Genomic DNA, 144,179 nt, shown 5'->3' on the forward strand with positions numbered 1-144,179 from the left:
TTTTTATGTTAAGTATATACATAGACTAATATGAGCCACTACAAAATCAATTAAAATATCCATTTAGAATCTATAAGAAAGTATTTTATGAGATACAAAGCTCTATTACTCAAAACGACAAAATGGATCGTCGCGGTGTCGGTTAAGGCTAATTCCCCACATTAATGATGAACTAACGTTACTTCATGATGTATCACACATGTGTTTAATGATTTTAAAGATTATGTGATATTTTAGTGGCCATGTTTAATGAAATGTATATTCAAACACTCTTATATTATGTTCTACTTTGCTCAATTGCATGTAATTACATCAAATTTCCTTTTTAGCATATTTAAATGTGTTTATGCATGAATATCATAGTTGGTAACATTGTCTAGTACTAACTCATAATTTTTTCTTCATATTCCCTGAATCTTCCCGACCATCATGGTCATCAGTATCGTAGATAATTGTTGAATTTTTAAAATTTCAAAGATTTTGTGAGTTCTAATGCTTCGAGCACAAAGTTTCATTGTATTAATTTTATATCATGAATTTTCCTTTGCGACCTGACGTATGGGCTAGGCCCAATTTTATTCTATTTGATTGGATGGTTGTGATGAGACAAGATTTCTAGGCTTGCATTTTTCATTAATAAAATGTTTGGACTTTGAAATCTTGTTTAACTCTTATGTTCTATTTCTCATGTAATGAGAGATAAATGTTATATATGGAATTCTTTGGGTTCTATGTGTCATGTTACATCTACCGGGTACCGCTAGGTCTTTACAATTATACTTGTAGAAATTTTCTATATTATTGGGGCCAAATGTGAAATGCACAAAAAACTCAAATTTGATATGCCCCAACCTATTACTAGACCCATAGTCTTTTTTGAATATTGATATCAAAGAAGAAAATATATTTTTCAATATGATAATTATTTCCAATAGAGTTATGTGTGGAACAAATTTCTTGACATAACAAAGGGAGAACAACAAAATGAGAAAAATTTAACCAATGAACATACGTCCTGATACGATTAAAAATTGTTGGATTATAAAAAATCCAAATAATTAAATTAAACTAGAAGACATTGAATTTTTTAACTAAATAAATAAAAAAAATGATTAATATTTTACTTCACCTTCTTATTTCAAATTATTGATTTTATAGGTCTTCTTGATAATTTTCTTTAATGTTAAAGTTCATATTCAATTTAAGATGTATGGGTTTTTCACCCTAAAAAGCTGTGAGTGAAATTTAATAAATATATGAATAAATTTATTTTACATTTTAAAGTGAAAGAGGTTTTATTTTAAAACCGTGCAAACAAATACATTTTATTAACAACAACAATAAAAACACAAATGAATAATTAATTAAATCGCAAGCTAGTAAACATGTAAATTTTCAAATATTTAATAAGGGAGTAAAATAACAATTTTTGAGAAATAATTCATTGAACATGACATACATACGACACTCAATATAAGGACAAAATAAAATTGTTGTGATGAATCCTATGACACACTTAAACATGCAAAACCTAAAAGACAAATTTTCTGTGGGGCAAAATGAGCACATAAGAAAATACTAATAAGAAGGGACATATACTAATCCATAGACTTTATTTATTATTGGAGGGATTTAAATAGTGATTATTAATATTGTTTAGTGAAACGTCATCCAAAAAAGTCATGAAATCATCAACATTCAAGTTTAGTGATTCTATCAATGATGGACTTTGTGGAATGTCAAAAGAGTAGTTCTGAGAGTTATTCATTTGAATTAATGGACCTATTGAGGGGATCTGATCTGAAGGATGCATTTGGTGGTTTCACGGGAGTAAAAAGAGGAAATATAATTTGGGAAGGCATCATAGATGTCATTGTTATTGAAGGAGTGGATTGAGGGATATTAGGTATAGACTACTTTTCGCCATCGTTCTTTTTCATTGTTTCACTATTAATTGAAGGTTCTTATTAAATTACGTCACTTAACTCTTTGAGATAGGAAAGATTCATCTCAACAGAAATACTTTTTCCATTCAACACTTCATGCATCTCATTCGTAAATTTCTTGACACTATTTTACTTTCTTACCCTTAATAGTTTTTTCTTCAACTTCTTGATTCTTTTCTTGGTGAATTCTTCCTTTCTAACCATATTTTTTTATCTCTCCAATATTGACAATGCTTTAATATTTTGAAAGGCGTTGACTGCTGCATCAAGATTCCGAAACGCCTTAGGTTCATCACTATAAGGACTTGATATGATGAGAGTCATTTCAAGTTCTTCTGCCTTTTTCAATGACCCTAAGTTTCTTTTTTTGTTTGAGACTTTACTTTCAGCTTCATTTTCAATCAAAGAAAATATTCATTTTTTTCTAGGCATGGCTAAAGATGAGGTATATGAGGATTTATGTGTTTGTTCAAGAATGCCTTTGTTATTGTTCTTGTAGTTGTATATGAAAATTTTGAAATCTTTAATGTGTGAGTAGTTTGAATTATAGAATTTCTTAATATAAACAATAATTATCTTTGAATGAAGTTAAATGATAGTATATTATCTTGAATTTTATGTTGTTTTTGGATCAGGTCTAATACTAGCCAAATTTTTTGAGTTAATCCTTTAATATAAGGAAAAGAATAAATATCATTTAAGTTTGAATAAGTAGTATCCATAATGCATGGTCATAAACTTATTATAAATATGATTCTTATAGAATTACATTAATATTTTTTCCAATTATGGAAGAAATTATATTTAGTAGAAATTTATACTACCTACAAATATTTTAAAAACTAAATCGTACCTAATTGTGTTTTTATTAATACAAGATATGCATAAACCCGTAATATCTTGTAACTATTCATAACTAAGAATAATCGAAGAAATTAAAAACAATCACTTTTGGAAAGAAAGGGGAAGTAAGTTAAGAACTAAGTTTAAGAAGTGAGTTTTGGTCATTTTCAAACGGCCATAACTTGTTGCTCAGGAAGAGTTAGAGGTGGTTTTTGATAAGGTTGGAAATCCATTGAAGATATATTTCCAACTCCTCCGAGTTTCTGCATTTTTGATATCGTATGAGGGAGATATGTCTATCAGAAATTGTGTTGTCAAAGTTAGGAAAGTCAAATTCTAGAGTAAAGTAAGGGAAACTAGTCTTTTCACCCTATTATTTTCTAATTCGTTTTAAGGGTTTAATTAGGATAAAGATAAGTCTTACGTCAGTTTTGAAAATCAATTCACACTTAGGGCTTGTGGGAAAATAGAATAGAAGAAGGAGAATGGATGAAGATCAAGCTTTCGTCAAGAACGCCAAAAATATTTCAACTGGAATTCGTTGGGGTGATCTAAATTAAGGTTTGTGAGGCCTTTTCGTTTTGGGTTAGTCCATCCATACACCAATTTATTTCAATTAAGAAATTTATGAGTTTCTTACATGCTAAAGTTCAAGTTCGTGAAGAAAAGTGTCAAATTGTCATTGATTGAATTGTTGTCTTCCTGTTGTTTGTTTATTCTTGTTCGTTCGGGTTTTTTCAAAGGTTCATGAAGTTTGTATTGAGTTTTCCAATAGTCCCATATGTTTGAAAGAACTACAGAGGTTTGGAGATGAAAAAGAGTTGAAAAATCCACTAGATGCATCTAGGCAAGGCAAGGCGCGTCACGCTTACAGTGCACCCAAACTCGACAATTGGCACAGAGGCCTAGTGTGGCATGTCACATTGCTCTATAAATTTGCCTCATTCACTAGAGGGGGGCACGGATCTCCCTAAACGCACGTGGATTGGTGATTTTTGCAAAATATTTATACTTTATCAATTTAAATCTTTCTAAGGTATATTAACACCTTCAATGATTTTAACTACTTTAAATGATGTCTAAGAACCTATAAACCATCAAATAACACAACTCATAACCTTGAATTCATAATCCAATTCAAGGAAAGTAAAGATCAAAGTCTATAAACTTAAAAGTCAAGTCTAAAGTTAAGAAATAAATCAAAGAAAAGTTTTTAAAGTCTGTCAAGATTCTTTATTAACTGTTTTAAATTCATTTTAAGGCACAAGTTTCAAGTTAAAATGAAATGTAAAAGTTAAAGTATTTTCTTCAAAGATATAAGTGAACTAAGTATTCCCTAAGAATTGATTAAGATTCAAGTTTTAAAGTTAAGCAACGAATAGCGAGTTCAGTTCATTTATCAAAAGTTATAAGCGGACTAAGTAATCTCAAAAAGTCTACAATTGTTTTCACATTTATGTTAAAGAGGAAACCTAGATTTCAAAAAGAGTTTTGAACAAGAAAAAGGGGACATTGGTCCCAAGAGATATTTTTAAAACTAAAGTTTAGAGAAAATTATCTCAACCCAAAGAAAGGATGTTATTTTATAAGCATGTGCTAAAGTGTAATTTCGGTGTAGAATTGAGCACCTATGCTGGGATAAGAGTTAATATTAAGTCAAGTCTCCATGTAATCGTGTAGCCATCATGAGTATTAACGGGTCATAATTTTTTGATGATTAGGTAAGTTAAGATAGTGCATCCACTAAGTTGAGGATTTATATGCGACAGCAAAGTATAGAACACTTCTGCAAAATGGGTGAGATGTTGTATCACCACTTAGTCTCATAGTGGTGGCCGTCGTTAGAGAAGCTCATACAAAAACTATATTACTTTAATATATAAATAAAAATTGAGTTTGTTATTGCATTTTTTAATGAATTGAGTTATTTGTAAGAATAAACAAGATTTTATATATATATATATATATATATATATATATATATATATACACACACACACACACACACACATACACACACATTACATGAGTCATTTTTTCTTTATATTAAGTCCAATATTTCATAAGTTTAGCAGAGCCAAGCTAAGTGTTTCTTCTTATTATTCTTATGCTTAAGCTATTGTTTATCATTCTAACTAACAAAATCATACATTGAATGTACTGATGCCTATTGGCCTGCCTTGACTTATTATGCAGATGCAAGTAACAAGGATCAGCATCCAGCGCCTCAATGATTAAGTTTAAGGATTCAGAGTTATTTGTGAGACTCCTTGCATTACAAATCATTCTTTTATTGATTTATAGTTTTTTTGTTTACAAAATGTTGTGAGGTTTTTCCCAATATTCATTCTAGTATTATATGCTCTTAATAGATAGATAGTAAGTCAGATAACTCAGTTTTAAGTCTCTCATTATCTAGAATTTCAGATATTCTATTTTGAGACTTAAGTATCATTTTGGCTGAGACATTTATTTAAGTTATTTTATGAGAATGATTCTTGCTTTACATTGAGTTAAGTCTTCTGCTGAGTTATGTATGTCAAGATAAGGGTATGCTCAAAGACAATAATGTATATTAGGTGTCGGCCACATCCAGGGTGTAGCCTTGGGTCGTGATAAACCTTGTAAGACCAAAAAGTTCAAGAGTCCTAGGGAGTCTATGAATGTGTGTCTGTTGAGTCCTAGTAATCGGTGTGAAGCACGTCAAATCTATTATAAGGAGGCTACAATATTTAGGAATTTCTCACTTGTATCATATCCCTTTTCATTAAATAGAGTTTATCTACAAAAATTCTCTCTAATTCGTGCTTTCGGGAGATTCAGATCATCATGCCTCCACGAAGAGTACCAAGAGGTCGTCTAACAAAATGGAATGTTGAGGAACAAGAGGTACCTAATGCACCAAATGTGCACCTCCAGGAGAAGACACTAATGTTGATTTCCATTAAGATATCATGATGTTAATCTAACCGGTGACTAACGATGTCGGGAAACAAAGAGCGGGTCGACAAGAAGAGGCTGACAACTAAAGGATTCGTGAGTTCTTGAGAATGAATCCTCCCAGCTTGGCTTGTTCAAGCACTACAGGTGATCCAAAAAACATTGTGGAAGAGTTGAAGATGTTTTTTGATATGATGCATGTCATTGATGTTGAAAGAGTCGAGTTAGATGCATACCAAATGAAAAGTGTGGCTAGGACTTGGTTTGATTAGTTTAAGAAGGGAAGAGAAGAGGATGCACCACGCCCAAGTTGGCCATGCTTTGAAGAATCTCTCTTAGAGTTGTTCTATCCTGAATAAATTATAGAAGATAAGGTACGAGAATTCCTTACAGTGAAATAGGACTAATTCATTGTACATAAATATGGAGTGAAGTTCACCCAGTTGTCCCACTATGCTTCTGAAATAGTTGAGGACATGAAGAGTAGAATGAGTGTGTTTGTCGCTGTCTTGGGTCATGCATCAATCAAAGAGGGTAGATCTGCATTGGTGATATGCTATATAAACATATAAAGGTTGATGGTCTATGTGTAGCAAGGTAAGCGGAGAAGCTATGAGATAGAGAAGAGTATAGGAACAATAAAGAGAATTCTTTGAATAAGTTTGGGAAGCTGAAGGGTGGTTCTAATAGGCCACAATTTAAGAAGAAAAAGTGGCATGTATCATCATCTTCTAGTGCTCATGAACCAAGAAACGAAGGTGAGCATCATGCCATAACTCGCAAAATTTCATTGCTGGACCAGCACAGTCTCAAGGTAGTGTGGCAAAAGAAGGTAGTTGGGTTAGTGTATGCGCTAAGTGTTGTAGAAACTACCAATGTAAATGTCGTGAGGGATAGATAGGTTGCTTCAAGTGTGGTAAAGAGGGTCACTTTATGAGAGAGTGCCCAAAGAATAGTGAAGGTAGTTGAAACCTGGACAACAAATCCCAATCTTCATCAATTGCTGCACCAGACAAGGCTGCACCTAGAGAAGCCACTTCTGGTACTAGCGGAGGGGCAGACTGCCTATATGCAATCACTAGCCGCCAAGATCAAGATAACTCTCCAGATTATGTCATGAGTATGATCAAAGTCATTACATTTGGTGTTTATTCTTTGTTATACCAATGAACAAGTTTATGTTCTGTAACTCCTGATGTTTCAAATAAGTTTAAGATTCTTTCTATGAAACTTTGTGAACCGTTCTATTTTTCTACCCCTGTTGGAGACTCTATTCTAGCGAAAAGATTCTATTGTGATTGTCCTATTTCTATTTTTCATAGCAACACCATGGATTACCTAATATAGTTTTACATGATAGATTTTTATGTCATTCTAGTTCGGACTGGCTTCGTTACTATTATACTATAATAAATTGTAGAACTTGAGGTGTCAATTGTTAGATTCTTATCAATCCAGTCATAGAGTAGAGTTGTAGTTTAGTAAAGCCTATGGATCATTTCATTTCATACCTTAAGGTGAGATAGTTAGTACCAAAGGGGTGTATCTATCACTTTGTCCGAGTTAATTACTCAAGTGATGAGGTACCTTCCGTTAAGTCAGTTTCTATAGTAAAGGAGTTTCGAGAAGTATTTTCCTTATGATCTACCTGGAGTCCCTCTCGATTGAGAAATAACTTCGGCAAAAAAATCATTCCAGATACTCGTCCTATGGCTATTTAACCATATGGAATTGCACAAGCAAAGTTAAAAGAGTTGAAAGAATAGATGAAAGATTCGTTTGATAAAGGTTTTTTAAGATCAAGTGTCTCAACATGCGGTGTCCAGTCCTGTTTTTAAGAAAGATAGATGGTTCCCTTAGGATGTGTATAGACTATCGTTAATTGAATAAGGTTTCAATCAGGAATAAGTATCCTCTCCCAAGGATAGATGATTTTTTCTATTAGCTTTAGGGTGCCACCTGTTTCTCAAAAATTGATCTCACATCTGCTAATATCAGTTAAGGGTTGGGAATGTGACATTACAAATAATATCTTTAAAAGCAGATAAATGAATTATTCGTTTTCGATTATGTCTTTTAGTTTGACCAATGCACCAGCAACTTTCATAGATCATATAAACACAATCTTCAAGCCTTATTTAGATATATTTATTATAATCTTCAATGATGACATACTAATCTATTTAAATAATGAAGAAGATCAAGCTAGTCATCTCAGGATAGTTCTTCAAATATTGAATGATAAAGTGTTGTTTGCCGTGTTTCCACGTGTGAGTTTTGGATTAAGTCTTTCGTGCACATAGTTTCCGCTGATGGGATTAGAGTTTACACCTAAATGATACAAGAAGTTCAGAGTTATCTAGATCCATGTCTCCAATTAATATAAGGAGTTTCTTGTGTTTGGTAGGCTAATATAGAAGGCTTGTTGAGGGTTTTTCGTCTATTTTTTCTCCTTTGACATGTTGACTCAGAAGACAGTTAAGTTTTAATGGTTTGAAGCTTGTAAGAAAATATTTCAAGAGTTGAAAAAGAGTTGGCTACTACGCCAGTGTTGACCTTACCAGAAGGTACTGAAGATATTGTAGTGCACTGTGATTTATATAGAGTCGGTTTGGGTTACGTGTTAATGCAGAATGACAATGATATAAGGCTCATGAGAAGACTAATCCAACCCATGACTTAGAGTTTGTTGTTGTAGTTTTCTCCTTGAATATGTGGCGTCAGTATTTGTATGGTGTTCATGTTGACATATTCACTTATCATAAGATCCTATGATATGTGTTTACCTACAAGGAGCTAAATCTCAACCATAGGAGGTAGTAAGAGTTACTCAAGGATTATGACATGAGTATTCTTTACCACCTAGTTAAGGCTAATGTGCTTGTTCATTTTTTAAGCAAGTTAGATATGGGAAGTACCACCCATGTAAAGCTAATGTGGTTCCTGATGTTTCAAGCAAGGTATAAATAGGAAGTACCTCCATTGTTGAGGAAGAAAAGAGGGAGTCAGCCAAAGAGGTACACATCTTGCATGCCGTGAGTCAGAATTATGTATTCCACATCGGAGGGATAGTGGTGACCAATGGGGTCGAGTCATCATTAGTGTCAGAAGTGAAAGAGAATAAAGACAAAGACCCAAAGTTCATAAGCAAAGAGTATTGATTTTTTAACAAGGGCAAGATGGTGTGTAAAAGTATCAGGGTAGATTGTTTGTACCTAGGGTGGATAGACTCCAAGAGAGGATCATGGAGGAGGCTCAGAACTGCAGATAATCAATTCATTCGGGTTCCACCAAGATATACCGATATTTTATAGAGGTTTATTTGTGTGATGGAATGAAGAAAGACATTGCTGAGTTTGTTGCCAAGTGCCTGAATTGCAAACAAGTGAATGTAAAACACCAAGACATGTAGTGTTGGCTTAGGATATGGAAATTCTAGAATGGAAGTGGGATTTGAATACTATGGACTTCATCGTCGGATTGCCAATGTTTCACAGTCAGAATGATTCAATTTTGATGGTTCTCGATAGAATGCTTAAATTCCACCCAACTCTTGCCCGTAAAGATCACTCATTTGGTAGAGGATTATGTGAAATTATACATTCAGGAGGTTGTTAGAATTCATGGAGTCCTAGTGTCGATAATTTTAGATAGAGGTGCACAATTTACATATAACTTTTGGAAGTTTTTGAAAAAGGTACGGGTTCAAAGGTAAACTTAAGAACTGCTTTCCATCCTCAGACATATGGGCAAGAAGAGCATACAATCAATACATTAGAAGATATTTTTAGGGATTGTGTGATTTTTCAAGGGGGAATTGGGATGATCAGTTATCTCTTATTGAGTTCGCTGATAATAACAACTACCATTCGAGCATCCAAATAGCTTTATGTGAAGATCTTTATGGTAGAACATGAAGATCTCTTATTAGGTTGTTCGAAGTTTGTAAACCATGGTGAACGGACCAAATCTAGTTCACCAAGACATGAAGAAGGTAATGGTGATTCAAGAGAGATTAAAAGCGGCACAGAGTCTCCAAAAGCTCTACAAAGATGCTAGGAGAAGACCGTAGGGTTTGAAGTGGACAATTGGGTATATCTAAATGTTTCACCCATGAAGGGTATTATGAGGTTTGGTAAGAAGGGGAAAGTTAGTTCCCGGTATAGTGGTCTTATGAATATCAAAGAGAGTTGACGATGTAGCTTACGAAATAGAGCTACCACAAGTTTTAGCACTGGTTCTCCATGTTGAAAAATTTCATGGGTGATACTTCATTGATTGTACGAACTGAAAATGATGGTAATAAGGATAGATTATCCTATGAGGAAATTCCAGGTCATATTTTAGATGACCAAGTTTGCAAGATGAGAACAAAGGAGGTTGCATCAGAAAAGGTCCTTTTAAGGACGGAAGTAGCATACTTAGGGTTCATCCGAACCCTCTTCGACGGAAAATATTATTATTTATATATGATTAAATTATTTTTTTAGTATGTATAATAGATGTTGGACCCCCTTGTACTAATTCGCGGTTTTGCTTCTCAAATTTTCAACCCCCTTATCAAAAAATATAACTCCGCCACTCATCTCAATGAATTAAAAAACTATATATTTCTTTGACCATAATTGCATACTTTCACATATTCTCATAGAGGAAAATGCTTTTATAATGGATGATCCTTAAAATCATAATTTGTTTATATTACCCTTATATATAAGTGAGTAAGAGAGGATGAACATGGGATCATATCATAGTACAAAAAGAATTCTAAAGTGTACCGTGAATGCTTTAATTTTTCGCTCCAACTAGCCTTATTTTATTTGGCATAATCCTTTTATATCCACGTGTAAGAAACTAAAACCATGTCTTTCCTTTGATAGTTTGATTTTGGAATTGGTGAAATGGTCAGGTGGACCTTTGTACATGTATCGGTTTGTATTATAAAACCTTCTACGTATCGATTTGTCATCTGGATCATTAGACTCAATAAAACACAATTTATCGGACCCTTCTTACCATTGACCACACTTATGTGGCTTTAAGATGGATGAGTTGGCAAAAGTGTGGGATTTCACACTCCTTAAGGCGAGTGAGTACTATATTTTAATTTTAAAAATGTTATTAAAATACAAAATAATACAAAAATTAGAAAATAATTAAGAAGACCACATCTTCTTCACCATATTCCACCTTCAACAACAACAATATCCGTGCCCAATTCTTTGTTTATCTTTCTATACTCTTGTCATCAGATCTTGACATTGAAACCTTCTTGACTCCGTTGATTCGCCTTTAAAGGGATAGGTCGATAGTAGTGGTGCTCGTCGGAGAAAGTGCGGCGGCTATGGCTAGGTTGAAGGATCTAGTAACAACATTGAAGAGATCTTGTCAAGATATAGTGGTATGGCGTCGATGGCGGTAGTTTCGTGATTGTGTGGAGGTGACGGCAAGATCGGGAGGTTTGGCGGCGGCACCTTCAAATGAATTTTTTTTCTTTAGTTTCTAATATGATGTCCTTCGCTTTGTTTTTTATTTTCATTTCTACAAATATGTGAGGTAATAAATTTGAAAATTTTTATGGGTAAAAATAATTGTTAAATCAATATTTTGATATATTGAGATATTTTAATGGTGACAAAGTTTGAATTAATGGAGAAAAGAGGTTTATAAAGTTTCAAGTGATGAACAAAGTTTTAATAATTATTATTACTGAAATTTATGAATGATGAAAACATAAAAATTAATGGTGATTTTTGTTATATAAGAAAGTGGTGCTAATGGTGAAGATGATGATTGTGATGGTTACATCTAATGTAAAAAAAATGGAGACATGGTTAAAGAAGAATGAAAGAGGAAATAAAAAAAAAGAAATTCTTAAAAACAAATAATTAATGATGTGTCATTTGAAATGTAATGTGGATGATGACGTGTCACTTTTGTTGAGCTTTTGAAGATCAGACAACGTCAAGGGTGTTTAAAATGTTGACATTTGATGAGTCTATGGGCTCAATTGATAAATAGTTAAGTAGAATGGTTAAGAATACAAATATATACAAGTATAAGGGTCACCAGACCATTCCTCCATGGAATCATGTATTACCTTATCTTCCAAGCCCTGAAATTTTAAGTCTTTTTAACATTTTTCCTTGCATCTGTTTTTCCTCTTCAATGGTTTATGTTTATTGTTTGTGATGATCATAAATATACCTACTTTTATCAATCAATATCAAATGAATATTTGTTTTCAGTTCTTCAGTGGTATTTATTACATTTTTCCGATTTTGCTATTATTTTTTTCATGATGTTTCTAATTTGGTTTGATTCATACTCAAGGATGCTTCAAAATTGGTTTCGTTCCACTTATTATTCTTCTCACTTCTATATGTTTTTTCCTTGGCAAGTTTACATTTTTGATAGTCACAATATGTTGGGTATTTTATTTTCTGCTTCTTTTACTGTGCATTTTCTAATTTTTAAATAGTTTATTGTAGAATTTTTTAATTTTATGTTTCTAACTGGGTTTTATTTACTTTTGCATGTTTAACTTTAGATTTTATTTGTTTTGCCCTCTCTTCTTTATGACACACACCACTAATTTTTTTAGCTTTTCTTAATTAATGTGAATCTTGGTATGTTAAATGATCTTTTTAAAGGATGGGAGGAAATGGATAAAAAAAGTCCTATACATGTTCTTCTCGAAGCAATGATTTACAATAAAATTATATGTTATAATCAAATAAATATGCAGAACACATTATACACATTCAAATAGAAAAATTCAAATATTTGTAGGTATTATATGATAGAGATGACAAAGTGAAGATATATGAAAATAATATTATAGGATGGTTATGATTCGAGAAATCAAATGATGCAATGTCGGAATATGTTAATACTGGTGAGGGATAGACAAGATTTGCTAGAGGAACTCGACAAGTTGTTACTCATGGAAGAAATGAAAGCAAAAGTTGTTGTGTTCCAATCTCAGCGTAGGTCTGAAACTCGAATCATTCATACCATCAAAAATAACAAAAAGTGAGTCTTCTTAACTACCTACAATTTAGATTTTGTTCTGTCCCCTGAATTTTGAATTAATATTAATTGAAATATAATGTGACTTAGATTTTCCTGTATCCTCATTGTCTTCAATGTGCTTATGTTACCAGTAGAAAAATATATCTTCCTCATTTAATAATTTTAGTACTGAAAAAGACAAATAAGTTTGGATTCTTAGATAATGATATAGTCTCACTTGGCTAAGTTATGCGGACTCTTCACTTACGTTAACACATCTGTGTCGGATTACTCAAAAATATATTACTTTTGGAGAAATCTGTACATACCCGTTGACATTTTTGAAGAGTTCGTGAAATAGTCACTCGGTAGTGAGAACCATCAATAGTATAAATGGAATGAACTGGCAAAGATGGTATGTGGTTATTCAAAATTTTTTATTTCCTCAACGTTCCTGATAAATAGCTAAATTTATATGTGTTTTCTGTTAGATAACTTGAAACAACTTTATGTTTAACCTCTTGATATTAGTTAATTTATTCCAATTTGATATTTCATCTTTTTGTATTATTGTCGAGAAATATGAGACGCTACAAGGACTCTATTTATTGTTGTTATGATTAGAGAGGTTTGTCAGTTTATAAGTGATTTTCTATTTTCCTTTATGTGTGAATTATATTATCATTTTCATGAGATCTCAACTGTTTTTTCTCTCTCACCTTCACACGCAGATTTTCTGGGTTTAGTAATTGTGGATGTGATGAGATCTCGAGAAAGCCATGCACCACTTTGATATTAGTGATGTCCAATTTCCCATACCAATACACCCTTCTGAGTTGTTAAAAAAGTTCATTTGCATGTGAGAGCTAAAAAAAGTGAGTATATATACATTTATTTGTACTGCAGAACACTTGTTATTCAATTTTATCAGGCTTCTGCTAATTTAAGAGTTGTTAGTTTCTTCAATACGAAGTTTCTACATTTTCATTTTAGTGAAACAATAGAGTAAAGGATGGTCTATCAAGTTGTTAATAAAAAATAAAAAAAACTATATGAAAAAATGCACACTTCTCATGATCTTTAGTTCCCTCGAATTACATTTTGCATATTTAGAAATGATTAGAAATATCATATAATGTATCGTTCACATTTCTATAATCGCGGCACTAAGAACCTATAATAGTTAAACGTAAAGCAGGGAGGTAATTATGTCAACGAAAAGAACGCACAAGCGTGGACAAGCTGAAGGTAAAACTTAACATGTTCTAGAGATCACTAGAAACCTTTTGTGTGCTTCTGCTGGATGATGTACAAAATTAAATTGTCTGAGTATACATTTGAGGTGTCTGATGTGTCAAAGTAATCTTATTTTGGATAGTCTTTCTCATTTTTATATCATACCAAAAAGATCATTAAAACAACTAGTGATCGTGCCTGAGTCAATAACCCGAATGGTAGACTGGGACTATTGTCTCAGGTGAGCACTGTCATGACAAATCTCAAATGCAAAGTGGTTAATGTTAATGTGTGGACTCATAAAGCCTAACAAAAGATAAGTGAGTAAAGGGAGGTAAATTAATGATCTGAAAGAGTTGTCTATCATGAAGCAACTATTGTAAATTGTACTTAGATGTAGCAATAAATTAAGAAATTTCAAGGGTCTCTCAATACCGAGAGAAGAAAATCACCAACTAATGTTTGCATACCAAGATTATGAACGTGCTTCTGCTGAAGGATTGAATGATTTAGAGAGGACTAATGTGAGTGTCCTTAATTGGTAAGGTAAAGACTACTCTATTGTGACAATCTAGTGTAACGATAGACCAAAGCTTCTCTGTCTTGAAAGTTTTCATGGAGCTTAAACTTAACTATAACTCAAGTGATTGATGGAATTTCCCCTATTTTGGTGACTTTTTTTGAACTCTGTTAAGTTTCAGCAAGGATGACTGAAAATTGATTCTCTCTTTTGTCCGTTTCTAAAGGTTTCTTCTTATAAACAAAGAAAATTTATTTTACAATTCAATACGTTACTGAAATGGTTTATGGTTGAATTTATTACATTTAATTCTGTTGTAAGCAAATAGTTTATTTCTTCCATTATTGTTTGTTGTTATTATTTGTTGAATTCATATACATTAATTAAGATTCTTATAAAGTGTGTTTCATTTCTCAAAGTTTTCGTCCTCCTATTTCATTATGCTTAATGTTTTAGTATTAAACATAGTGATTGATGTATCTATTTCAATTTCTTTTTGCAATTTTGATGACAATTTTTAATTATGTTTAAAGGACCAGTGAGGATGAATGAAAATTTATAGGGTTGTACTATAATTGATAGCACCTAACGACAAATATTTGATAACTAATGCGTAACAAATGATGAAGTTTGTTAAAATAAGCAAAATGATTTCTATCTTTCTTGCCACAATTAGTATATTATTCTAACTGTTTTTTCTTCGGTACAAACACTTTGTATGTCATTGCACTATTCCTAGAATATTTATATAGAGACAATTAATCCATATGTTTTATTGCAAGTTAACTAATTTTTCATATTTCTTGTTCTCTTCTTTTTAGGCATAGAAGAGATCAAGTTGTTTTTTAAACTAACAAATTTCAAAATACACCATAGAAAATATTAGTTTTCGGTAATAAGTACACACTTCTACAGAAAGTACTATAGCCTTTACCGACATTAATAAAATGTCATTTGATTCAATGTTGCTAAAGACTTCATGGACATTTATACAGAGTACCAATTTCCTCTTAGAATACATATTTATCGATAATTAAGATATTAATTATTGTTAAAGATCATTTTTTGTAGTGATAACTCATTCCCCTTTGATAAAGATTTTTGTTTTGATAAATGAGTAACAATTCTTTACTTTAACTTCTTTCAACTAATTTTGTGAACCCTAAATTTAAAAACAACCCTGAAAGACTATCCTTTTTGAAATATATATTCAGTAACATGTCTTTTTCGTCTTGATTGCTAGGAAAGTAAGAGCGTCTGTATTATATTTTCTGATATTTGTGAGTTCAAGAGCTCACAATATTATGTTGTGAGATTTTAATATGTTATATGTCAAAAATTTTGTTTATTACATCCCGTTTTACACATTCAGATGTCATCCAATGCTTGGTTGATAATTGCCTTAACCTCTTGCAAATCCATATTACAATCATAACAAGAAATTTGAGTGATTCTACTATCTTAGTCCTCGACCTGCAGACATGGCGATCTAGAATTTGGGCAAGAATCACCTCATAAGGTAAGTTATCATTGATCCCAATATCTTCAATTTTTATTATTAATGAAGGATCGCCCATGAACTTCTTCAACATGGAGGTGTGAACTGCTGCATGAACTATGGATAACTCTATTGGTAGGTCCAACTCATAAGATACATTACCTAGTTTTGTAAGGGTCGATATATAGAGGACCAAGCTTCTCTTTCTTACAAAATACCATAGCAACTTTAATGGGTGAAACTTTAAAATATACCCAATCATCTGCTTCAAAGTCTAAATCAATTCTTCTTACATAGGTGTAAGATTGGACTCTGTGTCATTTTAAACATCTCTTTAATGACTTTCAGCATCTCCATAGCTTTATTATCTAAATGAGGTCCTATCCCTGCTTGATTACATTCAAACCATCTAATATGAGATTTGTATCTTCTCCCATAAAGACCTTCATAATAAGCCATTTGTATAGTGCTAACGATTGTTGTAAGCATATTCAATAAGAGGTAGGTGATCATCACAATTACCTTTGATATAAATCACATAAGCCATCGACATATCCTCTAAGGTATGAATAGTGTGCTCTTCTTGACCATTTATCTAAGAATGAAAGGCAATACATAGGCTAACCTTTAAACCGGAGCCTTTTTTGAATAGCATACAAAATTGTGTAGTAAATTGCTCATTTCTGTCTGAATAATGGTGAGAAAAACTGCATGAAGTCTAACCACTTCTTGAAGATACAACTTGGCATAGTCCTTTGGTGAATGGGTATTATTTACCCGAAAAAATTTGGTTAATTTTGTCATTCTATCAGGAATTTCCCAAACAGAATCATGTTTCCTGCGAGATCTTTGTAAAGGTAGGATAAAATTCGGATTTGTCATCTCTCACTTCCATTCTGGAAGTCCTATATTCTATGCCATACTACCAAGACATTGGTCCTCTACTTTAACTTGTTGGAAATTCGAACACTTAGACACAAATTATAAAATGCCCTTCATACCTCTCAACCAATACTTCTATTAAATCGTGATACATCTTTGTGGAACCCGGATGAATGAAATATCTAGAGGTATGAACTTCCTTTATGATGCATTCTTTTAGTTCAATACTTTTGCTACACATAACCTAACTTGATACTTAATACACCAACTCTCCCTTGTTAAAAAACCATTAATTTTTTGTTATTAACATTTTTCATTAATTCCTAAAAAATAGGTTTTTGATCCTACTTCTCTTTTACTTTTGACACTATTGAAGATCTTTCCCCATTAATCACCACTCCTCTTCTATCTGTGGAATCCAATAAATGAACTCCCAAGCTTTCAAGTCTGTGCCCAACCTTTGCTAGTTCTTTCTTATCTATCTCAAAGTAGGCAGTACTATCCGTAGACAACCTGCTCAAGGTATCAGGAACAATATTAGCCTTACCTGGGTTGTATGGAATACTCATGTCATAATCCTTGACTAATTATAACAACCTCATTTTTCTGAAATTGAGATCTTTCAGAGCAAATACATACCGAAGACTTATGATCTATGAATACATCTACATGAACACTATACAAATAGTGATTTCATATCTTTAAAGCAATTACTACGACATGCAACTCTAAGATATGAGTTGAAGATGAACAAAAACCTTTCACGTGAGGATGTCCTGGTTGAGGTTTTTGAGAGAAATGTTTAGGAGTTGAGAAACAAGAAGTTGTGTGTGGCAAAGTTCTATGAAGGAAATCATATCGTGCAGGGTGCAACTTTGTGGTCAAGGCGAATATAATGTCCCAATATCCATACTTTTTCCTTCTACTTTGACTCTAGCTTTAAGTAATGAGTTCCTTATGACTTGTCTTATGTTTTAGAGTCATGTGTTCTATATGTTCCCATGATTTGCTTATGTTATGCATGATCATGAAAAATTTGCGTTTTGAAGAAAATGAGTTTAAATGATTGATTATCCACATCATGTTGTGCAATGAGTGTGAATTCCCTATAGACTCCAGGAGATGATATGATGAACATGCTTTAGCTATGATTTTGAGTGTGGTTCTCTATAGACTCAAGGAGATGATATAATTGTGCTTAGCATACTTTTAGCTTGGAGAAGGAAGTGCCTCCTTGTTAACGAGAAAATTTTATATTTCTTACATTTTGATTTGTCAAAGATTAGGAATTTTAAAATTTCTTACATTTTTTTATATTAGGCGTTGCACCTACTTTCATTATAGTACATTGAGTATGTTTAGCTTGGAGTTAATGTTTCCTCCTTGGTTGTGGAAATTTTTATATATTGCATGCATGAAGGGCTGCTAGTCTTGAGGTCTTTCCATTAGAAATTTCTAGAATCTTACCCGAGGACACGTTTTCCCAAGAGGGAGATAATAAAACTCCTCAGAATCTAGAAGGCTAAACTAGTTCTAATTGAGAGGGCAACATCCAAAAAGGGAGACAATTTTGGAAGACTTCACCAAGCACTACGTCACAACACATGACCACCATAAAGATTCCTGGTAAGGACCATAATTCATGGAGAGGTTCGTGGAGGGCTAGGCAGTATCTAGGATACTCAACACGAACAAGGACCCTTCTTAAAGACGGTTCGTGATGGCTACAAAAACCATGGCAAGGGTCATGATCCTAAGTTAGTCGTAAGGGGAGAAAGGGTTTGAACTGAAGCCACTCGTCCAAGAACCAAAGGGAGAACACTGGTTCATGGTAGGGACTATGATTCTTGCAACCTCACATGGTAATGTGGTAGTTTACTATAAGTTAAGGGTTAATTGATCTTTTCTTGTTTTAAGTCATTTTTATCGGTTTCATAGCTAATTGTTTAATTTTTTGTATTACCGAGCTTTCTTGAGTTCTAATCCTCAAAGTACAAAGTTTCATTTTATTAAGTTTGTTTCATGTATTTTTTTGGGACATGACGTATGGGCTAGGATCAATTTTATTCTATTAGATTAGATGGCTACGAAGTGACAAGATCTCTAGAATTTTGTTTTTCATTATTAAAATGTTTGGACTTTAAAATCTTTTTTCGCTCTTATTGTTCTATTTCTCATGTAACGAGAGTTAAATGTCTTGTATGTAATTCTTTGGGGTTCTATGCGTCATGTTACATCTAGGGTGTACACCTAGGTCTTGAAAATTATGCGTGCAGAAATTTCTGAATTATTAGGGTAAAATGTGAAACGAACATCCCCAAAAACTAGTATTTTATATGCACCAACGTGTTACAAGACCCTTAGTCCTTTTTGAATATTTATATGTTTCAAATGTTTAGTAAACAAGAATTTTTTTTTTGAATACTTTAATTATTTCCAATCGAGTTACCTGTGAAAAAAACATATTGACATAACAAAGGTAGAACAACAAAATGAGAAAAATTTAACCAATGAACATATGTGGTGATACTATTTAAAATTGTTGGAAATAAAAATTAATTATAAACAATCAAATTAACACAAAAGATATGGAATTCTTTAACATACCAAATAAAATGATAATAATGTATCTTTTACTTCACCTTATTATTTCAAAATATTTATTTTGTAGGACTTCTTGATAATTTTCTTTAATGATAAAATTCATACTCAATTTCAGATGTATGGTTTATTCATCTTCAAAAGATGAGAGTGAAAATTTATTCAATTCATAAATCAATTTATTTAAATTTTAAAGTGCAAAAGGTTTTCTTGGAAAATCTTGCAAACAAAAAACAATTTTTTAACAACAGCAATAAAAAAATGAATAATTAAATAAATCACAATCTAGTAAATATGTAAATTTTCAAATATTTAATAAGTGATTGGAATAAAAAATTTTGAAAAATAATTCATCGAACACGACATACATACCACTCTTATTAAATTTACAAAATCAAACTGATGTAGAGAATCCTATGACAAAAATGAAACATACAAAACCTAAAAGAAACAAATTTTGTAGGGGACAACATGAACACATAAAACAATACTAAAAAGAAGAGATATACTAGTCCAAAGACTTTACTTGTTATTGGAGGGGTTTGAATCTTGATCACTAGCGTTGTTTAGTGAATGGTCATCCAACTAAGTGACAAAATCATCATCATTCAAGTTGAGTAAATTTCTTAATGATGGACTTTGTGAAATGTCACAATAGTTCTGGTAGTTATTCATAATAATTGATGCACCCATTGAGAGGATCTCAGCTAAAGGATCCATTTGTGGTGTCATAGTAGTAAATGGAGGATCTATAATTGGGGAAGACATCATAATTGTAATTATTATTGAAGTAGTTGATTGAGGAACATTTGATGTAGACCCCTCGTCACCATCATTCTTTTTCATTATTTAACGTATTAATAGAAAGTTCTTCTTCATAACGTAACTAAGATCGTTGAAATAGGAAAGATTCATGTCAATTGAAATAATTTTTCCATTCAACACTTCATGCATCTCATTTGTAATTTCCTTGATCCTATTCTTCTTTCTTATCTTTAGTAGTTTTTTTTGCAACTTCTTGATTCTTTTCTTGGTGAATTCTTCCTTTGTGACCATATTTTTTGATCTCTCTAATGCTTCCAATTCTTTAAACTTTTGAAAAGTATTGATTGCTACAAATAAATTGGGAAACACCTTAGGTTCATCACTATATGGACTATATACGATGAGAGCCACTACAATGTCTCAAGGAGTGCTGAGTTCTTCTGCCTTTTTCAACAACCCTATTAGTCTTTTCTTGTATGAGGCTTTTCTTTCCGTTTCATTTTCAATAAAAGTTAATATTACTTTTTTCTAGTCATGGCTAAAGAAGAGGTATCTGAGGATATATGTGTTTGTTAAATAATGTCTTTGTTGTTGTTCTTGTATTTGTAGTTGTCTTTGCCAAAGATTGACCCTTGCGTATATAAATAAACAATTTCAATTCTATAATGTTTGGGTTGTTTGAATTATACAATTTCTTGATATAAACACTAATTGTTTTGGAATAAATTTAATGAGGGTATATTATCTTGAACTTGATGTTGTTTTTATATCTGGTCTAACACTAGCAAAATATTTTGAGTAGATCTTTTTATTTAAGGAAAAGAGTTCGTGTTGTTGAAGTTTTAATAAGTACTATCCATAATACATAGTCATAAGTTTATAGAAAATAGGTTTCTTATAGAATTCCATTAATATTCTATCCAATTTTTGCACAAATTATATTTAGTATAAATTTTAAACTACTTTCAAATATATCAAAAACTAAATCCTACCTAATTTTGTTTTTATTAATATATGATATAAAACAACCTATTACTTGAAGATAAGTGAAATATTTTCCTAAATTAGTTTTAAGGTAAATAAATATTCAATTATTTTACTAATACTAATAAAAATAATGTTTATTCTTATAATTGAAAATAAAAAGATAATTTTATTATTTTAGAGAAATGATTTGTCATGACCCGAGTTATCAAATCATGATGCCCAAATTATAACAATCCACTAGTAGTAAATCTAACAATACCATGGAATGATAAATAATGATTATAAGTGTAACAACCCCTTAAGTGTACTTGTTCTATTTATGAGGCACTTATAAATTTCCTTGTGGTATAGTTACAAACTTGGTTTCCTAGCAACTATTGACAATCGAATAGGTTTAAAGTGAACAGCCCATATATTTTTATGCGACACAAATAAGTTGGTGTCAATGGAAGTATTTAAACTTCAAATGCAGCAACTAGATCACCTTCTCTCCTCTATTGTTTCAAGGATATTAAACAGTTCTACAAAGGGATTGAACTAGAGGTAGCTATATGTGTTGGAAGCCAAGGTTTTGTCATTCTCTTCCATAGAATATGAGAAGATTACATAAGAAGTAATTGAAGGAGAATAACATATATAGTTATCCAAGGCAACGCCATTGCCAAAACCATTAATTATTTGTTTCCTTAAGAATTCGTGACTTACATTTTTATTACAACTCAAGGGATGGTAATTTAAAACCTCAAATTCATGAAATTTGATTATTTTTTGTGTTGAAGACTGTTATTGTAATGATTTTTTTCTTTGAGGTCATAGAGGTACTTAGAGAATGATTGCGGAAAGTTTTAAGGTAAGATTTATAAGCTATGGTGATGCACCATTAAATTAATGTTTTGGTAAAGTAACTGCACATTTCATGGAAAGGTTGTTCCTAAATAACTATAACAGAAAGAATTTGTATCACAATTGGAATCTGGGCCCCATACGAGACCGGCTTTGTTGACATCTCAGAGGTCGCAAACAAGCCTACTTATGTCATACCTTCTTTACATAGGTTAAATTTAGCGGAAATTTGAAACTTATTGTTATTTGAACGTTCTTGCTAAATATTCTTAACATTTTATAATCGTTCATAATCAACCATCTAATATTAAAGAACTAAAAAACATAAAGAAATAGTTCATTAAGTCTTAATTGTATAATAGCCAAAATGGTTCAATACAAAGTCTGAATCAAAACAGGAAAGAAACGCTAGTGGAACATGCTCCATTAGATCAACTCAAAAACTACGCTAAAATATAAGATAGTAGCATCCTCTAAAGCATGAAAACCTACCAAACTCCGGATGAATGCTGACGTCCGAATAGTTGCAACAAAGATAATGCAACTCTATCGACCACCTTTGTCAGCACCTAAAATAGTATAGATTTATAGGGTTAGTACAAACTTGTACTAAGAATTGGTATATGCAAGCACACACCAAGGACAAGCAAGAGACAGAACAGCTCTTTCTTAACGACATGATTTTTGGAAGTCAAGTCAGTAGACTTGCCAATTTGAGATTACGAAAGTTAGTGAGCTTTCCAAATTGGTTTCGGAAGGTAATGCCATGAGATGAACATGCAACATTATAAATATCGTATTGCACACAACATATAACATCTTCATATAGCATATATCATAGCACATAACATATAGCACCTTGCTTCTTTCATATCATTCATTCATATGCCATGAGACTTAGGAATCATTGACTTTACATTAAGACTTTCCAAAATGAGGGCCCAACATATGGGAACTCAAACAGGGAGTATTCATTAGGAAACACAGAGTCTGTTTCACTTATTCATACGTACTTTATTTCATTTCATTCGTAGGCAAGTGTTATCACAATCTATACCTAGGATGAGGTTTAAGACTTTCATCGGGTTTGCTGTGCAATGATAAGGAATAACCTAATGTAATTACCCGAGTATAGCTCACCTTTTGATTATCCTATCCTACCACCTTTGTTATCATTCATTTCATTATGTGCTTCATTTAAGGATGGCCTCATTCATTCATTGGGAACTTTAACTTTAACCTACATAGATCATGTGTGCATTATGAAATCTAGTGTCTCCCCCACACCGAAAAGAGGTGAAATCACCGGCCCAAGTGACCCAATAAACATGCTAGCGTACATGGGAAATTTAACCCCGCCAGATCCCTATATTAGAAGTATAGGTTCAAAGACTAGGAGATGTATGTAGACCCATACCCGGCAAGCCAGACAGTCTCATGTAATGTGAGTTACGTGATTCTTCGCCCATCCTAAAAAAAGGCATCACCGTCATAGCTAGCCTATAGACGCTCAGTATAAAGTTCAATTACGTTCAACTCATACGTCCTTGAAGTTTACTTCTAATATGAGAATAATATATCTCATTAGATGATATCGCATCTCATCATTAGTGTTAAGTGTGTTAAGCTCAAAACCTTCATTAGAGTATTCATAGAGACTGTTCTCTTCAATATCATACACTCTCTTTGGTGAGTACATATTGGTAACGTTAGGCTCACTTGAGATTGCTCTCATCATATTCATTAGACTCATGTAATGTTGTCACCACATTCTTAATTATTATCACCTTTGCTTTTCATAGATACTCACCTCTTATAGCGTGAATGCTTGTTTAATCATTTCATAGTTTATCGCATCATATGCCAATGCACTTGTCCACTTAGTGTATCTTACACTCACACTTAACACTCCTAGGGTTCATAATTTCATTACATACATCATATGTCCACTTATTTTTGAACTTATGTTAGACTTACGTGTCTTTACATACAAGCAATGGTGCTTCATTTGAAGTTTGCTAAGTGATTATTACTTTCCTAAGATTATGTCGTACTAGACTTATACATCTTGTATAGATATGCCAAGATCTTAATTTTTATCTAAGTAAATTGGCATTATTCTTGGATATTTTACTCACGTATGACTTATGCATCAGTGTGGAGATTTGGGCAAGGGAACCCAAATCTTTGATCACTTGGATGTCATTTACATTTTTCATTAGTTTTATTTCTAATATTCAAAACATTAGACTCTAAATTAAATCTCAACATTTATATTGAAGGATTAATTTTCTATTTTAATTTCACTCTTAGATAACCGAATGGTTGGGGGTTCGAGTCACCACAACCCTTTGATTTTAAGAGTTAAATTCGGTATAATAGAGAGGTTGTGGATTCGAACCCCCACATCCCTCACCCCTTATGTTTTTAAAATTTTGCTGAGGGGGCTATGAGGTGGTGGGTTCGAACGCCCACATCGCCTCTATCTTTACTTTATTTAAATTGGCGAGTGGCAGTGAGTTTGTAGGATCGAATTCCCACAGCGTCACTTTGTTTCCTTGTTATTTCGACTCTCCCTTTAGCGCTAAGGTCGTGGGTTCGATCCCCACGCCTTGCATTTTATTTTTTTCATTATTTCATCTTTCTTCGCGCGTAATGGGAGGTCATGGGTTCGAATCCCACGCCTCTCATTTACTTTTTTACTTAATTTTTCTCCTTCTACTCCCCATAGGTTGCGAGTTTGATTCCCCTTAGCTGCATTTCCATTATTTTTTCGCGAAAACAAGAGCTATGATAGAATTTCCCCAGCCCCCAACCCCCATTTTCCTTTTTCTTGCTTCATGAAACCACTAGCTAAGGGGTTCGATTCCTCTTAGCTCTTTCACGTTTTTCTCTCATTTTCAGCCTTTTTAACATGTTAGGTCTTGGGTTCAATTCCCATTTACCTCATTCATTTATTTCCCTTTTTAAAAACCCATAATTTAACCTTAAGGGAGTATGCAATCTGGAATTTTTTTTCATAATATTCTTCACTCATTTTAGTCACCTCTTTCATTAGTTTACTTAGCTCAAAGAGTGTTATTCAACCCAACATTATTCATTATAATGAACACCACATTGCACACACATTACACACATAAAAATAAACAAAAAACACATGAATATTTGACCCAAAATAATGGCTAAAGCCACTGCCCACGATGCACACACAACACCAATTTTTGGTTACACTTCGAATATCGTTTTAGTAATTGCCCTCACATAAAACATGTTCACACTTAATATGAATACGTCAATCATGCCTAAGTCTAGCAGCATAAAACACCCATCCTACAAATTTGTGTGGGAGCTAATTACAAGGACATATAAATGGGAACAACCTTAGTTTTCATGAGTTTGAGAAACGTTCGAATGAAAGTACTCTTCTAGAAAGAATTTCAAGAGAGAAACCCATTACTTTTGATGTTTTTCAAGTATGAAGCTGCTGTCCGGAAATTCCTCCAAACAACGCCATATTCCTTCAACACACACCCAACTCGACAAACACTTTCTTAGCCTTGACGTTTTGATTACTCTGTCTTTTACTTAAATATTCTTGTGAGTTCTTCAAGTGTGAAGAACTCTTGATGTATTTTCAGGTTTTTTTGTGTTTGGCAGAATAACGTGAGATAGACAGATTGAGAATGTGAGAGTGAGTTGAGAAACGTGTGGGAGAAAGAGTTATTAGGATTAGGAGACTAAATTCAAGACTTAGTCAAAGTAGGATTAATTAACTTAATAAAAATCTAATTTATTTTAATTAATACATTAAGGGACCATTTTACCCTTAATGAATAGATTTTAATTGATGATTAAATCATCAATTCCTTGCTCCTAGTGGGGCTCGAACACGAGTTGCAACCCTTTTGCGAAATGGATCACTCTGATTCGCCCCAACTATGAAAAGCTCTTTTAATTAAATTACTTAATTAATTTATTAATTCTTCAGGGTAATTACAATATTACCCTTGTCATGGAAATGACCATTTTACCCCTGGACCATCAAAACATAAAATTTCTCCTTTTAAGTCTAGTAAAGACTCCTTAAATTAAATCTTTGTTTTCGCGAGCCTTACTTATTTGGTTCAAACCTTTCGAAGCCCAACTAACTCCCCAAGTTAGTTGACTTGATAGTAGTAAAGGTTCTAAGGACTTGTTCTACGCGTATCAATCCGTGTGAACATTGGTTTAATCACAAGGATTCCTGACACTCTAAGTCTTGATCCTATTCATTTTTATGGTTGTTAAATTATCCCCCCTTAGGAACATTCATCCCCGAATGACACTACCACTTCACATTGTAATGCAAGTCAGGTCATAATAAAATCACCATACACAGTCAATCAATAAGAAAACAAAATAGGGAGAGATAAGGAAACGTAGGATTAAGAATAAGAAGTCTAACTTCAACAGCTGAAAATATGAGAGTAGCGGGATTTCATGTCGGCCTCAGCCTCCCACGTAGCACCCTCAACGAGATGAAATACCTTCACTGTTTCAATAACCTTGTTCCTCCACCGCTTAACCTGTCTGTCTAAGATCTCCACAGGTACCTCATCATAAGACAATTCTTTACCAACCCCTAAACCTTCAACAGGTAAGATTGATGTTGATCACATAGGAACTTTTTCAACGTAGAGACATGAAAGACTAGATTAACAGAAGAGAGTTCCGCAAGAAATGACAAATCATAGGCCACCTCACCCACGCACTATAAAATCTCATATGTCCCAATATATCTCGAACTCAACATTCCTTTTCTACAAAATCTCATCACCCTTTTCATAGGCGATATTTTCAAGTAACATCAAACTCTAAGGGACCTTTTCTGTGAAAAGCATTTGACTTCTGCCGACTGTAAGCAGTAGTCAACCTGTCCCTAATCACTATAACTTTCTTTAAAGCCTCATCAATGATCTCCAGACCCAAAATGGATGACTCTCCAACCTCGAACTACCCAACTGGAGATCAAAACCTCTTACCATACTTTGCCTTAAATGGTGCCATCCAAATGCAGGAGTGATAGCAATTATTAAACGAAAACTCAATCAAAGGCAGATTGTCATCCAAGTTACCTCTAAAGTCGATCACACACGCTCTCAACATGTCCTCCAATGTCTGAAAGGTGTGCTCTGTCTGCCCATCTGTTTGATGATGAAATGCAGTGATAAGATTCACCTGCACGCCCAAGCTATTCTGTAAGATCCACAGAAATGAGAAGTACACTGAGATCCTCTATCAGAAACAATAGACAAGGGAATCTCATGCCATCTCACAATCTCATCGATATAAAGTCTCGCATAATCCTTGGGTCTAAAGGTAGACTTCACAGATAAAGGGAGAAGACTTAGTCAATCTATCCATAATAACCCATATGGAGTTCTGTTGTCTCCTACTATTCGGAAGACCAACCACGAAGTCCATATTAATGGCCTATCATTTCCACGTCGTAACCTCAATAATCTGAGTCAGACCACAAGGCTTAAGATGATCTTCCTTGACTTGCTGACAATTAGGACACTTAGCCACATATCTTGCAATATCCTTCTTCATGCCATCCCACCAATAGATCTACCTAAGATCATGATACATCATGGTTGAACCTGGATGTATGGAATATCTAAAACCATGGGCCTCTACCATAATCCTTGTTCATAAATTATCCACATTTGGTACACACAACCTCTGCTGGTATCTAAGTCTACCATCCTATCCCAAGGCGAAAAACTCATTAATTTTTAATAACACTGAGTCCTTCAGCTCCATCAACACAGAATCAAAATGCTAACAATTCTTGACTTCAACTATAAGGGATGATTCAGAACTAGGGTGAACTGTAACACCCATTATCTATGTACCTCTTTTGCCAATTACTCCTTCTCAACCTCAGTGTGGGATGTACTCCCAAGCTAATCCTTCTCAAAGCATCAGCCACATTATTAGCCTTACGAGGATGGTATTGCACATTCATGTCATAATCCTGCAACAGCTCCAACCACTTGCGCTGACATAGATTCAACTACCTTTGTGTGAACTCGTACTAGAGACTCTTATATCCATAAATAAATCCACATGCAATCCACATAGATAATGCCTCAAAAGATTCAATTTAAACACTATACCAACACCAAGTCATGAGTGGGATAAATCTTTTGATGAACCTTGATCTGTCAAGAAGCATAGGCTATCACCTTACCAGCCTACATAAGAACACAACCCAAACCAACTCTAGATGAATCACAATAAACCGTGTAATTCTCACCACACTTAGGTAGAATAAGCACCGATGGTGCAGTTATTATATCCTTGAAATCCTGGTAACTCTTCTCACAAGTCTCCGTCCATTCAAACTTGGCTTTCTTCTTCCTCAAAGTTGTAAGTGGGGCAGCAATGGAAGAAAAGCCCTCCACAAACCTGCAGAAGTAACCAGCCAATCCTAGAAAGCTACGGATATCAGTGGGAGTAAGGAGCTTTGGCCAATTCTTAACAACTTCAATCTTCTTGGGGTCCACCTCTACACCTTGATCGGACACAACATGGCCCAGGAAGGTCACTGATCTCGGCCAGAATTTACAGTTGCTTAATTTGGCATACAATTGGTGTTGTCTATTTACCTGGAAGGTTACTGTCAAATGTTGTTCATGCTCTTCCTTGGTCTTAGAGTATATGAGAATGTCATCAATGAATACTATGACGAAAGTGTCATGGTATTCTCGGAAGACCCTGTTCATGAGATCAATAAATGCTTTAGTTGTATTCGTGAGACCCAATGAGATGACTAGCCACTCATAGTGACCATAGCGGTTATGAAAGGCTATCTTTAGGGTATATTTAACCCTAATCCTATGTTCATGGTACCCTTAACGAAGATCAATCATAGAAAAGAAACTAGACCCTTGAAGTTGATCGAACAAATCATCTATTCTGGGGGGTGGATAGTTATTCTTTATAGTGACTTTGTTGAGTTTCCGATAATCGATACACATTCTAAGGGTCACATCTTTCTTCAATACAAACAACACTGGAGCGCCCCAAGAGTATATCCTCGGCTAAATGAAACCCTTATCAGTGAGATCTTTTAACTGCAACTTCAATTCTTTGATTTCTGCCAGAGCCATTCGATAAGGAGGAATTTTGATTTGTTTAGGGTCGGGTTCTAAGTCGATACCAAAGTCAATCTCTCGAAGGGGTTCACTACAGACACTCATTCTATAGAAGAATTGTCATGATCTAAATCATTAACACTCACAAGATGACATAATAGCCCATTGGACATCATTTTATTAGCTCTAAGATTTAAAATTGAGGTGTTCAGACGACTCGAATTGTAACCCTCCCAGACTAACTCTTTTTCATCAGGGAAGAAAAATCTCACAACTCTTCTACGAAAGTCCAAGCAAGCATAAAAATTATGAAGCGAGTCCATGCCAATAATAATAACAAAATCATGCATGGGTAACTAAATCAAGTTTGTACACATAGTCTTACCACATACAACTATTTTGCAATCCTTGTATACCGTATCAGTTCTTACACTTTCTTCTAAAGGCATACTAACCACTATAGGATTATACAGAACTTCAGGCAGTATTTCAAAGTAAGGGAAAACAAAGAATTTATAAAGGAAAGCGTAGACCCTTGACAAAGTAAAGCATAAACAGAAGTTGAGCATAGTTGCAGCATACCTAGTACCACATAAGAGGACTTCTCCTGCTCATCCCTGCCCTACTACGAATAGAATCTGTTCCTCTTGGGAGGCTCAGCTGCCGCTGCACCCAGTGTGTTAGGCCTAGGATGAGCATCACTTCCAGCTTGACCTTTGTTTTGTGCACAGTCTCTTACCATGTGTCCACTCTCACAACAAGTGAGAAGGAATTTATGCCTTGTATGCACTCTCCACTATGAGCTCGGCCACTCTTAGCACAATTTTTCTTAATAAGATACATCTCACCTCCATTGCCCTGCTTGGGCTTAGGTCTGCCTCCTTTAGGTGTAGCACCCCTCTAAGGATATTAATCCCAGAACTCTTTTTCCCCTTTTTGAACCTTGGGTGCTCATGGATGCCAAAATTAATTCTATGGCCTCCATGACTAGAACCTGCCTGATCTTGAGGCCTAGGCCTCCTAACATCATGAATACCTCTCTCTCTGCGGCTGTCCTCTACCTGTTGGACATGTACCATTAACCTTGAAAGTTCCATGTTATCATGGAGCATCGCAGATCGACACTACTCCTCCAGATATCCATTGAGTCCTGTGAGGAACCTGCTCATCTAATCCCTGCTATTAGAAACCAGGAAAGTAGCATACCTGGATGAATTCAACAAAGCTCAGTATTCTCCTCGTTCTTGCTATTAAATACTAGGGGAAAGTAACATACCTTTATAGATTAACAAACTTCGGGGAATACACTCTGACTATCACAAAGCTTTGATTAAGGTTGATGAACTCCTCAACGTTGGCCTCCCTCATCTCTCTGGGGAAGAATCTCTCCAAAAATTCTGTCTTGAAATTCTCCCATGTGACTGACACTCCACCTAAGGGACCACTATCTTGTCACATCTTGCACCTAGTTTGTTCAACATCCTTGAGCTGATAGGAAGACAACTCTACCTTTTTAATATCAGTTGCCCCCATAGCCACCAGGATCTCATGAACCTCATCTACAAACTCTTGAGGATCCTCTAATGTCTTAGACCCTGTGAATATTGGAGGGCTATCATTTTGAAATCTCACAGTCTATCAGCCATGCTGCAAATCGGTGGGTTCTCCCTCTGAACATCCTGCCTGTTTACATGACGCATCCATAGCCTGAGCCTGAATCGTTATGGTCGGTGCCATCTAGGATAAAGATGCCCTCACCTAAACATCGGTCAACCCAGCTGGGTTAACCGACATGCCACTCCTTCAGCTAGGGCCTGGGGTGGAACTTTATTGCCCCCAGCAGCTGCCCCCTTCTCATCTGAACAATAGACTTCCTCGGATTTATTCTCTGAAAAACAATAGGGGTTGATGTTATACACGCTCATAACACCAAGAACTCAGACATTAGGAAAAGCACGATAAAATTAGAAGGGATATTTTCCTATGCATCATGTAGTCCCTAATTCAGGAGAGTGGTGTAGTTCACTACCATGACTTAGAAACTACTTAATGTGGTTTATGTGCACTCATTATTCTCGAAATTTAACCTATTACTTTGATACAAATTTTGTCACGACTAGAATCTAGACCGCAGATGAGACCGGCATCGTTGACCTTTCATTGGTCGCAAATAAGCCTATTTACATCATACTTGCTTTACATAGGTTAATTTTAACTGAAAATTTAAAGCTTTTTGTTCTTTAAAAATACTTGCTAAACATTCTTAAAATTTTATAATTGTTCATCATCAACCATCTAAAATTAAAAAAAAAAACTAAAAGAAATAGTTCATTAAGTCTTAATTGTATAATTGCCAAATGGCCAAATACAAAATGTGAATCAAAACAGGAAAGAAACGCTAGTGGAATATGCTCCACTATCTCAACTCTACAACAACGCCATAATATAAAACATTAGCATCATCGAAGGCATGAGGAACTACCAAACTCCGGATGAATGCTGACGTCCGGATAGCTACAACAAAGATCTTGCAAATCTATCGACCACTTGTGTCTGCACGAAATAGTATACATTTATATGGTTACAACACACTTGTACTAAGTATGAGTATATGCAAACACACATAGAAGACATGCATGAGAAAGAATAGCTCTTTCCTAACGACATGATTTTTGGAAGTCAAGTTAGTAGACTTGCAAAATTGAGATTAGGAAAGTTAGTGAACTTTCCTGATTGAGTTAGGAAGGTCGTGCCATGACATTAATACGCATTATTATAAATATCGTATTGCACATAGCATATAACATCTTCATATAACACATATTATAGCACATAACATATAGCACCTTACTTCTTTCATATTATTCATTCATATGCCAAGAGACTTGGGAATCAAGGACTTGGCATTAAGACTTTCCAAGATGAGGTCCAAACATATGGGACCTCAACAAGGGAGTCTTCATTAACAAATATAGAGTCTACTACTTTCATTCATACGTACTTCATCTCATTTCATTCATAGGCCAGTGTGAAAACCTCCAATACCTAGGATGTAGTTTAAGACTTTCACGGGGTTGCTGTGCAATGAACAGGAATAACCTAATGTCATTAGCTAAGTCTATCTCACATATATATTATCATATGCTAACACCTTTGGTATCATTCATTTCATTATATGCTTCATTTGAGGCTGACCTCATTCATTCATTGGGAACTTTAACTTTAACCGACATAGATCATGTGAGCATCATGAAATTCAGTGTCTCCCCCACACAAAAAATAGGTGTAATCACCGGCCAAAGTGACCCCCTAAACATGCTAGCGTATATGGATAATGTATAGGTGAGATATATCGGCAGTATAGTTTCAAAGAGTAGGAGATGTATGGAGACCCATACCCGGCAAGCTGTACAGTTTCATCTCATGAGAGTTATCTGAACATTCGCTCTTCCCAAAATAAGGCATCACCGCTCATAGCTAGTCTATCGGTGCTCAGTATGAAGTTCTATTATGTTAAACTCATACATCTTGGAAGTTGAATTCTAATATGAGGACAATATAGCTCATTAGATGATATCTCATCTCATCATTAGTATTAAGTGTATTAAGCTCAATACCTTCATTAGAGTATTCATAGAGAATGGTCTCTTCATTATTTTACACTCTCCTTGGTGAGTATGTATTGGTAACATTTATTTAGGCTCACTTGAGATTGCTCTCATCATATTCATTAGCCTCATGTCATGTTGTCAGCACATTCTTCATTATTAGCACCTTTATTTTTCATAGTTACTCACCTCTTATTACGTGAATGCTTATTTTATCATGTCATAGCTTATCTCATCTTATGCCAATGCACTTGTCCACTTAGTGTATCTTACACTTATCCCTAAACCTCCTATGGTTCATCATTTAGTTACATACATCTTAGGTCCACTTATTTTTTAACGTATGTTGGACTTATGCTTATATATATACCAGCCATGGGGTGTCATTCATAGTGTGCTAAGTGATATTTTACTCACATATGACTTATGCATCAATAGGGAAATATGGGCAAGGGAACCCAAATCTTAGATTACTTGGACATCATTTATATCATTAACATTAGACTCTAAATTAAATCTCAACATTTAAAGTGAAGGATTAATTTTCTATTTTAACTTTGCTCTTAGATAACAAAATGGTTAGGATTTCGAGCCCCCATTTATAGTTAAATTCTCTACAATAGGGAGGTTGTGGGTTCGAACCCCCACAACCCTCCCTTATTTTGTTTTAAATTTTGTGAGGAGGCTGTGAGGTGGTGGGTTTGAACCCCCACAGACCCTCTATCTTTATTTTATTTAAATGGACGAGTGGCAGTGAGGTTGTGGGATCGAATCCCCACAGCCTCACTTTATTTACTTGTTATTTCGCCTCTCCCTTTAGCGCTAAGGTCGTGGGTTTGATCCGCACGCCTCACATTTTATTTTTTTCATTATTTCATCTTTCATCGCGCGTACTGTGAGGTCGTGGGTTTGAATCTCACACCTCCCCTTTACTTGTTTACCAAATTTTTCTCGTTCTTCCCATAGGTTGCGAGTTCGATTCCCCTAGTTGCATTTCAATTATTTTTTAGCAAAAACAAGAGCTAGGATCGAATTCCCCCCAGCCCCAATTTTCCTTTTTCTTTGCCTCACGAAACAAGTAGCTAAGGGGTTCGATTCCCCTTAGCTCCTTCACTTTTCTCTCTCATTTTTCAGCCTTTTCAAGATGGAAGGTCTTGGGTTCAATTCCCATTGACCTCATTTATTTATTTCCCTTTTTAAAAACCCATAAATTAACCTTATGGAAGAGTATGCAATCTGGAATTTTTTTTCGTATTATTCTTCACTCATTTTTAGTCACCTCTTTCATGAATTTACTTAGCTAAAAGAGTGTTATTCAACCCAACATTATTCATTATAAATGAACACCACATTGCACACACATTACACACATAAAATAAACCAAAAGCACATGAATATTTGACCCAAAATAGTGCATAAAGCCACTGCCCACGATGCACACACAACAACAATTTTTGGTTACACTTCGAATATCGTTTTCGTAATTTTCCTCACATAAAACATGTTCACACTTAATATAAATACGTTTATGATGCCTAAGTCTAGAAGTACAACATACCCATCCTACAAATTCATTTGGGAGCTAAGGACAAGAACATACAGAGGGGAACAACCATAGTTTTCAAGAGCTTGAGAAACGATTGAAGGATACTCTTTGATAAAGAATTCAAAGAGAGAAACTCAAACCTTTTGATGTTGTTCAAGTGTGAAGCTGCTGCCTGGAAACTCCTCCAAACAAAGCCCAATTAACTTCAACATACACCCCACTCAACAAACCTCTCTTAGCCTTGACGTTTTGATTACTTTGTCTATTAATTAAAAATTCTTTTGAGTTCTTCAAGTGTGAAGAACACTTGATATATTTTCAAGTTTTTGTTGTGTGTGGCAGAATAATGTGAGAGAGAGATTGAGAACGTGAGAGATAGTTGAGAAACGTGAGGGAGAGAGTGTTATTACGATTAGGAGACTATATTCAAGACTTAGTCCAAATAGGATTTAATTAACATAACAAAAATCTGATTTATTTCTATTAATACATGAAAGGACCATTTTAGCCTAAATGAATACATTTTAATTAATGATTAAATCATTAATTCATTTCTCCTAGTGGGGCTCAAACACGAGTTGCAACGAATTTGCGAAATGGATCACTTTAAGTCGCCCAAAATTTGAAATGCTCTTTTAATTTAATTAATTGATTAATTAATTTATTCCTCAGGGTAATTAAAATATTACCCTTGGCTTGGAAATGACCATTTTACCCCTAGACCCTCAAAACATAAAATTTCTTCTTGTATGTCCGGTAAAGCCTCCTTCGCTTAAATATTTTGTTTTGCGAGCCTTACTTGGTTGGTTCCAACCTTTCCAAGCCCAATTAACTCCCCAAGTTGGTTGACTTGATTATTGTAAAGGTTCTAAAGTCTGGTTCTACCTCGTATCAATCCGTGTGAACCTTGGTTTAATCACAAGCATTCTTGACACCCTATATCTCGATCCTATTCATTTTTAGGTTGTTACATTATCCCCCTTTAGGATCATTCGTCCCCGAATGACATTACCACTTCACATCGTAATACTAGTCAGGTCATAATAAAATCACCATACACAACATATAACATCTTCATATAGCACATATCCTAGCACATAAAATATAGCACCTTGCTTCTTTCATATCATTCATTCATATGCCATGAGACTTGGGAATCATGGACTTTACATTAAGACTTTCCAAAATGAGGGCTCAACATATGAGACCTGAACTAGGGTGTCTTCATTAACAAACACAGAGTCTGCTTCATTCATTCATACGTACTTCATTTCATTTAATTCATAGGCAAGTGTGAACACTAGCTATACCTAGGATTTAGTTTAAGACTTCCATCGGGTTTGTTATACAATGATTAGGAATAATCTAATGTCATTACCCGAGTATACCTCTTGATTATCCTATCCTAACACCTTTGGTATTATTCATTTCATTATATGCTTCATTTAAATCTGGCCTCATTCATCCATTGGGAACTTTAACTTTAACCGAAATAGATCATGTGAGCATCATGAAATCCAGTGTCTCCCCCACACTGAAAATGGGTGGAATCACGGGCAAATGTTACCCAATAAACATGCTAGCATACATGGGTAATTTTATCACGCCATATCCTATATTGGAAGTATAGGTTCAAAGACTAGGAGATGTATGGAAACCCATAGCCGACAAGCCAAACAGTCTCATCTCATTAGAGTTACGTGAACCTTCGCCCTTCTCAAAAAAAGGCATCACCACCATAGCTAGGCTATTGGTGCTAAGTATAAACTTCAATTGCGTTTAACTCATACATCTTGGAAGTTGACTTCTAATATGAGGATTATATAGCTCATTAGATTATATCTCATGTAATCATTAGTGTTAAGTGCATTTAGCTCACTACCTTCATCAGAGTGTTTATAGGGACTGGTCGCTTCATTATGATACACTCCCCGTGGTGAGTACGTATTGGTAACATCAGGCTCACTTGAGATTGCTCTCATCATATTCATTAGCCTCATGTCATGTTGTCACCACATTCTTAATTATTAGCATCTTTGCTTTTCACAGTTACTCATCTATTATAGCGTGAATGCTTATTAAATAATTTCATAATTTATCTTATCATATTCCAATGCACTTGGCCACTTCGTGTATCTTACACTCACACTTAAACCTCCTAGGGTTTATCATTTCATTACATACTTCTTAGGTCCACTTATTTTTGAACGCATCTTAGACTTATGTGTCTATACATACAAGCAATAGGGCTTGATTCATAGTTTGGTAAGTGATTATTACTTTCCTATGATTATGTAGTACAAGACTTATACATCTTGTATATATATGCCAAAATCTTAATTTATCATCTAAGAAAATGGAATTTTCTTGGATATATTACACACGTATGACTTCTGCATCAATGCAGAGATTTGGACAAGGGAACCCAAATCTTGGATCACTTGGATATCATTTATATTTTTCATTAATTTTATTTCTAATATTCATAACATTAGACTATAAATTAAATCTCAACATTTACATTGAAGGATTAATTTTCTATTTTAATTTCACTCTTCGATAACCGAATGGTTAGGGGTTCGAGCCCCCACAACCCCTTTGATTTAAAGAGTTAAATTCTGTACAATAGAGGTTGTGGATTCGAACCCCCCCCCACTTATTTTTTTTAAATTTTCTTGAGGAGTCTGTGAGGTGGTGGGTTCGAACTCCCACATCCCCTCTATCTTTATTTTTTTAAAAAAATTAGCGAGTGCCAGTGAGGTTGTGGGATCGAATCCCTACAGCCTCACTTTGTTTCCATGTTATTTTGGACTCTCCATTCAGCGTTGAGGTCGTGGGTTCTATCCCCACACCTTGCATTTTCTTTTTTCATTATTTCCTCTCCCTTCGCGCGTACTGGGAGGTCGTGGGTTTGAATCTCACGCCTCCCATTTACTTGTTTACTTAATTTTCTCCTTCTCCTCCCCATAGGTCGCGAGGTAAATTCCCCCCAGCCCTATTTCCCTCATTTTTTCGCGAAAACATTAGGTAGGATCGAATCCCCCTAGCCCCCATTTTCCTTTTTCTTTTCCTCAAAAAAACAGTAGCTAAGGAGTTCGATTCCCCTTAGCTCTTTCAGGTTTTTCTCTAATTTTTCAGCCTGCTCAACATTTTAGGTCTAGGGTTCAATTCCCTTTGACCTCACATATTTATTTCCCTTTTTAAAAACCCATAATTTAACATTATGGGAGAGTATGCAATCTGGAAACTATTTTCTTATCATTCTTCACTCATTTTTAGTTACCTCTTTCATGAGTTTACTTAGCTAAAGAGTGTTATTAACCCCAACATTCTTCATTATAATGAACACCAGATTGCACACACATAAAATACACCAAAACCACATGATTATTCGACCCCAAAATAGTGGCTAAAGCCACTGCCCACGATGCACACACAACACCAATTTTTGGTGACACTTCTAATATCGTTTTCGTAATTTCCCTCACATAAAACATATTCACACTCAATATAAATACGTCAATCATTCCTATGTACAGCAGCACAACATACCCATCCTACGAATTCGCTTGGGAGCTAAGGACAAGGACATACAAAGGGGAACAACCTTAGTTTTCAAGAGCTTGAGAAACGTTCGAAAGTATGTACTCTTGGAGAAAGAATTCCAGGAGAGAAACTCATTCCTTTTAATGTTGTTCAAGTGTGAAGTTGCTGCCCAGAAACTCCTCCAAACCACGCCATATTCACTTCAACTCACACCCCACTCGACGAACCCTCTCTTAGCCTTGACGTTTTGATTACTTTGTCTTTTACTTTAAAATTCTTATGAATTCTTCCAGTGTGAAGAACTCTTCATGTATTTTCTGCTTTTTGTTGTGTTTGGCAGAATACAATGAGAGAGACAGATTGAGAACATGAGATAGAGTTGAGAAACGTGAGAGAGAGAGAGTTATTAGTATTAGGAGACAAAATTCAAGACTTAGTCAAAGTAGGATTTAATTAACATAAGAAAAATCTGATTTATTTTAATTAATACGTTAAAGGACCATTTTACCCTGAATATATTTTAATTGAGGACTAAATCATCAATTCCTTTCTCCTAGTGGGTCTCGAACACGAGTTGCAACCCATTTGCAAAATGGATCACTCTGAGTCTCCCCAAATTTGGAAAGCTCTTTGCATTAAATTAATTGATTAATTCCTATGGGTAATTATAATATACCCTTGGCCTGGAAATGACCATTTTACCCCTGGACCGTCGAAAAATAAAATTTCTCTTTTAAGTCTCGTAAAGACTCCTTCGATTAAATCTTCATTTTTGCGAGTCTTACTTGGTTGGTTCCAACCTTTACAAGCCCAACTAACTCCACAAGTTGGTTGACCTGATCATAGTAAGGGTTCTAAGGTCTAGTTCTACGCATATCAATCTGTGTGAACCTTGGTTTAATCGCAAGCACTATTGACACCCTAAGTCTTGATCTTATTCATTTTTAGGGTTGTTACAATTTGTGCAAGGAAACAAACAATTAGAAAGATTAAGGTATGGCTACTGTTTTGATGAGATAAAATATCCCGATTTGGTTGGTATGTTGATATTATTAGCCTTAATGATTGGTTGTTGTAGATAAAGACAATGACGTTAAATGACAGAATGACACTATGTAAGCTATACGAATTGGAATTGAGGCATGTAAGACTATTAAATTTCCTATTTATTTGGAATTAACCCAACACTTACATTACAAAATGTAAGCTTTCTAAGTCTCCTTCGTAGTGATTGATCTATACTTTCAGTTCCTACTCCGTAGAGCATAGAAGTGGGTACTGTAATATTAGTTTTTTACTACATATAAATGCTTACTTTACCAAGAATGTGTTTCATATTTTTTCATCGTAAAAGTACGACATACACGGATTTTCCTTATATAAATGAATATGATCCTATATTACACGTCATACAATCTGCCAATATAATGGAAACTTGCTTTATTTGTTTATAGATATGTCATCTTGTCACATGTTCATATGTTTCTTTCCTTGGTTATTACTTCTATTGTGTTATACTATAATGTTACCTCACATGATTACTACTTGCTCTACTATAGATTTTTCTGTATTTGGAATATGTATCCGTCCTTAAGTCGAATATGTTCATGTTCTTCATTGGTTCAACTTTAATGTTTACCTTGTATTTCACATTAGTTAGTGAGTATTGCATTACCATATAAAGTACAAAACTCTTGGATAAATGTTAAATGTCTTCACTTAATTTGTGCTTCAATATGAGATGTCAAAATGCTTACTGAGTCGTATAAGCTACTAAGTATTACAAGTTCATGTCAAATTTTGTTACCATTTAATTGTTAATGTCGTAAGTCCATATTCATATGTCTTTTACTATTAGTACATAGTTCCAAATATAAACAACGATTATGACCAAAAAACATCAATCACAAACTTGTTAGGAAGATCAAAAGAACAATTACGAACGAGTTATGAACATCAAAAGAACAATTTCTAAAGAGTTATGAACATCAAAAAAACAATCTCAAATATAAAAAATCTAAGTGAAACAATCTGTATAATTATAACTTTCTTCTCAAGGGAGAAAGCCTAGCATGGGCGGATTACAATTTGAAGAAATATGAAGACATCAACATTTCCTAGAATGGGTCATCCTCTTTTGTTGCTGATCAGCTAGTCATTTGTATTATATGTCTTGTACGGTTATATATACAAAAAAGTAAAGAAAAGAATGTAGCATGCATGATTCCACAAGTACAAGCATAGATGGTCTCTAGACCTTATATATTAGTATTTGGTTTAACATAGCTCTCATTTTACATATGGTTGAAGTTGTATTTGATGCTCCAGGTACATATATTCAACTAGTAGATCTCCCAAATAGAAGCACCTTATACATGATTTTTATTGGCGAGCTCTAGGTGTATTCGAGGATTTGTCGAGTCTTTATTATGTGTATTTCATGTTTCATGGTACATTAAACGTTCACTATTTACTAATATGAGCTTCAAAAGACAGTAGACATTGAGTGTGAAATGACTAAAGATTGTAATGATGGCAAAGTGGACTCTAAAGGATGAACTATTGATGATTATATTCTATCTTAACTATAGTATTTATAATAACCAAGATGGAAGCAAGGTCCCAATAGCAGAACACCCATAAGGATACTTAGTATATTGAATAGAGAATATGGGGAAATCAATTGTATGTGTTTTAAGGTGAGTAACGAATATGATCAAAAGCATCCCACCCATGACTTAACTCTTAAAAGAGTCTATTTACACTTATTATGGTAGTGTAGTTCTATAGAATATCTCCTAGTTTCTAAAGATGGTTTGTTATAGAGTTATACATTATGCATTTTCTATAATTTAACTGTATGACATTTTACCTCTGTGTATTATATTCTTACCGGTTACATAATAGCATAGAATATTTCCATCTAAGTGTTTTACACTCTAGAGTATCCTTGTTTAATGTTATATGTTTTCATTGGACCTTTTCTCTACATGTTATATATTGCACTAGCTACTTTCCACATGTCAGTTTTTCAAATTGTGTTGGTACTGCAAGATAATTGATCATACAACCACCTCTATATGTTTTTAATGTGTCATAGACTACTTTCTTGAGCATTACATGCCTTATAGCTTTTCTTCCCATGTGTAATGTGCTCACTTGCGCATATTTCATATGTGTACTCATTGCATATTAGTCCACCTATCCATGCAATATAACACACTTGCTAAATGTGATTTGTGTATTGTAGTTTATTTTCTTTTATGTAGACACATGTCTTATAGTCTACTTGCTTACATATTGTATTTCGCAGCATTAGTACTCATGCATCACATGCATTATGTGTACACCACATATTTCTATAACTTAATGTAATTGTATTATGCGCTCCCTTTTTTCTAGTCTGCTAGTATGTCATACTCAATGTGACTTATTTATACTTACTCTATTCCATAATATGCTTATTGACTTTAGTCTTTAAAATTTTTGAAAAATGTTTCCTCGGTTCATGATGTAGTGATGTCTTTGACCAGAAGGTTGGGCATATATGTAAATTTTATCACAATAATAGATAACTACCTTATCATAATGTCTTATTAGAAGGTGCAACATAATATTTTAGACTTTATATTAACCACTATGCGTTCTTATAAGAATTGCGTCTGAAAAGCATCAGGAGATAAAAGAAAGGGGAAAGTAGTGCCATAATTTGTTAGGCTTATAATTTTTTTTCCATTCCATATAAAATTAATTTGGGAGATACTATGGTTATTGTGGATTGTTAAGGCTCGGAAGTTAAGTTAAAAATATGTAACCTCTATTGAAGTATTGTGGGAGGAATACAATTTAGGTGGAATCCATAGGTAGACCCTTAAAGTTTGCACAAAATTTCCCTTATACAACACCTTAAGTGGGGTTTGTTCACTTTAGGCACGGCATGTCATGGTCCTTTGTGTCATTTTGACACTTTTTGAATTATCAAAAAAAAATATATACAGCGTTTGTAATACACTCGTTGATGATGTGTCAAAATGACGAATTAGATGAAGACACGTGGCATATATGTAAGAAAATCATTATCAAATAATGAATTTTTAGTACAAAAAAGAAGTGACCAATGAGTGATTAAAATGTGGAATATTCGCCTACAAAAATTAAAAAAATGAAATAACCCAAACACACTGAAATCATCTTCTCCACCCCACCAACCCCAACCCTTGTGTTTTCTCCACTCTCCGCCCACTCAACCAGCATCTTCTTTGCCTTTACACACCCTAAACCCTACATCAACTTCTCAATTAGAATAACAAACCAGCATATATCCCTACTCAAATCTATTTTGAGATTATTCATGAATTTGTGACTTTCCATTTTTCTTCTTCTTCTTCAATGTAGTAGGGGTTTTCACATTTCTTCTTTTAATTTTTATTATATCATTATATTATGAATCAAATGTGTTCAAATTCATTTTTTTATCTGAAACATTATCAAATTTATTTCTCCACAAAAGGAGTTTATGTTTTGGGTGATGATCACTGAAAAATGAAAAAGAACGTGAAAAAATAAAAAAAATGATTTAACAAATGTTTTCACGCTTCTGTGATGAGTTTATCACACTCTCTATGACATGTCAGAAAAAAGTGTCAAAACAACTTAGCGGGATATGACATAAGGTGTCTGAAATGAATAAAGCTTAGTTGAAGTGTAAATAAAAATTGGTATCTACTTAAAAGGGCCAGGGATGGGTTCCGCCTTTTATGTAACATAAGATACTTGGAATAGAGGATGTTAGAGATCCTAAATAATCCTCCTCATCCTAAACATCAACATAACAGTCTAGATCATGTGGTCCTCTTATACTATCATATGTTCTACTAGAATTTTTTTCATTTGATATTTCATCTTCATGTCTTTTTTAGGTATATTATAGTACTTATTTATATGAGTTATAATTGTGCATATTCTGTGAATTACACTATCAATAAAGGGGTTTAATTTGTCATATTATTATTTTATGAAGCATATGTATTGAAACATCATGCTAGACTCGTCTATACATGCTTTAGGTTGTTGATGGGTTTTAGACAAGTCCTATTTATAATGGGAACCCTAGCAAATCTCGAAACAAAATTCCAAGGTGAACCAAAATATCAGCTTCAACCATCAGTCAAGGACGAGTGATCATAAGGGGGAAGATGTACAAGGTGTATTCTACGTATACCTGTTCTATTTATACGACGATTATATAATTCCTTGTAGTATGTTTATGAACTCGGTTTCCTATGAGACCAATGACAATAGAATATGATTAATGTGAACTGCCCATAGATTTTGATGTGAGACGATTAAGTTGATGTCGATTGAAGTATTTAAACATGAAATCATAAGGTGATATTTTTATCTAGATTTGAAATTTACATAATGTATATAAGTTTTGAGTTAAGTTAAAATTAGTATGGTCTATAAATGCAATAAAATATTGAGCTGCTTCCTTGAATTTACTAGCTAGTAGGTTACAAGGAGGTGCATCACCTACTTTGCCTTATTGATCGACCACCCAAAGGAACAAGTAGGTGCATCCCCTACTAAGACTAATTTGAACATGTTATTGGGTAAAGTACACCACCTATATCTTGCCAAACATAAATAAAAATAAGGGAAAAATGAACATCCAAGGCCCAACCTTTTAAAGCCAAGCAGAAATAATTTCAATATAAAGTAGGTGCATCGCCTATGAGGATGGTCAATGCAAAATTTTATTAGTTAAATTCAATAATGTATATATTTGTTTAAATTTGATGAAGTTCAATAATGTAATAAGTTGGTTTTCACTAATATACTGTACACACAATATTTATTTTGTATTTTTCTTGTCATTTAACCAGATGTTTTGAAAAAATAACTCTGAAAATTTTGAAATTATATATATAATTTGAAGTTAGATGATCTTGATAACTTGATAATACATTTTTGACATATTTTATTTAAATACAAATACCTACCTAAATATAATTCATTAATGAAAGTGTTTATGTTGTAAAATTAACTATGACATAAATAATAAAAACTATACTAATAGAAACTTAAATTGGCATTATAAGAAGTAATATGAACCTTTCATAGTCTTAAACTGAAATATGAGAAATCGTAAATAAAAAAACCAAAAGGGCAATGTTTATCAAGTAATAACTATATTGAACAACACTTAATGAGAGACTAGATCACACAAGTAGCATTGATAAATAATGTCATTCTTTTGTCTCGAGCAAAAAAAAGGTTACATTTATTGTTAGAAAAGATATTTAGAAACATATATCTACATCACAAAAGAATTTTTTAACAAAAAAATGAATTTAGGCTACATTATGTTAACTTCACATATTGGAACATTACACACAATTTTATATATTAAGCAAATAAATTTGTTATTATATCATTAAAATTATTTTACTCAAGTACTCGATGTTTTGGAATATAGACTCTTTTTGATAAAACGCCTTACTTCATCACAATAGTGGTATCTCATATTCCACAAAATTACAGACTCACTCGATGATGATAAGGCACACAAAAATATTATAATGCAAGAAGTAAAAGAAGAGTAGAAGATCAAAAACATTGTGTTTGAAAAATGAGAGGAAACCCCTATATATATACGCAACAAAGGGTTTGAACAACCTTTTATTGTGTTTTATATAAAAATTCATGACCTTTTCAAAAAGTTGCAACTTATTGGGAAAGTTGTAACTAGTCGAAGAAGTCACAACTCTTTGGAAAAGTCAAAATTCATCAATAAATCAAAACCCTTCAGAAAAAGTGACAACTTGTCGAAAAAGTCACAATATATATAAGGCATATTATAGAAATTTAATATCCAAGAGCTAGAAGTTACTAGTACAAAGATTTTTAACAAAGAGTACAATTCCCAAAAGTTTACCCAATATACAATGTCTTGTGTCACAATCAAGTCACATTAGACCATACTGTTTTATAAAAGCTTGCTTTGAAATGACGCAGTCTTTAACCTTAAACTGATCATACTTATAAATAAGATTAATCATAAAGAAGCTAGTGGCACCTTCAAGCTAGTTCGACATGTTGTCAATTATGGATTGATATACTTATTATTTATTGTGACGTTGTTCAACTGAAGGTTCTCGATACATATTTTATGGGAATCATATTTATTACACATGAAAGGATTATGGAACCCAGGGAAAAGACTAGATATGATGAATCTGTTATTTTGAAAGTGTTTAATTTTTTTAAGCCAAACTGTGGAAACTTTTATTCAACCAAATAGCAAATGTACACCACTAGTTTGTTTTGGACTGCAGAACTATTTCTTAAGAGATTACCTATATACCTATACTAAATAATTATAAATTATTATAGACACAGATAAGCATTGAATTGATCGAGAATTGGTTGCCACTTCGGTAGGAAATGTCCTATAATATGGAATTGGAGGAAAATTTCATTCAATCTCTTGGAAGAAGGTTCATTTTTGTGATAATCACCTTAAATAACTTTAATTGCAAATATCATAGACACTTGTTGAATATAACCATACACAATAATCTGGCGACTTGTCCACTTCTATGCGCTCTATTACATATCCATTGTAGTTCATCTTCCCTGCTTCCTATGTCTCTATAAATTTTCATCCATGTCGAGAGTGAAACCCATACCCTTGTAGAACGTCCACACTCGGAAAAAAAATGACTGCGTAATTTTGTTGAGAATGTGTTACACAGTACATAACTAGTGAAACAATTCTACCCCAATTTCTTGATGTTTGAACTATTGAATGTCTTTAATAGACGTTGAGCCATGATATAAGTTGATGTGTTGGCAACATACCATTTGAAAGTGTGAAAAACTAATAACGATGTTTTGGGAATCGTGGTTGAAACAACATGTATGTTTACTCGATACGTAGGGCCCCTTGTTGTGAATATTTTTGTAGATCATCAACCATATTCATATTTATTAATTATTGTAAGCCTCAAGGATATTTATAAGAAGCGAACATTCTTGTTTAGAAATTGTTGCCTTTTCCAGAGATCTTTCATTGATTTAGAAGTTGTTAATTTGATGAACCAATAAATTTTCTTTTTTTGCATCCACAACCCACAAGAGTTTACATATAGCTTCCTTATTTCATATGTTGTAGTTAACAAACCCAAGACTCCAAAAGATTTTTTCCCACATATGGTTTACTAATCTATGAAAGCTCTTTAATTAATCCCTTTCCATAAGAAAGTATGACTAATACTTGTGTGAAATTAGACCACTTTCTTCGGTAGGAGGAACAGTTTAAGCTAATACGTCTACATCTCGAATATCACACTTTTCATCATTTGAATTTGAAAACCATAATATAAAACTTTGTTGTCCAAAATATATTCGTTGTGGTCTTCTCTCAATTAGTGGCATGCATTGAAACATAGTGATATTCCTTGAGGACAAGGGAACCATAAAACTTCAAAAGTCCAAGACGTGCTAAAGAGCCTAAAATAAGTTTCATATGGTATATACACTGTTTTAAGGTCTATTTTTATGAATATAAGTCATTTAAGAAGCCTTGAAACCAAACGTTCAAGAAGGTTTATGATGTCCGAAAACTAGTTTAAGGAGGTACTAGAGTGCCTTAGCTTATTTGACTACATTATATGAGTCTGAAATAGATGACAATTTTTGGAAAGGTTTCTAACATATGTTTAAGTTTATTAATGGTCGAAAAGTATGGGGTACGACTCCTCAGGACCAACCATGGGACCTTGAGGAGGACCCTTACAAGTTGAGTCAAACACTACCTGAGCTGTGCGCACCCACGAGAGGGCATTACTAGGCATGTGTGGATCGATGGGGCGTCGATGCCATCAGTCGACCAACACTTATCCAAGTAGTTGTGGGGACTTGTGTGCACAATCCCTGACGAAGAATAAGGATCTGAAACACGTAAGGGGTGCATGTCCGTCGATTGACCCACGATCCATCGATTGTTGTGTCGACTATGACACTGTAAATTGTTGCACGTTTTCACTTTGGTTATTTAATTAGTAGGATTGGTTATTATTTTCATTAGGGTTTAGGTAAGTTTAATTATATTTAATAACAAGCTATATAAAGACCTGACCTAATTGAGACAAACAAAAAACTCTCACAACTCACAAAACAAATTCTCTTCCTTCTTTTTTCTTTCTCTCTCTATAGGAAGACACCATTGAATACCATGATAGGGGAGGGTTTTCAGTGATGTAGCTTGTTCACCTTTGAGACCTCTTTCCTCAAATGGTTCCTTCAAAGTATTTTCAAAAGTTGAGCTTTCATGTGGCTCTTTCCCAATCTGGAAATTAATGTTATGAGTGGATTGTTTTATGTTTTATTTTGGATAATTTTAATATTTTAAGATTTATTCTAACCTTATTAGTATAGCTCTTGATGGTTTGGTATACTTTGTAGAAGATGACCCTTAACCCTTAACCCTAGGTTTTTTATCTTTATATGAAATACGTTGTATTGGTTCAATTGACTTTGTTATTGGTTGAATTACTACTAGATGATGTTGTTACTCTAATAATTGTTGAATTAGGGTTATTTGTAGCATTTTATGATAGTTCTTGAGAAGATGATCTAGGTTGTGAAGTATGTTGCTTATTGACCTAAGTGTCTTGTATTAAGCTTTGATCTACTATTGAATAATGATGTAGTGATTATTCTAGCCTTTTTATTATGTTGGTTATTCAAATACGATGATGTATACCCTAATTGGGTTGAATTGATTGTTATGGTAAGACATTGATGATGAAATATGAATGAGACTTGGTAAGTCTTATGATCCCAATCTATTACCTCAAATTATGGTTAATTGTGATTAAGTTATGATGTTGTATTAGATTATTCCTTGTATTAGGATTGATAGGATTGTATGATGTTGAATTGAAATGTCTTTAGTATGGTTTTGAGGTGTTAGCATAATATGTATATGTAATAAGGATTGTGAATAATTTACCAATGTGCCTTATTTTGATAAGAGAATGTTAATGTGCTAACCTCACCTATGTGAATTGTAATGATAGGATTATACTCATGCAATTCATTTTAAGATATGATAATTATTATGATTTTTATATAAGGATTAAACCCTATTACATGCAATAATCTATGATGATTAATAAAGGACATTAAAGACATTTTGAAAAGGGACTTAGTTTAGCATCAGATTCCAAACTTATCTCTTGTGGTCTATGTTGGTTAAGGCAAGTGTTACCTAACATAAAATGAAGTAATGAAGTATGAACTAACTAAGGTGACTTGAGAGGTTCACTTAGGCTACATATTTGTGTGGGACTCTACCTATGCCTTGCACTAGTTTGCTTTGAAGGGAACTTAAGGAGGTTATTACTATTTATGAATATGCTTATAATGATACATGATATGTATATGATGAACTTTCACATCGTTGATACTATATGTGATTGTTGTCACTTAGGAATATGTGTTGGTCTACTTTGTTAAAGTATGAGGATAAGTACTCTTAAATGTTATTCCATGAGAAGTAAGAAGTTAGTCATGATTCTTGTTGGGTTACTTACTCGAGTAAGGTTATGGGGCTTTTCTTCGTCATTTAACTTGTTGACTTCATATGGGTTCATGGGTAATTTTTTTGCTTTAGTTAGGTTTAAATGTACTTGTATACATGCTAGTTTACAATATGACTTGATGATAAAGTTACTTGAATAGGTATCCAACTATATGCTATGCATGTTGACTTGGCTAGACTTGATGTTGTTGGTTCTGTATGTACATGCCTATGACTCAATGAACATGTAATATTGGTTGGTATGGTTTTGTCGAATGTGCAAAAAGGTTTTAAAAGAAAAGTGCATACATTATGAAATGTCCCTTTTCTTAACATGTTATCATAGTATGTGTGCATATGGTCTCATACTTAGTACCAGTGGTGTACTAACCCCATTTCTCCCTTTTCCGCAACATTTTAGGTTTCACTTGTTGAAGTGCTTTGAAGAGGAAATTGGAGAAGGCTTGGATCTCCTATTCATCGAAGTATGTTAAGTCCTCACATTCCAAGGGCGATGCCACTATCGAGTAATGATATTATTCTAGTATTAAAGACTATTATATTCTTTCCTTTTCATTTAGTATGAAACATTGTATAGTCCATGTGAGACATTCTTACTTTGATGTATGGGTTATGCCTAAGTTCATACACTCTTATTAGATGTTTATGACATGAGACGACTAGTGTTACTATATTATCTTTTATATATAAATATCTAAGTGCAATAAAAGTATAAGGCTAAGTAATCTTCCTATACGAAGGTATATATACTATGTGTATGTAAAGATCTATGTAAACCTCCAAGCAGATGAAATGAAAAAGTTTTGAAAAAATAAAAAATTTAAAATTTAAAATATTTTTTTAAAATTGATGTTATTCCCAAAAAAAATGTAATTTCAAATTGGCGGAGAGTTATGGAAAATGTTTTCCTTAATTTCTGAAGGGATGTCATTTTCCTAATTTTGAGGAAAATGAGTTTATTTGGAAAACATTTTTCAGAAAATGTTTTCCTTTATACAAAACACACTCTTAGTCTATGTCTCCCTCAACCACATCTTTGTATGTTCGTATTCATAATTGTGAAACATGCCACACTTATGGATATGAACCTACATGATGCTTAGGAAACTCTCACTTTCTTGGAAGTCCATTATCATGCCTTCTGAGTGATTAGCTCTATGTGCTTTTGAATATAATCCTATCATTGTAATTATAGTGAAATGAATACTCGAAGGAATGCGACACGAAGAGTTGAGCAAGAGATTACCAATGTGGGAGTTCCTCCAAGTGGTGATCAAGTTCCTCCTCTTGAGGAAGATGTGAATGATGACCAAGATCCGGCAAATCCTCCTCCTTTGACGAATGAGAATATATGGGCTGCTCTTCTCCAAATGGCTCAAGCCATGATTCCCAATCTAATCCGGAGATTTTACCAAAGGAAAATGAACAAGTTGCTACTATGGCCTCTCGTCTAAGGGACTTGTAACATCCATAAAAATGAATAGGATAAATACTTCAGGTGATCTATTTATTAAAATCTGAAATTTTAAGGGCATAATGGTACATTCACTAAGTTAATTAAATCACGTTTTTGTTTAATTTAATAAGGAGTACTAGTTTGACTAATTCCCAAACTAAAACTCCTATTATTTTACTACTCTCTCTCACGATCTCTCTAACTTTTCATCCTTCTCTCCCTCATGTTGGTTCTGCCAAAAAAAAAACGAATAACAGAAGTACTATCAATAGTTCTTAACACTTGAACAACTCACATGAAATTTTAAGAAAAACAAAGCAACAAAAAACGTTAAGGCAAAGAGAAGTTATTCGTTGAGCGGAGTGGACGTTGACGTAGCTTGGACTGATTTTGGAAAGGGTTTTGTGCAGAAAATTCATTGTTTGAACAACAAGTAAGGTATTGGTTTGTTTTCTCATGGTTCCTTTACAAAGAGACCCCTTAATATTAAACATATTCATTCCGAAAGCTAGGATTTTTCCCCCTTTGCATGTCCCTTTCACTAGCTCCCATTGAACTTTAGCTTGGGTATTTTTGGTTTTACAAAGTAGGGATGACATATGTTTCCATGATGTTTATGATTAAGTATGCATGTTCGATATTGTGTGACTAATGATTATGTCGTTCGTAATCATGTTAAAAAGTTGATGTGTGCGGGCTATGTGTGACAGTGAAGTAGTTACTATTTTGGGACGCATAAAAGCATGTAAATTCTTGTATTGTAGGTATTAATGTTGTGCACAATGTGATGTTCATATAGTCTGTGAAGTTACAAATTTTTAGTGAAAACGCTTGACTAATGTAACTACTAAACTACACCTAACAATGCACTAAATGCTTGGTGATATGCCCTAAGAAACTAACATGAAAAGGCGGATAAAAGGAAGCTAAAAAAAATAATATTTCAGCTTTGTGTACTTCAAATTTTGTTGAAAAAGAGGGTTAAAATCTTGAAATTTAATACATTTAAAAGAGGTGAGGCCACCAGGATTTGAATCTGTGACCTCACCCTAAAGCTACTGGAATATTCGAGAAAAAAAAAGGAAAAGGGGGCAGGGGGAATCCAAATGGGGTCTGTTGGGTTAGTAAGAAGAGAATAAAAATTAAAATAAAAAATGGGAGGCATGGGAATCGAACTTACAACCTCCAGGTAGCGAGTGAAAGAAGAAAAAATAAAGAAAGGAAAATGTGAGCCGTGGTAATCCAACCCACAACTTCAAGGCTAGAAACGACAAGGACATTTAAATAAGAAAAAAATAATGTGAGGTTGTGGGGGCTCGAACACACAACCTCCCAATGCTATAGCGAAATTTAAAACAAAAATAAAGAGGTTATGGGTGTTCGAACCCACAACCTCCCAATGCCCTGGCAAAAAAAATTAATTAAATTAATGGATAAAATGGAAGAGGTTGTGGGGGTTCAAACCCACAACCCTTCGGCCAACTTAAGTCGTAATCAAGTAAAAAATTTAAGTTATAATGTTAATGTTGGTGTTCGATTTAGAGTTCCAATATTATGGAAATTAAAAATATAATCAATGAAAAAATGTAAATGTTATCCAAGTGATTCGAATTTGGGTTTCCTTTCCCTAACTTCCTTATTAATACATAAGTCGTACTTGAACAAAATATCCGAGAATAATGCAACCTATTTAGATCGAAAACAAGATCTTGCAATATATACAAGATATATAAGTCTTGTACTACATAATCTTAGGAATGTATGAATAAATTAACGAACTATTAATGAAGCCCCGTGGCTTGTATGTGTAGACTCATAAGTCTAGCATACGTTCAAAACTAAGTGAACCTAAGATGTATGTAATGAAATGATAAACACTAGAAGGGTTAAGTATAAGTGTATGATACACTCAATGGAGAAGTGCATTGGCATAAGATTATCTGAACAATGAAATACGGAACTGAACAATGAAATCATGAAACCCTAGAAGGGTTAAGTAAGGGTGTGAAACACACTAAATGGCCAAGTGCATTGGCATATGATGAAATGAACATTCACGTAATAAAAGGTGGGTAACTATGAAAGAAAAAGGTTCTAATGATAAGGAATATTTTGACAAAATTATATGAGGCTAATGCAAATGATGAGGCCAATATCAAATGAGTTCATGTAAATGTTACCAAAACGTACTCACCTATGAGAGTGTAAGATAATGAGGAGATCAGTCTCTATAAACACTCTAATGAAAGTATTGTACTTAACACTGTTAATGCTAATGATGAGATGAGAAATTATCTACTGAGCTATGATATCCTCATACTAGAAGCTACCTTCCATGACGTATGAGATGAATGAAATTGAACTTTATACTAAGCGCCGACATGCTAGCTATGAGCGGTGATGGCTTATTTTTTGAAGGGCGGTGGTTCACGTAACTCTCATGAGATGAGACTGTTCGTCTTGCCGGATATGTGTCTCCTTACATGTCATAGTCTTCGAACCTATACAACCAATGTAGTGAACTTCCGGGGTTAAATTCCCATGTACGCTAGCATGTTATGGGTCACTTTGGATGATGATTCCACCTATTTTCTGTGAGGGGGAGACACTGGATTTCATGATGCTCACATGATCTATGTTGGTTAAAGTTAAAGTTCCCAATGAACGAATGAGACCAGCCTCAAATGATGCATATAATGAAATGAACGATACAAAAGGTGTTAGGATAGGATAATCAAAAGGTGAGTTAGATTCAAGTAATAAAGTTAGGTAATTCTTGGTCATTGCACAATGAACCTAATGAACTTCTTAAACTACATCCTATGTATAGCTAGTGTTTACACCAGCCTATGAATTAAATTAAATGGAGTATATATAAATGAACGAAGCAGACTCTGGGTGTTGCTAATGAAGACTCCCTAGTTGTGGTCCCATTTGTTGAGACCTCATTTCTTGTATGTCTTGATGTTAAGTCCATGATTCAAAGGTCTCATGCCATATAAAATAAATGATATTAAAGAAGTTATGTACTACATGCAAAATTAGTTGTATGTTATATGATATGTGTTCTGTGCAAATGTTATATATTGTGTGAAAATGTGAAAAGTATGATGATTTATGTTATTCTCATGACATAACTTTCCTATTCCATATCTGGAAAGCTCACTGACTTGACTTCCAAAAATCATGTTGTTAGGAAAGAGTTATTCATTCCCATGCATGTCCTTCGTGTGTTCTTGCATATACCCATACTTAGTACAAGTGTGTACTAAACCGATACAAACTATACTATTTTTGGTGCAGGCACTAGTGGACGATAAAGCTACAATATCTTCGCTAAAGTTATCCGGACGTTCAACATTCATCCATCTTTGGTAGGTCCTCATGCTTTCGAGGATGCTACTATTTTATATTCGCGCTTAGTTTTAGTGTTGAGCTAGTGGAGCATTTTCCACTAGCGTTTCTTTTCTGTTTTTATTAAGACTGTGTATTGGTGCAATTTTGGCAATTATACACTTAATAAGAATGAACTATTTCTTTCATTTGCTTATCTTTGAATATTAGATGGTTGATGGTGAACAATTACGTATTAATGAGAATGTTTTTATCAGTATGTTAAGAAACAAATAGTTTCAAATTTTCCACTAAAAATTAACCTATGTAAAGTAAGAATGACGTATATAGGCTTGTATGCCACCTCTAAGAGGCCTAAGACACCGGTCTTATCAGGGGTCTAGAGTTCAGTCGTGATAGGACTTCCCTTGGATGAATCCTCCTACTCTCTATGAGTCCATGGTATAAGAAGACCCCTATAAGTTTATTGAATAGATCTAAAATATTCTCTATTCTATGGGGTTGTCTACTAGTGAAAAAGCCGAGTTATCGACTTACAAACTCAAAGATGTGGCCCGAAATATGTACGTCCAATAGAGGGACAATAGGTATTTAAGGGGTGGACCGGTGACCTGAAAAGTGTTCAAAAAGACATGTCTTGATAGGTTCTTTCCTAGAGAGAAGAGGGAAGACAAGGTGGTGGAGTTCATCGACCTTTGCCAAGGAGGTATAATTTTTCTTGTATACTCTTTTAAATTAGTTGAATAGTTAAAATATGCTCCTTCTTTGGTGGGAGTGTCGGCTGACTTGAAAAAAGAGTTTCATTCGGCTATGATACATGATTATATGACTATTTATCGTGTCATGGTTCATGCTAAACAAGTGGAAGAGATAAGGGGATAAAATAAGGAGTAGATCCCAAGAGGGAAAGAGTTCAAAAATTGGGTGTCAAATCAAGTTCCTTTAAAGTTACCTAAGGCTTCTGATGGTAGGGTGTCTAACCCTAATATTACAAAGATAAAGGGTACTTGTTCACCAACCAAGAAGCCTACTTGTGCAAAGTGTTGAAAGGGTCATTTTGGTGAATGTCTAGTTGGAACGGGAATATGCTTTGCTTGTGGAAAGAGTAGACACAAGGTTAGGGATTTTGTTAATGTGAAGGGTCAATAAAAGGGTAGTGATCAATCTCAAGCTAGTGGTTAAAATGAGGCTCCAAAGAAGAATCGCTTTTATGCTCTCCGCTCTAGGGCTTAGAAAAAAACTTCTCCTTATGTTGCGAATGATGTAATTAAAGTCTTCTGACTGATTTATATGCCTTACTTGATCTCGGTGCTACTTTTTCATTTGTTACTCCTCTAGTATCTAAAAAGTTAGACATTCTGCCCAATATTTTGTATGAACTATTTATAGTGTCTACACCGGTGGTGAGTCGATTATTGCAAAAAGGTTGTATAGAAATTGTACAATAATGTTGCAAAATAGAGTTTCATATGTATAACTAGTAGAACTTTATATGTTTGAGTTTGATGTCATATTTGGTATGGATTGGTTGCATGCTTGTTTTGTATCTATAGATTGTAGAACAAGGGTGGTTAAGTTTAACTTTCCAAATGAGCCAGTTTTAGAGTTGAGGGGGGAAATTATATTCAAAGAGGTCGTATCATCTCTTGTTTGAAATCTTGTAAAATGATCTCTAAAGGGAGTTTATATCATATAGTAAGAGTCCAAGATATAGACTCCGAAATTCGTCCCATTGAGTCGTACCCTATAGTGAGGGAATTTTAAGAGGTCTTTCCTAATGATCTTCCCGGTATTCCACCCGAATGGGAAATTTATTTTTGTATCGACTTGTTATCGGATACGAATCCCATTACAATTCCTCTGTATTGGATGTCTCAATCTGAATTGAAAAATTTGAAGGTTCAACTCAAGTTTTTACTAGACAAGGGCTTTATAAGACCTATTATTTCTTCATGGGGTGCTCTTGTTTTTTTTTGTGAAGAAGAAGGATGGGTCCCATCGAATGTGCATTGATTATCGCAAACTCAATAAAGTCACTATAAAGAGTATGTATCCTTTTCTCGAATTGACGAATTGTTTGATCGACTCCAAGGGGATAGCTACTTTTCTAAGACATACTTAAGATCGTAATATTACGAACTTAGGGTGAGAGGTGAGGATATACCAAAGACAACATTTTAGACTAGATATTATCACTATGAGTTCGTAGAAATGTCCTTTGGTCTCACAAATACCTCGACGACATTTATGGATCTTATGAAAAGTGTTTCGAAGTTACCTAGATTCATTTGTCATTGTCTTCATTAACGATGTCTAGGTATATTAAATAAATGAGAGTGATCATAAGAACCATTTGAGAATGATGTCACAAGTGCTTAAGGAGAACCAATTATTTTCCAAGTATAGCAAATATGAGTTTTTTTAGGTCGGTGGTATTTCATGGTCATATCATCTCTACTGAGGGATTTGTGGTTATTCGAACAAAAATAGAGGCGGTCAGGAATTGGCCATGACCATTAAATCCAACCAACATTAAGAGTTTTTGGGGTCTAGCGGGTTATTACCGGAGATTTGTCGATGGTTTTACATCCATTGCATCTCCCTTATATACTTTGACCACTACTAGAAATTTGACTTACTGCAACGGTTATTTAGCAACGGTTATACCATCGTAGCAATAGCTTACCTATTACAGCGGTTATAACCGTGGCCAAATATCCTTGAATCTAAAAGAACAATTCTCAAAATAAACTGTTGTATAATCCCTATAACCGTTCCTATAGAGAATGTATAGCAACAAGTTTTAAAACCGTAGCTATAGATAACTCTATGGCAACAGTTTTTTAGAAAAATAATTCTGATTTTTTAGACCTAAATAATTTTCCCTCCTAAAATATATATTTCCCTCCAATATAATTTGGCAAAAATACATTAGTCCCTCATAAAAAAATAATTCTTATATATTAACTTTTAAAAAAATGTATAAGAAAATGAATGAAATTGTTTTCAGAAACCCTTATTTTTTAGAAACAATGTGAGAGAGACTTTTTCTAGGTGAAGCTGTGAAAGGAATTTCTGAAGATTTTGGTGAGAAAAACGAAATTTGTTGGTGAAGCTGTTGGTGAAGCTGTTGGTGAAGCTCGTTGGTGAAGTTCGTTGGTGAAGATCGTTGGTGAAGCTGTCGGTGAAGCTCGTTAATGAAGAGTTGTTGGTGAAGTTGTTGGTGAAGCTCGTAGGTAAATCTGTTGGTGAAGCTCATTGCTAAAGCTCGTTTATGAAGCTTGGATGTGAAGCTATTGCTGAAGCTCGTCGAGGAAAACAACCATGTTGTTCATTTTGGTGATGTTTTTGAGGTTCGACTACGAATTCATCTTAAAGGTTAATAATGTTTAAGTTTTCTATGCTAGTTCATGATTTCTAAGTCCCCATTGAATTAATTTTGAAAAATCTTAAAGAATAATATATGGGTTAGTCTTAAATATATGTTATTTGCTCCAATATAGTTAGTGTATAAACTTCCCCTGTTTGATTATGTGCTATATAAGAGTGTCGAAATCTAGTGCTCCAAGGTTGTGGATATGTAAGTATTTCTCTCTGCATTTTTTTTTGTTCCAGCTGAATTCTTCCTTAATATTCCCCATTTGATGCGAATCTGGACAAAAATTACTCCCAAATTACTTCCTACTGGTATTTGTTTCACTTTAAGTTGACTGATATAGCTTAAGCTAGTTCGTTTTTGAAAAACTCTCTTGTCCTTTTACTGACTACAAACCTTTATGTAAATATTGTAGTTGTGTGACCTTTTGTTCTCTCCTCTGTTTTTTGGTATTCATATTGCTGATCTCAACTTGTTTAGGATTAAGGCTGAGTTATCTTCAATTTTGTTTTTGATTATTAAGAGATGTTAGAACTTGAGTATCACTGTTGTTTTACTTTTAAATACATTCGGATTCTGATATTGTCTATGTCTTTTGCTTGTTCGAATGAATGTTATCTTCCCTTATGAGTCACTACGAGCATAAACTGTGACACATAATGAACTTCCAACAATATCACTAAGCCTTACATCTGCAAATATTTCCGTTAGTCAAGCTATGGCATGCTACAAGCACAAAATAAGAAATGAAGCATTAACATTTACCTGGTTTTACATAATCAGAGAGACCGAAGTCAATGGCTTTTAAAGGAGAGTTCTCATCCGTAGAAACGAAAAGAAAATTCTGAATAGAACAGAAGAACAACTGTCAATATAATGAGCTTGGAAACCAAGCATACGAAACATAGAGTGACGTAGGAAAGAAATGACACTACATTTGTTCACATATATGGTAGGATTTAAAGAAACCCTGGAAATTTCTATTAGATACCATAAGAAAACATGCAGATCATAACTAATTTCTTCAGTGGTCTGTCCGAGACACAAACCTGCGTAAGCATTTTCATTTGGTTGATTTGATTTAACTTTCTCAATACTTTACAGGGGGCTTATGCAAAATTGTAATTGGGTTGTCAGAATTCATCATGTGATATTATGTTACCAAATTAGTTGGGCCGGATCCTAGGTATCCATAATGAAATTGCACCTATAAAATGGAAATCCAGGAATACTCACTCCGTCTACTGTGAACTTGTTGCACATGATTTATATAACAGTTATTAAGTATTTTTTTTTAAATCATATCAGTTATTAAGTTGAGAATCATATAAATATGATGACGATGCCTTGAGTGTTTTCTTTTTATACTTGAGGTTATTAATCTTGCAGCATGCTATTGTTCTTGCATTAATGCTCTTAATGTCAATCAATAAAATTTGTGCAAACTAGTAAACTTCACACTATTCCTTAGGTTCATTCAGAAGTTCTAAACATAAGTAGAGTGTTCATTGCAAATTAATATTTGAGTGTTATATGTAGATTAAAAATAACTCAATTACCTCAAGCTTTAGGTCGCGATGAACAACCCGTTGAAGATGACAATACGAGACCACGCTTAGAAGTTGTACCATGACATCTTTGGCATCGTCTTCCGAGTATTTCCCACCCCTTCAAACAAACTGGAGTCAGGAAATTCACATAGGAGAATACCAAGCATGCTAAGCTGAAAATATTTTATGTACGAACCTTGAAAGTATCCGGTACAACAATTCTCCTCCTTTACATTACCTGAAGAAGATCTCACAAAGATAAGTACAAACAAATGCAGAAAACATAAAAGACAAAAATGATAAACTAAATAGATTTCTTTTATGATAATACGACAAGCCATGCAAACATTTGGAAGGACGTAGACAAAATAAGACAAATTCTTTTATGTCAGAATGATGAAGAATGACAAGTTACCCTGAAACACAACTAAAAGAAGCATTAAGGTTGACAATTTAATCTTACTCCATGACTATATAAACATTTTCCTCGTCCTCATAGGCATCATAGAATTGAACCAGATTCCTATGTCATCTTAAAGCGCGCAATATTTTGACTTCTCTCCTTACATCCTCAATTGTAATTGTTGTAGTCATCTGCAAAAAATTCCTTAGTCTCATTAAAAAAAGAAATAATTCAATCAGGTGATACTTCTCTTGGCATGAAAATATAGTCCTTGTATTTGTGCCACTGCTTTTTTTGTATGTGTGATTTAAAAAAAGGAATTTTTTGATGGAGTTTTCTAAGGTAAGATACCTATCTTGGACTTATATCTCATATATTTTTTCCTCTCTTTGGCTTGGTTTCCAAATAATATTGTGTGATTATGTTATTTATAGGCTTGGCTGATACAGACCCAAAGGTAACACTTCAGGATTTTTGAAGTAGTTCGTTTGGAACCCGAGAAGGCTGATTGGTAAAAAATTGAAAGTAATAAAAATTTTCTGCTATATGGTAGCTAGTTGTTAGATTGGCCAGCTAACTCCCTTGTGTTTTTTTATAAAGAGAAAATGAGTTGTTATGGTTTGTCCGAACTACTTTTTCCATGTGAATAATCAACTTTGTTATTGTTTTACGAATACATGAACTGTTTTGCTAGAATCAAAACTAATGTATTGATAATTATTTTGTTTACTTGTTGCAGTCTATTGTTATAATGTATGTTATTTACTCTAATCTAGGTCTGCCCTTATTGCTTTGAAATGTGTTTGCGTGTGTCTTTAGTCATTCATTTGTATAATGTTTATTAAATGGTGGAAGCTGCTAATAACTTAACTTCTCAATATTTTTTGGTTCTACTATTAGTGTTGTAATTGTTTGTTTTTGAATTGATGTGAAGGTTTGAGATTCGATTAATCTAAAAGTTCGAGTTGTTATGTTCTGCGATATTATTTGTACGCATGAATTTATTGGCTTTAATGTTTTGCATATGTCATGTAGGATAAATATTCAATGGATTTTTGAGATAAAAGTTGGATGAATCTCCTAAGATCCACCAATGAATATATTAATGGAGTTACTGATTTTCTTTATAAAGCATTTGAACGAGCTTCCCAAGGAAATGAAATATTGTTCCCTTGTAAGAAGTGCTTTAATCGTAATTGGCATTGCCGAAATATGGTAGAGGATCATTGATTTGCCATGGATTTTTTCATGGATACACCAAATGGATTTTTCATGGTGAAGGATTTTCCTCAAGAAATACGCCACATCCAACCGATGAAGAAGAAACTTCTACCATGCATGACGACATTGATATATTACTTAATGATACTTTTAGAAATATAGAAGATGATCAGAGACATGAAGGAGTGAGGGAGGGGCCACATAAAGATGCAAAGAGATTTTTTAAATTAGTGGAGGAAAGGAAAGAAGAGTTGTATCCAGGGTGTAAGAATTTTTCTAAGTTGAGTTTTACCATCCGGCTATACTTGTTTAAATGCATTCACAGGTTGACTTATGTGGCCTTTTCAGATTTGTTGGACTTGATAAGAGAGGCATTTCCATTTTCTCAGATACCCGACTCGTTTTACAAGGCAAAAAAGGTCATAAAAGATTTGGGTCTTCATTATGAGAAAATACATGCTTGCACTAATGATTGCATATTATTTTGGAATGACAATGCAAAGTTAGATAATTGCTCTGTGTGTGGAGCTTCAAGATGGAAGAATGTTCGTAATGACTTAAAAAATAAGGTTACGAAAATCCCAATGAAGGTGTTAAGGTACTTTCCTTTAAAACCTAGGCTTCAGAGGATATTCATGTGTTCTGAAACATCTGTAGCTATGAGATGGCATGATACTGAATGACTTAAAGATGGAAATTTAAGACATACTGCAGATGGTAATGCTTGGAAGGATTTTGATTCATTGCATCCTGACTTTGCTAATGATGCTCGTAATGTTAGATTGGGTCTTTCTAGTGATGGTTTCAATCCATTCAGAACTATGAGCATTTCCCATAGCACATGGCTAGTTATGTTGATGAACTATAATATATCTACATGGACTTGCATTAAGTCGGAGAATATTATGTTGTCAATGATTATTCCAGGTCCATCGTCTCCCGGAAATGATATAGATGTGTACTTGCAACCAGTGATTGCGGAGTTGAAGGAACTATGGGAAGTGGGAGTTGAAACATATGTTGTTATAACTAATAACACATTTCTAATGCATGCAGCGTTATTGTGGACAATTAGTTATTTTCCAGCTCTAGCAATGTTTTCTGGATGGAGCACAAAGGGAAGATGGGCATGCCCCACTTGTAACCATTATACTTGTTCCCAGTATCTCAAACATAGTCGCAAGATGTGTTACTTGGTTCATCGGTCATTTTTACCTCCTGATCATCCATTCAGAAGAGTTAAAAGATCATTTACCGGTAAAGAGGAGCATAAAGTTGCACCCACTCCATTATCATGTGCACAAATTCTTGAAGAGCTTCGTGAATTCAATAATGTATTTGGAATGAACAAAAAGAAAAGAAAATGAAAGAATGATGGTCCATGGAAAAAAATCCATATTTTTTGAGTTACCGTATTGGGCAACAAACAAATTGAGAATAATCTATATGTGATGCACATAGGGAAGAATATTTGTGACAATGTGGTTGGGACTTTATACGATATACTTGGAAAGTCCAAAGATCATTTAAATTCTCGCTATGACTTGTATGAAATGGGGATACGTAAAGATCTTCAACCTCTTAAAGATTGTGATACAGGAAATATCCATCTAGCTAAAGCTTGTTTCTCTATGGCACCAGATGAGAAAAAGTTATTTTGCACCGACTTAAAAGATGCCAAATTACAAAAAGGGTGTGCTTCTAATATATCAAGTCGTGTGCAAATTGAAGAGATGAAAGTATCAGGATACAAAAGTCACGATGCTCATTTCATAATGCATTACTTGCTCCAGGTTGCAGTCAGAAAAGTGTTACCCAAGAATGTATCTATGGTCTTGATTAGATTGGGGAATTTTTTTAGAGCCACATGTAGCAAGGCTATAAGAAGAAGCAATCTTGATAAGATGAAAGCAGAAATCATAGATATTAAATGTGAGCTTGAAAAGATTTTTCCTCCATCCTTTTTTGATATAATGACACATTTACCTATCCATCTTGTAGATGAAATTAAGCTTGGAGGCCAAACTCATTTGCGTTGGATGTATTCTACAGAGAGAACTATGTGTGACTTCAAGGGGCTTATTCGTAATCGAAATTTTATTGAAGGATCAGTAGTAGAAGGTTTTTTAGCTGTAGATTGTTTGAACTTTATTTCCATATACCTGCCTAATACGGTGAAGTCAAAATTAAGTAGGTGTGAAATAGAGGATGATGAGTACATTCAAACAGAGGAAGGTGATGTTTCACATTATTTCCTAAGACAGGTCATCCAATTGGAAGTGAGAATATAAGGAAACACAAGATTTTTGACATGGAGCAGCATGAGTTGTTTGAAGCACATCGATATACTTTGTTTAATACAGGAGATGAACAAGAAGAGGCATTTATCAAGTAAGATAAAATAATCATTTGTTTTTAAGAATTATTTAGATGTTATGATAATGTATTTGAAATTTCATTTCATTTGTAAATACACATTGATTAAATTACATTACATGCTTACAGGGAACAAAAGAGCTTGACTGATAATCGTACTAGAGGCAATGCATGGGTAAAAGCACAGGCCGATAGTAGAGAATTTAGTGATTGGTTTAGTGAAAAAGTTAAAAATATTGAAGTGTCCAATCATTTAAAATGGCTAGCTAAAGGGCCTAACTTTGTGGCAAAAAGATATATTGGATATTTCATTAATGGATATCGATTTCATATGAAGACATGGGATGCCCCTTGTAAAACTAAAAATAGTGGAGTGACTTTGTCAACCTGAACGGATAGTTTTGCTAGTGCTAGCAACCAAAATCCTGTTGATGGAATGGTTCTCTATTACGGAATTATTCAGGATATCATTGAGATTGGTTATTGGGGTTTCTTTAGAGTTGTACTTTTTAATTGTGATTGTTTTCATAATGATGTCGATGATTATGGATTGACTCGGGTATATTTCAACAAAAAATGTAGTACAAATAATCCTTTTGTACTAGGATCTCAAGTGCATCAAGTTTTTTATGAGGAAGATCCGGTTGAGAAAAATGTTTATTATGCAAGAAAGAAAGTCCCTGTGGATTTGTATGATTTGGAGGAAGAGAATTGTCCTAATATTGAAGAAACATTTTGGAGAGAGCCTAATGATGATATTTGTTTATCAGAAAGATTAGTTGATGTAGATATTAGATGGTGTAGAGAAGATCTTCTTGTGGATATCATCGATGCTCCTTCCATTGCACAACATTCACAAGATGAAGCTATGGAAACATCGGAAGAGGAGGATGACTTTAATTATACTTATTGGGATTGGATGGAAGTTGATGATTGACAAAGGATCTTGTGGACTTGTTCAAATACATTTTGTTTTTTTTCTTATAGTAAGTAATGAATATCATTTGAAGTGCATCATATAGATTATGGATGGTGAGTGAACTGTATTTGCTATCTCTTCTTTTTGTTTCTATGTGTTTTTTTCATGTTATCGTTAAATTACTACGACTTTTGGATTATTAGTTTTGGTAAGTCCTTTTTCTCTCTTATTGATCATTTTAATTCTTCTTCTCTTTTGCAGTTTCCTTGAGCAATTTCAATATATTAGTGGACCAGGAAATCACTAGGTTCTTATCTCTTTATTAAGGTCCAGCACTCCAGGTTCGTTCTCTCTTTGAGTACTTAATGTACATTCTATGAATGTGATTGAGTGCAGAAAATATTATTGTTGCCGGTAACAAACCTACTGTGTGTTATTGTGGACAGTAACAGACTTGATGCTCTCTTATAATTTCACCAATTGGCACCTAAAAACACTTTAAATCTTGTGTGTGATTGTGAACAGTAATAGACCTACTGAATGTGATTGAGTGCAGAAAATATTATTAGGATGTCCCTTAAGGGTACATTTTATTTTCAGCTCTTTGTAATATCTTGGTGATTGATTTGTTTAAGTATTGCAGGTGTACACTGCCATACATTTTAACTTTTTAATTTCTATTTTAACACAGGGTTGAATAGTCATAGCTATGAGTCAACAAGAAACTTCAAAACGAACCAAAAAAGCAAAAAAGAAGACATTTGCAAAACCGGGATCGTTATCATTCTTGGCCAATAAGAAACGACGGTTATTGACAACAAATGAATTTATTAAAGAAATAGAGTGTGAGAAAGGACATCTGCTCAAATTAATTCGAGCAGAACAATCAGTAGCACCACAACCTGATGCAAAAAGACAATTTGTTAGGAGTTGCCTTTTGGAAATAAGCCTGTTGAGGAGCTGCCTGTTGTGCAGCAGCCTGTCGAGGAGCCGCCTGTTGTGCAGCCTGTCGAGGAGCTGCCTGTTGTGCAGCCTTTCAAGGAGCTGCCTCTTGAGCAGCATGGAAGAGATTTTCTTTTCAAGGATCAAGTGCAAATGAATTCTGTCATTTATCGAACAAATGATCAACCTGAAGAACAAGGTAACATATAAAATTACAAACCTATTAAATGTATTCACAATTTTTTATTATATTTCTTGTATTTTCTTATAGCTTGAGATGTTTCCACTCCAAATAAAAGAGGTAGAATGCAAATGCATGATGTTCATGCCCGAAAAGAACGTAAGTTGATCATACTGAATAGTCAAAATCAAGCCGTTGGTCCTACGGATGATGTTGTCATAGAGCTAAGTAGCTTCCTAGGAACATTGGCTAGAAATGCGACTCTTTGCCCATTCGATATATTGGATTGGAGGAGCATGGACACTAAAAAGGATTTATGGGATTATACCAAGGTTTGTAGTTTACAATAATAAATTATTTGTAAAAGTATTTTACTTCTATTGGCTAATTTAATGACACAAAATTATAGGGGAAATATATTATTCTTGAAGCTATGTACGATTGGGCTATGGTAACAATTCGAGATGCTTGGAGAAGACATAGAAGTGATTTGAAGCTTAATTATTACAATCCATATGACAATGATGCAGTTCGAATGGCAAAAAAGCCTGGTCATATTCCAGAATGTCAATTTAGAGAGGTCCTCAAATATTGGAATTCAAAAAAATTCAAGTTAAAAATGTAGTTCAGAATCTCAATTTTTTTAATAAGTAGCATTTGTATTATAGCTCCTGATTTTTGCTCCCTTCCGATCTTCTTCCCACCTAGTGACCCCCAACACTTCAAAGCTGTTAGAAAAAATAGTACCAGCCTACATAACCTTCTCTTTGACTGCTACAGAAGTAAATCAAAACATATAGTAACCATCTGAATAGTATAGGTACTAAAGCATCTGGATAAAGTGCCAACACTGTCTGCTATGACATAATTGTCCATATTGTTATATCAGTGTTGCTGACATAATAGAATTGATTCTGCTTTACCTGAGGCTTGGTTGGTACTTTAGTGTCTAAAGTAGTGTGATAATAGAATATATTCTGCTTTTATTTTTTCTTCTACTCTCTTCTCTATTGTAATATTTTGCAGCTTCTTTCTTCATTTATTGTGATAGTCACATGCATTTTACAAGACACCTTAACACTATATATTGATTGATATTGACAGATTGTTGTAAAGGAAAAATAGACTGTTATAAAGGAAAGACAGACTAATATTGACCTCGTCTAGTACACTATATAACACTAATATACCTTCGATTAACATTACTGATTCATTTCTTTGCAGAAAATGTCTGAAACAAATGCAAAGAATCGAAAAAAACTATAAATCCACACACTGCTGGCATAAAGAGTTTCGCTTTAGTTCGTAATAAGCTGGTGAGTTCTCTTATATATTATTTTTTTAATGAAATTTTCTTTTGGATCTCTTCCATTGTGAGTTTATTTTTTATATATATTTCAATTTGACTAGGAGAAAGATAAGGAGAGAGTATCATCTAAGGATCTCTTTGTGGTTTGAAGAACAAGAAAACCTGGTCGTTTGTACAAGGCCTCAAATGAAGATACTACTAGTAAAATTGTATGTGCCTGTCTATTTTTTTTTATTGAGATCAATTATTTTTATCATAAGATTGTGTTTTTTGGATATGCTTTGCTAGGCTGAAATGGAGAAAATTGAAAAACAAATAAGCATAAATGGTGAGTAAGTTGATGCATTTTCAAGCGTCATGGGTCCTGAACATCCGGGACGTCTAAGACTATATGGCGCAGGAGTTACAAAGACTACTTTGAAAAAAAAAAGTTGTCAATTCGAAATCAAGTTTAAGTGCAACAACTGATGGAATGCAGCAAATGCAAGAGAGGATGCAGAAAATGGAGAAACAAATTGAGGAACAAAAGAATATTGTGCGACAAGAAGTTATTGTAAATGTTATTGCACAACTTAAGCATGCAGGATTAATTGATCCTAACATATTGGAAGCATTCTCGACTCCTTCACCAAGAGAATCTACTTCTGTTCAAGGGGCTAAACAAGGTTGGTGTTGCTAATTCTATGTTTTGATTTATATTTCTCGTTACTACTTGCTATAGGATTAGAATGGAATAGTATGCTATTGATATAATGTAACGACCTGTTTAGTCGTTTTGATCAACAAACTTCAATTCTCGAAAAACAGGCTGAGGCGACGGACCAAACAACGATCTGTCATCGGCACGACGGACCGTCGCAGGGTCTCGTTTCAAAACACTTAGAAAATCTGAAATTGGGTACTGAAAATCGACTCTCTGAACTTCGTGACGGAATGGCAGGACGGACCGTCACAGGCGTGACGGACCGTCATAGATTGTTCAGTGGAAATTGACTCTCTGACTCTTGCGACGACCTGCAGGACGGACCGTCGCAGGCACGACGGCCCGTCACAGGTTGCGCAAATCCCAGGCAGAATTGGATTTCCTTACACGTTTTAAGGGACGTTTTTGGACTATTCCTTCCTTAATTATAGATTTTGTGGGTTTATATTAACAACTCAAATTCTTGGGGGTTAAAAGAGGTAACCCTAAGTTAATTAGTGGGGTATTATTGCCATCTTTTACACTTAATTATATGTTAACTAGGGTAAAAGAAAGAGGGTTTGAATAAAGAAAATAGAGAGAACAAGGAGAGAGAGAAATTGATCGATCAAGAGGCAGAGGGAATATCAAAGCTTGGGAAATTGCTTGTTGATTCCAATTCTTCGGTGAAGGTAGGTTATGGTTTTCATGCTTTCATAAGTAAACTCTCAATAGTGAATGATATGTATTGGTAGTATTGTAAACCCTACTATATGCTTAATGGTATGTTTGCATGAATATGATTATGTGATTGTGATAAGATAAGCATGATGAAAATATTGAATCCCAAATCTTGAAAAAAAACTTTAATATACATTGTTAATGATGATGCATTGGTATAGAAGAAGGCTTGATGAATTAAAGTAATGGGATTGATGATGCCTTGGTATAGAAAGGCTTGATGATTTACAGAATGATATTAGTTGATCGGAGTGTCACGTTCCGACACATAGTATTAGTGGATCGGAGTGTCACGTTCCGAAACACAGTATTAGTGGATCGGAGTGTCACGTACTGACACATAGTATTAGTGGATCAGAGTGTCACGTTCCGACACATAGAATTAGGGGATCGAAGTGTCACGTACCGACACATGTAGGGGATCGGAGTGTCACGTTCCGACACATGTAGGGGATCGGAGTGTCACGTACCGACACATGTAGGGGATCGGAGTGTCACGTTCCGACACATAGAATTAGGGGATCGAAGTGTCACGTACCGACACATGTAGGGGATCGGAGTGTCACGTTCCGACACATGTAGGGGATCGGAGTGTCACGTACCTACACATTTAGGGGATCGGAGTGTCACGTTCCGACACATAGAATTAGGGGATCGGAGTGTCACGTACAAACACATAGTAGTAGGGGATCGGAGTGTCACGTACCGACACAAGAGGAAGAAAGATAATGAATCTTGGAAGATGATAATATACTCAATTTAATAAAACTTAATTCCCAAATGAGTATGGTGTTGAGGCTTGAGCCTTAATGGATGAACTTGATGGTACTTACTGATGATTATAGTACTTGTTGTTGCTACATGTTGAGTTTTATAGTTGATTTATGATATTACTTGATATATACTGGTCTCTATTTTGAGTTGACCGATGATATCTACTCAGTACCCGTGGGTTGTACTGACCCCTACTTTTATGTTTTTGTTCTTGTTATTTGTGGAGTGCAGCAAACGTGCCGTCATCTTCCACTCAACAGTAACTCAAGCCAGTCTTCGTCACACCGGATCGTCAGGGTGAGCTAACGCTTCTAGCTTGGACTTGATCTTCTCCTTCATGTCTTGATGCCTTGAACTTCCGGCATGGACTAGCTTCTTATGTATTTTTAGCTTCTTAGAAACTCTTAGAACTAGTATTTTAAAGTAGATGTTCTTGTGATGATGACTTCCAGATTCTGGGGATAATGATAAGTTTTTGAGTTATAGAAGTTGATTATTTATTTTTACTTATGAGTTTAAGTCATCCGCATTACTTTCTGTTTATATTATATTGAAATGTTAAGGTTTAGATTGGTTGGTTCGCTCACATAGGAGGGTAAGTGTGGGTGCCAGTCGCGGCCCGGATTTGGGTCGTGACAAAACTTGGTATCAGAGCATTAGGTTCGTTGGTCTCATCACACAAGAACAGGTCTAGTAGAGTCTTAAGGAACGGTAGGGGGACGCCTTTACTTTTCTTTGAGAGGCTATAAGACTTTAGGAAAAATTTCACTCTTTCATTCTTTCTTTCGTGCTACTACTTGAGTCCAATTGGTATCTAGGCGATACGAATTGGTATCTGACCATCTTCACTCTCTTTCGCAGATGGTTAGAACTAGAGCAACGACTACGTCAACACCAACACCGGCCAGACAAGAAACAACTGAGCCAGCCACTGGGGCTGTGGCTCGAGGAAGAACAGCGGCAAGGGGCCATGGTAGAGGTCGTGGGAGGACGTCCTCTAGGGGAAGAGGACGAGCACCTAGCCCATCTGATACTAGGGCAGTGACTCCTCCACCGACTGAGGAAGTAATAAGAGAAGGGGAGGATGGGGAAACTGAACAAGTGCAGAATGAGGGATTGCCACCCCAACCTACCCCAGAGATGATCAATCAGGTTCTGGCTTATCTTAGCGGGTTATCTGATCAGGGCCAGACACCCCCAGTGTTTTCTGCACCAGCACCTCAGGCTCCGGAGGTACAACATGCGGCTACTATGGCTCCCCGCATGGATGTTCCATTGGAAATAGGCACATTTCCTCGTCTGACAACAGGGCCTGTAATGACAAGTGATCAGCATGAACTTTTCAGTAAGTTCTTGAAATTGAAACCTCCGGTCTTCAAGGGTGCTGACTCGGAGGATGCTTATGATTTTCTGGTTGACTGTCACGAGCTACTACACAAGATGGGTATAGTAGAACGGTTTGGTGTGGAGTTTTTGACTTATCAGTTTCAAGGGAACGCCAAAATGTGGTGGCGGTCACATATTGAGTGTCAACCAATAGAGGCACCACCTATGACTTGGGCCTCGTTCTCTAGCTTGTTTATGGAGAAGTATATCCCCCGGACTTTGAGGGATAGAAAAAGGGATGAGTTCCTGAGCCTAGAGCAAGGTAGGATGTCGGTTAATGCTTATGAGGCTAAGTTCCGTGCACTATCCAGATATGCCACTCAACTCTGTTTCAGTCCTCAAGAGCGGATTCACTTGTTTGTGAAGGGGTTGAGGTCAGAATTGCGGATTTCGGCCTTACAGGTAGCGGCAACGGCAAAATCCTTCCAAGAAGTGGTAGACTTTGTGATAGAAGTGGAAGGAGTGAAGCCAGACGACTTCACCACAACATCGACATCAAAAAGGCTTCGAAAGGGAGGTGAGTTTAATGGTTCTTACACTAGAGGACAGGGTTCGGGAAGTTACTCAGTCCGACCAATTCAGTCTTCACTACAGACTGTAGTTGGGGGACCACCTCAGACCGGTCAACACTTCTCCGAGGGGCCTATGATTGACTCAAGAGAATGTTATGGATGTGGGGAGATTGGACATATTAGGAAAAATTGTCCCACACAATGTTATAGACCCCAAATAGCTAGAGGTAGAGGTGGTCATGGTAGAGGCCGTTATTCTGGAGGACGTGGTGGTCGAGGTAATGGTGGTCACCAAAACGGCAGAGGTAATGGGCAAACTGGGGCCACTACATCACAACATGGTAGGGGAAACGGACAGACGAACGATAGGGCCCATTGTTACGCTTTCCCTGGGCGGTCTGAAGCGGAGGCATCTGATGCTGTCATCACAGGTAATCTTCTAGTTTGTGATTGCATGGCTTCTGTATTGTTTGATCCTGGATCCACGTTTTTTTATGTATCTTCCTCATTTGCTAATGGTCTAAATTTACATTGTGAATTACTTGATATGTCTATTCGTGTTTCTACTCCGGTGGGTGAGTCTCTGGTAGTTGATAAGGTATATAGGTCTTGTTTGGTGAACTTTGTGGGGAGCAACACTTATGTAGATTTGGTTATCTTAGAAATGGATGATTTTGATGTAATTCTAGGTATGACTTGGCTTTCTCCGCAATTTGCGATCTTGGATTGTAATGATAAAACGGTGACGTTAGCCAAGCCTGGGACAGATCCGTTAGTTTGAGAGGGTGACTACACTTCCAATCCGGTGCGTATCATCTCCTTTCTTCGTGCTAAGAAAATGGTTAGTAAAGGGTGTTTAGCTTTCTTGGCACATCTCAAGGATGACACTACCCAAGTACCTTCGATTGAGTCGGTTTCAGTAGTTCGTGAGTTTCTGGATGTGTTCCCTGCAGATCTTCCTGGTATGCCACCGGATAGGGATATTGACTTCTGTATTGATCTTGAACCCGATACTCGCCCCATTTCTATACCCCCTTATAGAATGGCTCCCGTGGAGTTAAGAGAGTTAAAGGCACAACTTCAAGAGTTATTGAACAAAGGCTTCATTAGAACAAGTGCATCCCCTTGGGGTGCTCCGGTTTTGTTTGTAAAGAAGAAGGATGGGAGTTTTCGAATGTGTATAGACTACAGACAGCTAAACAAGGTAACCATAAAGAACAAGTATCCTCTTCCCCGCATTGATGACTTGTTCGATCAGTTACAAGGTGCTTGTGTCTTCTCTAAGATTGACTTGAGATCCGGTTATCATCAATTGAAAATACGGGCAACGGATGTGCCAAAGACTGCTTTTCGAACGAGGTATGGGCATTACGAATTTGTAGTGATGTCTTTTGGTCTTACGAATGCCCCTGCTGCGTTCATGAGCTTGATGAACGGGATTTTTAAGCCATATTTGGACCTCTTCGTGATCGTATTTATTGATGATATATTGGTATACTCAAAGAGCAAGAAGGAACATGAAGAGCATTTGAGAATGGTATTGGAAATGTTGAGGGAGAAAAAGCTTTATGCCAAGTTCTCTAAGTGTGAGTTTTGGCTAGATGCAGTGTCCTTCTTGGGGCACGTGGTTTCTAAGGATGGAGTGATGGTCGATCCTTCTAAGATTGAGACAGTGAAGAATTGGGTAAGACCTACTAATGTGTCAGAAATGAGGAGCTTTGTTGGGTTAGCTAGCTACTACCGCCGATTTGTCAAGGGATTCTCTTCTATTGCTTCCCAATTGACGAACTTGACTAAGCAGAAAGTTCCATTTGTATGGTCGGACGAATGTGAGGAAAGCTTTCAGAAGCTCAAGACTTTGTTGACTACCGCACCTATCCTTACCTTGCCAGTAGAGGGTAAGAACTTCATTGTTTATTGTGATGCATCCTATTCTGGGTTGGGTGCAGTACTAATGCAAGAGAAGAGTGTGATTGCTTATGCTTCAAGACAATTAAAAGTGCATGAACGTAACTATCCAACTCATGATTTGGAATTGGCTGCGGTAGTATTTGAATTAAAGCAATGGAGACACTATTTATATAGGGTTAAGTGTGAGGTCTACACGGATCATCGTAGCCTTCAGTATGTCTTTACTCAGAAAGATTTGAACTTAAGACAGAGGAGATGGATGGAACTACTGAAGGACTACGACATCACTATTTTGTATCATCCGGGGAAAAGGCGAATGTTGTAGCGGATGCTTTAAGTAGAAAGGCGGGAAGCATGGGAAGCCTAGCTCACTTGCAAGCTTCTAGACGCCCACTGGCTAGAGAGGTTCAAGCTCTAGCTAATGACTTGATGAGATTAGAAGTAAATGAGAGGGGAGGATTGTTGGCTTCTGTGGAGGCAAGATCTTCCTTTCTTGACAAGATTAAGGGAAGAAAGTCTGATGATGAGAAACTGCGCAGAATTCAAGATAAAGTATTGCGAGGAGAGGCTAAGGAAACACAAATCGATGAGGAAGGTGTTTTGAGAATCAAGGGAAGGGTATGTGTACCCCGCGTCGATGATTTGATCAACACTATTCTGACAGAGGCTCATAGTTCAAGGTATTCTATACATCCGGGTGCAACCAAGATGTATCGTGACCTAAAGCAACACTTTTGGTGGACTAGAATGAAGCGTGATATTGTTGACTTTATTGCCAAGTGTCCAAACTGTCAACAAGTAAAGTGTGAACACCAAAGGCCCGGAGGAACACTTCAGAGAATGCCCATTCCGGAATGGAAGTGGGAAAGAATTGCAATGGATGTTGTGGTTGGTCTTCCGAAGAAAATGGGTAAGTATGACTCCATTAGGGTGATTGTTGATAGGTTAACTAAATCTGCTCATTTCATTCCGGTCAAGGTGACTTACAATGCAAAAAAGTTAGCCAAACTTTACATCTCGGAAGTGGTGCGATTGCATGGGGTTCCACTATCCATCATATCAGATAGAGGTACGCAGTTTACTTCTAAGTTTTGGAAAACATTGCATGCAGAATTGGGTACTAGGTTGAACCTTAGTACTGCGTTCCATCCCCAGACCGATGGTCAGTCTGAGCGAACGATTCAAGTGTTGGAGGATATGCTTCGTGCGTGTGTGATAGAATTTGGTGGCCATTGGGATAGCTTCTTACCCTTAGCGGAGTTTTCATACAATAATAGCTATCACTCAAGCATTGATATGGCTCCATTTGAAGCATTGTATGGTAGGAGATGTAGGTCCCCCATTGGTTGGTTTGATGCATTTGAGGTTAGGCCTTGGGGTACTGACCTTTTGAGGGATTCGATAGAGAAAGTGAAGTCTATTCAAGAAAAGCTTCTAGCGGCGCAAAGTAGACAAAAAGAATATGTAGATCGAAAGGTTAGAGACTTAGAGTTCATAAAAGGTGAACAAGTCTTGTTGAAAGTTTCACCCATAAAAGGGGTGATGCGGTTTGGTAAAAGGGGTAAACTAAGTCCAAGGTACATTGGACCATTTGAAGTACTTAAGCGAGTAGGGGAGGTGGCTTATGAGTTAGCCTTGCCTCCAGGGCTGTTCGGAGTACACCCGGTATTCCATGTGTCGATGTTGAAAAGATACCATGGGGATGGGAACTACATTATCCGTTGGGATTCAGTTTTGCTTGATGAGAACTTGTCTTATGAGGAGGAGCCTATTGCTATTTTAGATAGAGAAGTTCGCAAGTTGAGGTCAAGAGAGATTGCATCCATCAAGGTGCAATGGAAGAATCGACCCGTTGAATAAGCCACTTGGGAGAAGGAGGCGGATATGCGAGAAAAGTACCCACATTTGTTTACAGATTCAGGTACTCCTTTTCGCCCTTGTTTTCCTTCTTTTGATCGTTCGGGGACGAACGATGGGTAAATTGGTATCTATTGTAACGATCTGTTTAGTCGTTTTGAGCAACAAACTTCAATTCTGGAAAAACAGGCTGAGGCGACGGACCAAACGACGATCCGTCATGGGCACGACGGACCGTCGCAGGGTCTCGTTTCAAAACACTTAGAAAATCTGAAATTGGGTACTGAAAATTGACTCTCTGAACTTCGTGACGGAATGGCAGGACGGACCGTCACAGGCGTGACGGACCGTCATAGATTGTTCAGTGGAAATTGACTCTCTGACTCTTGCGACGACCTGCAGGACGGACCGTCGCAGGCACGACGGCCCGTCACAGGTTGCACAAATCCCAGGCAGAATCGGATTTCCTTACACGTTTTAAGGGACGTTTTTGGACTATTCCTTCCTTAATTATAGATTTTGTGGGTTTATATTAATAATTCAAATTCTTGGGGGTTAAAAGAGGTAACCCTAAGTTAATTAGTGGGGTATTATTGCCATCTTTTACACTTAATTATATGTTAACTAGGGTAAAAGAAAGAGGGTTTGAATAAAGAAAATAGAGAGAACAAGGAGAGAGAGAAATTGATCGATCAAGAGGCAGAGGGAATATCAAAGCTTGGGAAATTGCTTGTTGATTCCAATTCTTCGGTGAAGGTAGGTTATGGTTTTCATGCTTTCATAAGTAAACTCTCAATAGTGATTGATATGTATTGGTAGTATTGTAAACCCTACTATATGCTTAATGGTATGTTTGCATGAATATGATTATGTGATTGTAATAAGATAAGCATGATGAAAATATTTAATCCCAAATCTTGAAAAGAAACTTTAATATACATTATTAATGATGATGCCTTGGTATAGAAGAAGGCTTGATGAATTAAAGTAATGGGATTGATGATGCCTTGGTATAGAGAAGGCTTAATGATTTACAGAATGATATTAGTGGATCGGAGTGTCATGTTCCGACCCATAGTATTAGTGGATCGGAGTGTCACGTTCCGACACATAGTATTAGTGGATCGGAGTGTCACGTACCGACACATAGTATTAGTGGATCGGAGTGTCACATTCCGACACATAGAATTAGGGGATCGGAGTGTCACGTACCGACACATGTAGGGGATCGGAGTGTCACGTTCCGACACATGTAGGGGATCGGAGTGTCACGTACCGACACATGTAGGGGATCGGAGTGTCACGTTCCGACACATAGAATTAGGGGATCGGAGTGTCACGTACCGACACATAGTAGTAGGGGATCGGAGTGTCACGTACCAACACAAGAGGAAGAAATATAATGAATCTTTGAAGATGATAATATACTCAATTTAATAAAACTTAATTCCCAAATGAGTATGGTGTTGAGGCTTGAGCCCTCATGGATGAACTTGATGGTACTTACTGATGATTATAGTACATGTTGTTGCTACATGTTGAGTCTTATAGTTGATTTATGATATTAATTGATATATACTGTTCTCTATTTTGAGTTGACCGATGATATCTACTCATTACCCGTGGGTTGTACTGACCCCTACTTTTATGTTTTTCTTCTTGTTATTTGTGGAGTGCAGCAAACGTGCCGTCATCTTCGACTCAACAGTAACTCAAGCCAGTCTTCGTCACACCGGATCGTCAGGGTGAGCTAACGCTTCTAGCTTGGACTGGATCTTCTCCTTCATGTCTTGATGCCTTGAACTTCCGGCATGGACTAGCTTCTTATGTATTTTTAGCTTCTTAGAAACTCTTAGAATTAGTAGTTTAAAGTAGATGTTCTTGTGATGATGACTTCCAGATTCTGGGGATAATGATAAGTTTTTGAGTTATAGAAGTTGATTATTAATTTTTACTTATGAGTTTAAGTCTTCCGCATTACTTTCTGTTTATATTATATTGAAATGTTAAGGTTTAGATTGGTTGGTTCGCTCACATAGGAGGGTAAGTGTGGGTGCCAGTCGCGGCCCGGATTTGGGTCGTGACATATAAGGACGTTGGGGAAAAGTTAGGCAGAGGATCAGTAAATGCCTGATTCATGAGTTTAATGTCTGAGTTGCTGCTTGTTCTCTAATAGTTTAATGTTTGAGTTGCTGCTTGTAGTCAGGTTCGTGAGTTTTTTGGTGCTGCTTGTAGCCTAGTAGAGGACCAGTTGTTAGATTCATGATTTTTTTATACTTGCTAATTGTAGTATGGCTTCATGTGGTTTCTTCTTTATGTTAATTAAACATGTCTCTTGTAGCATGATAGTGTTGTTTCTACTGCTTGTAGTTTGGACTCTTCTTTCTGCTGCTGGTCTCTTATTTCTGCTTCTAGTTTCTTGTAGCATTATAGTGTTGAATCCTAGCTTCACGATTATGTTTAGTCGAGCCAACGTAGTAGCTAATTACTGCATGTATTGGAGTCTCGTCTCTTGTTTCTGCTGCTGCTTGTAGAAGTTTGAATGCAGCTAGCAGTTGAATGTTATTGGCATGTATAGTAGTCTGGTCTCTTGTTTCTGCTGCTGCTTGTAGATGTTTGAATGCAGCTAGCAGTTGAATGTTATTGGCATGTATTGTAGTCTGGTCTCTTGATTCTGCTGCTGCTTGTAGAAGTTTGAATGCAGCTAGCAGTTGAATGTTATTGGCATGTATAGTAGTCTGGTCTCTTGTTTCTGCTGCTACTTGTAGAAGTTTGAATGCAACTAGCATTAAAATGTTATTGGCATGTATAGTAGTCTGGTCTCTTGATTCGGCTGCTGCTTGTAGAAGTTTGAATGCAACTAGAAGTTGAATGTTATTGGCATGTACTTGATTTTCAAGTTTTAGGGTTGAACAATTGTAAAAGCTAATGCATGGTTGTAACTACATGTATACTTGTTAATTTCCATGATTTGAGGTTTGCTAAATTATTTATATTTTTTTCTGATTATATGTAGATGATAAAGTCGAAGATGGCGATGAAAGCAGTAGTGAAGACTCTACATAGGAGCTGAAGTATATATTGATGTAAACTTTATTGATGTTCTAGAAATCATATATTTTTGAAGATTGAAAATTCTATGTCATGTGTTTCACCTTTTTGAATGCTATAAAAAGATTTGTATATTTTGCTTTAATTGATATTAGAATCATGGATCTTGAATTCTAATTAAGGTAATGAACATTTATTCTCGTTAACGATTTATGTGTATTTTTACGTTATAAAATTGATTCTCATGAATGATTTAGTATATATATAGCAGGTATATATAGCTTACTAATATTGCATTAGAAATGTTGCAAATAGCAGGTAATAACCGTTGCAATAGGCATTAAGCCACAGTTCTACAATTGTTTGAAAGTGTTGCAATACCCTATAACAACCGTTGCAATAGAGTAAAAACGGTGTGTTAAATCGAAAAAAAACTGAGAGCCATAGCCTTAAAAGAACTGATGCATAAACCTCTATTACTACGGTTAAAAATCGTACCAATACGTCCATAACCGTTGGCAATTAATTCAAATAAGAACCATGGCAATAGCTCAACGTATGGCTACGGTTATGTGAACTGTCGCACAGAACCGTAGCAAATCTCTATTGCTACGCGATCTGTTGTAGCGGTTGTTGTAACCGTAGCCTTAGACCTATGGCTACGTTAGTAGCGTCAATTGCAACGATAGGTGAACCGTGACAGTAGACAAAATTTCTAGTAGTGGACCCAAAAGAGTAAGAAGATTGATTGGTCGGAGGCATGTGAAAAGACCTTCCAAATGTTGTATGGCCCATGTGATGCATTCTTACTTTGATGTATGGGTTATGCCCAAATTATTACACTAGATAGTTATGAGATGAGATGACTATTATAAGTATATTATCTTTTGAGTATAAATATCTACGTGCAATAAAATTAGTAGACTAAGTAAACTTCCTATACGAAGGGTCTATGCAAACTCGATATATATATACTATGTGTATGTAGAGGTCTATGTAAACCTCCGTGTAGATTCAATAATCAAGTTTTTAATTTCCTCTAAATTGGACCTATTAATGTAATGATGTATGCTATGAGTCTAGTCTTATTCCTCAAAGAGGACGATGACAATGGTTATGTCTAGGGGCTATTCCCAGATGTTACAGGAACTCAAGCTATTTTAAAGAAATTTCTCCAAGTCTAAAGTGCATTTCATATAATAATTGATTTTTCAAATATTCGAATACTTAAGTGATATATATTGAGTATTTGTATAGATTGTCCTCAACCCCAAAATCTCCAAAAATTGATAGAAAGCCTGTAAAAGTAGTAGTTGTAAAGAGGTTTTATCAGCTCAATTGAATATTATAAGATAACAAGAAAAACAAATATTTACATAATTGACTTTGATGTAGTTAGGATGGAAATTAATGTTTGGGTTCAATTAGAGTTGTTTCTGGAATCTATTAACGTGTAATCTACTGCTGATAAAAATAAGTACGGGGACTGCAAGTCACCTTGCTTTTGATCATTAGTTCCTTGTAATTTTTGAGTTAGACTTTTATTCATTCAGAAATAGTAGTTTATAGTCGTAACACACTCAATTTAGAAATTAACTAATTTGATCAAGAAACCAAACTCGAGCAATGCAATTTTAAATAAATTCCACTTGAGTGATTCATAGGATTCCTAGATATTAATCTTAATAAGGCATGTAGGGGACAATCCTTCTTCGTAATAACCTTTAAAAAATTCATGTGCTACTATGACATTGTCGAGTATACTCCTATCACAAATGAAGCATGCATGAGATTCTCCAACCAATTTTTGAACCACTTTCTTGAATCTAGTCGTTATTTATTTATAAGTAGTTTTCAGTGGGTTGTTAAGGAACCAATAGGCCTATATTCCTTGACATAAATTGGATTTTTAACCTTTGGAATCAAGGTTATTGTTGTACTGTTAATCATTAATAGACCACTTTCAACATTTTACCAAATCCCTTGATACCTCTTTTACTAAGGTGAGTTGTTGATAATTTGTGAAGTAGTAAAAATTCTTTTTCCACTCCTATATTTAGATAAGAAATCTCTACAAAGTTGAATAACGATAGAGACCCAAAACAATTAGGGATAAAAGAATTGTGATCTATTTAATTAATTATAAAACAATAGGATTTATAAGGTATTTATACAAGTTATTGGAATCCTAATTATCTATTGCTTTCAAGATAATGACCATTATCCATATCGAGAAATTCCTAATTTGGTTTTGATAAATAAGGTATATTCCATAGCCTCCCTCAAACTAACGTTGTTTCCCAAGAAACATGAGTTTTGCCAAAAAATAATTATGTGTGCTTCTTGACATGGCATTTGTGAAAAAATCAGCCAGTTGATCATTAGAGGATATATAAGTTAGGCTAATACTCAAATCTTCAACATTTTCTCTAATATAACATCTATGTTCATGGTGCTTTCATGATGGATGGGGTTTGTTGCTATTCTGATTGCACTACTGTTGTCACCATACAATGTGGTTGATCCTTTCATTTCGATGCAGAGTTCCAATAGCAACCTCTTAAACCAAATAATATTAGAGTTGTGACACCCTGATTATACACTCTGGGCGGGATTGTAACTCGAGAACCATTATTGACCCCATAGGAACCCTTGTCCTGAATTACTTTCCCAGAGGAAGACTTAACTTATCAAAGATAGTTCATATAGAACTTAGAAACAAATGAATAAAAAATTCAACTAGCAAATTGACCAAACTCAAGTCTTCACATACAAAAATGAAAATTAAAAGACTGACGAACTATGACTAATGGTCTATCAAGCCTCTAAACAAAAGGATTGTCGTTACAAGACCTCAAATCATCTTAACAAATGAAAAACTAAAAGTAATGATAAGATGATTCCTCGAGAAATCAAGGAACCAACCGACTTACGTTGCTTATCTAGATCAACGTGACCTTGGATGTTTATCCTGATTATATGTGTCTTCATCAATAAATGATGTAGACTAAATGACATCAGTTCACTGAATGTACAATTATGTGAGTGGGACTTCTAAAAATAACATAAACTTGAATGGAATCTGAAAGAAACATTTACCTTGACTTTAATCTATTTGTGAAAAACATAATTCAGTAAGAAGCAATAAAACATATGCAATGTATAGAAAGTTTTAATTATAGTAGAAAGAAATTCAGTTTACTATGAAATGCAATAACATACTCAACATACCTAAAGTAAAAAGTAATATAGTTTCTATGGGACTTTCTCAAAGCGATAACAACCAGTATGAGCCTAAGTTCTGATACAAAGTCTTGCACACACTTACGAAATTGTCGTATACATTTGTGTCATATTGGACGCCTTAACTAAGTAGATCCACTAGTTTATGTTAAAAATCACAAAGGAATCATCAAAATAATATAATCATTTACTACACCTGATGGTTACATGGTTTATGGAGTATTGAATCATTATTAACTCGCATCCCCATATCCTTGCTTAATACTACTCCCAAAGTGTACTTAGCTCATATGTTTTTAAATAATCTTATTTCTTTTGTCTGACATTATTACTTGAAAAATAGCTTAAAATCACTCTTGGAATCGCTGTTTCCTTTCTGGTTCAAAGGTTAAAACATTTCTAACTTTTGGGAATATCTTTTGAAAAAATTATGACTTAACTTGATTTACTTCTTAACTTTTAGACATAGCTTTAACTTTACTTAAATTGAATTACGGATTAAAGGTTCATGATGTCATTTTTATGGATGATTTAAACATTTAACATGTACCCTAGAAAGTTGGAATCTATTAGAAAACATAGGCATGATACTATGGAACTAGTATGAAATGATGGAACAAGACAAATATGAATTGTCATACCTTGAACTCTGAGAGGTGCAAGAGGCAAACCCTTGAAATTTAAAGACAGCATTGGGGTGCTATGGCTTGTGCGTATCACCAGAGGCCATAATTCAGAGACCCTTTTTTAGGAATCTAAGAGAGATTACTCCCTTGGTGCTTTCCAACTTTGTTTTGCTATTTTTCAACTCGAAACACTCTAATTTCACATGATTCCTTCCCCGAAATCTTGGATTGCGTTATACGCTCAATATATACTAGATTCAACTCAAAATTTCACTCAAAACATGAATCAAATATGAATAAAAAATCAAGGATACAATCCACAATAATTCAAAAGAATTTAATCAAGAACTCAAAAGATTTAATATCAAATCTTATACTTCAATGAATTGAATCATGATTGGCGCACGGGTGAACCAAACCAATGCAATATAATCTCACATACCTCGTAGAATTCAGTCCTTAGAGAATTCACTGTAAAAACTCGGACGTTCTTGTCTTAAGTTTTTTTTCTTGGTTCTCCTATTTAGTCTTTTCTCCTAGCATGAACATAAACTTTTCTAAAACTTCTACAATCTTATTTAACCCTAATTAAACTCATAAAAATAAAATAAAATAATTGGGTAAGGAATATACTTAAATACCCTTTAAAAATCCCGATTAGACTTTAATTATTTGAATAGCCAAACTTTAAATAGGCATATCTCACTCATATGAACTCCATATTGCACAAACTCGATGCTGTTGGAAAATTTATTTCAAGATTTTTCCTAAGTTATTCAAAAACTCATCTAAATAATTCTGAGCTTGGAATTATTAGCGTATGAATTTAACGAAAAACTTAATTTAACATACTTAACAAAATTTTCAGATTTTTGTATACTTTGCAAAAATGGCTATTTGTATTTCTTAACTTCTTCCTACTTATTTCAATTTGCAAGATGTTACAGTACTACACCTTTAGACTATTCATCACCGAATGAGATTACAATTATTAGTATAAGTGTACAACATAAATAATTCAGTTCAAACACCCAACAAGAAAATCTAACACGTCAAGTATATAAACTATAGATTAGTAAAAAAAATAATTAATACCTTGAACTGGAACTTCACTGGTTTCAATTAGATATGGATATCTCTTTCTTATATCTTCCTCTGCTTCCTAAGTGGCTTTCTCAACAAACTCGTTTCTCCAATGAAGTTTGCCAAATGCTACTTCCTTAGTCCTCATCTTGAAAACATCGATCTAGAATCTGGACAAGAATCTCCTGGTAAGATAAATTATCACTGATCCCAATATATTCAGTTAGTTTGAATAATGAACGATCACCAATAAACTTCTTCAACATTGAGATGTGAAATACCCTATGAACTACCGCTAAATCTTGTGGTAGCTCAAACTCATAAGATATATTACCTACAATTTTTATATTATTTAAGGGACGATATACTATGGACTAAGCTTATTCTTAAAAAATAGTACAACACCTTTTATGGGCGAAACAATTAAGTATACCCAATAATTTTCTTAAAATTCTAACTCCATATTTCTAACATAGTTGTAGGATTTCTTACGAATTTTCAACCTCTCTTGAATAACTTTAACCATATCCATATCTTGATGATCTAAATGTTACCCTATCGACCCTACTTCAAACTTCAAAACATCTAATATGAGATATATATATATTAAACCATAAAGAGTTTCCTAAGGATTCATTTGTATGCTAGAGTGGTAACTATTTTTGTAAGCAAATTCAATTTGATGTAGGTGATCATCCCAATTACCTTTGAAATATATCACACAAGCCAGCAACATATCCTATAAGGTCTTAATAGTGCGCGCTTCTTGACCATTTGTATGAGGATTAAAGGAAGTAGTTAAGTTAACTTTTGAACCAAAACCTTTTATGAATGATTTCAAAAATGGTGTAGTAAATTTCTAATCTTTGTCTGAAATAATGGTGACAAAAACTGCAAAAAGTGAGTTAAGTTTGTTATTCTATCAAGACTCACCCAAATAGAATCACATTGCCTACTAGACCTTGGTAAACCCAAAATAAATCCCCAAAAGTTCATACTATCAAAATAATTCTCTCTCTGGAATATTGAAGATGGAGAAGAAGAAAATGAAGATTCAACAGAGGGTTCAGAAAAGAAGTTTCCATACTTCAATTTATTTGGGCTTGGTAGTAAGCTATGATAGTTTACATCCATAGAGTTCTCAAATTCTCCAATCTGAAGAGGTTGAAATTCCCAATTTGTTAGGGTTTGATTCAATTATCATGGGTGCTCTGTAAAATTTAATTAAATGATTGATTATGTAAAGTTTAAGTATGAATTAATGAATTACTCTGATTGTATGATTATGTCCCCATAAAATAATTTAAACACCCATGTTTTCGAGTTATGAGGTGTTAGATTTTTAATTGAAAAAGGAGAGTTCTATTAAATTAAGCATATATGGCTAGATCTACATGAAGTTATGATGAAATTCATATTTAAACTACGCTTTCTAAGTAATTATGATTGAAACTAGCTTTGATCTCAAGAGGCTTGTAAATTATGGATTGTTGCATGTTCTTACGATGTCTATGTCATTTATTTAAGGGGCTCTAAAAGTAAAGTACCAATGATGATGTTGTTATAGTGTTATTCAAAGGATATTCTCATAAATACAAAGTAGCATGGTGTCAAAGGTTTCCTTACATAATAAGGGTTCTTAGGTTGAAAGTTTTTCTCACCTAATTGAATTAAAGGATAAAAACTATTATCAATACATCATTGTTAGTGAAGGTTTTCGCAGGCATGGTATAAGGATCTACTCCATATTAAGGTATGTCGAGACTTAACAAATATTCGGTGGGTTTTATAATTAGTATCGAGTGGATATTGATGAAAGATTGAAGCTCCCATGAAATAAAGTCTGGGTTTCTCAAATTAATCTCTTGAGATGAAAGATCTTTGAGTAGAGCACATGTTTCGATTAGAAATATCCTTATCCCTTAGCTATGTGCCCCCATATATCTATTATCTACTGAATCCACTTAAGCTATAAATACATGGTTCTACATGGGAAAGTAGGAGAACCCTTTTCGGTATGGGATACACCATAGTATCATGATATAGCTCACATTGTCTCTATGTCAGTCATGACTAAAATCCAGTCGTGAGTGACACCCACACATAAACTCCTAAGTGGGCAAACAAAAGATTCAACCCCAACATATATTAATTTATTCTTGTTACGAAGTACAAATCATAACGTAGATGCTTAAATCTCATAAGTGTAATAAACACAAATCCATTATAATCTACTATATGTCATTCCAAAAACATCAAATCCATCATATTAAGAAAATCTAATTTCCAATGCTAAGTCTAAGAGTACTAAAGACACCAAAATAATTAAATAAAAAGGTTTATGTCCGAAAACTAATGACATTATGTCATGACCAAGAGAATCCAACAAGAGCTGGAATGAGTAGCTCAACCTTGAAACTGATATACTTGAGACTAACTATAGATGAAGGCGAGTCGAGTTCGCTGGTACACTCATTGTACTCCATAAAAATAAAATAAAGGAAAATACAAGTAGAACTTAGTACGGGCAACATGTAATAAGTAGGTATCATTGGCCAACCCAAAAAAGAAAATAATATACAATTAATAATAGTATAAAATTGACAATCACTCTTAACTGGTAATAAGCAAAAAATACATGAACAAGTGGAAAAAAAATCCAGTACATAATCACTCACAATATCCTAGACACATGTGGGGTCTCATGCCTCCACACCACACTCATTTGGGAAGTGGATTCTTTGAGATTGAGTATGTTAAGTTAATTTAATAAGTTTTTTCTATTATGTTCATGTGTCGGAACGTGATACTCTGCTCTAGTTATACTTTGTCACAACGTGACACTCTCATCCAAGAATACCGTGTCTGAACGTGAAACTCCGATCAAATAATATCGTATCAGAATGTGACACTCCGATCCAACACTAGAATGTCGGAACGTGTTACGCTAATCCAACAATATCATTAATTTATTCATTATTATCACCACTTTCAATATATTAACAATATTTTATCAAACCTTCTTTATTCACGGCATAACTTCGATAGAGAGGATTCAAGATGATAAATTCAACGACCCTAGAATTTTAGACCAACCCCAAACCAACCAACCAAGCTATACAACCACACAATCAAGTACATAGGAAACTTACCATATCACTCAATACGTATCAATCGCTATAGATAATCTATTTATCAAATAGAAATAAACATAACCTACCTCCACCGAAGAATCGAAGTAAAGCAAGCTATTTCTTCAATTATTTTCCCTTTCTCAATGTCTTCAACACTTGCAATTTATTCAATTTGTATAATTTTTAATTCAAAGAGTCTATAGATACTCAAATTACTATATGTATAGACTAGACCACAGAATCATCAAACAGAAATCCATACTCATGTTTCTAATCTTGTGGTCCTGGAACATGTCAAGTATCTTGTTTCTTATATTCAAGCCTAATGTTAAGTCTTTATTTCTCTTAATAATATACTACACTTAACATTCAATTAACTATGTCAATTTTATTAACCTAAGATTATGTTCTGATTATAAAAAGAATAAAATATAATATAGAGTATAGTTTTCGAACTAATGCATACTGAAATATCAATTTGTTGTCCAACCATTAACTATTCTAGCACATCACAATTCTGTACTCATCAATTCACTATCATTAATTAATAATTGTACCTTAATTATATCCAGACAAGAAACCTGCAACCAATTTTTATCCTTTTTAAAAAATGAAAAAATCATATATTATATAAACGACGTTCGTGGCACAACCATAAACCAATATTCCCTTTTAAATTTATTTATTTCAAAAACTAGCCCTCACTTTTCACGATAAGTTTCAAGTTTTATGAAAATGACATTTTAGAAAAGTTATGACTTATATAAAAAGGTGTGACTTTTATGAAGAGTTGCGACTCTTATGAAAAATTGTAACTTTTACGATATGTTCTGACATTTATGAGAGATTCTAACCTTTCAAAAGAGTTGTAACCTTTTTGATAAGGCACAATAATCATTTGTTCAAACTATCTCATGTTTTCTATAAATAGAGGAATTTTTTACAACTATAATTTGTAGGGTTTTTTCTTTGTATAGGGTAGTCAAATTCAAATATTTTAATTAAATTTTTCTGAAGTTACCTTCATTCTTGAAAGTTTTCATGGAGCATAATCTAAACTATGAGTCAAGTCATTGATGGAACTGTGGCAATTTTTTTCGTTTTTTTGGTGACATTTTTAAAACGCTATTATGTTACAGCAAGGATGAATGATGAAGTTTGTTAAAAGAAGAAAAATGATTTCTCTTTCTTGCCACAATTACTATATTATTCTCACTATTTTTTCTTGGGTACAAACAATTTGTATGTCATTGCACTATTCCTAGAATATTTATATAGCGACAATTAGTCCATATCTTTTATTGCAAGTTAAATAATTTTTCATATTTCCTGTTCTCTTCTTTTTAGGCATAGAAGAGATCAAGTTGTTTTTGAAACTAACAAATTTCAAAATATACTAAAGCTATGAACTTCCTTTATGATGCATTCTTTTAGTTCAACACTCTGACTACACATAATCTAACTTGGTACCTTAATACGCCATCTCTCCCTTCATAAAAACACATTACTTTTTTCTTATGAACATTTGTCCTTAATTCCTAAAAAATTGGTACTTGATCCTACTTATCTTTTACTTTTTACACTACTGAAAATCTAGCCCCATTCATCACCACTATTTTTCTATCTATGGTATTCAATAAATGAACTCCCAAGTGTTTAAGTTTGTGCCAAACCTTTTCTAGTTCTTTCTTATCTATCTTAAAGTAGGCAGTACTATCAATAGACAACCTGCTCAAAGCATCAGAAACAATATTAGCCTTACGTGGGTGGTATAGAATACTCATGTCATAATCCTTGAGTAATTATAACCACCTCATTTGTGTGCGATTGAGATCTTTCAGAGAAAATACATACTTAAGACTTATGATCAATGAATACATCTACATGAACACAATACAAATAATTACGTCATATCTTCAAAGCAATTACTACGACATCCAGCTCTAAGATATGAGTTGAAGGTGAAGAAAACCATTCATGTGAGGATGTCCTGGTTAAGATTTTTGAGAGAAAACTTAAGGACTTGAAAAACAAGAAGTTGTGTGTGCCAAAGCGCTATGAAGGAAATCATATCATGCAGGGTGCTACTTTGAGGCCAAGGCCGATGTTATGTCCCAATATTCATACTTTTTCCTTCTACTTTGACTATAGCTTGAGGTAATGAGTTTCTCTTGACCTGTCTTATGTTTTAGAGTCATGTGTTTTATGTGTTCCCATGATTTCCTTATGTTATGCATGTTCGTGAAAAATTGTGTTTTGAAGAAAAAGAGTTTACATGATTGATTATCCTCATCATGTTGTGCATTGAATGTGAATTCCCTATAGACTCAAGGCGATGATATGATGAATATGCTTTAGCTATGATTTTGAGTGTGAGTTCCCTATAGGCTCCAAGAGATGATAAAATTGTGTTTAGCATACTTTTAGCTTGGAGAAAGAAGAGCCTTCTTGAAGATGAGAAATTCTAAAATTTCTTACATATTTGTTTGTTAAAGATGAGGAATTTTAAAATTTCTTAGATTTTGGTTTGATAGGTGTTGCACCTACTCTCGTAATAGTACATTTAGTATGTTTAGCTTGGAGTCAATATTTCTTCATCGGTTGTGGAAATTTTTATATGTTGAATCCATGAAGGATTGCTAATCTTGAGGTTTTCTTTTAGAAATGTCTATAATCTTACCCGAGGACACGTTTTCCCACGAGCGAGATAATGAAACACCACAGAATCTAAAAGGCTAAACTAGGGCTAATTGATAGGGCAACATCCAAAAATGGAGGAAGTTTGGGAAGACTTCACCAAGCACTACCTCACCTCACATGACCATCATAGAGATTCGTGGAGGTCTAGGAAGTATCTAGGATACTCTGCACCAAACAAGGACCCTTCAGAAAGACGGTTCATGAAGGCTACAACAACCATGGGAAGGGTCATGATCCTAAGCTAGTCGTAAGGCGAGAAAGTGTTTGAACTGTAGCCACTCTTCCAAGAACAAAAGGGAGAACCCCGGCTCGTGGTAAGGACTACGATTCTTGCAACCTCACATGGTCATGTGGTAGTGTACTATAAGTTAAGGGTTAATTGATCATTTCTTGTTTTAAGTCATTGTCATCATTTTCATAGAAAATTGTTTAATTTTTTGGATTTTTAATCTTTGCTGAGTTCTTTTCCTTAAAGGACAAAGTTTCACTGTATCAAGTTTGTTCCATGTATATTTTTGGGACATGATGTATGGGCTAATCTCAATTTTATTCTATTAGATTAGATTGTTACTATGTGACAAGATCTCTAGAATTTTCTTTTTCATTAATAAAATGTTTGGACTTTGAAATCTTGTTTCACTCTTATTTTTCTATTTCTCATGTAATGAGAGTTAAATGTCTTGTATGGAATTCTTTGTGATTATATGCGTCATGTTACATCTAGGGTGTACCCCTAGGTCTTGACAATCATGCATGGAGAAATTTAGTGAATGATTAGGGTAAAATGTGAAACGAGCATCCCCCAAAACTAGTATTTTATATGCACCAACGTGTTACAAAACCCATTGTCCTTTTTGAATATTTATATGTTTCAAATGTTTAGTAAACAAGAATATTAATTTCTTAATACGTTAATTATTTCAAATCGAGTTACATGTGGAAAAAACTTCTTGACATAACAAAGGTAGAACAACAAAATGAAAAATATATTATCCAATGAACATATGTTGTGATACTATTTGAAATTGTTTGAATACAAAAATTAATTATAACCAATAAAATTAACCCAAAAGATATGGAATTTTTTTATTTACTAAATAAAATAATAATAATGTATACTTTACTTCATCTTATTATTTCAAAATATTTATTTTGTAGGATTTCTTGATAATTTTCTTTAATGTTCAAATTCATACTTAATTTTAGATGTATGGTTTAATCATCTTGAGAAGCTGAGAGTGAAAATTTATTCAATACATAAATCAATTTATTTAAATTTAAAGGTGTAAAAGGTTTCTTGGAAAATCGTGCAAACAAAAAACATTTTTGTAACAACAACAATAAAAAAATGAATAATTAAATAAATCTTAATCTTCCAAATAAGTAAATTTTCAGAAATTTAATAAGTGATTGAAATAAAAAAATTTGTAAAATAATTCATCGAACAAGACATACATACGACTCTCATTATATTTCAAAAATAAAACTGCTGTAGAGAATCCTCTGTCACACTTAAACATACAAAACCTAAAAGACTTAAATTTTGAAGGGGACAACATGAACGCAAAACACAATACTAAAAAGAAGAGATATACTAGTCCAAAGACTATACTTGTTATTGGAAGGGTTTGAATCTTGATCACTAGCATTACTTAGTGAAAGGTCATCCAACAAAGTGACAAAATCATCATCATTCAAGTAGAGTAAATCAATAAATGAGGGACTTTCTGAAATGTCAGTAGAGTTCTGGTAGTTATCCATTGGAATTGATGCACCCACTGAGGGGATCTCAGCTAAAGGATCCATTTGTGGTGTCATAGCAGTAAATGGAGGATCTATAATTGGGGAAGACATCATAGATGTCATTGTTATTGAAGGAGTTGATTGAGGGACATGTGATGTAGACGCCTCTTCACCATCATTCTTTTCCATTATTTTACGTATTAATCGAAGTTTCTTCTAAATAACGTAACTTAGATCATTGAGATAGAAAAGATTCATGTCATTGGAAATCATTTTTCCATTCAACACTTCATGCATCTCATTTGTCATTTCCTTGATCCTATTTTCCTTTCTTATCTTTAGTAGTTTTTTTTGCAATTTTTTGATTCTTTTCTTGGTAAATTCTTCCTTTGTTACCATATTTTTTGATCTCTCCAATGCTTCCAATTCTTTAAACTTTTGAAAAGTATTGATTGCTGCAACAAAATTGGGAAACACCTTAGGTTCATCACTATAAGGACTATATACGATAAGAGCCATTTCACTGTCACAAAGAGTGCTGAGTTCTTTTGCCTTTTTCAACAACCGTTATGAGTCTTTTCTTGTATGAAACTTTTCTTTCCGTTTTGATTATCAATCAAAGCTAATTTTACTTTTTTTCTAGGCATGGCTAAAGAAGAGGTATATAAGGATATATGTGTTTGTTAAATAATGTATTTGTTGTTGTTCTTGTGTTTGTAGTTGTCTTTGCCTAAGATTTACCCTTATATATATAGATAAAAAATTTGAAATCTATAATGTTTGGGTAGTTTGAATTATACAATTTCTTAATATAAACACCAACTGTTTTTGAATAAGTTTAAATGAGAGTATATTATCTTGAACTTGATGTTGTTTTTTCATTTGGTTTAATACTAGCCAAATTTTTTGAGTCGATCTTTTCATATAAGGAAAAGAATTAGTGTTGTTGAAGTTTGAATAAGTAGTATCCATAATACATGGTAATAAGTTTATAGAAAATAGGTTTCTTGTAGAATTCAATTACTATTTTATCCAATTTTGGAAGAAATTATATTTAGTATAAATTTTAAACTACTTTCAAATATATCATAAACTAAATCCTACCTAATTTTATTTTTATTAATATATGATATACAACAACCTATTACTTGAAGCTAAGTGAAATATTTTCCTAAATTAGTTTGAAGGTAAATCAACGTTCCATTATTGTACTAATACTAATCAAAATAATTTATTTGCTTATAATTGAAAATAAAAAGATAAATTTCATTATTTTGAAGAAATGATTTGTCATGACCAGAGTTATCAAATCTTGATGCCCAAATTATAATAATCCACTAGTGTAACAACCCGTTAAGTTTACTTGTTCTATCTATGAGACACTTATAAATTTCGTTGCGGTATAATTATGAACTTTGTTTCCTATGCAACTAGTGACAATAGAATATGTTTAAAGTGTACAGTCCATATATTTTTATGGGACACAATTAAGTTGACATCAATGGAAGTATTTAAACTTGATATCATAAGGTGGTAGTTGAGTCTATAATTAAAATTGACATAGTGTATATAAGTTTTAAGTTATGTAAAAGGTATTTTTGCCTATAAATTCAATTAAACATTGAGGTGCTTTCTTGACTTCACTATGTTAGTAGGTGACAAGTAGGTGCATCACCTACATTGACTTATTTACATGCTAAAGTACCAAGTAGGTTCATCACCTACTAAGACACATTTGACCATGTTATTAGGCCAAGTACACTACCTATATTTGACCCAAGTTGAATAAAATATAATGGAAAAATACACATCCAAGGCCCAATCTTTTCAAGTCCACAAGAAAAAATTTGAATGGAAAAGTAGGTGCATCACCTAATTAAATGTGATTGTTGCAGATGAAGTATAAGAAGGTGGCAAAAGATAAACCTATCAAGGTCAAAAATATTACATAAATATCTCATTTTTCTCTTATCCAAATTTTAAGCTCTAAAATTCATATATTTATCTCTTTCACTTAAGATGAAGCAACCACCCAATTTTCCCATTAAGGGTTCTAACTATTTTCACCTAGTTTCTTCCAAAGCAGCCACTAGATCACCTACTCTCCTCTATTATTTCAAGTATATTAGACAGTTCTTCAAAGGGAGTGAGCTAGAGGTAGCTATATGTGTTGGAAGCCAAGGTTCTGTCACTCTCTTCCAAAGAATAAGAGAAGGTTACAAAAATAGTAATTGAAGGAGAATAACATATATAGATAGCCAAGGTAACGCCGTTGCCAAAACCTATAATCATTTGTTTAATTAAGAATTCATGACTTACTTTTTTATTACAACTCAAAGGATGGTAATTTAAAACCACATATTCATGTATTTTGATTATTTTTCTGTGATAAAGACTTTTATTGTAATGATTTTTTTAAGGGAGGTCATAGAGGTATATAGAGAATGATTGCGGAAAGTTTTAACGTCAGATTTATAAGCTATGGTGATGCACCATTAAATTAATGTTTTTTGTAAAGTAATTGCACATTTAATTGAAAGGTTGTTACTAAATAACTATAACAGACAGAATTTGTGTTACAACTGGAATCTAGAACCCAAACGAGACCGGCGTTGTTGGCCTCTCAGAGGTCGCAAACAAGCCTATTAACGTCATACCTGCTTTACATAGGTTAATTTTAGCAGAAAATTTAAAACTTTTTGTTATTTAAACATGGTTGCTAAACATTCTTAACATTTTTATAATCGTTCATCATCAACCATCTTATATTAAAGAAATAATGAACTGAAAGAAATATTTCATTAAGTCTATATTGTAAAATTGCCAAAATTGCCCAATACAAAGTATGAACCAAAACAGGAAAGAAACGCTAGTGGAACATGCTCCACTAGCTCAACTCTAAAGCTACGCTAGAATATAAAACATTAACATCCTCGAAAGCATGAGGACAAACCAAACTCTGGATGAATGCTGACGTCCGTATAGCTGCAACAAAGATCCTGCAACTCTATCGACCACCTGTGCCTGCACCTAAAATAGTATAGATGTTAGGGTTAGTACACACTTGTACTAAATATGGGTATATTCAAGCACACACAAAGGTTAGGGGTATGCCAATGAAATTGGACACTTAGTGTATCTTACACTCACACTTAACCCTCCTACGGTTAATCAATTCATTACATAAATTTTAGTTCCACATATGTGTCTATACATACAAGAAATGAGGCTTCATTTGATGTTTGCTAAGTGATTATTACTTTCCTAAGATTATGTCGTACAAGACTTATGCATCTTGTATATTATGCCGTGATCTGAATTTTTCCTCTAAGTAAATGACATTATTCTTTGATATTTTACTCACGTATGACTTATGCATCAATGCGTAGATTTATGCAAGGGAACCCAAATCTTGGAATACTTAGATATCATTTATATTTTTCATTAATTTAATTTCTAATATTCATAACATCATGCTCTAAATTAAATCTCAACATTTACATTGAAGGATTAATTTTCTATTTTAATTTCACTCTTAGATAACCGAGTTGTTAGGAGTTCGAGCCCCAACAAACCCTTTGATTTTTAGAGTTAAATTCGCTAAAATAGGGAGGTTGTGGGTTCAAACCCCCACAGCCCCCTTTTTAAAAAAAATATTCGTTGAGGAGGCTGTGAGGTGGTGGGTTCGAACCTCCACAGCCCCTCTTTCTTTATTTTATTTAAATGGGCTAGTGGCAGTGAGGTTGTGGGATCTAATCCCCACAGCCTCACTTTATTTCCTTGTTATTTTGCTTCTCCCTTTAGCGCTAAGGTCGTGGGTTTGATCCCCAGGCCTCGCATATTATTTTTTCATTATTTCATCTCCCTTTGCGCGTACTTGGAGCTCATGGGTTCAAATCCCACGCCTCCTATTTACTTGATTACTTAATTTTTCTCCTTCTCCCTATAGGTTGCGAGTTCGATCCCCCCCCCCCCCAGACGCATTTCCCTTATTTTTTCGCGAAAACAAGAGCTAGGATCGAATTCCCTCCGGCCCCCATTTTTATTTTTCTTTGCCTTAAGAAAAACATAGCTATGGGGTTTGATTCCCCTTTGCTCCTTCACGTTTCTCTCTCATTATTCAGCCTTCTCAACATGTGAGGTCTTGGGTTCAATACCATTGACCTCACTTATTTATTTCTCTTTTTCAAAAACCATAATTTAACCTTATGGGTGAGTATGAAATCTGGAAATTTTTTTCTTATCATTCTTCACTCATTTTTAGTCACCTCTTTCATGAGTTTACTAAGCTAAAAGAGTGTTATTCAACACCAACTTTATTCATTATAATGAACACCACATTACACACACATTACACACATAAAATACACCAAAAAACATGAATATTCGACCCTAAACAGTGGCTAAAGCCATTGCCCACGATGCACACACAATACCAATTTTTTGTTACACTGAAAAATATTGTTTTCGTAGTTTCCCTCACATAAAACATGTTCACACTTAATATAAATACGTCATTAATGCCTATGTCTAGCAGTACAACATACCCATCCTCCAAATTCGTTTAAGAGCTCAGGACAAGGACATACAAAGGGTAATAAGCTTATTTTTCAAGAGCTTGAGTAACGTTCGAATGATACTCTTGGAGAAAGAATTCCAGGAGAGGAACCCATGACTTTTGATGTTGTTCAAGTGTGAAGATTCTGCCCAGAAACTCCTCTAAACCATGTCCAATAACATACACCCCACTCGACAAACCTCTCTTAACCTTGACGTTTTGATTACTTTGTCTTTTACTTAAAAATTCTTTTGAGTTGTTCAAGAGTGAAGAACTCTTGATGTATTTTCTATTTTTTGGTGTGTTTGGTAGAATAACGTTAGAGAGAGATTGAGAACATTATAGAGAGTTGAGAAATGTGAGGCAGAGAGAGTTATTAGGATTAGGAGACAAAATTCAAGACTTATTCAAAATAGGATTTAATTAATTTAATAAAAATGTGATTTATTTTAATTAATACGTGAAAGGACTATTTTACCCTTAATGAATAGATTTTAATTGGTGATTAAATCATCACTTCCTTGCTCCTAGTGGGGCTCGAACACGAGTTGCAACCACTTTGCGAAATGGATCACTCTTAGTCGCCCCAAATTTGAAAAGCTCTTTTAATTAAATTAATAAATTAATTTATTAATTCCTCAGGGTAATTACAATATTACCCTTGGCATGTTAATGACCATTTTACCCCTGGACCCTCAAAACATAAAATTTGTTCTTGTTAGTCCGGTAAAGACTCCTTCGATTAAATCTTCATTTTCGCGAGCCTTATTTGGTTGATTCCAACTTTTCCAAGCCCAAATAACTCCCCAAGTTAGTTGACTTTTTCATAGTAAAGGTTCTAAGGTTTGGTGCTACGTGTATCAATCCGTGTGAACCTTGGTTTAATAAGAAGAATTCTTGACACCCTATCTCTTGATCCTATTCATTTTTAGGGTTGTTACATTATCCCCCCCCCCCTTAGGAACATTCATCCCCGAATGACACTACCAATTCACATTATAATGCAAGTCAGGTCATAATAAAATCACCATACACAGCATAAAACATCTTCATATAGCACATATCATAGCACATCACATATAGCACCTTGCTTCTTTCATATCATTCATATAAATGCCATGATACTTGGGAATCAAGGACTTGATATTAAGACTTTCCAAAATGAAGGCCCAACATATGGGACCTCAAATAGGGAGTCTTCATTAGCAAACACAGAGTCTACTTTATTCATTCATACGTACTTCGTTTCATTTCATTCATAGGCAAGTGTGAACACCAGCTATACCTAGGATGTAGTTTAAGACTTCATCGGATTTGCTGTGCAAGGATCAGGAATAACCTAATGTCATTACACGAGTATAACTTACCTCTTGATTATCCTATCCACACACCTTTATTATCATTCATTTCATTATGTGTTTAATTTAAGGCTGGCGTCATTCATTCATTGGGAAATTTAACTTTAACCAACAAATATCATGTGAGAATCATTAAATCCAGTGTCTCCCCCACACCGAAAAGAGGTGCAATCACCGGCCAAAGTGACCTAATAAACATGCTAGGGTACATGGAAAATTTAACCCCGCTGGATCCCTATAATGGCTGTATAGGTTCAAATACTAGGAGATGTATGGAGACCCATACCTGGAAAGCCGGACAGTCTCACTTCATGTGAGATACATGAACCTTTGCCCTTCCGAAAAGAAGGCATCACCGCCATAGCTAGCCTATCAGTGCTAAGTATGAAGTTCTATTACATTCAACTGATACGTCTTGGAAGTTGACTTATAATATGAAGATAATATATCTCATTAGATGATATCTCATCTCATCATTATTGATAAGTGTGTTAAGATCAATACCTTTATTAGAGTGTTCATAGAGACTGGTCTCTTCATTATCATACACTCTCCTTGGTGAGTACGTATTGGTAACATTACGCTCACTTGAGATTGCTCTCATAATATTCATTAGCCTTATGTCATGTTGTCACCACATTCCTCATTCTTAGCACCTTTGCTTTTCATAGTTACTCACCTCTTATAGCGTGAATGCGTATTTAATCATTTCATAATTTATCTCATCATATGCCATTGGCCACTTAGTGTATCTTACATTCACACTTAACCTTCCTAGGGTTCATCACTTTATTACATACATCTTAGGTCCACTTATTTTTGAACGTTTGTTAGAATTATGTATCTATACATAAAAGCAATGGGGCTTCATTCGTAGTATGCGAAGTGATTATTACTTTTCGAAGATTATTTAGTACAAGACTTATGCATCTTGTGTATATATGCCAAGATCGTAATTTTTCATCTAAGTAAATGGAATTATTCTTGGATATTTTACTCATGTATGACTTATGCATCAATGCAGGGATTTAGTCAAGGGAACCCAAATCTTGGATCGCTTGGATATCATTTACATTTTTCATTAATTTTATTTCTAATATTCATAACATTAGACTCTAAATTAAATCTCAACAATTACATTGAAGGATTAATTATTTTTTTTAATTTCACTCTTAGATAACCGAATGGTTGGGGGTTCGAGCCCCCACAACCCCTTTAATTTTAAGTGTTAAAGTCAGTACAATAGAGAGGTTCAAGGTTTGAACCCCCACATCCCCCCCCCCTATTTTTTTAAAAAAATTTGCTAAGGAGGCTGTGAGGTGGTGGATTTGAACCCCCACATCCCCTCTATCTTTATTTTATTTCAATTGGCGAGTGCCAATGAGGTTGTGGGATCGAATCCCCACAGCCTCACTTGGTTTCCTTGTTATTTCGACTCTACTTTAAGCGCTGAGGTCGTGGGTTCTATCCCCACACCTTGCATTTTCTTTTTCATTATTTCCTCTCCCTTCGCGCGTACTGGGAGGTCGTGGGCTAGAATCCCACGCCTCCCAGTTACTTGTTTACTTAATTTTTTTCCTTATACTCCCCATATGTGTCGAGTTCAATTTCCCCCCCCCCCCATCCCTATTTCCCATACGTTTTCGTAAAAACAGGATTTAGGATGGAATCCCCCCCAGCCCCCATTTTCCTTTTTCTTTGCCTCACAAAACCAGTAGCTAAGGGGTTCAATTCTCCTTAGCTCCTTGACGTTTTTCTCTTATTTTTCAGAGTGCTCAACATCTGAGGTCTTGGGTACAATTCCAATTGACCTCACTTATTTATTTCCCTGTTTAAAAAACCATAATTTAACCTTATGGGAGAGTATGCAATCTGGAATTTTTTTTCTTATCATTCTTCACTCATTTTTAGTCACCTCTTTCATGAGTTTACTCAGCTAAAAGAGTGTTATTATACCCAACATTCGTCATTATAATGAACGCCACATTCCACACACATTACACACATAAAATACACCAAAAACACATGAATGTTCGACCCCAAAATAGTTGCTAAATCCTCTGCCCACGATGCACACACAACACCAATTTTTGGTTACACTTAGAATATCGTTTTCGTAATTTCCCTCACATAAAACATGCTCACAATTAATATAAATACCTCAATCATGCCTATGTCTAGCAGAAAAATATACCAATCCTACGAATTGATTTGGGAGCTAAGGACAAGGACATACAAAGGGGAACAACCTTAGTTTTCAAGAGCTTGAGAAACGTTAGAAGGAAAGTTCTGTTGGAGAAAGAATTCCAGGAGAGAAACCCATTCCTTTTGATGTTGTTCAAGTGTGTAGGTTCTGCCCGGAGACTCCTCCAAACCACGCCATATTCATTTTAACGCACACCCCACTCGACGAACACTCTCTTAGCCTTCACTTTCTGATTACTTTGTCTTTTGCTTTAAAATGCTTGTGAGTTCTTCAAGTGTGAAGAACTCTTGATGTATTTTCTGGTTTTTATTTTGTTTGGCAGAATAACATGAAAGAGACAGATTGAGAACGTCAGAGAGAGAGCTGAGAAACGTGAGAGAGAGAGTTATTAGGATTAGGAGACTAAATTCAAGAGTTAGTCAAAGTAGGATTTAATTAACATAATAAAAATATGATTTATTTTAATTAATACGTTAAAGGACCATTTTACCCTTAATTAATAGATTTTAATTGATGATTAAATCATCAATTCCTTCTCCTAGTGGGGCTCAAAAACGAGTTGCAACCCATTTGCAAAATGGATCATTCTGAGTCGCCCCAAATTTGAAAAGCTCTTTTAGCTAAATTAATTTAATAATTTATTAATTCCTCAGGGTAATTAAAATATTACCCTTGGCCTAGAAAAGATCATTTGACCCCTGGACCGTCAAAACATAAAATTTCTTCTTTTAAGTCTGGTACAGAATCCTTTGATTAAATCATTGTTTTTCCGATCTTACTTGGTTGGTTTCAGCCTTTACAAGCCCAACTAACGCCACAAGTTAGTTTACTTGATCGTATTAAGGGTTGTAAGGTCTGGTTCTACGCGTATCAATCTGTGTGAACCTTGGTTTAATCGCAAGCATTGTTGATACTCGAAGTCTTGATCTTATTCATTTTTAGTGTAGTTAAAATTTGTGCAATGAAACAATCAATTAGAAATATTAAGGGATGGCTACTGTTTTGATGAGAAAAAATAACCCGAGTTGGTTTGTATGTTAATATTATTAGCCTTAATGATTGGGTCTTGTAAATGAAGACAATGACGTTAAATGACAGGTTGACACTTTGTAAGCTATACGAATTGGAAATTTAGACATGTAAGACTATTCAATTTCCTTTTTCTTTGGCATTAACCCAACACTTGCATTATAAAAAGTAAGCTTTCTAAGTGTCCTTTGTAGTGATTGATCCATACTTGCAGTTCGTACTCCGTAGAGCATAGAAGTGGGCACTCTAATATGACTTTGTTACTACATGCACATGCTTACTTTACCAAACATGTGTTTCATCTTTTTTCATCGTCAAAGTACCCCATACATGGATTTCCCTTATATAAATGAAATGATCCTATATTACATGTCATACAATCTGCCAATATAATACCAACTTTCTTTAATTGTTTATCGATATGTCATCTTGTTACATGTTCAACTATTTCTTTTCGTGGTTATTACTCCCATTGTGTTAGACTATAATGTTACCTCACATGATTACTACTTGCTCTATTGTACATTTATCTATACTTGAAATATGTATACATCCTTAATTCGAATATGTCCACGTTTTTTATTTGTTCAACTTTAATGTTTACATTGTATTTCACATTAGATAGTGAGTATTATGTTACCATATAGAGTTCAAAACTCTTTTGGATAAATGTTAAATGTATTTACTTGATATGTGCTTCAATTGAGATGATAAAATGTTTACAGAGTCATATAAGCGACTAAGTATTACATGTTCATGTCACATTTTGTTCCCATTTCATTGTTATTGTCGTAAGTCCATATTAATATGTCTTTTAACTACTAGTACATAGTTCTATATCTAAACAAGGATTATAACCAAAAAACATCAATCACAAACTAGTTATGAAGATCAAAAGAGCAATCACAAACGAGTTATGAACATCAAAATAACAATCTATAAAGAGTTATTAACATCAAAAAAACAATCTCAAATATTAAAAATCTATGTGAAACAATCTTTATAATTATAAGTGGCTGATCTGGGGAGAAAAGCCTAGCAAGGGCGGATCCCAATTTGAGGAAATATGAGGACATCAAGACTTCCTAGAATGGGTCATCCTCTTTTGATGATGATCAGCTAGTCATTGGTATTATATGTCTTATACGGTTAAAAAGTAAAAAAAAAGTAAAGAAAAGAATGTAACATGCACGATTCCACAACTACAAGCAAAGGTGGTCTTTAGCCCTTATATATTGGTATTTGGTTTAACTTAGCTCTCATTATACATATGGTTGAAGTTGCATTTCATGCTCCAAGTACATGTATTCATCTAGTAGATCTCCCCAATAGAAACACCTTATACACGATGGTTATTAGTGAGCTTCGGGTTGATTCTAGGCTTTGCCGAGTCATTATTATGTGTATTTCATAGTGGTACAATCAAGAATCCCAATAGAGTCTTTGTAGACATTGTAGAGCAATAATTGGTGTTCATAATTTCACTTGTAACATGTATCCCTTCAGCTAGTCAATATGTGTTGCATATGATGTTTTTCATTAGTAAATACATCTACATAGTAGTAGTTTACCTCCTCATCATAGCTCACTCGTAAGAATGTATTCATATAGTACTTGTCTCTCTCACCTAGGGTTGGGGGTGACAAAAGTTGTATTAGAGCAATTCGTCGTAAAGAGCGTACAAAGTCGTGTCTATTACAAGCTTACTTATGAATATGTTGCGTGCCACATTTATATTTAGGGGGCTACTTGTACATTTAAAAATGTTACATTCTTTCATTAAAATAAATTATGCGATAGAGCGAAGTTAAGAAATAAATTTTCACTTGCACGTGATCATGCTTTTGATATTATGCTTATGATGCTTAACGTTAAGTGTAGCTAAAATGTCAACATGCAACCTACAGAAAAGGATCTTAAGTTATCAAAATTTAGACTACATTGAGCTCTTTTATTAGACCGTCCCACTCCACAAGGTAGCTAAAGGTAATATGTTATATGAATTTTAAGTTGCATTTTTTCCATTTGTATCATGTTTGTTCAATTGTGAAAGATATAATATGGTAATTCTTTTACTTAAAATTGATGGCCTACCTAGTTACATATATGAGTTGTAGCATTTTTAAGCACATATTCTTAGGAGGATGTATCCAACTCTTGAGTTCAATATTTCCTCCATATCTATATGATCTATTTTTATAGAAGAGAATTTCTCTTAGTCTATGATATACATAGAATTTTAAGCATTGCACATGTTCTCGAAATTGATGTTGTTGAACAACTTTTTTTTTAATCGGAAGAAGTTAGTGGAAAAATCTGATAGGTTGATGTAACATTGCGAATGTTTTAGACATACCCCTAATTAGATGACAAGTACAAAATTCTCACCATATACCATCCCAAATATTGTTATATTTGGTTTTTATATGGTATGTGCCAACAACCCCGGATAAGAAATAATAACATTTGTATTCTTTTCATGGTTAAAAACATAGAGATTATAAGTATGCCAATATATGTAAACGATATATTTCTTAGTTCATATTATGACCTATGTTTTTGTTAGGAGGATTAGTATATTTCTAACGGTTAAGGATAAAAAATAAAAAAAAAAGATTTTGGCTAGACCTAAATGGTGATTAGTTAGGTTGTACATACCCGTTCAAACTAATATGTATTCAGAGATAATGGTTATTAAGTTAGACTAATTAAACCATTACCACACTGATCATGATACAAGAGGTGTCTGCACCCTGGGCGGGATCTGGTACATGAAACTACTAATTTTGATTAAAAGGTACTTGTTAGATAGGAACCATGTGAGAATGAAGCTTCAATTACAAGGCCGAATATGTACGTAGAGCATCTCATTAGAGATGGGATCTGTCAAATTCCTTAAACATAGGAGTAGGGGCATGTGAGGATGTTATAGAGGAGTGAGATAGGTGATTATGAAAGAGAGGTTTCTAAGTAATGAGACGATAAAAAGGTATCAACTCTTGAATCCTAACAAATTATAATGGCGTACCCTGGAACAACTTTGCGAACCTTTGTTTGACAGAGAAGTCATTTTAGTATTGATTCAAGTCTTGATATTTGGTCTTTATAACAACAATAAAAATAGGGATAAAAAGGTTACTTAGATAGAAGATACATGGACCTAGTTAATCTATATCATTAGTACAAAACAAAAGTAGAGCATTATTCAGATGTATAGATCTCTTACGGGATTAAACTAATATTTTATACTAGTAATTCATCAGTCATAGTCCTGTTAAGGGACATGAAAAAAATTATCATATGTTATTTATTATTATACTTGCTATCTTGCATGGGAACAGAGTGAGACCATCCTCACTTGTTTTAAAAAAAATATGTTAGCTAAACCTATCTACTTAAGACTAAAGGTGCTAACTCTACGATTTTATGAATTATGATATACCTTTATAGGTACCTGACGTTTAAATGTTGCTAGATTTCATGTTTCATGGTACATTAAAAAATCACTATTTTCTATTCTGACCTTCAAAAGACACTAGACATTGAGTGTGATATGACAAAATACTGTAATGAAGGCAAAGTTGACCTCGGCCTCCTTAAACAAAGGATGAACTAATGAGGATTATATTCTATCTTAACTATAGTATTTATAATAACCTAGATGGAAGCAAACTCCCAATAGCAGAATACCCATAAGGATTCTTAGGATATTGAATATAGAATATGGGGAAATCAATTGTATGTGTTTTGAGGTGAGTAAGGTATATGAGCAAAAGTATCTCACCCATGACTTAACTATTTAGAGAGTGTCTTTACGCTTATTATGGTAGCGTAGATCTATAGAATATCTCCTAGTTTCTAAAGATTGTTTGTTATAGACTTATACATTATGCATTTTCTATAATTTAATTGTATGATGTTTTACCTTTGTGTATTACCTTCTTACATGATACCTAATGTCATAGAATATTTCCATGTATGTGTTTTACACTCTAGATTACCCTTGTTTAATGTTATATGTTTTTATAGGAACTTTTCGCTACATGTTATTTATTGCACTAGCTACTTTCCGCATGTCAAATTTTCATATTGTGTTGGCACTGCAAAATAATTGATCATACAACCACCTCTATTTGTTTAAAATGCCTCATAGCCTACATGCTTGAGCATTCCATGCCTTATAGCTTTTCTTGCCTTGTGTAATGTGCTCACTTGCTCATATTTCATATGTGTACTCATTGCATATTAGTCCACCTATCCATGCAATATAATACACTTGCTAAATTATATATGTGTTTTGTATTTCATTTTTTTTTATGTAGACACATGTCTTATAGTCTACTTCCTTACATATTGTAATACGCAGCTTTAGTACTCATGCATCGCATGAATCGTGTGTACACCACATATTTCTATAACTTAATGTCAGTGTATTATGTTCTCCCTTTAAGCTAGTCTGCTAGTGTGTCATGCTCAATGTTACTTTTTAAAGCTTATTATATGCCCTAAGGTGCTTATTGACTTGAGTTTTTAAATTTTTTGAAAAATGTTTGCTCGTATCATGATGTAGTGATGTCTTTGACCAGAAAAGTTTGGGTATATAAGTTAAAAATGTGTTACCTCCATTGAAGTATTGTGGGAGGAATACAATGTAGGTGGATCCATAGATAGCCCCTTAAAGTTTGCACCAAACTTCACTTATACACCGCCTTAAGTGGGGTTTGTTCACATTAGACACCCCATCTCATGGTCAATTGTGTCATTTTGACACTTTTTGAACTATCAATAAAATATATACAGTGTTTGTAATACACTCATATATGATGTGTCAAAATAACGAATTGAATGAAGACACTAGAATATATGTAAGAAAATTATTATCAAATAATGATTTTTTAGTTTAAAAAAGAAGTAACCAATGAGTGAATAAAATGTTGAATTTTCGCCCACAAAAATTTAAAAATGAAATAACCCAACCCCACTCAAATCATCTTCTCCACCCCACAAACCCCAACCCTTGTGTTTTCTCCACTCTCTGCCCACTCACTCAACATCTTCCCTTCCTTTACACACCCTAAACCCTACATTAACTTCTCAATTAGAATAACAAACCAGCACATATCCCTACTCAAATCTATTTTGAGATTATTCATGAATTTTTGACTTTCCATTTTTCTACTTCTTCAATGTAGCAGGGGTTTTCACATTTCTTCTTTTAATTTTTATTATAGCATTATATTATGAGTCAAATGTGTTCAAATTCATTTTTTTATTTGAAGCCTTATCAAATTTATTTCTCCACAAAGGAGTTTAAGTTATGGGTGATCATCACTGAAAAATGAGGAAGAAGGTGAAAAAAATAAAATAATGACAATTTAACAAATGTTTTCACTCTTCCCAGATTAGTTTATTACACTCTCTATGACATGTCAGCAAAAAGTGTTAAAATAACATAGAGGGATATGACATAAGGTGTCTAAAATGAATAAAGCATAGTTGAAGTGTAAATAAAAAATTTGCATCTACTTAAAGGGGCGAGGGATGGGTTCACCCCATTACGTAACATAAGATACTTGGAATAAAAAATGTTAGAGATCCTAAATATTCCTCCTCATCCTAAACATCAACATAAGGATTTGAGATCATGTGGTCCCCTTATATGATCATATATCCTACTATAATTTTTTCATTTGATATTTCATATTCATGTCTTATGTTAAGGTATATTGGAGTCCTTATTTATATGCGTTATAATTGTGCATATTCTATCAATTACACTATCAATAAAGGGGTTTAATTTGTCAAATTATAATTTTATGAACCCTATGTATTGAGACTTCATGCTAGAATCGTCTATACATGCTTTAGGTTAGTCAATGGATTTTAGAAAAGTCTCATTTATAATGGGAACCCTGGCAAATCTCGAAACGTAATTCCAAGGTGAACCAAACTATCAACTTCAACCATCAGTCGAGGATGAATGATCATATGGGGGAGGATTTAATGATGTATTCTACGTATACCTATTCTATTTATATAACGGTTATATATTTCCTTGTAGTATGGTTATGAACTCGTTTTCCTATGCGACATATGTCAATAGAATATGTTTAAAGTGAACTGCCCATAGATTTTGATGTTAGACGATTAAGTTGATTTCTATTGAAGTATTCAAACTTGAAATCATAAAGTGATATTTTAATTTAGATTTGAAACTTACATAATGTCTATAAGTTTTGAGTTAAGTTTAAATTATTATGGTCTATAAATGCAATAAAATATTTAGGTGCTTACTTGAATTCACTAAGCTAGTAAGTGACAAGTAGGTGCATCACCTACTTTGCCTTATTGACCGACCACCCAGAGGAACAAGTATGTGCATCCCCTAATAAGACTCATTTGACCATTATATTGAGTAAAGTAAACCACCTATATCTGGTCTCAGTTGATAAAAAAAGGGGGAAAATGGACATCCAAGGCCCAACCATTTAAAGCCCAGAAGAAATAATTTGAATGCAAAGTAGTGTATCGCCTATGAGGATGGTCAATGCAAAATTTTATTAGTTAAATTCAATAATGTATAAATTTATTTCAACTTGATGAAGTTCAATAATGTCATAAGTCTTATTTCACTAATATTACTCTACACACAATATTTACTTTGTATTTTTCTTGTCATTTAACCAGATGTTTTGAAAAATAAAACTCAGAAAATTTTGAAATAATATATTTTGAAGTTAGATGATCTTGCTAACTTGATAATACAGTTTTGACATTTTTTATTTAAATACAAATATCTACCCAAATATAAATTTATTAATGAAAATTTTTATGTTGTAAAATTAACTATGAAATAAATAATAAAAATTAAACTAATAGAAACTTAAGTTGGCGTTATAAGTAGTCATACGAACCTTTCTTAGTCTTAAAATGAAATATCAGAAATCGTAAATAAAAAAACCAAAAGGGCAATGTTTATCTAGTAATAACTATATTTAACAAAACTTAATGAGAGTCTAGATCACATAAGTAGCATTGATAAATAAAGTCATTTTTTTGTCTCGAGCAAAAAAAACGTGACACTTCTTTAAATTTAGGAAAAGATATTTAGAAACATATATCTACATCACAAGAGAAATTTTTAACTAAAAAACAAATTTAGGCTACGTTATGTTAACTTCACATATTGGAGAATTACACACAATTTTATATATTAAACAAAAAAATTTCTATTATATCATCAATATTATTTTACTCAAGTACTTGAGGTTTTGGAATATAGACTCTTTTGGATAAAATGACTTACTTCATCATAAAAGTGGTATCTCATATTCCGATAATATTGGACTCACTCGATGACAATAAGTCACACAAAAATATTATAATGCAAGAAGAAGAAGAGTAGAAGATCAAAAAAATTGTGTTTGAAAAATGAGAGGAAACCCCTCTATATATATTCAACAAAGGGTATGATCACTCTTTTTTTGTGTTTTATCTAAAAATTCATGACCTTTTCGAAAAGTTGCAACTTATTGGGAAATTCGTCACTCATCGAAGAAGTTACAACGCTTTGAAAAAGTCACAACTCATCGAAAAATCAAAACCCTTAAGAAAGAGTGTCAACTTGTTGAAAATGTCACAATCTGTATAAGGGATATCCAATACCTAGAAGTCACTAGTACAAAGATTTTTAACAAAGAGTACAATTCCCAAAAGTTTACCCAATATACAATGTCTTGTGTCACAATCAAGTCACATTAGACCATACGGATTTTTAAAAGCTGTCTTTGAAATGACACACTCTTTAACCTTCAACTGATGATATTATAAATAGGATTAATCATAAGGAAGCTAGTGGCACCTTGAAGCTAGTTCAACATGTTGTCAATTATGGAATGATATACTTATTCTTAATTGTGACATTATTCAACTGAAGGTAGTTGATACATATTTTATGGGAATCATATTTTTTACACATAAAATGATTATGGAACCTAGGGAAAAGACTAGATATGATGAATCTGTTATTTTGAAGGTGTTTCATTTTTTTATGCCAAACTGTAGAAACTTTTATTCAACAAAATAGCAAATGTACACCACTAGTTTTTTTTGGACTCCAAAACTATTACTCAAGAGATTAACTATATACCAATACAAAATAATTATAAATTATTCTAGACACAGATAAGCATTTAATTGATCAAGAATTGGTTGCCACTTCGGTAAGAAATGTCCTCTAATATGGAATTGAAGGAAAATTTCATTCAATCTCTTGGCAGAAGGTTCATTGTTGTGAGAATCGCCTTAAATACATTTAACTGCAAATGTCATAGACACTTATAAAATATAACCAAATATAATAATCTTGCGACTTCTCCACTTCTATGCGCTCTATTACATATCCATTGTAGTTCCTCTTCCTTGCTTCCTATTTCTCTATGAATTTTCATCTATGTGGAGAGTGAAACCCATACCCTTTTAGAATATCCACACTCGGAAAGAAAATGACTGCGTAATCTTTATGACAATGTATTACACATTACATAACAAGTGAGACAATTCTACTTTATTTTCTTAATCTTTGAACTGTTGAATGTCTTTGATAGACGTTGAGCCATAATATAAGTTGATGTATTGGCAACATACCTTATGAATGTGTGAGGAACTTTTAACGAAGTTTTTTGAATAGTGGTTGAAACAACATGTACATTTAGTTTATACGTACGGCCCCTTATTGTGAATACTTTTGTAGATCATCAACCATATTCGTATTCGTTAACCACTTTGAATCCTCAAGGATATTTCAAAGAAGCCAACATTCTTGTTTCGAAAGTGTTGCCTTTTCCAGAGATCTGTCCTTGATGTAGAAGTTGTTAATCCGATGAACCAATAAGTTTTCTTTCTTTGCATCCACAACCCACAAGAGTTTACATATCGCTTCCTTGTTTCATAGGTTGTAGTTTAACAAACCCAGGACACCAAAATTTTTTTGCCTACATATGGTTTACTAATCCATCAAAGATCTTTTAGTAATCCCTTTCCATAAGAAAGTATGACAAATACTTGTGAGAAATTAGACCACTTTCTTCGGTAGGAGGAACACTTTAGCCTAATTCGTCTACATCTCGAATATCGCACTTTTCATTAGTTGAATTCGACAACCATAATATAAAACTTTGTTATCCAAAATTTAATCATTGTGGTTTTCTCTCCACTAGTATCACGCATTGCAACATAGTGATATTCCTTGAGGACCAGGGAACTGTAAAACATAAATAATCCAAGATGTGCTCTAGAGCCTAACATAAGTTTCATAAGGTATAAACACTGTTTTAAGGTCTACTTTTATGAATATAAGTCATTTAGGAAGTCTAGAAACCAAATGTTCAAGAACGTTTAGGACGTCAGAAAACTAGTTTAAGGAGGTACTAGAGTGCCTTAGCTTATTTGACTAGATTTTAGTAGTCAGAAATAGATGAAAATTGTAGGAAGGCTTTCTAACATATGTTTAAGTTGATTCATGGTCGAAATTTTTGGGTACGAATCCTCAGGACAAACAAAGTGACCTTGAGGAGGACCCTTACAAGTGGAGTCAAACACTACCTGAGCAGTGTGCACCCATGAGAGGGCATTACTAGGCATGTGTGGATCGATGGGGCATAGATGCCATCCGTCGACAAACAGTTAGCAAAGTAGTTGTTGGGCCTTGTGTTCACAGTTTCTGAACAAGAATAAGGATGGACAACACGGAAAGGGGGCAGGTCCGTCGATTGACCCACGATCCATCGATCGTGGTTTCATCTATGACATTGTAAATTGTTGCACGTTTTCACTTTGGTTATTTAATTAGTTGGATTTGTTTATAGTTTAATTAGGGGTTAGATAAGTTTAATTATCTTGATTTACAACCTATATAAAGCCCTTACATAATTAAGCCTAACACAAAACTCTCACAACTCACAAAATAAATTCTCTTCTTTCTCTTTTCTTTCTCTCTCTATAGGAAGACACCATTGAAGACCAAGATAGGGGAGGGTTTTCGGGGATGTAAAGAGAATTTTAAACCATTAATTATTCATCAAACATTAATTTATGGTATCTAGTTCACCTTTGACACCTCTTTCCTCAAAGGGTTCCTTCAAAGTATTTTTAAAAGTTGAGATTTCATGTGCGTCTTTCCAATCTAGAAATTAATGTTATTAGTGGATTGTTTTATTTTTTCCTTAGGATAATGTGAATATATTAAGAATTATTCTAAACTAATTATGATACATCTTGATGGTTTGGTATAGTTTGTAGAAGATTACCCTTAACCCTTAATCGTAGGTCTTTGATCTTGATATGAATTAGGTTGTTTTGGTTAAATTGACTTGGTTTTTGGTTGAATTTCTACTATATGATTTTGTTACTCTATTAATTGATTAATTAGGGTGATTAGTAGCCTTTTATGCTAGTTCTTGAGAAGATGATCTAGGTTGTGAAGTATGTTGCTAATTGACCTATGTATCTTGTCTTAAGCATTCATCCACTTTTGAATAGTGATGTAGTGATTCTTCTAGCCTTTTTATTATGTTTGTTATTGACTTACAATGATGTATACCCAAATTGGGTTGAATTGATGGTTATGATAAGACTTTGATGATGAATTATCATGAGACTTTATTAGTCTTATGATCACTATATTTTACTTCAAATTATGATTAATTGTGATTAAGTCATGATGTTGTATTTGATTATTCCTTTTATTAGGATTGTCATGATGGTATGATGTTTAATTGAAATGTCTTAACTATGGTTTTTGAGGTGTTAGCTTAAGTTAAAAATGTTATAAGGATGGTGAATGTCACAACCAGAAACGAGCCGCGAGTGGCGCCCACACTTAACCTCCTATGTGAGCGGACCAACCAATCTAAACCCCAAAATTTCAATCATAATAAACAGAAAATAATGCAGAAGACTTAAAACTCATTAACAAAATCATTTAATAACTTCTAAAATTTATCAATTACTATCCCCAAAATCTGAAAGTCATCACCACAAGAATATTCTATCCTCAAATTACTAAATCTAAGAGTGTCTAGGAAGCTAAAATAAGAAAGCAGATGGTCCATGTCCGAACTTCAAGGACATCAAGACATGAATGAGAGAGAATCCAGTCCGTGCTAGGAACAATAGCTCACCCTGAAATCTGACGTGATGAAGACTGGCTAGAGTTGCGGTTGAGTTGAAAACGACAGTACGTTTTCTGCACTCCAAAAATAACAAAGAGAAAACATACAAGTAGGGGTCAGTACAAAACACAAGTACTTAGAAGGTATCATCGGCCAACTCAGAATAGAGAGCAATATATATCAAATAATAACATAAAATGAACCATAACACTTAACAGGTGACAACAACAAGTACCATAACCATTGGGCACAACCCAAGCACATCTATGAGGACTCAAGCCTCCATACTCATTTGGGAAAAGGTTCATTAAATCTGAGTATATTAGCATAATTCAAGATTCATTCTCTTTATTATCCTGGTGTCGGAACGTGACACCCGATCCATACTATCCTGGTGTCGGAACGTGACACTCCGATCCTTTACTATATTGGTGTCGAAACGTGACACTCCGATTCTTTACTATCCTGGTGTCGGAACGTGACACCCGATCCATACTAACCTAGTGTCGGAACGTAACACTCCGATCCTTTACTATCCTGGTATCAGAACGTGACACCCGATCCATACTATCCTTGTGCCGGAACGTGACACCTGATTCCCTAATCTCATTCTTTCAGTTCATCAAGCCTACTTTTATACCAAGACATCATCATTCACAAGGAGGTTTTAAGGTTTAAGATTCAACACCCTCATCATGCTAATTCATCACAATTACATAATCACATCATGCAAGCACACAATTAAGCATACAGAAGACTTTACAAAATTACCCAATACATATCAATAGCTATTTAGAGCTTACTACGGAATAGCATAAACCATAACCTACCTCCACCGAAGAATCGTGAATCAATCAATCTACTACTCCAATGCTTTGCTTTCCTCTTCGTTTTCTCCCTCTCTCGTTCGTTCTCCCCTCTTCTCTCTGTCTCTTTCTTCTTTTTCTTATTCCAACTCTTTTTCTTTTACCATAATTACCATATAATTAAGTATAAAAGATGACGAAAGTAACCCACTATTTATTTCAAGGTTATCACCTTTAACCCCCAAGTAATTGAATTATTAACATTAAACCACTAACTTTAAAATCATAAGCACGAATAGTCCAAAATAACCCTTAAAACATTTAACAGAAATCCAACCCAGTCAGGGTTACGTAGCCTGTGACGGCCCGTCGTGCCTGTGACGGCCCGTCGTGCCTGTGACGGCCCGTCGTGCCTGTGACGGCCCGTCGTGCCTGCGACAGTCCGTCCTGCTGAGTCCTCACAGAGTTCAGAGACCCAATTTTATTTAAGAGGTTTGTGACAGTCCGTCATGCCTGCGACGGTCCATCCTGCCATTCCGTCGCGAAGTTCAGAGAGTTTTTCTCAGTACCCAATTTTCCAGAGTCTAAGTGTTTTGGAACGAGACCCCCTCGACGGTCCGTCGTGCCCAAGACGGTCCATCGTGGGATCCGTCGACCCAGACATTTATTACCACAAATAAACTCTACTGTGCAAAATGACTAAACAGGTGGTACAATAGATACCAATTTACCCATCGTTCGTCCTCGAACAATCACAAGAAGGAAAACAAGGACGAGAAAGAGTACCTGAATCTGTGAAAAGGTGTGGGTATCTTTCTTGCATATCGGCCTCCTTCTCCCAAGTGGACTCTTCAACTGGTCGATTCTTCCATTGAACTTTGATGGATGCAATCTCTCTTGACCTCAACTTGCGACTTCCCTATCAAAAATAGCAACAGGCTCCTTCTTATAAGATAAATTCTCATCAAGAAGGACTGAATTCCAACGAATAATGTAGTTTCCATCACCATGATATCTTTTCAGCATAGACACATGAAATACCGAGTGCACTCCTGACAGCACTGGGGGAAAGGCTAATTCATAAGCTACCTCCCCCACGCACTTCAGAACTTCAAATGGACCAATATACCTTGGACTAAGCTTACCTCGCTTACCAAACCGCATCACCCCTTTTATGGTCGAAATCTTCAGCAAGACTTGCTCACCCTCCATAAACTCCAAGTCTCTAACCTTTCGAGCTGCATATTCTTTCTGTCTACTTTGAGCCGCTAAAAGCTTTTCTTGAATGCATTTCAATTTATCTAACGATTCCCTCAGAAGGTCAGTACCCCAAGCTCTAACCTCAAATGCATAAAACCACCCAATGGGAGACCTACATCTTCTCCCATACAGTGCCTCAAATGGGGACATATCAATACTTGAGTGATAGCCATTGTTGTATGAGAACTCTGCTAAGGGCAAGAAGTTATTTCAATGACCACCAAACTCTATCACACATGCACGAAGCATATCCTCCAAAACCTAAATTGTTTGCTCCGACTGACCATCGGTCTGAGGGTGAAATGCAGTACTAAGATCCAACCTAGTACCCAATTCAGCATGCAAAGTTTTCCAAAAATTAGAAGTAAACTGCGTACCTCTATCTGATATGATGAAAAGTGGAACCCCATGCAATCGAACAATTTCTGAGATTTAGAGTTTGGCTAACTTCTCTGCATTGTAAGTCACCTTAACCGGAATAAAGTGAGCAGACTTAGTTAATCTGTCAACAATCACCCAAATGGAGTCATACTTACCCATTGTCTTTGGAAGAGCAACCACGAAGTCCATTGAAATTCTCTCCCACTTCCATTCAGGAATGGGCATTCTCTGAAGTGTCCCTCAAGGCCTCTGGTGTTCATACTTTACCTGCTGACAATTCGGGCATTGAGCAACAAAATCAACAATGTCCCGCTTCATTCTACACCACCAAAAATGTTGCTTTAGGTCACGATACATCTTGGTTGTACCGGGATGTATAGAACACCTTGAATTGTGAGCCTCTGTAAGAATAGTGTAAATCAAACCATCTACACGGGGTACACATACTCTTCCCTTAATTCTGAAAACACCTTCCTCATTGATTTTTGCTTCTTTAGCCTCTCCTTGCAATACCTTATCTCGAATCCGGATCAGTTTATCATCAGTAAACTACTTTTCCTTAATCTTGTCCAGAAAGGAAGATCTTGCCTCCACACAGGCCAAAAATCCTCCCTTCTCGTTTACTTCTAGCCTCATAAAGTTATTAGCCAGAGTTTGAACCTCTCTAGCCAATGGGCGTCTATAACCCTGCAAGTGAGCTAGACTTCCCATGCTTCCTGCCTTTCTACTAAAAGAATCCGCCACAACATTCGCTTTTCTCGGATGATACAAGATAGTGATATCATAGTCTTTCAGTAGTTCCATCTATCTCCTCTGTCTCAAATTCAAATCTTTCTGAGTAAAGACATATTGTAAACTGCGATGATCTGTATAGACTTCACACTTAACCCCATATAGATAATACCTCCATTGCTTTAATGCAAACACTACTTCCGCTAACTCCAAATAATGGGTCGGATAATTACGTTCATGCACCTTTAATTGCCTCGAGGCATAAGCAATTACATTCTTCTCTTGCATTAGCACTGCACCCAAACCAGAATAGGATGCATCACAATTAACAATGAAATTCTTACGTTCATGCACCTTTAATTGCCTCGAGGCATAAGCAATTACATTCTTCTCTTGCATTAGCACTGCACCCAAACCAGAATAGGATGCATCACAATTAACAATGAAATTCTTACCTTCCACTGGTAGGGTAAGAATTGGTGCAGTAGTCAACAAGGTCTTGTGCTTCTTAAAGCTTTCTTCACACTCGTCCGACCATACAAATGGAACACTCTGCTTAGTCAAGTTTGTCAATTGGGAAGCAACAGAAGAAAATCCCTTGACAAATCGACGGTAGTAGCTAGCTAAACCAACAAAGCTCCTTACGTCTGTAACATTAGTAGGTCTTACCCAACTCCTCACTGCTTGAATCTTAGAAGGATCCACCATCACTCCATCCTTAGAAACCACATGCCCCAAGAAGGACACTGAATCTAGCCAAAACTCACACTTGGAGAATTTGGCATAAAGCTTTTTCTCTCTCAACATTTCCAAGACAATTCTCAAGTGTTCCTCATGTTCTTTCCTGCTCTTTGAGTATACCAGTATATCATCAATGAATACATAGACAAAGAGATCGAGGTATGGCTTAAAACTCCCATTCATCAAGCTCATGAAAGCAGCAGGGGCATTCGTAAGCCCAAAAGACATTACTAAGAACTCATCATGCCCATACTGGTCCGAAAAGCAGTCTTGGGAACATCTGTTGCCCGTATTTTCAATTAGTGATAACCAGATCTCAAATCGATTTTTGAGAAGGTACAAACACCTTGTAACTGATCGAACAAATCATCAATGTGAGGAAGAGGGTACTTGTTCTTAACTGTTACCTTATTCAGTTGCCTGTAGTCAATGCACATCCGAAAACTTCCAACCTTCTTTTTCACAAACAAAACAGGAGCACCCCAAGGGGATGCACTTGGTCTAATAAAGTCTTTCCCTAACAATTCTTTAAGTTGGGCCTTTAACTCCCTTAACCAAGCGGGAGCCATTCTATAAGGGGGTATTGAAATGGGGCGAGTACCCGGCTCTATATCAATACAGAAATCAATATCCCTATCCGGTGGCATACCAGGATGGTCTGCAGGAAACACATCCAAAAACTCACGGACTATCGAAACAAACTCAACTGAAGGTACTTGGGTAATATCATCTCTGAGGCGTGCCAAGAAGGATAAACACCCTTTACTAACCATTCTCTTAGCACGAAGAAAGGAGATGATACGAAATGGAGTGGAAGTGTAGTCACCCTCCCACACTAACGGATCTGTCCCTGGCTTAGACAACGTTACAGTTTTAGCATTACAATCCAAGATTGCAAAATTTGGAGAAAGCCAAGTCATACCTAGAATTACATCGAAATCAACCATTTCTAAGATAAACAAGTCTAAATGAGTATTGCTCCTCAAAAAAGTTACAAGAGAAGACCTATACACCTTTTCAACTATCACAGACTCACCCACCGGAGTAGAAACACGAATAGGCATGTCAAGCAAATTACAATGTAAATCAAAACCAGTAGCAAATGAGGAACATACATATGAAAATATGGATCCAGGATAAAACAATATAGAAGCCATGCCCAAAATCTGAAAGTCATCACCACAAGAACATTCTATCCTCAAATTACTAAATCTAAGAGTGTATAGGAAACTAAAATAAGAAAACAGATGGTCCATGTCCGAACTTCAAGTACATCAAGACATGAATGAGAGAGAATCCAGTCCGAGCTAGGAACAATAGCTCACCCTGAAATCTGACGTGATGAAGACTGGCTAGAGTTGCGGTTGAGTTGAAAACGACGGTACGTTTGCTACACTCTACAAATAACAAAGAGAAAACATACAAGTAGGGGTCAGTACAAAACACAAGTACTGAGTAGGTATCATTGGCCAACTCAGAATAGAGAGAAATACATATCAAATTATAACATAAAATCAACCATAACACTTAACAGGTGACAACAACAAGTACCATAACCATTGGGCACAACCCAAGCACATCTATGAGGACTCAAGCCTCCATACCATACTCATTTGGGAAACGGGTTCATTATATCATAGTATATTAGCATAATTCAAGATTCGTTCTCTTTACTATCCTGGTGTCGGAACGTGACACTCGATCCATACTATCCTGGTGTCGGAACGTGACACTCCGATCCTTTTCTATCCTGGTATCGGAACGTGACACTCCGATCTTTTACTATCCTGGTGTCGGAACATGACACCCGATCCATACTAACCTGGTGTCGGAACGTGACACTCCGATCCTTTAATATCCTGGTGTCCGAACGTGACACCCCATCCATACTATCCTAGTGCCGGAATGTGACACCCGATCCCCTAATGCAATTCTTATTGAAGTATATTGATGATTATGATGTTTATACAAGGGTTAGACCTTATGACCTAAAATAAGCTTTGGTGATTAATAAAGGACATTAGACATGTTGAAAAGGAATTTACTTTTGCATCAAGTGAACTTGACATCGGGAGGTGTTGACTTCCCATATAGGAAGATTCACCCTTTAGTTCTACATCTGGTGTTGACTCCCCTATGACGGATACTCATCCATTTGTATTCCCATGAGAGTAGGTTCAAAAGAAATTACTCCAAGGTTGTCCATTTTAATTTAGTTAATTATGATCTTGTAGGGACATGGTGTTCTACTTTACTTAGGAGTTTTGTTATTTCACATTTTCTAGTCACTTTTGTTAATAACGTCTGATGTTGTTCTTTATAACTTCTTGATATATAAAACAAATTCATTATATCTAACAAACTTTTTTCACGGAGATTTTCTTACTCTTCTTTTTTTACATAAAATCTATATGTGACTAATAAATTGTTTATAACAAAATATGGCATACAATAATAAAAAAGAGATTGATGGAGGCTCATAAGAATAGAGTACAACATCGTCCATTTGAATTTAGTTATTTATGATCTTATATGGACGTGGTGTTCAACTTTACTTGGGATTTTTATTGTTCCGCGTTTTTTTTGTCTTTTTAGGAACCTCTAATATTGATCTTTATAACTTCTTTGAATTTAAATTTTTTTTTGCATCTGACCAAATTTTTACAAGGAGATATTCTTACACTTCTTATGCATACTTAAAATCTATCTATGACTCATAATTTTTGTTTAACAAAAACTAAAATTAAAAAAACTAGCACTTCAAGATTTCTAAGGAATGTTTCCATAAGATAAAATGTTCTTGACAATGTTATGTATGTATTGAAAATATGAATATTACCAAATGATCATATGTAAACATAACAAAAAAGTTCAATCTCGTGCGAAGTGCAGGTAATTTACCTATTCTATTTTTACAAAAGAGGAACTGGTTCTGAAAGTTTGCAACCCTTTCAGAGTCGACATGACAATTCATGAAATTATAAATCATTCAAACGTTCAAGGATGTTCCTGAAATTTGCACCCTTTCATATCAACCACTTCCAACAGCAGAAAATTCAAATAAAATAGGAAACAATTAACATAAATTATTTCATGCGCGGATCCGACTCGATTAGGCTTATTAACTGATTAATTGAAATGTTTCGGTTAATTAACTAATTAATTGTAATTTTTTAGGCAATTTAATTTAATTTTTTTTGTTAAATAAATAATTAACTAATTAATTAATACTAACGTTGTAAAAAAAGTAATCTCTCGATCATTTTTTAAAGAAAAAGCCAAGCCGAGCAAGTGACGACGACAATGGCGTGAGGGGGGGTCCCTCTTTTAAACCCTTTTAACAATTAATATGAGTGTTTCAATATTTAAACACTCCTATTCTTCTTTTCCACCACGATGAGGGACAAATGTCTTTTCACTAAATCATAAGAGGAATATTAAAGTTCCAAACTGTTCATGTTTTCAATATTTCAACTTCCTCTCTTTTCATCTTTAATCAATTTCCCTTTTAACTCTTTCTACATAGCCAACATATTGAAGAGCTACATGGTTTTTCAGGACTGAAAAATCTAGCTTTGTAAGATGAGCTCGGTGTTGAATAATAAATGACGGTATTTCCCTTTTGACAATTCATTTCAACTTTATCTCTAACTCTGACTTCATTCTTCCAAGGTTTTCTGGGGATTTCTGTAATCTTTGGGAACCCTCAAGATTCAGATGTTCAAGAGACTTCACAATAACACATAGAAAACCCTCAACCATACAAATTTAACTTTATGAGTTTTTTTTACAATCTCCCAAGGAATAATAAACCATTTGATGACTAATACATTTCTCTAGATTTAAGTCCTTCATCCTGGTGAAATTTTGTGTTTGCGTCAGTCATATGGAGAAGCTCAAATCTAGCCATCATAGACACAACAAAAGCTCCTATTCACAACAAACTTTAATCTTTTGGATTAAATAAAGATTCCTACTCCTAACGATCAACTATTCTATCTGTACAACTCTTCTATTGAATTCCTCTAAATATTTGGTGCTCTCCCTCCAAATAAATTGTTCTATCCCAATAGTTATTCCTTAGATTCTACAACAAATATATATGATTATGCTAATGTATATCATTATATATTTACTTTAATATATACAATAATTTAGTTGTCCATCATGCTAACATCGCTCATAAATTAACGTTGGTGGATTAACAAGCATAAATTTGCCTACTAGAAACTAATGGTGTTGCCGTTCGATGGATTTTGTAAACGAATCAGCTAATTGAAGATCACTGGTAAACTGTGAAAGAATAATGACTCCTTTATCTACAGTTTCTTGTTTATAATGAAAATCCACTTTGAGGTGTTCGGTCCTCTCATAAAAAGTCGGTCCTCTCATAAAAAGATATATTCAAAGCAATCAGAACAACACTTGTATAGTCATGGTTGAGCGGACTAGAATCAGATCGAGGAAATCCAATCCCATTAACTAATCCACGAAACCTACAATCTTGGAGCAAGGAATAGACATGGATAAATATTCGATCTCTGTTAATGATTTTTACACACGATCTTTCTTTTTACTCTTTCAAGTTATAAATGACTTTCCAAGAAACATGAACCAACCTGAGACTGAATGACGAGTATCAAGATATCTTGCACAATCAGAATCATTAAAAATATTAAGACGAATAGGAGAACCACTTCGAAATAACAATCCATGAGTAAATGTTCCTAGAATGCACTGAATAATATGATGAAGAACTACCAAGTGGTCAGGGGAGCTTCCATAAATTGACTTACTTGTGGAAGTGCAAAAGAGATATCAAGTGGAGTAACAGTAAGGTAATTTAAACCCCCAGCTAATTGTCAAAATAAAGTTGGATCAGGAGGATGATCACCTTCCTCATGAAGATACTTGAAATTTAATTCTAGTATAATATAATATTAATATATGTATCCCTTTGTTATCACGATTCAGGCAGACTTATGAGAATAATATAACCTTATATATCCATGAGTAACAATGTTCAAGAGAGATTAAAGGTTTTTACCTAATGCAAATTGGGTCATCCTCGTATTTTCACCGAAAAAATTAGGGTCAGGCGGCTAATATTTTATATTCTTTCTTCTACAGGTTATTATTACCCTACTTGTTATATATGAGTAATTATAAAAGTGAGAAAGTGAACCACTATAATTATAATGTTAATTTCTTTAACTACCAACTAAATATTTTATTAAAATTACCCCATTAATTGTATAATTAAAGTTATGAATAGTTCAAATTTAGAATCTATCGGAAAGTATTTTATGAAATACAAAGTTCTAATACTAAAAATGACAAAATGGATCATTACATTATATAACAATTTACCCATCGTTCGTCGTCGAACGATCAAAAGAAGGTGAGTGTCAGAAAGGGTGCCACATGTCTCAGTGATTCGTTCAAAATAATTGTACTCAATGTCTCATCTCAAACTTATCAAACTAATCAACTGCAGATCTACACCTCCTCCTATAAAATGCCTAAAATAGGGACATCTAAATACTTTCAAGAGAATTATTTTTCTATGCAAGCTCAACGGACAACAGAACTATTCTCAAGTGAACTCTTGAACTAACTGATTCTACAACTAGACCTTGACACAACCATAAGGAAAAATGTTTTCTAACCTTACCATGCTAAAATCCTGAATAAAGAATTGTTACAATCAAGAGTGAACCTGAACAAACCATCTGAGATATGTTCGAAATATCATCTTTACAACATAATTTATCATCGATCATAAGCTATAAAAATATGATATTTAGACATCAATTAATCTTCAACGAAAACTTAATTCATCCTATACAAAGGAGAAAATGATCAAGTACCCACAATCAAGTGATACACCCAAGCCAATAAAACCTCTAACAACATTGTCGAATATGTTCGATTAGTAGCTATTACTGACGAACCTTAAGAATCACAAAACTAGACACATTTTTTGTAAAATTCAATCACATATAGCCAAAACATGATACCGATGATGAGATAAATCTTAAGTCTATCGTACAACTATAAATATTCAGAGTAGCTCTCCTATGAATTCTCATAAGCAAATTATTGTGTGTAGAATCACTAGTATGCTTCAACTATCCCAAACAACACTAAATGTTCCATGGCTGAAATGAACAAGTTTAACCAAGGAAGTGACCCTACTAGGAGGACAATCATAGAATTGGTACACTCAATCCTCTAATAGGGCTCATCCATAGAATTAAAATAAACACGGACGGAGAAAGTGAATCATACTCTAAATGATGCCTAAAATGTAGTTGTTGGTCACATATAAATGTAGATAACCAAGGTCTAATAACTCTCGATACTCCTTCCATAGTTCCTATATGAAACATTTTCATAAATCTGACTCTATCTCTTAGATTTTTTAGCTATCCACAATCACCAATTTAGTCCCTATTATAATTGCACACAAACTTGATTTATCAAACCCTATATCCACTAAAGTCAACAATCTTAATACTTATAAAACATCATAACAACATTCATCATATACATTGCACTCAAACCATTATTAGTATCAATATTCTTAGAAAATATATGCACAAACTATGGCTATCTCCATTTCTATTTAAACATTTCATGAAAATTAGGAGTCCCAAACATGACAAATAATATTATTTAAAACTTGATAGTACCTTTCCATTGAGATGAAACTATTAAATCACACCAAAAGTCAACTTCACACAACTTCATGTATCATGCTTTAGCTAACATTCTAAACCATACATATATTATATTTTCTAACGCAATGGAGTTCATTTTCTAGTTTTTCCTTACGAAACTTGTTGCATGTTGTCAGATATCTGTGTAAAGTATAAATTTTGACCTCATAGGCTACAACACATACCTTCCTTCTCTATATTCAAAAAACCATCTCTCACCCTATCGCTCAACATCTGCGATATCTAATAGGATAGGAATGATATAAAATGTGCCTTAATTCGTATGTAGAGCTTTACTAATCCACAATCAACATGAGACTATAACCATATTTTGCGTCTCGCATAAAGTAGTATATCATAAAGTTAATACTATGTGTCTTGGTTATATTCATTTTATGAAGCAACTCAAAACAAGAAATAGTGAAAGCATAAACATCGTCATAATCAGTACCCATAAAGAACAAGGGTTTCCACTTTATGCACTAAATATAAAGATCACGTCCATCACAAGTCATTATATGCCCTATAGACAATCGGAATATATATATATATATATAGACACACACACACACACACACATTACATGCGTCTTTTTTTCTTTATAGTAAGTTCAATATTTCATAAGTTTAGTAGAGTCACGGTAAGTGCTTTTTCTCATTATTGTTGAGCTTTATCAATTGTTTAGCATTCCAACTCACATACTCGTATATTCAATGTACTGATGCGTGTTGGCCTGCCTCTTCTTATGATGCATATGCAAGTAACCACGCTCAGCATCTAGTGCCTCATTGATTAAGTTTGAGGATTCAGAGTTAGTAGTGAGCCTCCTTACATTATATAGCATTATTTTATTGATTTTTAGTTTTTTTGTCATAGAAAATTGTAGGGTTTGTCCCAATATTGATTCTAGTATTATATATTCTAAATAGACAGATAGTCAGTTAGATAACTCAGTTTTAAGTCTCTCATTATCTAGGTTTTCAGATATACTATTTTGAGACTTAAGTGTCATTTTAGCCGAGCCATTTATTTAAGTTATTTTATGAGAATTTTTCTCTATTTACGTTGAGTTAAGTCTTCCGCTAAGTTAAGTAAGTCAGGAAAAGGGTATGCTCAAGTACAATAATGTATATTAGGTGTCGGCTACATCCAGGGTGTAGGCTCGGGTCATGATAAACTTGGTATCAGAGAAAAAGTGGAAGAGTCCAATGGAGTCTATGAATGTGTGTCTATAAAGTCCTAGTAATCTGTATGAAGCGCGTCACATCTATGATTAGGAGGTTACAACATTTTGGAATTTCTCACTTGTATCATATCCATTTTTATGCATTAGAGTTTATCTCAAAAAGTTTCTCTCTAATTCATTCTTGCGCGTATTTCAGATCGTCATGCCTCCACGAGAGTAGCAAGAGGTCGTCTTGACAAAAGGAATGTTAAGGAACTAGAGGTACTTAATGAACCAAACATGCACCTCAAGGAGAAGTCACCTAATGTTAATTTACTTGAGGCTATCAACATGTTAAGCCAAGAGGTGACTAAAGATGTTGGGCAAGAGACAGGGGCTCTACAAGAAGAGATTGACACCTTAAGGATTTGTGAGTTCTTGAGAAGGAATCCTCCCAGCTTCATTGGTTTAAGCACTACAGGGGATCCAAAAAACATTGTGGAAGAGTTGAATAAGGTTTTTGATAATATGCATGTCATTGATGTTGAAAGAATCGAGTTAGATATATACCACCTGAAAATGATGCTAGGACTTGGTTTGATTAGTTGAAGAAGGGCGGAGATGAGGATGCACCACGCCCACGTTGGGCTTGCTTTGAAGAATCTCTCTTAGAGTGGTTCTATCCCACAAGATCTAAAAGAAGATAAGGTACGGGAATTCCTAACATTGGAATAGGACTCCTTTCCTGTACATAAATATGGTGTGAAGTTCACCCAGCTGTCCCACTATGCTTCTGAAATAGTTGAGGACATAAAAAGGATAATCAGCTTGTTTGTCGTTGTCTTGGGTCGTGCTTCAATTGAAGAGGGCAGAGGTGCAGTGGTGATATGCGACATGGACAAATCAAGGTTGTTGGTCTATGTGTAGCAATGTAAGTGGAAAAGCTACGAGATAGAGAATAGTATAGGAACAATAAAGAGAAGTCTTTGAATAAGTTTGGGAAGTAGAAGGGTGGTTCTATTAGGCCACAATTTTAGAAGAAAAAGTGGCATGCATCATCATCTTCTAGTTCTCATGAACCATGAAACAAAGGTGAGAATCATGGCCAGAACTCGCAGAATTTCATAACTGGACCAGTAAAGTCTCAAGGTAGTGTGGCACAAGGATGTAGTTGGGTTAGTGTACGCACTAAGTGTGGTAGAAACTACCTAAGTAAATGTCCTGAGGGATAGACAGGTTGCTTTAAGTGTAGTTAAGAGGGTCACCTTATGAGAGAGTGCCCAAATAATAGGGAAGGTAGTGGAAACCTGGACAGCAAATCCCAATCTTCATCAATTGCTGCACCAGACAAGGCTGCACCTAGAGAAGCCACTTCTGGTACTAGCGGAGGGGAAAACTACCTATATGCAATCACTAGCCGCCAAGAGCAAGATAACTCTCCAGATTTTGTCACGAGTATGATCAAAGTCATTACATTTGGTGTTTTTTATATTCTATACAAATAAACATGTTTACATTCTGTAACTCCTTATGTTGCGAATAAGTTTAAGATTCTTTCTACGAAACATTTTGAACCTTTCTGTGTTTCTACCCCTATTGGAGATTGTGAACCTTTCTATGTTTCTACCCCATATTGGAGACTTTATTCTAGCGAAAAGATTTTATTGTTATTGTCCTATTTCTATTTTTCATAGAAACACCATTGATTATCTAATAGAATTTGACATGGTAGATTTTTATGTAATTCTACTTCGAACTAGCTTAGTTCCTATTATATACCAATAGATTGTAGAACTGAAGTTGTCAATTTATAGATTCTTAATAATCCAGTCATAGAGTGAAGTAGTGGTATCGTAAAGCCTAAGGATCATTTCTTTTAATACCTCAAGGTGAGATAGTTTGTATCAAAGGGGTGTATCTATCATTTTGTCCGAGTTAATTACTCAAGTGCTGAGGTACCTTCCGTTAAGTTGGTTTCTATAGTAAAGGAGTTTCAAGAAGTATTTCCTGATGATCTACCTGGAGTCCCTCTTGAGAGAGAAATGACATCAGTATAGAAATCATTCCTGATACTCGTCTTATCTCTATTTAACCATATAGAATTGCACTAGCAGAGTTAAAAGATTTGAAAGAATAGATGAAAGATCTGTTAGATAAAGGTTTTATTAGATCAAGTGTCTCACATGGGGTGCTCCAGTCTTGTTTGTAAGAAAGAAACATGGTTCCCTTAGGATGTGTATAGACTATTTCAAATTTAATAAGGTTACAATCAGGAATAAGTATCCTCTCCCAAGGATAGATGATTTTTTCTATTTTCTTTAGGGTGCCATCTATTTCTCGAAAATTGATCTCACATCTGCTAATGTCAGTTAAGGGTTACGGAATGTTAAATTACAAATAAATCCTTTAGAACCAGATAAATGTATTATTAGTTTTTGATTATGTCTTTTCGTTTTACCAATGCACCAACAACTTTCATAGATCTTATTAACACAGTCTTCAATCCTATTTAGATATATTTGTTATAATCTTCAATGATGACATACTAATCTATTTAAAGAATGAAGAAGATCAAGCTAGTCATCTTAGGATAGTCCTTCAGAGATTGAATGATAAAGAATTGTATGCCATGTTCCCAAGTGTGAGTTTTGAATTAAGTCTTTGGTCCACATAATTTCCAGTGATGGGATTAGAGTTTACACCTAAATGATACAAGTAGTTCAGAGTTATCTAGATCCATGTCTCAACTAATATAAGGAGTTTCTTGTGTTTGGTTGGCTAATATAGAAGGTTTGTTGAGGGTTGTTCGTCTATTTTTTCTCCTTTGACCATGTTGACTCAGAAGACAATTGAGTTTCAATGGTTTGAAGCTTGTGAGAAAATATTTCAGGAGTTGAAAAAGATGTTGGCAACTACCCCACTATTGACCTTACCACAAGAATCATAAGGATATACGGTTCATGAGAAGACTAATCCAACCTATGACTTAGATTTGGTTGTTGTAGTTTTCTCCTTGAATATATGGAACAATTATTTGTATGGTGTTCATATTGACATAGTCACTTATCATAAGATCCTATGATATGTGTTTACTTAGAAGGATCTAAATCTCATACATATTAGGTAGTTAGAGTTATTCTTTACCACCTAGTTAAGGCTAATGTGGTTGTTGATGTTTTAAGCAAGTTAGATATGGGAAGTACCATCCATGTAAAGCTAATGTAGTTCCTGATGTTTCAAGCAGGTAATAAATAGGAAGTACCACCCATATTGAGGAAGAAAAGAGGGAGTCATCCAAAGAGGTACATATACTTGCATGCCGTGAGTCAAACATATAGATTCCACAAGAAGGGATAGTGGTGAACAATGAAGTTGAGTCATCATTAGTGTCAGAAGTGAAAGAGAAGAAAGACAAAGACCCAATGTTCATAAGAAAAGAGTATTGGTTTTTTAACATGGGGAAGATGGTGTGTAAAAGTATCAGGGTTGATTGTTTGTACCTAGGGTTGATGGAATCCAAGAGAGGATCATGGAGGAGGCTCATAACTGCAGATAATCCATTCATCCGGGTACCACCAAGCTATATCGAGATTTGATAGAGGTTTATTGGTGTGAAGGTATGAAGAAAGACATTGTTGAGTTTGTTGCGAGATACCTGAATTGCAAACAAGTGAAAGTAAAAATCAAGGCATGTAGTGTTGGCTCAGGATATGGAAATTATAGAATGGAAGTGGGATATGAATACTATGGACTTCATCACAGTCTTGCCAAGGTTTCACTATAACAATGATTAAATTTGGATGATTCTCGATAGAATGACGAAAATCCACCCACTTTTTGCTCGTACAAATCACTCATTTGGCAGAGGATTATGTGAAATTATACATTCTGGAGGTTGTGAGTATCCATGGAGTCCAAGTGTCAATAATTTTAGATAGAGGTGCACAATTTACATATAAGTTTTGGATGTCTTTCAAAAAGGTATGGGTTCAAAGGTAAACTTAAGAACTGCTTTCCATCCTAAGACATATGGGCAAGACGAGCGTACTATCCATAACTTAGAAGATATTTTTAGTGATTTTTGTGATTTTTCTAGGGGAATTGGGATGATCACTTATCTCTCATTGAGTTCGCTTATAATAACAGCTACCATTCGAGCATCAAAATGGCTTTATTTGAAGATCTTTATGGGAGAAGATGCAGATCTCTTATTAGGTTGTTTGAAGTTTGTAAACCAGGGTGATATAGCTTACGAATTAGAGCTACCACAAGTTTTAGCACTGGTTCGTACAGTATTTCATGTCTCCATGTTGAAGAAGTGCATGGGTGATCCTTCATTAATTGTACCAACTGAAAATGATGGGAATAAGGATAGATTATCATATGAGGAAATGCAAGTTCATATTTTAGATGACCAAGTTTGCAAGATGAGAACAAAGGAGGTGGCATCAAATAAGGTTCTTTTAAGGACGAAAGTAGCATACTTAGGGTTCATACAAACCCTCTTCGACGGAAAATATTATTATTTATACATGATTAAATTATTTTTTAAATAAGTTTAATAGTTGTTGGATCACCTTGTACTAATTCGCGGTTCTGCTTCTTAGATTTTTAACCCCCTAATCAAAAAATCTAACTCCGCCACTACTCTCAATGAATTAAAAAACTACATATTTCATTGATCATAATAGCATACTTTCACATATCCTAATAGACAAAAATGTTTTTATAATGGATGATCCTTAAAATCATAATTTGTTGATATTACCCTTATAAATAAGCGAGTAAGAGAGGACGAACATGACATCATATAATAGTACAAAAAGCAGTCTAAAGTGTACCGTGAATGCTTTAATTTTTTGCTCTAACTAGCCTATTTTAATTTTCCATAATCCTTTTATATCGACATGTAAGAAACTCAAACCATCTCTTTCCTTCGATAGTTTAATTTTTGAATTGAAGAAATGGCCTGGTGGACCTTTGTAATTGTATCGGTTTGTATTTTGAACCCTTCTACTTCTCTATTTGTCATCTGGATCCTTAGACTCAGTAAAACACAATTTATCGGACCCTTTGACGATTGACCACACTTATGTGGCTTTAAGATGGATGAGTTGGCAAAAGTGTATGATTTCACACTCCTTAAGGCGAGTGAGTACTATATTTCAATTTTAAAATTCTTAATAAAAATATTTTATAATACAAAAATTAAAAAAAAATTAAGAAGACCACATCTTCTTCACCATATTCCACCTTCAACAACAACCATCTCCGTGCCCAATTCTTTGTTTGTCTTTCTATACTCTTGCCATCAGATCTTGACATTGAATTCTTCTTGACTCCATTGATTTGCCTCTAAAGGGAGAGGTCGATAGTAATGGGGGTCGTCGGAGAAAGTGAAGCGGCGATGGCTAGGTTGGAGGATCTAGTTACAAAATTGAAGAGATCTTGTCCAGATATAGTGGTATGGCATCGACGGCAAAAGTTTCGTGATTGTGTGGACGCGACGGTCAGTTCGGGTGGTGTGGTGGCGGCACATTCAAAATAAATTTTTTTCACTAGTTTCTAAACTTCGCTTCGCTTTTTATTCCCATTTCTATAAATTTATGGGTTAATAAATTTGAAAATGTTGATGGGTAAAAATAATTGTTAAATCAATATTTGGATATATTGAGATATTTTAGTGGGGACAAAGTTTGCATTAATTGAGCAAAGAGGTTTATGAAGTTTCACGTAATGATTAAAGTTTTAATAATTATTATAACTGAAATTTATGAATGATGAAAACATAAAAATTGATGGTGATTTTTGAGATATAAGAAAGTGGTGCTAATGGTGAAGATGATAATTGTGATGGTTATATCTAATGTAAAAAACGGAGACATGGTTAAAGAAGAATGAAAGAGGAAACAAGAGAAAAAAAATTTCTTAAAAATAAATAATTAATGATGTGTAATTTGAAATATGATGTGGATGACGACGTGTCACTTTTTTGAGCTTTTGAAGCTTAGACAACGCCAAGGGGGTTTAAAATGTTGACATTCGTTGTGTTCTAAGGGCTCAATAGATAAATAGTTGAGTAGAAGGGTTAAAAATACAAACTGATATAAGTATAAGGGTCCACCAGACCATTCCGCCATGGAATGTTCTAATACTTTCTCTTCCGAGCCCTGAAATTGGAAAGTCTTTTTAACATTTTTTCTTGCATCTGTTTTTTATCTTCAATGGTTTTATGTTTATTGTTTGTGATGATCATAAATATACCTACTTTTATCATTCAATATCAAATGAATATTTGGTTTCAGTTCTTCAGTGGTATTTATTATTTTTTTCTGATTTTGGTATGATTTGGTTCATGATGATCCTAATTTTGTTTGATTCATAGTCAGAGATGCTTGAAAATTGGTGTTCGTTCCCCTTATTATTCTTCTCACTTCTATATTTTTTTTCCTTGTCAAGTTTACATTTTTGATAGTCACAATATGTTGTGCATTTTGTTTTCTGCTTCTTTTTTTGTGCATTTTCTGCTTTTTAACTAGTTTATTGTAGAATTTTTTAATTTAATGTTTCTAACTGGGTTTTATTTACTCATGCATGTTTAATTTTAGATTTTATTTGTTTTGCCCTCTCTTCTTTATGACAGACACTACTAATTTTTATAGTTTTTCTTAATTAATGTGAATCTTGATATGTTACTTAAAATGATCTTTTTGAAGGATGGGAGGAATGTATTAAAAACCGGACCTATACATGTTCTTCTAGAACCATTGATTGACAATAAAACTATATGTTATAATCAAATAAATATGCATAATACATTATACACATTCAAATAGAAAACTCCAAATATTTGTAGGTACTATATGATGAGATTACAAAGTGAAGATATATGAAAAGAATTTTATATGATGGTTAATATTCAAGAAATCAAATGATGCAATGTCTGAACATGTTGATGTTGGTGAGGGATAGAAGATATTTTCTAGAGGAACTCGACAAGCTGTTACTCATGGAAGAAATGAAAGCAAAAAGTAGTTGTATTACAATCTTAGCGCAGGTCTAAAAATCGAACCATTCATACCATCAAAAACAACAAAAAGTAAGTATTCTTAACTACCTACAATTAAGATTTGGTTTTGTCACCTGACTTTTGAATTAATATTGATTGAATTATAATGTGACTTAGATTTGTTTCTTTCCTCATTGTCTTCAATGTGCTAATGAAGTCCAGTAGAAAAATATATCTTCGTCATTTAAAAATTTTCAAATTGAAAAAGACAAATAAGTTTGGATTCTCAGACAGTGATATAGTCTCACCCGACTAAGTTGTGCGGACCCTTCACTTACGTTAACACATCCATGCCGATTTTTTCAAAAATACATTACTTTTGGAGAATTCAGTACATACCCGTAGGCAGTTTTGAAGAGTTCAAGAAACATATTCACTCGGTAGTGAGCACCATCAATAGGATAAGTGGAATGAACTGGCAAAGATGGTATGTGGTTATTCAAATTTTGTTGTTTCCTCAACGTTCCTAATAAATATCTAAATTTATATGTGTTTTATGTTAGATTACTTGAAACAACTTTTGCTTTAACCTCTTGATATCTGTTGATTATATTTGACTTTGTTATTTCATCTATTTGTATTATTGTCGAGAATTATGAGAGGCAACGAGGACTCCATGTAGTGTTGCTAAGATTAGAGAGGTTGGTCACTTTATAATTCATTTTCTTTTTTCCTTTATGTGTGAATTATAATATCCATTTTCATGAGATCTCAACTATTCTTTCTCTAACTTTCACACACATATTTTTTTTGTTTAGTAATTGGAGATGTGATGAGATATCAAGAAATCCATGCGCCACTCTGATATTAGTGATGTCAAATCTCTCATACCAATACACCTTTCTGAGTTGTTAAAAAAGTTCATTTGCATGTGAGAACTAAAACAATGGAGGATATATATATATATATATATATATATTTTTACAGCAAAACACATGTTATTCTCTTTATTAGGCTTCTGCTAAAATTAACAGTTGTTAGTTTCTTTAATACGAACTTTCTATAGTTTCATTTTAGTGAACCAATAGAGTAAAAGATGGTCTAGCAAGTTGCAAATAAAATTAAACTATATGAAAAAATGCACACTTATCATGATCTGCAGTTCGCTGGAATTACATTTTGCATATTTCAGAATATTTACAAATATGATATAGTGTATAGTGCGCATTTCCATAATACTGGAACAAAAAAGCTTTAACAGTTAAACGTAAAGCACGGGTGTAATTATGTCCACTTAAAGAAATCACAAGTGTGGACAAGATGAAGGTAAAACTCAACATGTTCTCGAGATAACTAGAAACCTTTTGTGTGCTTCTGCTGAATGATTTATAAAATTAAATTGTCTGAGTATACATTTGAGGTGTTTGATGTGTCCGAGTTATCTTATTTGGAATAGTCTTTCTCCTTTTATATCATACCAGAAAAATTTCTAAAACAACTAATGATCATGCCTGAGTCAATATCCCGAATGGTATACAGGGACTATTCTCTCAGGTGAGCACTATCCTCACGAATCTCAAATGCAATGTGGTTAATTTTAATGTGTGGACTCATAACGCCTAACAACAGCTATTTCAAATTCTTTTTGCAATTTTGATGTATCATTAGCAAACACAGAGTATTCTTCATTCATTCATACGTACTTCATTTCATTTCATTCACAGGCAAGTGTGAACACCAGCTATACCTAGGATGTAGTATAAGACTTTCATCAGGTTTGATGTGCAATGATAAGGAATAACCTAATGTCATAACCCGAGTATAGGTCACCTCTTTATTATCCTATCCTAACACCTTTGGTATCATTCATTTCATTATGTGCTTCATTTAAGGCTGGCCTCATTCATTCATTGGGAACTTTAACTTTAACCAACATAGATCATGTGAGCATCATGAAATCCAGTGTCTCCCCCACACCGAAAAGAGGTGGAATCATCGGCCAAAGTGACCCAATAAACATGCTAGCGTACATGGGAAATTTAACCCCGTCAGATCCCTATATTGGAAGTATAGGTTCAAAGACTAAGAGATGTATGGAGACCCATACCCGGCAAGCCGGACAGTCTCATCTCATGAGAGTTACGTGAACCTCCGCCCTTCTCAAAAGAAGGCATCACCTCTCATAGTTATCCTATCGGTGCTCAATATAAAGTTCCATTACGTTCAACTCATACGTCTTTGAAGTTGACTTCTAATATGAGGAATAATATAACTCATTATATGATATCTCATCTCATCATTAGTGTTATGTGTTTTAAGCTCGATACCTTCATTAGAGTGTTCATAGAGACTTGTCTCTTCATTATCATACACTCTCCTTGGTTAGTACATATTGGTAACATTAGGCTCACTTGAGATTTCTCTCATTATATTCAGTAACTTAATCTCACGTTGTCACAACATTCTTCATTATTAGCACCTTTGCTTTTCATAGTAACTCACCTCTTATTACGTGAATGCTTATTTAATCGTTTCATAATTTATCTCATCATATGCTAATGCACTTAGCCACATAGTGTATCTTACGCTCACACTTAACCCTCCTAGGGTTCATAATTTCATTACATACATCTTAGGTCCACTTATTTTTGAACGTATGTTAGACTTATGTGTCTATACATACAAGCAATGGGGATTCATTCGTAGTTTGCTAAGTGATTATTACTTTCCAAAGATAATGTAGTACAAGACTAATAAATTTTGTATATAGATGCGAAGATCTTAATTTTTCATCTAAGTAAATGGAATTATTCTTGGATATTTTACTCACATATGACTTATGCATCGATACGGAAATTTGGACAAGGGAACCCAAATTTTGGATCACTTGGATATCATTTATATTTTTCATTAATTTTATTTCTAATATTCATAACAATAGACTCTAAATTAAATCTCAACATTTACATTGAAGGATTAATTTTCTATTTTAATTTCACTCTTAGATAACCGAATGGTTGGGGGTTCGAGCCCCCACAACCCCTTTGATTTTAAGAGTTAAATTCGGTACAATAGAGAGGTTGTGGGTTCGAACCCCCACAACCCCCCCCCCCCATTATTTTTTTTAAATTTCGCTGAGGAGGTTGTGAGGTGGTGGGTTCAAACCCTCACATCCCCTCTACATTTATTTTATTCAAATTGGCTAGTGTCAGTGAAGTTGTGGGATCGAATTCCCACGAGCTCACTTTGTTTGCTTGTTATTTAGACTCTCCCTTCAGCGTTTAAGTCGTGGGTTCTAACCCTACACCTTGCATTTTCTTTTTTTCATTATTCCTCTCCCTTCGCGCGTACTGGGAGGTCGTGGGTTCGAATCCCACGCCTCCTATTTAATTGTTTACTAAATTTTTCTCCTTCGCCTCCCCATATTCCTTTTTCTTTGCCTCACAAAACTAGGAGCTAAGGGGAACGATTCCCCTTTGCTCCTTCACATTTTTCTCTTATTTTTATGTATGATAAACATTTGAGGTCTTGGGTTCAATTCCCATTGACATCACTTATTTATTTCCCTTTATAAAAACCCAGAATTGAACCTTATGGGAGAGTATGCAATCTGGAATTTTTTTTTCTTATAATTCTTCACTCATTTTTTAGTCACCTCTTTCATGAGTCTTCTTAGCTAAACGAGTGTTATTTAACCCAACATTCTTCATTATAATGAACAAAAAATTGCACAGACATTACACACATAAAATACACCAAAAACGTATGAATATTTGACCCCAAAATAGTGGCTAAATCCTCTGCCCACGATGCACACACAACACCAATCTTTGGTTACACTTCGAATATCATTTTCGTAATTTCTCTCACATAAAACATGTTCACACTTAATATAAATACGTCAATCATGCCTAAGTCTAGCAGCACTACATACCCATCATACGAATTCGTTTAGGAGCTACGGAAAAGGACATACAAATGGGAACAGCCTTAGTTTTCAAGAGCTTGAGAAACGTTCAAAGGAAAGTACTCTTGGAGAATGAATTCCAGGAGAGAAACCCATTACTTTAGATGTTGTTCAAGTGTGAAGATGCTGCCGGGAAAATCCTCCAAACGATGCCATATCCATTTCAACACACACCCTACTCGACGAAACCTCTCTTAGCCTTGACGTTTTGATTACTTTGTCTTTTACTTAAAAGTTCTTGTGAGTTCTTCAAGTGTGAAGAACTCTTTATGTATTTTCTGGTTTTTGTTGTGTTTGGCAGAATAACATGAGAGAGACAGATCGAGAACATCAGAGAGAGTTGAGAAATCTGAGGGAGAGAGAGTTATTATGATTAGAAGACTAAATTCAAGACTTAGTCAAAGTAGGATTTAATTAACTTAATAAAAATCTGATTTATTTAATTAATACGTTAAAGGACCATTTTACCCTTAATGAATAGATTTTAATTGATGATTAAATCATCAATTCCTCTCTCCTAGTGGGGCTCGAACTCGAGTGGCAACCCATTTGCGATATAAGTCACTCTGAGTCGCCCCAAATTTTAAAAGCTCTTTTTATTAAATTAATTTATTAATTTATCAATTCCTCAGGGTAATAACAATATTACCCTTGGCCTGGAAATGATCATTTTACCCCTTGACCGTCAAAACATAAAACTTCTTTTTTTAAGTCCGGTAAAGACTCCTTCGACTAAATCTTCGTTTTTGCGAGCCTTACTTGGTTGGTTCCAACCTTTACAAGCCCAACTAACTCCACAAGTTAGTTGACTTGATCGTAGTAAGTGTTCTAAGGTCTGGTTCTACGCGTATCAATCCGCGTGAGCCTTGGTTTAATCGAAAGCATTATTGACACCCTAAGTATTGATCTTATTCATTTTTAGGGTTGTTACAATTTGTACGAGGAAACAATCAATTAGAAAGATTAAGGGATGGCTACTGTTTTTATGAGATAAAATATCCCGAGTTGGTTGATAAGTTGATTTTTTAGCCTTAATGATTGGTTTTTGTATTAAAGCCAATGACGTTAAATGACAGGTTTACACTATGTAAGATATACGAATTGGAAATTGAGGCATGTAAGACTATTCAATTTCCTTTTTCTTTGGCATTAACCCAGCACTTGCATTACAACAAGTAAGCTTTCTAAGTGTCCTTTGTAGTGATTGATCCATACTTGCAGTTCCTACTCTGTAGAGAATATAAGTGAGTACTCTAATATGAGTTTGTTTCTACATGTACATGCTTAATTTACCAAGCATGTGTTTCATCTTTTTTTATCATCAAAGTACCCCATACACGGATTTCCCTTATATAAATTAAAATGATCCTATATTACACGTCATACAATCTTCCAATATAATGCCAACTTGCTTTAATTGTTTATAGATATGTCTTGTCACATGTTCATATATTTCTTTCTTGGTTATTCCTCCCATTGTGTTAGACTATAATGTTTCTCACATGATTACTACTTGCTCTATTGTACATTTATCTGTACTTGGAATATATCCGTCCTTAAGTCGAATATGTCCACGTTCTTCATTGGTTCAACTTTAATGTTTACCTTGTATTTCATATTAGTTAGTGAGTATTTCGTTACCATATAGAGTTCAAAAATATTGGATAAATTTTAAATGTCTTCACTTGATATGTGCTTCAATATGAGAAGTCAAAATGTTTACTAAGTCATATAAGCTACTAAGCATTACATGTTCATGTCACATTTGGTTCCCATGTCATTGTTATTGTTGTAAGTCCATATTCATATGAATTTTACTACTAGTACATAGTTCCAAATCTAAACAAGGATTATGACCAAAAACATCAATCACAAACTAGTTATGAAGATCAAAATAACCATCACAAATGACTTATGAACATCAAAAGAACAATCTCTAAAGAGTTATGAACATTAAAAAAACAATCTCAAATATTAAAAATCTAGGTGAAAAAATCTGTATAATTATAAGTGGCTGCTCAAGGGAGAAAGCCTGGCATGGGCGGATCCCAATTTGAGGAAATATGAGGACATCAAGAATTCCTCGCATGGGTCATTCCCTTTTACTACTGATCAGCTAGTCATTTGTATTATATGTCTTATAAAAAAGTAAAGAAAAGAATGTAACATGCACGATTCCACAAGTACAAGCAAAGTGGTGTCTAGCCCTTATATATTGGTATTTGGTTTAACTTAGCTCTCATTTTACATATGGTTGAAGTTGCATTTCATGCTCCAGGTACATGTATTCGACTACTAGATCTCCCCAATAGAACCACCTTATACGCGATGATTATTGGTGAGCTCTGGGTTTATTCTAGGCTTTACCGAGACTTTATTATGTGTATTTCGTATTGGTACAATCGAGAATCCCAATAGAGTCTTGACATTATAGAGCAATCATTGGTGTTCATAGTTTCACTTGTCACATGTATCCCTTCAGCTAGTCAACATGTGTTGTATATGAAGTTTTTCATTAGTAAATACATCTATATAGTAGTAGTTTACCTCGTCATCATAGGTCACTCGTAAGAATGTATTCATATAGTACTTGTGTGTCTCACCTAGGGTTGGGGGTGAAAAAAGTTGTATTAGAGCAGTTCGTCCTAAAGAGCGTACAAAGTCGTGTCTATTACAACCTTAATATTTAATATGTTGGACGCCACATTTATAATTAGGGGGCTACTTGTACATTTAAAAATGTTATATTCCTTCATTAAAAAAATTGTGCAATAGAGCGAACTTAGGAAATATAAATTTTCACTGTCACCTGATCATGCTATTGATATTATGCTTACGATGCATAACTTTAATATTAGGTAAAATGTCAACATGCAACTTAGATAAAAGGATCTGAAGTTATCAAAATTTAGACTACATTAAGCTCTTTTTATTAGACCGTCCCACTCCACAAGGTTGCTAAAGGTAATATGTTATATGAATTTTAAGTTGCATTTTTACCATTTCTATCATGTTTGTTCAATTGTGAAAGATATAATATGGTAATCCATATGCTTAAAATATATGGTCTACCTTGTTACATATATGAGTTGTAGCATTTTAAACACATATTCTTAGGAGGATATATTAAACTCTTGAATTATTTCCTCCATATCTATAGAATCTATTTTTATAGAAGAGAATTGCACTTAGTATGTGATATACATAGAATTTTAAGAATTACACATGTTCTCGAAATTGATGTTGTTGAACAACTTTTTTTAGTCGGAAGAAGTCAGTGGAACAATCTGATAGGTTGATGTATCATTGCAAAAGTGTTAGACATACTCCTAATTATATGACAAGTACAAAATTCTCACCATATACCATCCCAAATATGTTAATATTAGGCTTTTAAATTGTATTTTCCATTAACCCCGAATAAGCATTAATAACATTTTTATTCTTTTCATGGTTAAAAACATAGAGACAACTATGCCAATTTATGTAAATGATATGTTTGGTAGTTCACATTGTGACCTATGTTTTGGTTAGGAGGATTAGTATGTTTCTAAAGGGTAAGGTGAAAAAGGGGGGGGGGGTTGGTTAGATCTAAATTGTGATTAGTTAGGTTGTACATACCTGTTCAAACTAATATGTATTCAGAGTTAATGGCTATTCAGTTAGCTGCTGAAATCTGTGTGCTTAAAGGCTTCACAAATGTGGTTATTTAGACTGATTCAACCATTGCAAGAATGATCATGATACATGAGGTGTCTGTACCCTGGCCGGGATCTGGTACACGAAACTACTAGTTTTAATTAAAAGGTAGTTGTTACACAGGAAGCATGTTACAATGAAGCTTGAATTACAAGGCTGAATATGTAAGTACAGCTTCTCATTAGATATGGGATCTTTCAAATTCCTTAAACATAGGAGTAGGGGCATGTGAGGATGCCATAGAGGAGTGAGATAGGCGATTATGAAAGAGAGGTTGCTAAGTGATGAGACGATTAAAAGGTATCAACTCTTGAATCCTAACAAATTATAATGGCGCACCCTTGAACAACTTTGTGAACCTTTGTTTGACACAGAAGTCATTTTAGTATTGATTCAAGTCTTGATATTTGGTATTGATAACAACAAGAAAAAAGGGTAATAAAAAGGTTACTTAGATAGAAGATACATCGACCTAGTTCATCTATATCATTTGTACAAAAGAAAAGTAGAGCATTATTCAAATGTATAGATCTCTTACGGGATTCATCTAATATTTTCTACTAGTAATTCATCAGTCATAGTCCTGTTAAGGGAGATGAAAAAATTGATCATATGTTATCTAGTATTACACTTGCTATCTTTCATGGGAGCAGAGTGAGACCACGCTCACTTGTTTTTTAAAAAAATATGTTAGCTAAACATATCTAGTTAAGACTAAAGGTGCTAACTCTAAAATTTTATGAATTATGATATAACTTTATTGGTACCTGACATTAAAATTTTACTAGATCTTCACTATTATCTATTATTACCTTCAAAAGACACCAGACATTGAGTGTGATATGATAAAAGATTGTAATGAAAGAAAAGCTGACCTCGGCCTCCTAATCCAAAGGATGAACTATTGAGGATTATATTATACCTTAACTATAGTATTTATAATAACCTAGATGAAAGCAAAGTCCCAATATCAGAACACCAATAAGGATTCTTAGGATATTGAATAGAGAATATGGGGAACTCAATTGTATGTGTTTTGAGGTAAGTAAGGAATATGAGAAAAAGTATGCCTCCTATACATTGTGCATTTTCTATAATTTAATTGTATGACGTTTTACCTTTGTGTATTACCTTCTTACAGGTTACATAATGTCATAGAATATTTCCATGTAATTCTTTTACACCTTAGAGTACCCTTGTTTAATGTTATATCTTTTCATAAGACCTTTTTGCTACATGTTATTTATTGCACTAGCTACTTTAAGCATGTCAGTTTTTCATATTGCGTTGGTACTGCAAGATAATTGATCATACAACCACCTCTTTATGTTTTAAATGCCTCATAGCCTACTTGCTTGAGCATAACATGCCTTATAGCTTTTCTTCTCATTTGCTCATATTTCATATGTGTATTGATTGCATATTAGTCCACCTATCCTTGCAATATAGCACACTTTGTCAATGTGATTTGTGTTTTGTAGTGCATTTTTTTTATGTAGACACATGTCTTATAGTCTACTTGCTTACATATTATATTTCACAGCTTTAGTACTCATGCATCACATGCATCGTGTGTACACCACATATATCTATAACTTAATGTCAGTGTATTATGTTCTCCCTTTTTGCTAGTTTGCTAGTGTGTCATACTCAATATGACTTATTTATGCTTATTCTATGCCCTAATGTGCTTATTGACTTGAGTTTTTACAATTTTGGAAAATTATTTCCTCGTATCAGGATGTAGTGTTGCCTTTGACCAGAAAAGGTTGGGCATATATGTAAATTTTATCACAATCATAGATAAATAACATAGTATAATGCCTTTATTAGAAGGTGCAACATAACACTTTAGAGTTTATATTAACAACCATGCATTAGGAGATAAAAGAAAAGGGAAAGTAGTGCCCCGATTAGTTAGGCTTATGATTTTTTTTGTCCATTCCATATATAATGATTTTGTGAGATACTTTGGTGATTCTTGATTGTTAAGGCCCGGAAGCTAAGTTAAAAATGTGTAACCTCCATTGAGGAATACATTGTAGGTGGAATCCATAGGTAGCCCTTAAAGTTTGCACCAAATTTCACTTATACACCACCTTAAGTGGTGTTTGTTCACTTTTGACACCCCATTTCATGGTCCGTTGTGTCATTTTGACACTTTTTGAATAATCAATAAAATATATACAATGTTTGTAATACACTTGTTGATGTTGTGTCAAAATGACAAATAATGAAGACACGTGGAATATATGTAAGAAAATAATTATCAAATAAAGATTTTTTAGTACAAAAAGGAAGTGACCAATGAGTTAATAAAATGTAGAATTTTCGCCCACAAAAATATAAAAATGAAATTACCCAACCCCACTCAAATCATCCTCTCCACCCCACCAACCCCAACCCTTGTGTTTTCTCCACTCTCCGCCCACTCACCCAACATCTTCTCTGCACTTACACACCCTATACCCTACATCATCTTCTCAATTAGAATAAAAAACAAGCACATATCCCTACTCAAATCTATTTTGACATTATTCATGAATTTGTGACTTTCCGTTTTACTTCTTCTTCAATGTAGCAGGGGTTTTCATATTTATTCTTTTAATTTTTATTTTATCATTATATTATGAGTCAAATGTGTTCAAATTAATTTTTTTTATCATAAGAATTATCAAATATATTTCTCCACAAAAGGATTTTAAGTTTTGGGTGATCATCACTGAAAAATGAGGAAGAATGTAAAAAAAACGATTAAACAAGTGTTTTCACGCGTCCGGGATGAGTTTATTACTCTCTCTATGACATGTTAGCAAAAAGTGTCAAAATGACATAGCGGGATATGACATAAGGTGTCTGAAATGAATAAAGTTTAGTTGAAGTGTAAATAAAAATTGGTATCTACTTAAAGGGGCCAGGGATGGGTTCAGCCTATTATGTAACATAAGAAACTTTGAATAGAAGGTGTTAGAGATAATAAATATCCCTCCTCATCCTGAACATCAACATAAGGATCTGAGATCATGTGGTCCCCTTATATGATCATATATCCTACTAGAATTTTTTTCATTTGATATTTCATCTTCATGTCCTTATTTATATGAGTTATAGTTGTGAATATTTTATGAATTACAGTGTCAATAAAGGGGTTTAATTTGTCATAATATTATTTTAAGATCCATATGTATTGATACTTCATGCAAGACTCGTCTATACATGCTTTAGGTTAGTTGATGGATTCTAGACAAGTCCTATTTACAATGGGAACCCTCGCAAATCTCGAAACGAAATTCCAAGGTTAACCAAACTACCAACTTCAACCATAAGTCGAGGACGAATGATCATAAGGGGGAGGATGTAACAGGGTGTATTCTACATATACCTGTTCTATTTATACGACGGTTATATATTTCCTTGTAGTATGGTTATGAACTCGGTTTCCTATGCGATTAATGACAATAGAATATGTTTAAAGTTAACTGCCCATAGATTTTGATATGAGACGATTAAGTTGATATCGATTGAAGTATATAAACTTGAAATCATAAGGTGATATGTTAATCTAGATTTGAAATTTACATAATGTCTATAAGTTTTAAGTTAAGTGAAAATCATTATGGTCTATAAAGGCAATAAAATATTGAGGTGCTTGCTTGAACTAACTAAGCTAGTACGTGACAAGTAGGTGCATGACCTACTTTGCCTTATTGATCGACCATTAAAAGGAACAAGTAGGTGCATCCCCTACTAAGACTCATTTGACCATGTTATTGGGTAAAGTACACCACCTATATGTGGCCTAAGTTGAATAAAAATAACGGAAAAATGAACATCCAAGGCCCAACCTTTTAAAGCCCAGAAGAAATAATTTGAATGCAAAGTAGGTGCGTCGCCTATGAGAATGGTCAATGCAAAATTTTATTATTTAAATTCTATAATGTATAAATTTATTTCAATTTGATGAAGTTCAATAATGTAATAAGTCGTATTTCACTAATATTATTGTAAACACAATATTTATTTTGTATTTTTCTTGTCATTTAACCAAATGTTTTGGAAAAAAAACTCTAAAAATTTTGAAATAGATTATTTTGAATTTAGATTATCTTGCTAACTTGATGTACATTTTTGACATATTTTATTTAAATACAAATATCTACAAAAATAAAAAATTCATTAATGAAAATTTTTATGTCGTAAAATTAACTATGAAATAAATAATAAAAATTAAACTAATAGAAACTTAAATTGACGTTATAAGTAGTCATATGAACCTTTCTTAGTCTTAAAATGAAATATGAGAAAGCGTAAATAAAAAAACCAAAAGGGCAATGTTTATATAGTAATAACTATATTGAACAAAACTCAATGAGAGTCTAGATCACATCAATAGCATTGATAAATAAAGTCATTCTTCTGTCTCGAGCAACAAAAAACTTGAAACTTATTTAAATTTTAGAAAAGATATTTAGAAACATATATCTATATCACAAGAGAAATTTTTAACAAAAAAAATTAATTTAGGCTACATTATGTTAACTTCACATATTGGAACATTACACACAATTTTATATATTAAGCAAAAAAAATATTTATAATATCATTAAAATTATTTTACTCAAGTACTTGAGGTTTTGGAATATAGACTCTTTTGGATAAAACGACTTACTTCATTACAATACTGGTATCTCATATTCCGCAAAATTTCGGAATCAATCGATGATAATTAGTCACACAACAATATTATAATGCAAGAAGAAGAAGAGTAGAAGATAATAAAAATTGTGTTTGGAAAATGTGAGGAAACCCCTCTATATATACTCAACAAAGGGTATGAACAATCCTTTTTTGTGTTTTATCTAAAAATTCATGACCTTTTAAAAAAGTTGCAACTTATAGGGAAATTCGTAACTCGTCTAAGAAGTTACAACTCTTTGAGAAAGTCACAACTCATCAAAAAATTAAAACCCTTCAGAAAGGTTGACAACTTGTCGAAAAAGTCACAATCTATATAAAGGATATTATAGAAATTTAATATCAAAGACCTACAAGTCACTAGTACAAAGATTTTTAACAAAGAGTACAATTCCCAAGAGTTGACCCAATATACAATGTCTTGTGTAACAATCAAGTCAGATTAGACCATACGGATTTTTAAAAGCTGGGTTTGAAATGACACCAATTGAAGATACTTATATATAAGATCAATCATAATGAAGCTAGTGGCCCCATGAAGGTAGTTCAACATGTTGTAAATTATGGAATGATATACTCATTCTTTATTGTAACGTTGTTAAACTGAAGGTAGTCAATACATATTTTAAGTGAATCATATTTATTACACATGAAAGGATTATGGAAACTAGGGAAAAGACTAGATATGATGAATCTGTTATTTTGAAAGTGTTTTTGTTTTTTATGTAAAATTGTAGAAACTTTTATTCAACCAAATAGCAAATGTACACCATTAGTTTGTTTTGGACTCTAGAACTATTACTCAAGAGATTACCTATATACCTATACTAAATAATTATAAATTAGTCTAGACACAGATAAGCATTTAATTGATCAAGAATTGGCTGCAACTTTGGTAGGAAATGTCCTCTAATATGGAATAGGAGGAACATTTTATTCAATCTCTTGGCAGAAGGTTCATTGTTGTGAGAATCACCATAAATACCTTCAAGTGCAAATGTAATAGACATTTGTTGTATATAACCAAACACAATAATTTTGCAAACTTCTATGCGCTCTATTGCATATCCATTGTAGTTCATCTTCCCTACTTCCTATTTCTCTATGAATTTTCATCCACGTCGAGAGTGAAACCCATACCCTTGTAGAACATCCACACTGGAAACAAAAATGGCTACGTAATTTTTTTGAGAATGTGTTACACAGTACATAATTAGTGAAACAATTATACTCCATTTTCTTAATCTTTGAACTATTGAAAGTCTTTCTAGACGTTGAGCCATAATATAAGTTGATGTCTTGGAAACATACCTTTTGAAAGTGTGAGGAACTTCTATGGAACTTTTGGGAATCGTGGTTGAAACAACTTGTACATTTATTTAATACGTAGCGCCCCTTATTGTGAATACTTTTGTAGTTTAACAAACCCAGGACTCCAAAAGATTTTGTCCTACATATGGTTTTCTAATCCATCAAAGCTCTTTTAGTAATCCCTGTCCATAAGAAAGTATGACAAATCCTAGTCACCAATTAGACCACTATCTTCAGTAGGAGGAACATTTTAGCATAATACGTCTAGATCTCAAGTATCGAAATTTTCATTAGTTGAATTTGACCACCATAATATAAATCTTTGTTGTCCAAAATTGAATCATTATGGTCTTCTCTCCACTAGTGGCATGCATTGCAATATAGTGATATTCCTTTAGGACAAGGGAACTGTAAAACTTCAAAAATCCAAGACGTGCTCGAGATCCTAACATAAGTTTCATAAGGTATAGACACTTTTTAAGGTCTATTTTTATTAATATAAGTCATTTAGGAAGTCTACAAACCAAAACGTCCAAGAACGTTGATGACGTTCAGAAACTAGTTCAAGGAGGTACTAGCGTGCCTTAGATTATTTGACTATATTTTAGGAGTCAGAAATAGATGAAAATTGTTGGAAGGGAGTATAACATATTTTTAAGTTGATGCATAGTCGAAAATTCCAGGGTATGATTTCGTAGGACCAACCAAGGGACCTTGAGGAGGACGCTTATAAGTGGAGTCAAACACTACCTGAGCAGTGTGCACCAATGAGAGGGCATCGACTTGGCATCTGTGGATCGGCGGGGCGTCGATTCCATCCGCCGACCAAAACTTAGAGAAGTAGTTCTGGGGTCTTGTGTGCACAATGCCAGACCAACAATAAGGATGTGCAATACGGAAGGGGGGCAAGTCTATCGATTGACCCAGGATCCATCGATCGTGGTGTCATCTATGACACTATAAATTGTTGCACGTTTTCATATTCCTTATTTAATTAGTTGGAGGGTTAGTATTTTAATTAGGGGTTAGGTAATTTTAATTATATTGATTAAAAACCTATATAAATCCCTAACCTAATGAAGAATAACATAAAACATTCACAACTCACAAAACAAATTCTCTTCCTTCTCTTTTCTTTCTCTCTCTATAGGAAGACACCATTGAATACCAAGATAGGGGAGGGTTTTCGGGGATGTAAAGCGAATTTTAAACCATCAATTCTTCATAAAACATAAAGTTATGGTATCTAGTTAACCTTTGAGACCTCTTTCCTCAAAGGGTTCCTTAAAAGTATTTTCAAAAGTTGAGCTTTCATGTGGGTCTTTCCCAATCTCAAAATTAATGTTATGAGTGGATTTTTTTGTTTTTTCTTTTGGATAATGTGAATATATTAAGAATTAATCTAACCTAATTATGATATATCTTGATGGTTTGGTATTGTTTGTAAAAGATGATCGTTAACCCTAGGTTTCTAATCTTGATATGTTAGGTTGTATTGGTTCAATTGACTTGGTTATTGGTTGAAAAACTACTATATGATTTTGTTAATCTAATAATGGATAAGTTATGTTTATTTGTAGCCTTTTATGCTATTTCTTGAGAAGATGATCTAGGTTGTGAAGTATGTTGCTAATTGACCTAAGTATCTTGTCTTAAGAATTCATCTACTATTGAATAGTGATGTAGTGATTATTCTAGCCTTTTTATTATAATGGTTATTGACTTACGATGATGTATACCCAAATTGGGTTGAACTGATTGTTATGGTAAGGCATTGATGATGAATTATGAATGAGAGTTCATAAGTTTTATGATCCCTATCTTTTACTTCAAATTATGGTTAATTGTGATTAAGTCATGATGTTGTATTAGATTATTCCTTGTATTAGGATTGATAGGATGGTATGATGTTTAATTGAAATTTCTTAATTATGGTTTTTGAGGTGTTAGCTTAACATGTAAAAGTTACAAGAATGATGAAAGATTTACCAATGTGCCTTATCATGATAAGAGAATGTTAATGTGCTAACCTCACCTATGTGAATTGTAATGAAAGGATTATACTCATGAAATTCGTATTGAGCTACGATGATGATTATGATGTTTATACAAGGGTTCGACCCTATGACCTACAATAAGCTATGATGATAAATAAAGGACATTAAAGAGATTTTGAAAAGGCACTTAGTTTAGAACCATGTGAGCTTGACATTGGGAGGTGTTGACTTCCCATAGAGGAAGATTCACTCTATAGTTTTACATGTGGTGTTGACTCCCATATGAGGGATACTCATCCATTTGTATTCCCATTAG

Source organism: Solanum lycopersicum, chromosome 5, assembly GCF_036512215.1.
Source record: "Solanum lycopersicum chromosome 5, SLM_r2.1".
NCBI classification, from domain to species: Eukaryota; Viridiplantae; Streptophyta; class Magnoliopsida; order Solanales; family Solanaceae; genus Solanum; species Solanum lycopersicum.